The sequence below is a fragment of the Lycium barbarum genome, chromosome 6 (genome assembly GCF_019175385.1).
Source record: "Lycium barbarum isolate Lr01 chromosome 6, ASM1917538v2, whole genome shotgun sequence".
NCBI classification, from domain to species: Eukaryota; Viridiplantae; Streptophyta; class Magnoliopsida; order Solanales; family Solanaceae; genus Lycium; species Lycium barbarum.
The window spans coordinates 38,055,931-38,200,109 of NC_083342.1; positions in this window are offsets into that span (position 1 = coordinate 38,055,931).

Below are 144,179 nucleotides of genomic sequence, written 5' to 3' on the forward strand. Positions count from 1 at the left end.
CTTCCCAGCCGGCACGGAGCACACCTCCACAGTTCCCAGGCAGGAGATTTTATAGCCCAGGGTATTCAGGAGCAGGCCAGAGCTCCAGGATTTCAGGCTCACAGGCGGACAGAGGTTCCAGTCAGCCAAGGCCACCCAGGCCTCGGTGCTCTTATTGTGGGAAGCCTCATCCAGGGGAGTGTTATCGTGCTACGGGCGCCTGTTATTTTTGTGGTAGCCAAGACCATATTGTGAGGGAATGCCAGTTTAAGGGTGGTTCAGATGGTTCAGTCCAGCCCACTGGGTCAGTTGCTGGCTCATCTTCTCCTTCGGTAGCCATGCGACCTGCGGGGCAGGGTACGTCAACATCAGTAGGCCGCGGCAGAGGTCGTGGCGGAGTTCCCAGTTCTGGCGGTCCTTCGAACTGCATCTATGCCTTGACTAGTCGACAGGACCCGGAGGCGTCACCAAACGCGGATACAGGTATACTATTGTTCTTTTTCAAAATATAAGTGTATTGACAGATCTAGGCTCTACTTTGTGATATATTTTCCCCTCCTAGTTATTAATAGAATTCGGACAAAACCGGAATAGATAAGGCCGTTGAGGTGGCCATACATATAATGAAAAAATGAATATCGAAGATTTAGAGGACTAATATAGTAAATGCATAATCAGAGAAATGAAAAACCCTCTCTAGAGCGGAGTGGGACCCGCTACGAAAATTATCCGGAAATTGTTAAGACCCCAGCTTGCCCTAGATTGTGCGAAAAGGGTTGTGTGAGGAAGTGGGTGCTATTATATCAGCGTTAACGTGTCTATATGAACTAAAGTTTCGAGGTTAAGCGTGCTAGGGCCAGAGTAATTCTGGGATGGGTGACCCCCTGGGAAGTAAACTAAAATTTTCACAAGTATAGGAGTAAGGGACGAATGGGAAATTTGGGGTAACCTAAAGGACATTAGAATATGCGGAGTGATTAGAAACCCTAAAGAAGTCGGGTAGACTAAGGCAAAATAAGCCGGTGAAGAAGAAGATAGCGCAATGCAGCCTCGGAATGAGAGTAAGTTTGAATAAGCATTTGGGAAATGTTTTTTAAGTGAAATGGTAGTAAATGTATAAGTGCGCATATGACACCCCATTCATGATTGTACCGACCGGCAGGTGGACCTCAGCAGCCAGTGTCGCGAGGTATGAAAGCCATCAACTGAACGGAATTTAAGAGACAAAGCGAAAGACATGGTACAGACATTACAAGAAAACTGACACTGGTTCCGCCTCCAGCTAAGGCCGTGACGTTCTAGCACAACGATGTTCGGGAATAGAAAGAAAGCGAGTACGTAAAGGAGGACAGTAATGATAACGTTTGGGAAATTTTGAAGGTGAGAAAGAGACCTCCCCGACGTATTATGAGACCCCATAAGGTCAGTTGAACATTCGAGGACGAATGTTCTAAAGGGGGGGAGGCGGTTATATCCCGTAATTTTGCATGTTCGAAAAATCTGAAATAATTGCGACTTGTAAGAGATAAGGCCATATTTTTATTTTATTTAATATATATAGATGTTATTTATGAAAAATGTTGACGCGGAAATATGGAAGAGGGCCAAGGGCAAAATTGAGAATTTTGGAAATTAGCTTCGGAAATTACAAAATAATTAGGCACAAATAATTGGCCTAAAAAAATTAGAAAAAGAGGCCCAAAGAGTATAGGGTGGCCGGCCATGGTCAAGACAAAATTGGCCCAAGCCCATATGAATTAAATCATGTGATAAATGAACAACAAGAGGGGCTTATTATGGTCATCCATTAGAACATTCAAGAAAAACAAAGAAAGAAAACAAGAAGAAGGAGAAAAACATAAGGAGGCCATTCGGCCAAGGCATGGAAGAACAAGGCCATTGAAATCTTGTTCCAAAAATTAATTTCTTCTAGTATTCCTACTAATTCAAGGGCCCTCTACAACGTGGTGTAGTTGTTTGGGTCGATAAGTCGTTCGTTTCGTCGTTTCCGCACCCTAGTCAAGTGAAGAAGTTAGGAAGAAAAGGTAATAATTAATCCCCCTTTTTATATGTTATGAAGGGTTTGTTTATGTTGTAGTATGTAGAAATGGATAGAATTCATGTAAATATGGAAGTTTGCATGGTATAGCCGTGTGTATGCATGTGTTGTGTAGGCAAGATTAGTTAATTTTTATGTAGCATTCTAGTTGTGGTTGTTGTGGACTCTACATTGGAAATGAATGTTTGATGAATTTAGTTGAAGTTGTGGGTGATGAAAGGTGGCCGTATATATATATATGTGTGTGTGTGGTGTGAGAAATATGAACCAAGTTCTATGAAATAATTTAGTTGTTATTGATATGTATTCTATGATACAAATGAAATTATGATGATTTTAATGAAGTTGTAATTGTTGGGAAGTTGTTGTAGAAGTTAATGAGAATTGAATGTAGCCTTCTTGCATTGATGGAAAATAATGTTACTAGTGTATGGATTGTTGAGGTAATTCACGAATTTGGAAGATAAAAATATGTTAGTTGTGTTTTGTTGGAAATTGAGGAATTTTAGTCGAGATAGTTTTGGGGTGGAGTCGTTTGAATATTGTGTAGGTTGTTCAAAATGTTCTTGAATTATGTTTGGATGATCTTAAATTAGTAAATGAATATGTAAGTGTGAATATCGACTTGAACATACGTAGTTGAGTTGAAGGTTGAGGAACTATGTGCAAAGGGATCACTTATGTTAAAATGCATTTTGAATTGATTGTTGATGTTGTTGGTATTGTTGTTGGTGTTGTTATTGGTGTTTTGGCCGAGTTAAATTCTTGGTGATGTCGAATTTATAGGGGAGATGCTGCCCAAATTTCTGTAGACAAGTGTTACTTTAAGATTCAACTTCTAAAGGTTCTAATTAATGTTTGGTAAATGTGACCAATTGTCACGACCCAAACCCCGTGGGCCGCGACTGGTACCCTAACTGGGCACCCATACGTACCTACCTGATCGAACTCGAACCATACAGAGTTTTTTTTTTTTTCAAAACAGAAGTACAGAAGTAGGCCGATACAATTACGGCACGCGCGTAACTTACATATATATATACATATACCTGAACATACAGACATTTACAGATAAGCCGATAAGGCTAACATATAGACGAAACCCGTAACCCACATATCCATCTACAGGCCTCTACAGACATACAGAATCATATGACGGGACAGGGCCCCGCCGTACCCAGAATATACATACATACGGAGTACACAGAAGACAGAAAATATATACCAAAAGATATGCTCCGAGTCAAAGGAGCTCTTCGAATGGCAGAGTCAGAACCTACACTGGCGGCGTGTCACCTGGCGCGTCTGTACCTGCGGGCATGTAGCGCAGCCCCCGAAGAACGGGGGTCAGTACGGAAAATGTACCGAGTATGTAAAGCAGAAACGTAACAGATATAAACATAGTCCGAACTAGAGTCACAGAAATATAACGGGCAGAATCATAAGTCAAACTAACGGACAGAGTTATGATCCAGACAGACATACAGAATCGTGTTACACACAAATGAACAGAATTATAGTTCGGACAGACAGACGGAATCATAATACGGATAGACGAGCAGAATCTGAATCCATACGGACATACAGAAGCAGAAGCCATACGGACATACAGAAATAGTTGTAACACAGACGGACAAACAGTAGTATGACGGACAGAATTATGCATGCAGAGTAGCACAGAGTCATACAAAATCATACAAAGGCGTGTGCTTTATAAATACAGATGGCACACGCATATATTCATACAGATCCCGGCCCTGTCTGGGGGCGCGGTAACAGAACCCGGCCCTCTTAGTACGGGACGCGATGGACAGACAGAATCAAATCGGATCATATGCCATCCTGGCCGCCATCCCCATACACAGCTCATACAGACATACAGATCCCGGCCCGTACGCCGAGGGACGCGGTGAACAATGCAGAGAAGTATGCACGATAACAGAACCTGGCCCGGGTCGCAGTGAAAGAATGCATTGAGGCAGACACGAATCGATAAATGAGAAACCACCTACCTATAGACTCAACATACAGACTCGATCAATCAGAAGGGTGCCAAACGGCGAGCCAAAATCAGAATGTCCAGATAGTATGCATAGTACGCGCCTATAACCTAGTTGGGAAGGCACGACAGATTATCAGAATGGGATGCTCAGATGTTCAGAAAGCATGTTATATAGATTACACAAAAATAGCCATAATATACACAAAATAATAATTCAGAAGTTTTTAGAGAAAATCGGACCCGAAACAGAAGTATTTAAAATCGTACCGGAAGTATCGGGCCTTATGGGCCCACCTCGGACCAACCCGAGGCTATATACGTAAATTATTGCTAATTGACCTTATGAGGTAACCCATACTCATTCGGAAGTGTTCCGACTCCGTTTGGGGAAGTTTTGTACAAAATCTCACTTTAAGGGCAATTTGTAAGAAAATAGGTCCAATTGAATTGAAGGAATTGGAGCGGTTTTCCGTCTCGAATTCCGGGGAACGGAGTCGGACCTAAGGCTCGCGGCCGAGCCTACCACATCCAGAACATGCCTAGGAACGTAGAGAAGTGCTTCACATACCTCGATGGCGCCTTATGCTCGCTCGGCGTCAATCCAAATTTCGCCCAAAATCTGGAAATGGTCAAGTTTACCATTTGGTTAGTTCCATTCTTTCAATAGTCTAACTTTACACATAATTGCCTACCGAAATTTCGGCAGTATTTCCTATGTATATACGACATCCTGGAGACTTAGCTCGACTCAATTCCTCAACACAACAGCCTAGAGAAAACATCCAAACAACAACAAACATCAATAAACACTAATTCATACACTATGGCATTATTAGCCATCTTTCGACACAACGAGTTATTTTTCGTTTTAAACTTGCATTTCCAACCAAACTTATTATTTTCATATCCATCATCCATCAAAATCATTACGACACACATCGGAGGCATCCATACCATATTCACATAACATTCATAAGTTACTCAAACATTCAACTTCCTATCAAATCACTACCTTTCCAATCTTTCCTAACTTCCAATCATACAAGTTCATAAACACATTTTCATATTCCAAGTTCGTTATCGTCAATCACAATTTCAAGACATTAGGCTAACGCAACATACTTTCCGACAACGACTTAACAAACAATTCTTCGTTTTGGCTTAACCATTATCCTTCAATCTACTTCACAAAGCCATAACACAATTAACATACAACCAAAATCAAATTCACATCCCATATTACACATAGTACCATACGGCCAACATACTATATTTTCCAACTCTCACTAATTCATCCCACTTTCCTTTCTAATACAATTTCCACCATACTACAACTAACTTACACAAGAATTCAAACCATTACAATCATGCAATACATATATATGCATTCGGCCACCACCCAAAAATTCCAACACACCAAATTTCCATACTTTTCATTCATTCACACATACTACAACATACATACATCATTTTTAACACAACAAAAGCATGAAATCCTTACCTTTCTTCAAGTTCTTCACTTGGGGTTGAAGTTGTTTTCTTGCCAAAATCTTTATATCAACTTGTAGATAATCTTGTGCTTAGCAATAATCTCTCAAGAGAGGAACTTTTTAAACCCAAGAATTGGCTCCAAAAATTTTTTCTTTCTTTTCCTTTTCTTTCTCTCTTGAACCCGAAACCCTTTCTCTCTTTTCCTTTTGTTCTTTCTTGTTTTCTCTTGAAAGTTCTATAGATTAGGACTACTATATAATGTCACATGGCATTTAATTGATCCATGGGCTTGGATCAATAGTGTGGCCGGTTGGGCCTTTGTTTTGTTTCATTTTATTGAGCCCACTTTGGCTAGATTTTTGCAATTCCTAAGGCAAGTTTCCAAATTTGCCCTTGGCCACCTTTTGCAATTCCACACCATTGAATTCATAACTCACACATTCATACCAAGTAGTGTCCAATAGTGGCCTTATTCATCACAAGTCATTTTACCTTGAATTCTTCCGAATGAACAAAAATGTCGGATGTAACATTCTCCCCCCCCTTTAGAACATTCGTCCTCGAATGTTAAATTGACCTTATGGGGCGCCATACTACTCCGGGAGGGTTCTCTTTATAGTCGTCCTTTGCTGACTTGCCGACATGGCTTCTTTACCAACATTATGAGGTAATTTTTCACATCACAGATTCAGATGCCTTCATAATATATCTTCTCGTACCCCACGCAATCGTCGAACCATAAGCTATATTCTTGTAACTGACAAACGCTTTCCAGGCGTCATAGTCCGTATCATTTCTTGTTACACTCCGGAGATTTCTACCACATCAATATAATCCCACTTCATACCAGACACTTCTTACCAACAGATTCAGGACTGGAACCGGACGCGTAGAAGCATATCGGACGGATTCGTAATCGGAAGCAGACATGCCAAACTATGGCGGATAGATTCATAATCAAAAGAAGAGATACGGAAGTATGTCAGACAGATCTGAGATCAGAGTCAGATGTATAAAAAGGTATCGGACGGACTTCGAAATCGGAATCAGGCTTACAGAAATGTATCATACAGAGTCACACTTAGAATCAGACATGCGGAGATGTATCAGACAGATGCGTGACCAAAATTAGACGTACGGAGGCACACCAGACGGATTTATATCCAGAGTCAGACATACAGAGGTGTGTCAGACAGATTCGTAATCAGGTTTAATCGTACAGAGACATGTCAGACAGGAACGTATTCAGAATCAATCATACAAATCGTCTTGGGTGTCGCTTATCGACTTTTTCAAAGTTTCTGCTTACTCGCTCTACTTATCTCTCTCCTTCCCTACTATCCATACTCTCTTTCCTTTTACAACCATCGCCATACCAGACTAACTTATGATGTAATTGGGCTTTTTCTATCCCCTGACAACATTCGGGTCGTCGCTGACTGTTATCCAGATTCGCTAAGTTTTCCGAGTGGTATCGCACCTTTCCTTTTTGCCCATTTAACCCGCGTCGGTCTGTGTAGTATCTGTAAAGGCGCTAATTACTCCATACATTCTCTTTTCCTTTAAATTACCCCAAATTTTCATTTATATCAGTCATACCTGCACTTGTGCAAAACTTTGCATTACTTCCCAGGGGGTCACCCATCCCAGAATTACTCTGGCTTGAGCACGCTTAACTCCGAAACTTTCATGCATTTTGACGCGTTGGGGCTAATATAATTTCGTCGATTGCCCCTCACGACCTTTGTCACGTAATTTTAGAGCAAATCGGGGTCTTCGCAAATTTTCGGAAAATTTTTGTAGCGGGTCCCACCCCCGGTTAAGTCGTACCACTACCATGTCGCCTTTCTGAATCTTAAACATTCACTTTCATACACATATACATATGATTACAGATAACCCACGGATTTAAGTCTTCGTCACACGAATTCCGCCTCCAAATAATCGGTGGAATCTGATAAAATGTCACCGCAAGGTGTTCTTCGGCCACCGACAGAAGGAACTAAAGTCTGACAAGTATCGCGGGACCTTTTTGTACTTAATCTACATGTTAACCTCCATATTCCTGGAAAAATTTGGGCAGAGTTTCCTCTGCATTTCTTACTATCCAAAACCTGTACACCAGAAATACCAATCATGCCTCACAGGGCCAACTCATATACACATACATACATATCATATCATATCGTATCGCAGCCACACGGGGCTGATAACTTCAAATGAGAATTATAATGTCGTCGACACTTACCACACGCGCCCAACTCAAACAGCATCGAAGGCACCTTCCTGTTTACTTTCATCCAGGATTTCTAGACTCACACTGACGGTGGGGACATCTCCGTCGCCCTTGCCTTGGGGTCACTAGGTCTCTAATTCCTTTAAATTTCCGTCGTCTTCATAGAACAACGTCTTACAAATATCATACACACATAGGAAGTTCTAAAAACTCATACACTTATAAATAATCAATATCGAGTCTGACCTGGGGAGCTGCCGTGAGAGGTATGCCCACTATCATCCACGCCTGTCTGCTCCCTACCTACCCGGTTTCCATTATCACCCGCATCTGAATCGGAGGGGTATGGACGATCAAACAAATCCTGGCCCACTGGTGACCCAGGCCAAGAACAGGAGAAATCCATAGCACTCTCCGAGGTGGCCGGGCTATCAAGGTTCTCCCTAATAATAAGAGCTGGTGCATACTTGAAAATCTCCTCCTGCGTCATCCCAGAAGAATGCTCCGACGGGCCTGCCTCATGACTATCCTCCTCCTCGGAGGTAAGAAGCTCCGGAGGGGTCATCGCCAAATCCTCCGAGATATCTGTATTGTAGCCATCCTCCACGGGATCCTCTGCTCCAGGGTTCGGGGTCTCTGGAGGAGTCGTAGATGGGTCCTCCGACGGATCCGTATCGTAGCTATCCTCCGGGGAATCCTCCGAAGGATCTGTCTCGATCGAGTAACTGGGGCCCTGCCTACTCGGCCCTGGTGACAACCTGGGGGCCTTCTTGGCACCCCCATCCTCATCGTCGGAAGCCGTCCTCTTCATTCGTCACCAACCTACAACTACCTGCAAGAAGAGGGTCAGAAACATTTTCCCGAATACCGACACTTCTGCTCCTTTGGAGCCCCGCTGTAGATACCGCAATTCGTAAGGGAGAATCATCCTAATCATACAGCTTTAACGCACGATCTAAGAATTCAAAGAAGGGTAACATCCTAAATGCCCTGTAGCTTCCTGTTTATAGATGTGGTGCACAACACATCGATAACCAAGACTCTACTAGACACGGCCTGTAGACATACCGAGGACTAACCGCTCTGATACCACTTTTTTCACGACCCAAACCCCGTGGGCCGCGACTGGTACCCTAACTGGGCACCCATACGTACCTACCTGATCGAACTCGAACCATACAGAGTTTTTTTTTTTTTCAAAACAGAAGTACAGAAGTAGGCCGATACAATTACGGCACGCGCGTAACTTACATATATATATACATATACCTGAACATACAGACATTTACAGATAAGCCGATAAGGCTAACATATAGACGAAACCCGTAACCCACATATCCATCTACAGGCCTCTACAGACATACAGAATCATATGACGGGACAGGGCCCCGCCGTACCCAGAATATACATACATACGGAGTACACAGAAGACAGAAAATATATACCAAAAGATATGCTCCGAGTCAAAGGAGCTCTTCGAATGGCAGAGTCAGAACCTACACTGGCGGCGTGTCACCTGGCGCGTCTGTACCTGCGGGCATGTAGCGCAGCCCCCGAAGAACGGGGGTCAGTACGGAAAATGTACCGAGTATGTAAAGCAGAAACGTAACAGATATAAACATAGTCCGAACTAGAGTCACAGAAATATAACGGGCAGAATCATAAGTCAAACTAACGGACAGAGTTATGATCCAGACAGACATACAGAATCGTGTTACACACAAATGAACAGAATTATAGTTCGGACAGACAGACGGAATCATAATACGGACAGACGAGCAGAATCTGAATCCATACGGACATACAGAAGCAGAAGCCATACGGACATACAGAAATAGTTGTAACACAGACGGACAAACAGTAGTATGACGGACAGAATTATGCATGCAGAGTAGCACAGAGTCATACAAAATCATACAAAGGCGTGTGCTTTATAAATACAGATGGCACACGCATATATTCATACAGATCCCGGCCCTGTCTGGGGGCGCGGTAACAGAACCCGGCCCTCTTAGTACGGGACGCGGTGGACAGACAGAATCAAATCGGATCATATGCCATCCTGGCCGCCATCCCCATACACAGCTCATACAGACATACAGATCCCGGCCCGTACGCCGAGGGACGCGGTGAACAATGCAGAGAAGTATGCACGATAACAGAACCTGGCCCGGGTCGCAGTGAAAGAATGCATTGAGGCAGACACGAATCGATAAATGAGAAACCACCTACCTACAGACTCAACATACAGACTCGATCAATCAGAAGGGTGCCAAACGGCGAGCCAAAATCAGAATGTCCAGATAGTATGCATAGTACGCGCCTATAACCTAGTTGGGAAGGCACGACAGATTATCAGAATGGGATGCTCAGATGTTCAGAAAGCATGTTATATAGATTACACAAAAATAGCCATAATATACACAAAATAATAATTCAGAAGTTTTTAGAGAAAATCGGACCCGAAACAGAAGTATTTAAAATCGTACCGGAAGTATCGGGCCTTATGGGCCCACCTCGGACCAACCCGAGGCTATATACGTAAATTATTGCTAATTGACCTTATGAGGTAACCCATACTCATTCGGAAGTGTTCCGACTCCGTTTGGGGAAGTTTTGTACAAAATCTCACTTTAAGGGCAATTTGTAAGAAAATAGGTCCAATTGAATTGAAGGAATTGGAGCGGTTTTCCGTCTCGAATTCCGGGGAACGGAGTCGGACCTAAGGCTCGCGGCCGAGCCTACCACATCCAGAACATGCCTAGGAACGTAGAGAAGTGCTTCACATACCTCGATGGCGCCTTATGCTCGCTCGGCGTCAATCCAAATTTCGCCCAAAATCTGGAAATGGTCAAGTTTACCATTTGGTTAGTTCCATTCTTTCAATATTCTAACTTTACACATAATTGCCTACCGAAATTTCGGCAGCATTTCCTCTGTATATACGACATCCTCGAGACTTAGCTCGGCTCAATTCCTCAACACAACAGCCCAGAGAAAACATCCAAACAACAACAAACATCAATAAACACTAATTCATACACTATGGCATTATTAGCCATCTTTCGACACAACGAGTTATTTTTCGTTTTAAACTTGCATTTCCAACCAAACTTATTATTTTCATATCCATCATCCATCAAAATCATTACGACACACATCGGAGGCATCCATACCATATTCACATAACATTCATAAGTTACTCAAACATTCAACTTCCTATCAAATCACTACCTTTCCAATCTTTCCTAACTTCCAATCATACAAGTTCATAAACACATTTTCATATTCCAAGTTCGTTATCGTCAATCACAATTTCAAGACATTAGGCTAACGCAACATACTTTCCGACAACGACTTAACAAACAATTCTTCGTTTTGGCTTAACCATTATCCTTCAATCTACTTCACAAAGCCATAACACAATTAACATACAACCAAAATCAAATTCACATCCCATATTACACATAGTACCATACGGCCAACATACTATATTTTCCAACTCTCACTAATTCATCCCACTTTCCTTTCTAATACAATTTCCACCATACTACAACTAACTTACACAAGAATTCAAACCATTACAATCATGCAATACATATATATGCATTCGGCCACCACCCAAAAATTCCAACACACCAAATTTCCATATTTTTCATTCATTCACACATACTACAACATACATACATCATTTTTAACACAACAAAAGCATGAAATCCTTACCTTTCTTCAAGTTCTTCACTTGGGGTTGAAGTTGTTTTCTTGCCAAAATCTTTATATCAACTTGTAGATAATCTTGTGCTTAGCAATAATCTCTCAAGAGAGGAACTTTTTAAACCCAAGAATTGGCTCCAAAAATTTTTTCTTTCTTTTCCTTTTCTTTCTCTCTTGAACCCGAAACCCTTTCTCTCTTTTCCTTTTGTTCTTTCTTGTTTTCTCTTGAAAGTTCTATAGATTAGGACTACTATATAATGTCACATGGCATTTAATTGATCCATGGGCTTGGATCAATAGTGTGGCCGGTTGGGCCTTTGTTTTGTTTCATTTTATTGAGCCCACTTTGGCTAGATTTTTGCAATTCCTAAGGCAAGTTTCCAAATTTGCCCTTGGCCACCTTTTGCAATTCCACACCATTGAATTCATAACTCACACATTCATACCAAGTAGTGTCCAATAGTGGCCTTATTCATCACAAGTCATTTTACCTTGAATTCTTCCGAATGAACAAAAATGTCGGATGTAACACCAATTGTAGATTTTGGAGAGTTTGGAACTTGAATTTGGAGTAGCGTAAGAAGCGGAAAAGGTATGTAAAGCTTTGACTTTCATTCTCTTGGCATGTCTTAGGTATAATAGGTTATGATTCGAGTCTCGGGGACGACTCTGCTCCTACAAATCCGAGCGTAGATTTGACCCTTATTCATTCAATATAATTGAATTAGGTACACTATGTTTATTTGGAAAAGTAGCTTGAACATATGTAACTTTCACAAACGGAACCGGAATGCCCTAAAACTCTTATAGGTAACTCCATCAAGTCTAATGTTCGTAACTTTCCGTACGCCACCTCGATTTGACCCGAGGTAGGCCCATAATTTTCGTGGCCTTTTGTATCACTCTTTTGGACTTATTTTCGCACGACATTCAAAGGAAACTTTTGATCATTGTTCCATTTATCAAGCGTTAAGTGTTGTAACTATTCCAATGAGTCTTATAAGGTATTTTGATATGTAAAATAATTCCAGAGGCTTTGTTTTGATACAATCTATCGTGCCATCCAAAAGGTATATGTATATACACATTATGACTATCATCCGATTCCTTCGAGCCGATCTGTCGTTTGGATTGCTACATCGAGTCTAGAAAGAGATTTATATGCATATGGTTTCTCATTAATCTACTCGTGGACGCCTCAATATGTCTTTTCACTGAGCCCGGGCTAGGATATGTTATCGTTCGCATTCCACTGCATTGTTCACCGCGTCCCTCGATGTGCGAGCCGGGTTCTGTTTATGTATATGATATGATGATATGGGGGTGGCGGCCAAGATGGCATATGATCTGTCTGTCCACCGCGTCCCGTACTATGAGGGCCGGGATCTGTTACCGCGTCCCTCGCTGGAGGGCCGGGATCTGTTATCTGCTATCTGTTATCTGTTTTTGTATATGATCCTGCATGCATGATTAGTGATATAAGAGTAAGCATTTTTTTAGGTTTTGAACGAGGTAAGTATTCCTAGTACTTCAGATTCTGATTATGGTTCTGTCTGTTATGCTTCTGCACTTCCGATTCCGGTTATGATTTTATTTGGTATATACCCTGCTTTACATACTCAGTACATATTCCGTACTGACCCCCTGTTCTTCGGGGGCTGCGTTACATGCCCGCAGGTACAGACGCTCCTTGTGATACGCCGCCAGCTTAGGATACCCGTTCTGCTGCGTGAAGTGCTCCTTTGTCTTGGATCCCGTATTTTTGGGTACAAGACCTTTTTATTGTACATATTTATGTATATATGACTGTTTAAGGGTACGGCGGGGCCCTGTCCCGTCATCTGATTCCGTTATCTTTGTTAGAGGCCTGTAGACATGTTTGTGGGTCATGGGTCATTGTCGGTCAGGTATGTCTGTGTGATTTGTCGTGTGTGCCGCTCCGTACGTTATAACAACTTTAGCGACTTATGTATATGTTTGTGTATGTACATGTCTTCGTGCGATTTGCCTTACATCTGTATAAATCTGTGTACGCCAAATCTGGATTAGTTATTTGTATGCAAATTCTGGTAGGTAAGTGTATGCGGTGCCCAGCTCGGGCACTAGTCACGGCCCACGGGGTTGGGTTGTGACAGTTATCTCCAAAAAGTCTTTCTTTAGATTCAATATGATCTCTAGAGTTACTTGTTGATCAAACTGCCATCCCATAATGATGTTCGGAGGTATAACGACCTTACGTCACTCTGATAGATTCCATGTGTACTCTTATCATGTTTATGCATTGCATTTCATTTATATGTATGCATATACAGACCTGTGACCCTCAGGCGTTATATATGCGTATATTATGTATTATACATATGTATGGCGTATATTATGTATTATATATATATATGTCACTCTGATAGATTCCAAATGTACTCTTATCATATTTATGCATTGTATTTCATTTATATATATGCATATACAGACCTATGACCCCTCATGCCTTATATACGCGTATATTATGTATTATATATATTTATGGAGTATGGGGAAGGTGACATCGTTATATACGCACTACCACCTGATCACCTGGTTATATGATGATAACGGTGATGATGATTATGCCCACATCGGCCGATACGATATGATGGGATGCCCACAAAGGCATGACATGCGTTATATACTTATATATATATATATATATATATATATATGACCTCATGCATTCATGCACAGTATTTATGTACATCATTGACTCACAGAGGCAGTTTAGACATACAGGGTGCACTCATATACCCTATGTTTTCTTATGTCTCTTTCATATTACTTTCATGGCTTACATACTCAGTATTTTGTCCCTAATGACGTCCTTTTTTGGGGATGCTGCGGTTCATGCCCGTTGGTGCAGATAGAGAGATTGGTGATCTGTCCCCGTAGGCCGCTACTCAGCTGATATTGGTATAGCTATATTATGTACGACCCCTTTGGTTAATATTTTACTGTATAGTATTTCATAGTGGTCTATCAGCTTGCACAGTTCATGTTCAGCTTAGTCATAAAGTGTATTACCGGTTCATTCCTTTTTCAGAATATCTCTTATGATTTAGCAAATCTCTATCTGATGACTCTTGAGGTCCATTCTTAATTATGATTATGATAGCAAAGCATGCTTAGCAGCGCTCGGCAGGTTTGGCCTGAGTGCCCATCGTGGCCTCCAGTTAGGTTGTGACAGTAGCGTCTTTTTTCTTTCTAGTAGTTGTTGATGCCTAGTCATCAATAGGGACATACCCCAACCCAACGTGGAAATTGTTTTAGGGAATAGGGATTGGCACTATGATGCCATGTAAATCCCTTCCCAGGCCTCGCTCTGGTTCAAAACTGTTCTGGAGCATAGTCGAGGCAATCATCTTATAAATTGCAGGCATGGGAACTTCTGCAGAATCTATTATGTGGGCAGCCCCCACCAGTTCCACCACATGGAAATCCGTTCCTTAAGGAATTGCGTCGATGACCTGCACCGAGTTATCTGGGTATTTATGGATGCTACCTTCTCCGTGAATCAAAACTTCGTGACCATCCCACATAAATTTCACTAACTGATAAAGTGAAGATGGAATGGCTCTGCCATGTAGATCCATGGTCTAGCCAGTAGCAAATTTTAGTTAGCGGGTATTTTCATGACCTAGAATTCGTTGATAAATTCTGCTAGCCCCATCTGGATACGAAGGTCAACTTCTTCGACAGGGTCACACTGATGTCACACCCCGACCTCACTAGGGTGGGATGGGCACCCGACCCTTACTTAGGGCCGAGCGAACCCTCAGACTCTTGGTACACATAAAATTACGTCATATTTTTTTTTAAATCAAATAATAAAGTACATAGCAAAACTTTTCTTTCAGAAAAATTCTTTCCCGTGGCCCTCAGGCCGAACAAATTTGTGAACATACAAAATTCATTACATACACAGACCGACAACCAACACCCACAACACTGTCTGCAAAGTCTCTAACCAGATTCCAAGCGCATAACATACAGGCTCTGACTCGGCAACACTCCGGGAACAAATGGAGCTTGCCATCTGTGCTGAGATATCTTCCATCTGTCCTCACCTCAACTGGGAGTACCTGCGCGGCATGAAACGCAGCCCCCGAAGGACAGGGGGTCAGTACGGAAATGCACCGAGTATGTAAAGCGACCATGTAACAATATAATCAAAGCCCGAGCTAGAAGTATAGAAGTACAACAGGTAGGATCGGACCCGAGTCCGAAACAGAAATATAGAGTGTGTGTGCAGGACCACGACATATATCATAAGCACGGGGTGTAGCCGTCTGAATCGTGATATGAAACAGAGGCACAGAGCTTAACTGACAGGATCATCGTGCGGATCGGGGCACAGAGTGCGACTGACATACCCGCAACCAAAGCTAGGGGTGCAGAACTATAGCCGACTGAATCATAGTCCGGCTCAGTCATACAGAAGCAACACCGACAGAATCATTCTCTGAATCAACTGTCTAGAAGTGTAACAGGCAGAACCATGCATACAGAATCATAACTTACACAAGTACAGATAATATACATTTATATCAGGTTTCGGCCCTTTAATGAGGGGCGCAGTAGACAGTGCAACGGAGTGTGCACGAATAACCAGGATGACACAATGTCACCTCTGACGTGCAAGTCACACACAAGAGGTTCCGGCTGACGAATACGGCAATTAGAATACCAAAATGCTTTACTTTCTTTTGAAAATCATTTTTGTTTCATGCATACAAAAGAATCAAACGCACACTTACCGCGGCCATAAGTCCAGCGGTCGCCATCACGCATACCGCGGCCAAGTACCCAGCGGTCATTATCACACATACCGCGGCCAGGGGTCCAGCGGTCACAATCACACATACCTCGGTCAAGTATCCAGCGGTCACAATCATACATACCGTGGTCAAGTATCCAGCGGTCACTACCACAATTTAGACATACCGCGGTTAAGGGTCCAGCGGTCTATGTCGGGCATAATCACAAGTGCGGCAGGCGTGGTCAAGGGTCCAGCAGTCAATGCCACACGTCCGGCATGACGCGGTCAAGGGTCCAGCAGTCAATGTCGGACACGCCGCGGTCGAGGGTCCAGCGGCCAATATCACATATGCGCATATTCACATAACCGGCCCGGGACTCAGTAAAACAGAAAATAACCATACAGGATACCAAATCACTACTTCCCAAACATAAATCACACGTGCCAGGATCATGCGTCACACAAGATTCAGGTATACCAAAATCGTATATCAGAAAATACAGAAGATAAGTAGTTTATCAAAATTATCAGGGTAAGATTTTCAAAACGGTTTAGATGTCAAAAATATTTTATAAGGCTCATAAAGGTGGTCATATCACCTATCGTATAGTGAACAGCATAATAACCAGGAGCTACCTGTGAGCTCCGGACAAAAGTGAGCTGGCTAAAGCCATTCCGAAGATATCAAGGTTTCTGTCTCCACAATCGTTTCAATAAACATTAAATCAAACTCAGAATAGTTAAAATAACTCCCGTTTAGTAGTCGGAACAATAACCATAAGTTCCCTTGACTTATCGTACAAGAATGAAACAAACAGGACCATAGAAGAGAAGTCGGGGATAGCGGGCCCACCTCGGGCCAAGTCGAGGTGGCAGACATGAATCACGCACATTATACTCTACGGAGTCACCCAGGAAAGTTTCAGAGCGATCGGATTACATTTGTGAAAGTTACGGATGCTTAACCATTTTTCTAACAAAATGCACCTTTTGTAGTTCAATTGCATTGTATGAATAGTACCAAAAATCAATCTCGGATTTCTATGAGCAGAATTGCCCCCGAGGCTCAAATCTCAGCCTAGTATGTCTAGGACATGCCAAAGAATGAAGGGGAAGGCTTTACATACCTTAGTTGCGCTCTACGCTCGTCCAGACTCGATTCCCGTTCCGTCCAAAATCTGCAAATGGTCACTTTTACCAATTGTCAAATTCAAGCCTTAAGGGCCCAACTTAAGCACATACTTGCCTACCGAAATTTCGGCAGCATTTCCTTTATATACATAGCATCCCCGAGACTTAGCTCGGCTCCATATGTCAACAACCAAACCAACAACAACACTAACAACAACAACAGTCACCAATATAACACATCATAATACAACTAGCTTCCTTTTCGATACAACGCAAAAACTTTCATTCCGACTTCACACTTCCAAACTAATCTCAACGTTTTCATAGTCATCATTAATCAAGATCATTACAATGCCATTTGGAAGCATTTCATATCATTTCTACGAAATATTCACACGATATACCAAATATACCAACTTTCCATCCAAGTCATAAAATCATACAAAACTTCTAATCTTTAACATACATATTCATAACATGTTTCCATCTTCCACTTCATCAACAATCACCATAATTCACACCTCAAAACTTCCATTTCTATATTTACATAAACTACAATAAGGTTACATATTTCCTACAACAACTCAACAACAAACTTTCCATTACAACAAAAACCATTATTCTTCCATTCACTTCACAACGACACAATTAACATACTAAACAACATTAATTCATTTCCATTTCAATTTTCACACATCACACGGCCAACCATATAAATTTCCAACTTCAACCAAATTCATTCCACTTTCATTCTCAATATGAATTCCATCATAACCACAACTAGATTACAACATAAAATTCAATTCATATTATCTATTCATCAAGGCACACACACGGCCACACATGTATATATATAAATTCCATGTAAACTTCCATATTTTCATAATTTCCACTCATTTCCATGCACTACAACATAAACCAAGCTTTCATAACATCACAAGAACATGAAATCCTTACCTCTTCTTCAATTCTCCACTTGCCAACACAAACACCTTCTTGCCTTGAAAATTATACCATGTTGGAGAGCATACTTGAGTGAGTAATATTACTAGAAAATCATGATTTTTGGACCATGATTCAAGGAGCTAAGATTTTTTCCTTTTCTTTTTGAAGGGGCCGAAACCCCTCCTCTTGTTCTTGCTCTCTTGCTTTATTTTTTTTTCTTTCTCTCAATTATTCATGAAACTTCTAAAGGATAAAGACCCCCTTAATCTAATATTTAACACATGGAAATTGTGAGGTGTGGGCTTGGGCCATAGTGGCCGGCCACCCCCCTCTTTTGGGCCTAATTGTTCATATTTTTTTTTTGAGCCCAAAGACTTATAACTCTCGTTTTGTAATTCCCGAAACTAATTTCCAAAATTCCAAATTTGGCCCTTGGCCTACCTCCGTATTTCCACACCAATATTTCTCATGAACAACACACACATGTGTGAATTCAAATCAACACATGACTTCATTCCTTACAAATCAAAATTATCTCAAATTTTCCCGAACACTCGAAAGTACGGGATATAACAACTGAGCTCTGTCAAATGTTCTTATGTTGGTATGACTTTAGTGGACCTTCCTGAGGTCGTAGCCAAGCTGGGCAAGAGTGGATTCGGGGCAAATATTAAGACCGGCCCCATTGTCGACCAAAAATCGAGTCACCACTTTGTTTCGGCACATGACAGTGATGTATAGTGCCTTGTTGTTAGTGGTGCCTTCATTGGGAAATATTTTGTTGGTGAAGGTGATTTGTTGCTCCTCCATGACATTGGCGACAATCTAGGCTAGGTTTTCACTACTTGTCCTGGCAGGAACATGAACTTTTTCCAGTACCTTCATCAAAGCCATACGGTGATGCGGTGAACTTAATAATAGTGCTAACATAGATATTTGGGCTGGTGTTGCGGTTCTCTTTTCACACGGCAGTTAACGCTTAAAATACTACTACAAACTTGTTGGTGCTCTTTCAGAATTTGTTTTAAAAGAGTCGCCACCTAATTTTTAGGAAATTAGGAAAATCGGTTTTGAAGGGTTTATTCAAATATCGTGAAAAAACCTTCATAATCCAGAGTTCTAGGTAAGGGTTCTGATGATCCCCTAGGGAAGGTGTTAGGCACCCTAGTATTAAAGATCCGTACTATACGGTTGACCTTCGAATTCCAAAGTTTGAGTATTTTATTGAACTGTCTATTTTGTGTTTATTCTCGCATTTAAAGAAACTGTCATTTTGTAAATTGCATATCATTTTGGAAAAGAATTTGAATATGTCCCCCTTATATATGGGATATCGTAGTTTTCGGATTTAAAATATCCGTGTATAAATAGTCTCCTTTTATATATATAAAGAGTATATTTTATCTTCACAAATGAAGAGAAAGGCGAGATTCTTGATTTTTCATAGTGTTAAATTCATGTCATACTTTGGCTCGTATCACTGTGTTTTGATACGTTCAGTCTTATCTGGATCTTTGTATTACAATTGGTTTTTATGTTATAAAAAGAGTGCTTCTGTATTTTTAAAGAAGTATATCTTGGTTGTATATACTCGTTTTTAAGGCTTTCTCCTTGGCCCAAAACTGCAATCCTAGGCAAAACTTTGGTTCTATTTTAATTTTCAGAAAAAAAACAGAGCTGTGTTCACATTTCTTTTATCCAATTTTGGCCATTGTTAGTTATAAAAAAGCCTAAGTATAATATTGGTCCATTTTTTCTTAGAATTTAAAATAATGCAAAGTTGTCTTTTGATTAGGGAAGGCCCAAAATTTGTTTCAAACAGTTGTAAAAAGATCGCCTTTTGTATAAACTTTGAGAAAACGGATTTGTTTAAAAAGGGGTTGTAACTTTATTAAGTCCTAAAAAAAGTTTTTGTTGTCAATAATCTCTTTTACCTGTTTGGAGTTTAAAACCCAAGTTATATTAAAGGAGTTTATGAAATCTCATTTTTTATACTTATCTTTTAAAATTGAGGAACATTGCTTGGGGTTTTGGAAATTCGTTGGAGACCTAAAGTCATCTAAACGGTATAATCCCCGTTATCGTAAGACGGCTAATTCTAACCATAATCGTTTCCTCTATAATATGAGTTTGGATGCAAATTACAAGTACATCAAAGATTTAAACAAATAATGTAAAATGACAATGAAATAGAATTAGACTAGGGGCGTACCAAGACCCTAGTTTAGCTATTTTCACCCATGGTTGGGCCTTCTGCTCGCCTTGCTATTTACTTTGTCTTTACGGACTTGATTTTTGAATTAATTTCCAAGGCTCAATAGGAAGGCTTTGGCTGGACCCGAGTGGCCATGCGAGTGAGGAGGGTGAGGGTGGGGTGGGGGGGGAAGAAAGGGACCCAGTTAGTTTATAAATACTGAACTTATCACCAAAATAATAAAACTATGCATGTTATAAAAACATGGAAGGTACTCGTATTATTCTATACTTAACCCGTTTCTCCTTGAATGGATTTGCCTTGGTTGGATATTTTGTAATGGCATAGGGACTAAGTCCTTGCCTTATACTCCTGATGTCGCACAAGTACCAAGGGTCTTCTAAGAACACCAGGCATGGCTAACACTAAGAAAGACTGGACGACCCCTAACTACCATAGTTTATGCTCAACCAGTGCATCCCAAGCAAGAGGAAAAAGAGTGACTAGAACTTGGGAGTGGCAACAGATTTCAAGAAAACATATAAACAAGCAATAACCAAGTGCCATACTCTAAAGGGAGACATTTATATCAAACATAGCAAATAACAGCACCTAAGTTAGACTAGACAACCAGCAAGTATAAAAATAATGAGGGGAAAACTCTATCTCGTGACTAAAGGTAATGCACATAACTGTTCTAGAGGAAACGCAGATAATGGTCAATCAAACCATGGACTTGCTAAGATAATCATGGTAACAGAAGGAAGAAGCTGGAACCATTCAGTCATATCAAACCAAACACAGGAGGTTTTATGGTCAAATACAAACTGGTCTCTTTTTAGACAATCACTTAGCCCAGGACTCCTCATAAAAAAAGGAGGTTCCACATTTCCATGTTCAGACAGCCTAACCTACATATTTTTTATGGTTCAAAGACACTGCCCAGAGGAAACAAAACCTATTTATACTAATTCAAGTGATGATTGTTACACCCAGGAAATTTTTCGTTGACGTACAGTGAGTAGACTAACGAAGAGCACGGAATATACGGCATTTCAATGAGTGAGGAATGACATTTGATGACCCTAATTGTGATTTCAAAGACATTTGTAATAAGAGGAGAAAGTTTGCTAAGAGAGGGCAGGGCATGCGATGTGTATCGGAAAGGATTTACGAGTAGTAAGTTAATGATGATTAAATAGCGTCTTGGAGAAGAATTATAACGTCCCTTAGATTGTTAATGAGGTGATAAACAAGTGTCAAGAAGGTCCCATAAGGATTGGAGATCACACTAAGTGACGAGAACAAGATCAGTGAAAAGATGAGTTATACGGTCCGTATAAGTGACCGTGAAATTACCTCTTCTGAAGTCCCTCACTGGTGAGATTATACGGGCCGTATAAAGTTATACGGCCCGTATAATGTGTGAATAGTGACATTTTGAGTAGTAGTTTGGAGTGAATCACGAATAGTGAGATGTGGTGATTATAGGTAAGCTATAAATGACATTTAGAACATGGGGTAAGTATTATATGTGAGAAAACGCAATAGTGAACTATGACCATGATTATGGAGGAATTGAAGTGAAATTGTGAAATGTGAATAATGTAGATGAATGATGATTGTTGCCTATAATATTGTGAATGTTGTTATGGATCTTTGGGAATTGATATAAGATATGGAGAAAGTAATAGAAACAAAGGAAATGCCGCGCAATTTTCTCTAGCTTTAGTAAGCACGTTCTTATAATCGTCTAACTAATGTTAATACGAACTCCCTTGAAGGTAAAGACGTGAACATTGAAGGAGAACGATCAAGTGGTAGAATAGCTAAAGGAAAAGATGTGTAAGGCTACTCCCTTCTTTCTAAGGCATGAATCCTTCTATCTTTTCATGATTTTCCTATATATTAGAAATTATGAGTCTACGATTATAAAGAGCTTCATACAAGATAAAGAAAAGAGACACGTTACGAGCATGACAATATTGATGATGAATCTAAGTCTAGAAGTCCTAAAGCTCATGAATGACATTCCTACGAAGATGATGATCCTTATATGATTCCTATGATTATTTCCCTACCTCTCCATCACTTTCTTACATTCCGGGAACTATGAGTCAACATTGATAAAGATCTTCTGATGAGATAAAGATGAGGAATATGTCATGAATATGATAATAATGATGATAAGTATTAAGCCTAGAGATTCTATAACAAGAAATGATGTTTATGAAGTTAATGATCCTATTTACGATCCCTTGATGTTGTTCATGGTGTACTCTCACCTTAAAATTTTAGTTCCTTCAAGGTAAGATATGATGTATATGATCACTCCATAATGTTATCGGGGGTTCTCGACCTTATGTCACCCCGTTATTGTTATAGATTGTCTATAAGCTCTAATGCATGTCCTATGACCAATGTTCTGAAAAATTACGAGCCTATATTCATAGAGGATTTCATATGAGATAAAGGTAAGAGATATGCCATAGATGCGGTGATGGTAATGATAAGTCTAAGTCTAGAGATTATAAAGTCTATCATATGATATTTATACGATGTTCATGCTACGAATATGATATGATTTTCTTAGATTGTCTTTAAATTCAAATGTATGCTCTATGAAAAGTTATGATAAGCTTATGAGATGTATGTGATGGAAATGATGATGATGAGATATACCGAGCCTTGTTATGGCCGGGTACGGAAGACATGTATGTGATATTGTCGAGCCACTATATGGCCGAATACGGATATTGTCGAGCCACTATGTGGCCGAATACGAATATTGTCGAGCCACTACGTGGTCGAATACGGATAATGGTTAATGTGTATGAGCAGATACGGTAGCATGATACATATATATATATATATATATATATGATACGATGATGTATGCGCTATGATGATCCACGTGCTATGATTATATATGATATAGGTATGCAAGGTATCCACCCTTAAAAGTTACGCAGGTTATATCTTCATCTTATGTCTCATGATTTCTCTATTATGTTCAGTTCATTCATGCCTTACATACTCAGTACAATGTTCGTACTGACGTCCCTTTTCTTTGGACGCTGTGTTCATACCCACAGGTAGACAGGGAGGCGACCCAGATTCATAGGAGCCGTTTAGCAGACTTTTGAGAGCACTCCATTATTCCGGAGGTGCAATTGATTTACTATTTTGTGTACATATATGTTTTGGGAATGACGGGGTCCTGTCCCGTCCATATGTCTGATACTCTAGTAGAGACTCGTAGATACGTATGTGTGGGTAGTATGGTCTCACGATGTCCTTATTGTATATATATTATTTTGATAGCCGAAGGTCTTATGTATATAAAAGTAATTATGTTTCCAAATGAAAAATGGTTTTCCTATGATTATGAGCACATGAATATTAAAGAAGTGTATAATGAGTATAATGAGTAATAGAATGAGTGGTGCTCGGTGGTTAGCCCCGGGTACCCGTCATGGCCCCTAGTAGGGTCGTGACAAAAGTGGTATCAGAGCAGTTCAGTCCTAGGAAGTGTCTACGAGCCGTGTCTAGTAGAGTCTTGTTTATGGTGTGTTGCGCGCCACACTAATAAACATGCGGCTACAGGGCATTTAGGAAAAATGACCATTCTTCATCTTAAGAGATCGTGCGATAGAGTTGTGTTATAAGATTATCTCCTCCCTAATAGTGTGCTATAATTTCAAAAATGCCACCAAAGGGAAAAGCTACAGCCGCCTAGAAGGGCAAGACTACGATGAAACGGCAGGTAGAAAGAGAGCCACTAATGAATGTAGAAGAGGATGAGTCACATAATGAGGCTACATCTAATACTTCTCCTACCCCACCTATTATAGAAGAACAAGAAGGGGTTTCAGCTCCAGCTCCTTTGCCTCCAGTTCCTCCACCAGTTCCTTCGGGTCAACAAATGACCGAGGCTATCCACTTATTGACACAGTTAGTTGCCGCCCAGTCACAGCGGCAGGGTTCGGGTTCAAGTGACAGGGCCGTTAGTACTAGAGCCCGTGATTTTATGAGTTTGAATCCTCGGGAATTTTTCGGGTCAAAGCCGGATGAAGACCCTCAAGGTTTTATTGATGAAATGTTGAGAACATTAAAGATTATTCATGCCTCCGAAACCGAATTTGTGGAGTTAGCATCTTATAGACTCCGGGATGTGGCAGTTTTATGGTATAATAATTGGATATCATTAAGAAAAGAGAATGCGCCTCCTCCGGTTTGGCAAGAATTTGTAGATGCCTTCATCGGCCACTATTTGCCACCCGAGGTCTGCGGAGCTAGAGCGGATAGGTTCTTAAATTTGAAACAACGAAATATGAGTGCCCGGGAGTATAGCCTTCAGTTTAATTCATTGGCTAGCTATGGTCCAACCATGGTGGCCGACAAGGGAGATAGGGTGCACAGGTTTGTGAGTGGCTTAGGGCCACATTTATTTAAGGATTGTTTAACGGCTTCATTGCATGACGGGATGGATATTTCCCGCATTCAAGCCCATGCCCTGAATTTATAAGAGCAACAACATCCGAAAAAGGGTGAGCGTGATATTGATAAGGGGCAAAGTAAGAGGGCTAGATCCATAGGTGCCGATAGCGACTATAGAGGGGGATCGAGGCAGTCATATTCTAGACACTCAGGCCAGTCAGCAACTAGTGTACCTCTACGAGTTGCAGGCCAGGGGTCCGATTTCTCTATTCATTCCGGACCGGATCAGAGTTTCAGAGAGTTGAACTCTCGGTATAGGAGTGATTCAGGCCAGATGAGGTCATCTATACCACAGACATGACTTATGGGCTATTATTGTAACTAGTTGGCAAGTTCTTAAAAAACAAAGGTTTTCCTGCACACAGACATGACTCATGGGCTAGACATGTTATATTTTCGTGTTTTGCGCATTTGGAAAAATTGGAATAATCTTGCCTTGTAGGAAATGAAGGCTATGTTTTTATTTTATTTAACATGTGTGTGATAATTATGAAAAATATTGATGCGGAAATATGGAGGAAGGCCAAGGGAAAAAATTGGAATTTTAGAAATTAGTTCCGTGAATTACGAAATAAGATTTTTAATAAATTGGGCTCAAAAAAAATAAAAGAGAAATTGAAGCCCAATTGAGGGGCTTGTCCGGCTATGGCCCAAAAGGAAGGGTCCAAGCCCATTAATTTAGTCAAAGTCATGTGCTAAATATATAAAGGGACCATTAGTCATCTTCAAGTAGAAGATTCAAGAAAACAAAAAATTGGGAGCCTCTCCATAAGGCCCCTTCGGCCGAACAAGAAAGAAAAAAAAATTGAAGTCCTTCCAACTTTGATTCACAAATCTCTTTCTTCTTGAATTCTTAATAAGTTCAAGACGCTCTTCGACGTGGTATAATTAGTTTAGCGAGAGGACGACGTTGGTGGCAAGAGGAAAATTGAAGAAAAAGGTAAGCATTCTATTCTTTTATGTTATGGAATAAGTGTGTATTTTATAGTGATTAGAGTTGCATGAAAATTTGGGAATTGTGGTGTGTGGATGCATGGCGTGTGTGTGTATGAAATGGGTATATGGCCGTGAGCCATGGTGGTGAAGGGGATAGGTGAATTTAATTTTATTTAGCTTGTTAGTTGTGTCGTTAAGACATTTATGACGTAAATAAAGGTTTAACGATTTAAGTCGACATTGGAATTGGTAGTATGTTGTTATGGGGAAATTATATGTTTTAATATAGTTTTTATGTAATTATGGAAATAGAGTTCTAAAATGTGAATTATGATTGTCATTAATGAACTTGGAAGAAAACAATACAACTTTGTTGTTTTGTTGCGTTTGTAGAAGCTTCGGATGGAATATGGAATTGGCGGGATTGTTTGAATCCTTGAGTATTATTTGGAATGTTATTGGATTATGTTTGAATAATGTTGAAGTAGTAAATAATTGTGAGAATATTGACATTGGGTTGGAAGTATGAAGTTGGAATGGGAGTTGTTGCACAATGTAGAAAAGGAGAGCCTTTATGTTAGAATGTGTTTTATTGTGATTTTTGATGTTGTTGGTATTGTTGTGGGTGTTGTTGTTGATGTTATGGCCGAGTTAACTCTCGGGGATGTTGAATTTATAGGGGAAATGCTGCCGAAATTTCGGTAGACAAATATGGATTTAAGTTTGAATTCTTAAAAGCTTGAAATTCACATTTGGTAATTGTGACCAATTGTAGATTTCGGACGAAACGGGATTTGAGTTTGGGCGAGCGTAAGGCTCAAGTAAGGTATGTAAAGCTATCCCTTTCCTTCTTTTGGCATGTCCTAGACATACTAGGTTGAGATTTGAGCCTCGAGGGCAATTCTGTTCATAGAAATCCGAGTCTGATTTTAGGCATTATTCATTCAATGTAATTGAATTATAATTCTTATGTTTTGTTGGAAAACTATTCGAACATCCATAATTTGCACAAATGTGATAGAATTGTTTTGAAACTTACATGGACGACTCCATAGAGTCTAATGTTCGTAATTTATGTCTGCCACCTCGATTTGACCCGAGGTGGGCCCACTAGTCCCGAGACTTCCTTCGTTTGTCTTACTTAATCTACTTTCGTATGATATAAAGATGGGACTTTTGCCTATGAATTTAAGGCCCCGTTTGATTTGTTCCATAAGTTATTTGAAAGCTCCTAAATGTGAACGACACTAAATTTTCAGAAAATGGCTTATGAAGTATTTTTCGAAAGTTTTGTAAATTTAAAGGCTCATATTTTTGTATACTAATTCTGACAGACTCGATACTTATTTTGGACCTTCTGACCTCAATATATATATATATATATATATATATATATATATATATATATATATATATATATATATATATATCTGTGTGTGTGTGTGTGTGTGTGTGTGTGTGTGTGTATTTATTTGTCGAGTCTTGGACTTAAATTGTGTATATGCATATGGTTTCCGCACTACTCTGCTCATGCCTATTACTATGATATCGTTCGCCGGTTCCCGAGCCGGTTTGTGATCGTGCGCACTATGATAAATTCGGCAGTATGATGTGTTACGGTTCCCGAGACCTCGCCATAGGGCCGGGTTCCGTTTATGGAGTTATGCTGTGATATGGCTTATGATATGTTTGATGATATGATATGTTTTGTTCGGGGTGTACGGAGATTTGAAACCTTCTGGAGTATGCTGTGTGTGGCACCAGCGTCGGAGTGGTGACCACGTTCCTGAGCCTTATGCATGATTTCTGTTTGCATTATGTACATATGTCTTCAGTACAGGTTTTGATATATTGATCCGGTATTCTCTCTCTGTACCTTTCACTTCAGTTATGGTTTGGACTTCTGCACCTTATGCTTTACATACTCAGTACATCTCTCGTACTGACCCCCTTTCTTCGGGGGCTGCGTTTCATGCCCGCAGGTACAGAGGTTCGTGATCTGTCAGTGTAGGCCACACATTCTGCTGTTACAGGGTGCTCCTTTTGATCCGGAGCCCATATATTGGTACATATCTTTTGTGATGTATATGCTTCTGTATATTTGATTACTTGGGGTACGGCGGGGCCCTGTCCCGTCATATGATTCTGTTATGATTTGTAGAGGCCTGTAGTCATATATGTGTGTCACGACCCAACCCCGTAGGCCGTGACTAGTGCCCGAGTTGGACACTCATATTATCTATTAACTGTAGTCATTTGCAATTAGCATGTGACGAACTTATTTGTATAAACAGGTAGCGTGTTATTTTTAAGGCTGTCAAAATTTTGTATGTCGTAGGCACCTGTCTCCTGAATAATTAAAATTTTTAAACAACAACATATATATATTCGTACGCAAGCCGACAAGGCTTCCACGATATGCAACATACCAAACATACATATATATGCAAGCCGACAAGGCTGCCATTACGAATGGGTACGCCCCAAACATATGTCATAATCATAAAACGCGTCAACAAGCATAAACAGACCCACACAAATGTCGACAGACCTCTAAGAGTAATGACCGTATCATATGGCGGGACAGGGCCCCGCCGTACCCAAATAAACTCATATGAATTCAACATAAGGGAGTTATACCACAAGCTAGGCTCCGGAACAAAAGAGCAGTCAAAATAGCTGAATAAGTGTCCTAAGCTGGCGGATCTCCGAAATGAACGTCTGTACCTGCGGGCATGAACGCAGCCCCCCAAAGAAAGGGGGTCAGTACGGAATATGTACTGAGCATGTAAAGCATGAAACATAGTGATAGACTCATACTGAGATAAGATGTATAGGACTCAATGCAACTAACAGAATTTCATAAAGACTTGCCTTTGAACATATTTCATCTGTATCATTCTCATATCAATGTCAATATAGTGTTTTGTAATCAAAGCTGCATAATCATTCTGTATATAACATGTATACGTGTCCCGACCCTCTAGTGAGGGGCTCGGTAATTAAAATCATAGTATCATAAACATGCACATAGACGTGTCCCGGCCCTTTCGTAAGGGACTCGGTAATAAGGAATATATATGCCCTCCTGGCCACCATCTCCATATCATCATATCATCACATCATCATATCATCATATATATATATAACGTGTCCCGGCCCTCTAGTGAGGGACTCAGTGAATATAGTCATAGCATCATAAACATAAACATATACGTGTCCCGGCCCTTTAATGAGGGACTCGGTAATAATATAGTAGATGTGCGCACGAGAACGTGTCCTGGCCCGGGACTCAGTGAAGGATATAGCGATAAGCACGAGCAGAATAATAAGCAACCACATATATGAAATTCATCTTTTGAGACTCAATAGATAAGAAACTAACCAGCTCTAAAGTATTGGGATAATAATCATATTCAATTCTTTTCGACTCTCATTATAAGCCATAGCAAGGAACGTTTCAGCTTTCATGTACATGTATCAATTTTCATGATGTAGCTTTTGAAAATCAAGTATACTTCTATTCATGCCATTCTTTTAATAGTAGGAACTTCTATACATCATTCATTAGTCAATCATGTAGTAGGCTCGTGACAATAACATTAAGGAAATATAGAATCATAAGTCATGCATGGAACTAGAGAATAGAATTTACCCCAAGGTTCATATCATTTCATACTTACGTCTAGGACATGCCAAGAAAAGAAGGAATAAGCTTTACATACCTTTAGCGTTTAGTTGTATTCTAACTTGTACTTGCTGCCCAAATACACTTATCCTATATCAAGATATCAAGAGCTACAATTAGTCTACAAGGGAATTCAATATGTATCTTAACGTTAACAATCCCTTTCAAACATTTAGACCACGTTTCGTTCGCATTCAAACCAACTACATACAACCAATCCAACATCAATAATCATATGTTCAATACCAACCCGGACAGCCCACATAACATTCCAAATATCCCACATTCACAACATTCCATAACGATTCACATACGGCTACTACATTCTAAAGTTACTCCTAATAATCCGTAGCCTTAACGTTTTCGTGTAACAACTTTACAACAACCCAAACAACGTAAATACAATATAGATTCTTAACTATCATTAGTATTTCCAATTTATAGAAGACAGCATGTCCAAAACAGTTCCTAACAACAACACGCCCAAAACAGTCCCTAACCAATCAACACGCCCAAAACAGTCCCTAACCAACAACATAAAGGTTCCCGGAATTCTTGCAAACGTTTACGAACATACCAAGCAAACCACATATGATTCTTACACATTATTTCATGTCTTCATTTCATATAATTTCAGTAAAATACGACCAGCAGTCACAAGATAAATATATCACCAAATTCGTACGCAAACAACTACCTTGTCGACACAAAAACCTTACAACGACAACAACATGTTTAATGACATTACTTTCATGATCCTTGGAACTGTTTTAGCATCATTTACATTCTTATAACAGCCCACAATTCATTCCAATTTCGACCTGAATCATTGCACTTCACTTTCACTAAACGTTCACAACAAGAATCAACACTCAACACATACAAATTCACCTCTAGCACTAAAACAGTCCACTGTTTTGGACTGCTTATATGCTTTAACATAATTCATTTATTTAACACCTTAATTCACATATTCAACATGCACACAATACACCACAATGTCCATAACAACAACAATCAAAATGTGACACAAAACAGTCCACAAATTCCTCTAAAACAGCCCCCTCACACGGCTTCAACACAACTACAACAACTTCATGATTTTCATTTATTTATCCATACTACAACACATTCAATCCATTTACAATACATGTACAAGAATATTAAGCATCATTTCACCTAAGTTTTTAGCACACAGCCCACTTCAACTTCAACAACAACAGTCCCTAACTTACGATAACATCTAAGTCCATATATCGCTTGTATATCAACGTTTCCTCCATGTATACACCATATTAAACCTTTAATCCAAATTAATAACATGAGTAGGAGGTTGAAATTACCTTTAACAATCAGAATCTTCAAGAATCTTGTTCCTCTTTCCAGCTTCTTGCTTACAACACAAGGAAAACTTAGGCTACAACTTCTCTTTAACTAATATCATGTCAAGGGTCTAGGATTTAGCTTATATGATGGCTCAATTAGAAAGGGGGTTTGGGAGAGAAAATAAGGGTTCTTGGATCTGTTTAAGTCGTGTGAAGTGATATAGGGAAAAGTGGTGGCTTATATATTAAGTTTAATGGGCCTCATGGGCCGAAATATGAGTGTTTGGGTCGGGTCCAAACTTGCTGCCCTGCCAGCCCAAATTGCATCGTCCATATCTCCTTATCCCGATATCATTTTTATGTGCGGTTTGTTGCGTTGGAAACTAGACTCGATGAACTTAATTTTTGGCTTTTGAAACACCTTAAAACTCCTCATATGCTAGGAGATATGCCTCCTACAATATAGGCTAAAATCGGGTCCGAAATGTTTACTGAAGTTGTTCCGATTCATTTCGTTTAACTTCTAATCCTCTTCCAACCTCATGTAACCTCTTATACATACATATACACACTCATATACATACTCATAACATGATTTCAAATCCTTTAGGTTACCATGTCACCTCGGGATACTTAAGGCAACCATATATATAACGATATTCTTACTAACTCGACTAACTTTCCTTGAACCTTCATAACTCATTTTTTTCTTGTTTTACTTCAAGTAGCACGGATTATTATGGAATGTAACAATGTGGGTAATGGGTCATGTGTGTGTTCGCTTGTCCATGTTTTGCGTCTTAATGCGGTCCCGTTTGCTATTATGGCCAAGATGGCCTAATTGTCTGTACACGTGTATGTATCTGGCGATGTATATTCCGCCAATCTATCAGATTTGGATGCGGCCTAAATGGCCTGTACGTTTGTATATGTGCATATATTCAGCGATTTGTGTTCCGCCGCCTCTGTTTGTTCTGATATGATATTTTGTGCGCGCGACCGCTTAAGAAAATAATTGCTTTCAGTCTGTTTAAGATGATGAATATTAAATTTGGCTAAGTTGTAATATGACGATTTGGTATGTAAGTCTGTTTGGGGTGTCCAAATAGGGCACCAGTCGCGGCCCACGGGGCTGGGTCGTGACAAAAGTGGTATCAGAGCAGTTTGTCCTCGGAATGTCTACAGGTCGTGTCTCGTAGAGTCTTGTTTATCGGTGTGTTGTGCACCACATCTATAAACAGGAGGCTACAGGACATTTTGGGTGTTACCTTTCTTTGGATCTTAGATCGTGCGATAGAGCCAGCTGTAGGAAATGAATTCCTTTTTACTAACCCTTGATTTCGGCCGAAGAATGGTATCGACAGAAGATAGTGGCTGATGATATTGGAAGCTACACAGTACACAGGTAAGCAATGGTATGAAAGATGTATGTTGGGGAAGTCATTAGAAGTATGATTCAAATATAAAGTTGAAAATCGAAAAGGCAAGTAAATAGGAAAGTGCCACCGGTGCCGTTTGAGTTATGTAGGTGAGGTAAGTCTCGACATCTTCATATTTTTACTTGAAATTATTAGCCCTGTGTGGCTATGATATGATATGATACGTACGTATATATGTTGGCCCGGTGAGGCATTGTTGGTATTTTTGAGTGCAGGTGTTGGGATAGTAAGAAGTACAGAGGAACCTCTGCCCAAATTTTTCCAAAATTATAAAAAGGAAAATGAGATATAAGTTCTTAACATGTCTTGAAAGTCGATACCAATAGAGTAAATCTATTATGTGGATTAAAGTTTAAGAGATATTCTCCATGTCATTCATAAGAAGCACCGTCCTTATGTGGGAAATTTTTATTTCGAGAAAACACATATGAGCAGCAAATTTGCAATTTATTTAAACGGACCAAAATACGTTCCGACCACACTTTGCTTTAGAAAAGCCTATGTTGAAGGGCAAAAATGTCCAGCGATTAAGTTTCACCTTATTGGAAGAATACAAAGCGTATGACAAGCAGTCGGGAATTAAATGGTTCGCTCACGTCTCAAAAATAAAATAATATATATATATATATATATATATATATATATATATATATATATATATATATATATATATATATATATATGGAGGTAATTATGTGAATTAAGTACTAAGAAGTTCTGCGATGTTTGTCGGACTCCAGTTTCCTCTGCTGGTAGTTGGAGAAGGCCTTACAGTAACATTTTATCGGTTCTCATCGACTAATTGGAGATGGAATTTGTGGAATAAAAATTTAAACTTCTGGGTTGTTTAGAATTAGATATATAGACGAAGGTAAATATTGAGGATTTAAAAGGGGCGACACAGTAATTATATATAGTCAGAAAAGTAAAAAAGAATCCTCTCTAGATCGGGGTGGGACCCGCTAAGAGAACGTTTTGGAAGTTGTTAAGACCCCGACTTGCCTAAAATTACGTGATAAAGGTCGTGCGGGGCAGTTGATGTGATTATACCGGCCTTAACGCACCTAAATGTATTAAAGTTTTAAGGTTAAGTGTGCTAGGGCCAGAGCAATTTTGGGATGGGTGACCCCCTGGGAAATGTACTAAAATTTTCACGAATATAGATATCAGAGATAAATAGGAAATTTGGGGCAATCTAAAGGGAATTAGAGTATGTGGAAAGGTTAGAAACTGTATAGAGGTCGTGTGGACTGAGACGGATTAGATTAATGAAAAGGAAGAAAGAGCAACACAACTCTAGAATTAGAGTGAGTTTGAATAAGTGATTGCAGATGTCTTGTAAACGAAATGACAGTAATATATATATATATATATATATATATATATATATATATATATATATATATATATATATATATATATATATATATATATGTACAGGACTCCCCTTTTATGACTATGTTGATCGATAGATGAACCCTAACAGCTAGTGTTCTAATATATGGAAGACATTGAGTGCACAAAATTTTTGAGACAAAGTAAAAAGTAAGAAACGTAATTAAGCAGAGCCTCAAAAATAGCCGACGGGAAAATCATGAAATTATATGCAAAAAGGAACAGGAATGTAATAGTGCATGGCAAAAGGAAAACCTATGGTATGGAACGATGAATAATGTGAATATCAAGTAATTCGATTATCGCGAAAGCAGAACGACAGATAAGGAACGGGTGTGAAAGAAGGGATAACTTGGCCGAATCTTCTAATGAGGAAGAATATGATTATTAAAAGATAAATTGTTACATTAACCACATTATTTGAGGACCAGCTATCAGATAAGATTTTGTACTATGTGATCGAGAGTTCCCATCGCCTCATGATTTTATTAAGATCTCGTGCGAGGCTAATCAAGTTATAGATTGTAAAGAAAAAGGCATGGATATGGTATAAGTACAGCCCCTTGAAAGGGGGGGGGGGGAGAACGTATTACATTAGACTTAAAATGTCATTACAATATCTTTAGGTGTTAAGAAAGGAAATCTATTGACTTGAGGCCAGAGCCTAAATGTATCTACATACCAAGAGAATAAAGGGAAAGAATTAAAGACGCCGTAAGAAAATGCTTCTCGCCAATATGAATTGTGATATGTTTATGTCATGATTTGAATCCCTCCTATCGGGAAAACTGATGTTTTACCTAAGTACGCAGTAATATGTTTTAAAGAATGGTAATAAAGGCAAGAAAATGGCTACGAGTTAAGTTCCTAAAGAGTAATGGAGAGGATTATCAGGCTCAAAGGATATTTCGGGTAATAACGATTATTGTAATAGGAATACCAGTGCTTGGTAGTTTGGAAATATTTGAAGGAAAGAAAGGGGTCGTTAGATACTAGAAATAGTTCATGGACCACTAATCACATGAAACATGAAAAGACAAGCCATGAAATTATGTGTATTATCGGTACGAAGTGGTGTCTGATCATATTTGTAAAGGATTCGCACGAGAGAAATTATTCCACTCATGATCTGGAATTAGCCGCGGTGGTTTATGTTTTTGAAAATAGGGCGGCATTATTTATATGGAGTCCACGCTGATATTTGTACGGACCATCAGAGTCTCCAGTATATTGTAAGCAAAAAAGAGCTGAATTTGCGATAAGGAAGATGGTTTGAATTATTGAAAGATCATGACATCGATATTCTGTATCACCCTAGAAAAGTCAGTGTTGTGGCAGACGCACTTAGCCGCAAATCTATGGGCAGTTTGACCGGTGTGCATCCAGAAAGGAGGAATTGGTTCGTGAAATTCATCAGTTAGCTAGCCGTAGAGTCCGTTTGGGCAATTCCGGAAATATTGGGGGTTTCTGTCCCAGAAGTTGCTGAATCATCGGTTATGGAAAAAGGTAAAACAGCGTCAGTTCGAAGATCTTATTCTAATACAGTGCAGAGATACATTTCTTGATAAGGAAAAGACCCAATTCGAGGCTGTACCTGATGGGATATAGTTATACAGAGGTAGATCATGTGTGCCTGACGTTGCAGGACTGCGGCGACCAATTATGGGCGAAGCACGATACTTAGTATTCTGTTCATCTTGGATTCACTAGAATATATTACGATCTCAAATGCTTATACTGGTGGGACGATACGAAAAGAGACACTGCAGAGTTCGTTGGCCAAAGCCCAAATTGCCAGTAAGTCAAGATCGAGCATCAAAAGCCCAGCGGATTGCTACAGGAAATGGAAATTTCAATTTGGGAATGAGAAACGATTAACATGGACTTCATTACAGGTTACCGCGCACTCCACGCAGGTTGTATATTAAAGAGACAATAAGACTTCATGGGGTTCCTGTATCTATTATAACTGACAGAGGTGCTCAGTTTACGACTAACTTATGGAGACCATTCCAGGAAGGACTGGGGACTCAGGTGAGTCATAGCCCAGTATGTTATGCTCAGTCCGACGGACAGGCCGAGCGTACTATTCAGACACTGGAAGATATGCTACGGGTCTATGTTATTGATTTCAAGGACAGTGGAGGTAATCATTTACCGTTAACTGAATTTTCTTATAATAATGATAGTTATCATTCCAGCATCCAGATAGCACCATACGAAACCCTATATGAAAAAAAATGCAGATCTCCGATTGGTTGGTTTGACGTGGGCGAAACTAAACTAATTGGGTCGGATGTGATTCAACGAGCAGTTGATAAAGTGAAATTTATTTGGGAACGGTTATTGGCTGCCCAGAGTAGACAGAAATCATATACAGGTAAACGACGTCGACCGTTAGAGTTCAGATTAGCGACTGGGTATTTCTGAAGGTATCGCCTATGAAGGGCGTAATGAGATTCGGTAAAAAGGGTAAGCTTAGCCCACGGTATATCGGGTCATATCGGATTATTCGGAAGATAGGCGAGGTCGCCTATGAGTTAGACTTACCATCTGATCTGGAGGCAGTGCACCCGGTACTTCATGTATCCATGCTCCGTAAATGTGTTGGTGATCCTTCCAGAATATTCCCAGTAGATGATATTCAGGTGACGGAAGACTTGTCTTTTGAAGAGCAACCTGTAACTATTCTGGATCGTTAGGTGAGGAGGCTGCGAACCAAGGACATATCCTCTGTTAAGGTCTTGTGGCGAAATAATAGTGGAGAAGAAATGACCTGGGAAGTAGAGGACGAAATGAAGAAAAAGTATTCTCACTTGTTCTCTATACCTACAGGCAATTTAAATCTCTAAATTTGTTATCTTGATTGGTAAGTAATGGATATGTGCTCTGAAATGCTTGTGGGACCCTATAAGGCTAATCTAACATTCGAGGACGAATGTTCTAAAGGGGGGGAGAATGTTATATCCCGTGTTTTGCGCATTTGGAAAATTTGGAATAATCTTGCCTTGTAAGAAATGAAGGCTATGTTTTTATTTTATTTAACATGTGTGTGATAATTATGAAAAATATTGATGCGGAAATACGGAGGAAGGCCAAGGGCAAAAATTAGAATTTTAGAAATTAGTTCCGTGAATTACAAAATAAGATTTTTAATAAATTGGGCTAAAAAAATAAAAGAGAAATTGAAGCCCAATTGAGGGGCTTGGCCGGCTATGGCCCAAAAGGAAGGGTCCAAGCCCATGAATTTAGTCAAAGTCATGTGCTAAATATATAAAGGGACCATTAGTCATCTTCAAGTAGAAGATTCAAGAAAACAAAAAATTGGGAGCCTCTCCATAAGGCCCCTTCGGCCGAACAAGAAAGAAAAAAAAATTGAAGTCCTTCCAACTTTGATTCACAAATCTCTTTCTTCTTGAATTCTTAATAAGTTCAAGACGCTCTTCGATGTGGTATAATTAGTTTAGCGAGAGGACGATGTTGGTGGCAAGTGGAAAATTGAAGAAAAAGGTAAGCATTCTATTCTTTTATGTTATGGAATAAGTGTGTATGTTATAGTGATTAGAGTTGCATGAAAATTTGGGAATTGTGGTGTGTGGATGCATGGCGTGTGTGTGTATGAAATGGGTATATGGCCATGAGCCATGGTGGTGAAGGGGAGAGGTGAATTTAATTTTATTTAGCTTGTTAGTTGTGTCGTTATGACATTTATGACGTAAATACAGGTTTAACGATTTAAGTCGGCATTGGAATTGGTAGTATGTTGTTATGGGGAAATTATATGTTTTAATATAGTTTTTATGTAACTATGGAAATAGAGTTCTAAAATGTGAATTATGATTGTCATTAATGAACTTGGAAGAAAACAATACAACTTTGTTGTTTTGTTGCGTTTGTAGAAGCTTCGGATGGAATATGGAATTGGCGGGATTGTTTGAATCCTTGAGTATTATTTGGAATGTTATTGGATTATGTTTGAATAATCTTGAAGTAGTAAATAATTGTGAGAATATTGACATTGGGTTGGAAGTATGAAGTTGGAATGGGAGTTGTTGCACAATGTAGAAAAGGAGAGCCTTTATGTTAGAATGTGTTTTATTGTGATTTTTGATGTTGTTGGTATTGTTGTGGGTGTTGTTGTTGATGTTATGGCCGAGTTAACTCTCGGGGATGTTGAATTTATAGGGGAAATGCTGCCGAAATTTTGGTAGACAAATATGGATTTAAGTTTGAATTCTTAAAAGCTTGAAATTCACATTTGGTAATTGTGACCAATTGTAGATTTCGGACGAAACGGGATTTGAGTTTGGGCGAGCGTAAGGCGCAAGTAAGGTATGTAAAGTTATCCCTTTCCTTGTTTTGGCATGTCCTAGACATACTAGGTTGAGATTTGAGCCTCGGGGGCAATTCTGTTCATAGAAATCCGAGTCTGATTTTTGGCACTATTCATTCAATGTAATTGAATTATAATTCTTATGTTTTGTTGGAAAACTATTCGAACATCCATAATTTGCACAAATGTGATAGAATCGTTTTGAAACTTACATGGACGACTCCATAGAGTCTAATGTTCGTAATTTATGTCCGCCACCTCGATTTGACCCGAGGTGGGCCCACTAGTCCCGAGACTTCCTTCGTTTGTCTTACTTAATCTACTTTCGTATGATATAAAGATGGGACTTTTGCCTATGAATTTAAGGCTCCGTTTGATTTGTTCCATAAGTTATTTGAAAGCTCCTAAATGTGAACGACACTAAATTTTCAGAAAATAGCTTATGAAGTATTTTTCGAAAGTTTTATAAATTTAAAGGCTCATATTTTTGTATACTAATTCTGACAGACTCGATACTTATTTTGAACCTTCTGACCTCAATATATATATATATATATATATATATATATATATATATATATATATATAGATGTATTTATTTGTCGAGTCTTGGAATTAAATTGTGTATATGCATATGGTTTCCGCACTACTCTGCTCGTGCCTATTACTATGATATCGTTCGCCGGTTCCCGGGCCAGTTTGTGATCGTGCGCACTATGATAAATTCGGCAGTATGATGTGTTACGGTTCCCGAGACCTCGCCATAGGGCCGGGTTCCGTTTATGGAGTTATGCTGTGATATGGCTTATCATATGTTTGATGATATGATATGTTGTGTTCGGGGTGTACGGAGATTTGAAACCTTCTGGAGTATGCGGTGTGTGGCACCAGCGTCGGAGTGGTGACCACGTTCCTGAGCCTTATGCATGATTTCTGTTTGCATTATGTACATATGTCTTCAGTACAGGTTTTGATATATTGATCTGGTATTCTCTCTCTGTACCTTTCACTTCAGTTATGGTTTGGACTTTTGCACCTTATGTTTTACATACTCAGTACATCTTTCGTACTGACCCCCTTTCTTCGGGGGCTGCGTTTCATGCCCGCAGGTACAAAGGTTCGTGATCTGTCAGTGTAGGCCACACATTCTGCTGTTACAGGGTGCTTCTTTTGATCCGGAGCCCATATATTGGTACATATCTTTTGTGATGTATATGCTTCTGTATATTTGATTACTTGGGGTACGGCGGGGCTCTGTCCTGTCATATGATTCTGTTATGATTTGTAGAGGCCTGTAGTTATATATGTGGGTAATGGGTCATGTGTGTGTTCGCTTGTCCATGTTTTGCGACTTAATGCGGTCCCGTTTGCTATTATGGCCAAGACGGCCTAATTGTCTGTACACGTGTATGTATCTGGCGATGTATATTCCGCCAATCTATCAGATTTGGATGCGGCCTAAATGGCCTGTACGTTTGTATATGTGCATATATTCGGCGATGTGTATTCCGCCGCCTCTGTTGGTTCTGATATGATATTTTGTGCGCGCGACCGCTTAAGAAAATAATTGCTTTCAGTCTGTTTAAGATGATGAATATTAAATTTGGCTAAGCTGTAATATGACGATTTGGTATGTAAGTCTGTTTGGAGTGTCCAAAATAGGGCACCAGTCGCGGCCCACGGGGCTGGGTCATAACAAGACACACAGGCACACACTTCTTGCCAAACTACCAACCTTTAAATCCTTTTTATGCCCTTTTTATTAGAATAAACATATTTCATTTGCTAGCTGAGAACAAACATAACAATCACCTCTTAATCAACCTGTTAGACTAGATGATTTGCCCCACCTTTTATCAAACGTAGACCATCTCATAACTGCTCTAACCTAGTTTGTTATAGCAACATTAGAAACCTTTTTAGACTCAAACACATCACAACTACTCACTCTACATGCTCTACTCAGAGGTACTTTAACAAATTCCCACACTTACCACAAACAGGACAGTCAAGACAAAGGCAGAGCCAAGTGAAATAATTTGGCCAAGCTAAGACCCTTCCCTTCCCCAGGATCACTTTTAAGACCTTTGTTTTAATTATACATTATTGTGACCCCAAAATGCCAAGTTTTATCAGGTGAGTGGGACTTAGGTGAGACAACAGGAATCAGGCCAAACAAGTTACCAAGTGAAACAAGTTTAATTCGACAAAGAGCACACAACGTACTTTCACTTTTTTAGAATCAAAACACCATTGGACAGGACAGATATGATCAGGCTAATTCTAGCACATGACAAACTTCAACTCCCAAACAAAGAACATGTTTAAGAAAGACAAAGTAATGACTAGACTATGTCCAGTTCCTATTAGACTTTCAATCTTTCTAACAAGTACATGATTAGATGAGACAACAATAACCAGGCTAAAGTTATACATAACAAGCCTTCAACATAACAAGACTTCAACTTTTGCATGACACATATGATTAAGCAGGACAGACTATGATCTAGCTGGGTTCAAGATTTCAAACTCCCAACTAGCACATAACTACATATGACACATAGGACAAACAATGACCAGATTAGGCCACCTACTTCAGATAGACCTCTTGACCCCTCCCTTAATTAACCTCCAGACTAAGACAACCTCTAAATGAACAATAACAAGACATAAAGCAAATCAGTCATTCCAAAGAACTTATGACTTCAAACTAACCCTCTCATGACCCAACCTTATCACATGGGACTAGTCCACATATGGCTTCAATAAACCTATTTTGACTCTGATCAAAACACAGGACTTTCATCAGGGTAACACCTTGGCTTAGACTATATCCCAGACCCTCACACAGGGCTTTGATAGTGTTTAGACAAACATGATAGAACAGAAAATGCATAAAAGACATTCCAATCAGATAAAACTCCTCAAAATCAAAACCATAGTCTAAACCACACTTAATATACGTTTAGTCACAACTAAAACAACAATGGTGCAGACAAGAAAGATAAATAGAAGTCTAGGTCAAGCAAGTTCATCAGCTTAATGCTATAGTCTAGATAATATTTTTAAAGAAAAGGGAGACAACTAGCCACAAGGCATGAATAGAAATTCTGAATCAAACAAGTGAGTCAAAACAACCTATCAAATTGGGACTACCCTCTAGCCCACATGAAACACCTCAGATAAGCATAATATAGACAGAACCACAACAAGCTTGTCAGGTTTGAGCTTTGTCCTAAACCACAAAGAATAATATTAACCAAGCATAGTATGGACATAAACTGAGAAGAAAGGTATCAGACCAACACATTAACTCAAGCCTCTATCCTAAACCACACATAATCATCTTAACGAGGTATAATGTAGACAGATTTAGGTATAGAGGTGATAAGATAAGGCACTAGCTTAAATCCTATCCTAAACCATATAATTATGCTACCTAAGCATCACACAAACCAGAAACTAAGCATAACGAGCAATAACGACTTAAACTTCATCATAAAATCCCACATAATCTTATTAACTAAACACAACATAAGTAGAATCTAAGTATGAAAACAATGAACTAAAATACTAACTTAAACATAATCTTATTAACTAAACATGACATAAATATAAAGCATCAAACTAAGAGGTATTTACCTTTTGTGAGTGCAACGGGGGTCAAGAGATAGACTTTGGAGGCCTTCGTGCTCCAATACCAAACTCAAGCCACCACAACACCACACAAGAAAATGAAAAGCAAATTTTAGAACTAATGAAAACAAATTGAAACCCTTAAGTTTTAAAACTAAAGTTTTTAGACTTATGGAACTCTTAAGGCTAAAAAACATAATTTTTAGCCTCTTTTTGGCTTCCCACCTCTTTTCTCGAACAAATGGGGGTTTCTATTTATAGAAACCCCAGGATGCCTCTCAGACTTGCAACCAATGATGTGGGACTTGCAAATTTATACAAGTCTTACAAACAAATTTAATATATGGTCCAGATCTAAAGAAGAAAATGAAATAAATCAATGGTTCAAATGCTTCAAGACTAGCAATAATGATGGAAATACATATAAAATGGGGGGTTTGTACCTTTAAAGGCCTGTTTGGCCGATTTTCTAGTGAGAGAAGGACGAAGCTATTAATGTTTCGTCCTCTCCTTCATGTTACACGCTCTAACAATGGGACAGGACTGAAAAATAGGGGAAGGGTAGGTGGTGAAAAAGAAGGCGGCGCTAGGGTTTTTTTTTTTGCAACAGACCCCTAGGGTCTTCTTAAAATAAATGGGTGGGATGAGTATATACTCCCTCCCTTTTAATCTCTATTGGCTCGGGTCCTAGTCCTTTATTTTTGTTAAAAACACTGGGCCTCTTATATATATACATATATGTACACGCACCATGTATATTGGTATATGCATGATGTGTGTGTATATATATATATATAAAGAAAGACTAATTATTAGTCCATTAGGACTTAAATAATTTAAAACATTACTCATACATAAACATAAAAAATTATTTTGTAGATACTGCTTTTGAATTAATTAATCAGATAAAACAAAATTATTCAACTACGCAAACGCACACAGAATCAAGATTTAAAGGGTAAAATGGCCAATTCTATTAATTACTCAGAGTGCCTTGGACAGTAAAAAATGGAATAAAATTACTCATTAATCTAATTCTCCTTGATTTAATTAATTAAGCAACTAATTATCCAAAAAGGGTTTTCTTGCCCCTTTGATTAATTTCAATAAAAATATTCTTTGTATATCATCAGTTTCCATAAAAATTAAAATTACCCTGGAGATTTCTTTATCAATTTAAAAGGGTGAAATATTATCCCAAATAAGTTCATAAAAATTACCTAGACCCTTTAGGTGCACAGTTGATTTTATTTATTGTCCATGGACTCCGAGCATTTAAAAACTATCTTGGGAGGTAAAAAATTAGGTGTCAATAGCTGGGGTTTTCTTTAAATGCTCCACAATGGAGTATTCCTTCAGCTGCATCCAGCGTCAGAAGTCTTCAGCTACGCCCTCAACGATGGGCCTCTTTTGATTTTCTTCTCTCCAGGGTGCCCTTTAGGCCAAATCTTCACAAGTGTAACATCTCCTTGACCGTGTCATTCAGTAGGCCGCGGCTACTTGTACCACAAACTCCTTTCTAGGTGCCACTACCACCTCTTGAGACACGTGCATGACTACCGGTGCGGGAAATAACACTTTAAACTACGGGCATTCTTGTATGGTGAGAGACACCACTGTATGCTCAAGTGCTTGAGTAGGATCCCGAATGATAGGCTTACCTACGACCCAATCATCTTCTCTCTCTATAATATGAATTGTATTGTTGTTGTGATTAGGTAAATGATTGGTTTTTACGTTTGGTGCAAGAATTTGGAGAATGATCTCCTTTTTGTCAATCATATATTGTATTTTATACTTTAGATTGATGCAATCCTCAGTATTGTATCCGTTCCCACTAGAAGGGTAAGCAATGTTTGGTCTGCCAAGTAGAACCTGTTTCAGGGATTGACAATCTTTGGTGGAACTGTTTGAATCATTCTTGTAGTTCTCAACCTTTTGAACAGTTCAGTTCGAGTCTTCATTAACGGGCTGAACGTACGGGTAGGCTACTTTTCAAAAATTTATCGTGGCGCATAATAGGCATTTGGCTGTGGTTGATTCTGGTAATTTACTAGCGGGTTATTTTGGGGAGGTCTGTAAGCAGGTGCGGGAGTTTGATAATTTGGATGTGGAGTTTGGTAATTTGGTGGTGGTGATTGCAAGTTATTTTGCGGAGCTTGGTAGTTCTGTTATGGTGATTGGAAGGTGGGTTGTGCATAATATACGGGCACTGTGTTGTATAGAGCTGGTAGGTAGGCATTTGGGGGTGGTGATGGGTATATTTCCATTGGAGATTTGAATTCATCTTTTCTTTTGGGTCTCAGCCTTGAGGTATGGGAAACACTTGCCACGTCTTCCTTTTTCTTTCTAGTAAATCCCATAGAGCTTTGTCCCGTAGCCTTGCCGGCCACACTTATGATACTTCCCAACTTGAGGCCATCCTCTATGGCTTCCCTCACTTTTACAAGTTCGAAGAATGGCCTCTCGGCCATTGACAACATCCAATCATAAAAGTTTATTTCTTGAGAACGGATAAAAACTGGGACTAGATATTCCTCGCTCGTTAGTGGTTGCACTCAAGTGGCTTCGGCTCTGCACCTACTCGCGCATTCGCGGTAGTTCTCGATTGATTTTTGTTTTACCTTTTCCAAGTACTACCGGTCTGATACTGTTTCCACATTAAAATGGAACCTTTCCATGAAGGTTTCTACCATATCTTCCCACGTAGTCCATCGGTGTATGTCATGTGTCGTGAACCATTCGGAGGCTTCTCCAGTCGAGTTTCAACTAAATAGACTCATATCGAGCACCGGGTTGTCTCTGACACTGACTAGTTGATCACAAGAAGCTCGTAGTTGAGCCTTGGGGTTGCCCGTTTCGCTGAACATTTTGAACTTAGGCGCTTTGAAACCTTTGGGCAAATCCAAACTCGGATGCATGCAGAGATTGTCATAGTTTAAACCCGTAGCCGTACGGGTAGCTCTTGTGGATTATTCTAATATTTTGGCCATTTTGCTCTAAGTTTCCTTGTTGCGCCTATCTTGGTCGGCTTTCCATGCCTTTTCCATCTCCTCCTAGTGATCAAGATCTTGCTGATCTGGTGAAAAGGTATTTTGGGTGACAGGTGTGTGGAAATAAATAGTTTGAGGTGCGGGGTGGTTTTTAGGTACGTGGGTAGCTTTTGGGTTGGTAAGGAAATTGTGCTTGGGTGTGTGATGCAGGTAGGGTGAGCATTTTACGATGCTTGGTAGGATGGAGCTGAGTGAGCGGTTCCAGGGATTTGGACAGTGTTGAGAGGTGGTGGGGTGTGGCATGACGTACCAATGTGCGTTAGTTTAGAAGTAGGTGGGTGCAGGGTAAATGACATTGTGGTTCTAGCAGGATAAGTGGGGAAGTGATCGGGTAGCGGTGAACTCATAAACAGGAAAGGTGATGGAGGCTTCCTTTCCTCAGTGGGTGCCTCTTTGGTTGCATTGGCCATCTCTTCTCTTGTGACCTTCTCTTGGAGGTCAGTGACCTTTTCAAACAGCATTTTGATGACGTCCTAAGAATTCGAGGGTTCTTGAAAACTAGGTGAGGGCGAGTCCCTGATGATGAGTTCAGCCCGGTTTTGTTCATTTTCTGAAGTACTAGCCATTGTTGTCTTGCCTTTGTCTAGCTGAGAAAAGGATGCTATTGCAGCTTTAGATCTTTTGAAGTATGCCAGTGTGGAACGAACACGGATCAACTTTCTCTTTCTATAAGAAAAGAACAACTCAAATACAAGTGATGTTACTACGTTAGGCAACAATAAATAAGGGAAGGTATCACATAGAGTTGGTATATAAAGCACGTAGCACATAAAATCACAAGTTTGATTCGAATGCCTGATTGATCTTTTGTATTGAGATTTCGGGTATTTTTACTCTCTTACGTCATGTGGATCTTGCTTAAGTAAATAAAGGAGGGGGGAATATATTTTATATAATATAGGGATTGATTCTTGCATAGACGGCCTACGTATCCCTTTGCAAGAAATCAAGACCTTCTGTTGTTCGGATTACATAAAATATGTCTCTCCTACCTTAAGCCTTCGTAGACCAGGCTCGATAAGGGCTTCCTACCTATCCCTCCTGGGGACATCAGGTCGAACATATTTTTTTATATACAAATAAGGGGAGGGGGGACAAAACTTTTCAAAACACGAAGGGGGACCGCTAAATCTACCCAAAGATGACCTTTCTTTGAGATCGAAACGTGTTATTTGTCCTTATAACCGCGTGTTTGGCTGAATGACCTACTTATTAATACTAGGGCGGAAGTACTATCCAAATCTCTCCTGCATAGACCAAATGCTCCAGCTAAAACTTGAAAACCTCGCACTCTTCAATGTCATGCCCAGGGGCTCTAGAGTGGAATAGAAAAATCCTCCTTCGACTAGTTCGCACAGATGAAGCCTTCCAAGCAGCCTTAATTGGGTGGACCTTTCCTGTACTTGCCAATTTTTGGAACATGCTTGCATACGAATCCTTGAAGATGGTGAAATCATAACGCCATACGTGGGTGTCCAAAGTAATTCCTTCATTTGGGGAGACAATGTCGTGAACTAATAATGATTGGGGCCCTCATTTCTTGTGGATTGTCTTATCTCCAATCAATCTTATGATCCTTTTCCCAGAAGTCACACATTCATCAGCTATGTGGTTAAGTTGTTTTTTGTCTAACTGGCCCCTCTTCTGCACGTATATTGGAGCACATGGCGGTAACCGTTCATGGCTAGTACAGGTGGCCCCCACAATCTTCAGCCTCTCGAAGATTTCTTCACATTGTACATGATTCAGTGTAACGTGGTAAGGGTAAGAAACAGCCTTGAGCGCAATTGCCCACCAAGCTGGTGATGCCGGGCGGATGGACATTATCTGTACTTCGGGGTCTTTCTCTGTCACGACCCAAATCGATGAGTCGTGACGAGTGTATGACCTCTAGCGACCAAACACCCATATACTCATATCTGAATATTACTGGACATCTAGGGCCCATACATGGCTTAAACTGATCTCATAAGTAGGTGACATTATAAACACGGAACAATTTGTATATACATAAGCATACTGAAAGAACAGTGCAAGCAAGCTAGGCTGCTACATATGCTGTACACAAAAGAATAGAAGCCGACAAGGCTACATCATCTGACTAATATATACAACTGTCTATAGACCTCTACTGGAATAAAGCTATAGAAAGGACGAGATAGGACCCCGTTATACCCATATACATATACATCTCAAAAGGGTGGCATACCAAAATTGATTGTGGCTCCGGGTCAAATGAAACGCACCGACCACTGCTGGATCTAGAGGTACTACTGAGCTGGACCACCTGTCTGTCTACCTATACTTGCGGGCATGAACGCAGTCCCCCGATAAACGGGGAGTCAGTACGGATAATGTACCGAGTATGTAAGGCATAAAAACAACATATATATACAAGAATCATGAATAAGATCTGAACTCATAAGTTGAAATGACTATTTGCATGTACTTGTATGAACTAGTATCTGTCTGTATCTGCAAAATTTGTGTAACTGACAATGCCACTGTGGGTGTATAATATGCATACTCATGCCTATCATTGATGGTCATACATCTATATATGTGTGCGTATATAACGCCTGATATACGTGCGTATATAACACCTGTCTCTTTTCTCATATCATATCGGCCTCTCTGCGGCCATCATCATATACATTGCTGCGGTACTTGCAGCCTGATTCTCATATCATCATCATAGTGGTAATGCGTGTATAAGCCTATATCTCTTCTCATACTTCACATATATCTAATATTCGCATATATAACGCCTTCTAGTCACGGCTCAATGTACATAAATATATAATGAATGTAACGCATCAGTAAACTGTATATGTCACGACCCAACCTAGGGCCATGACGAGTGACCGAGCTTAACCAGCCCGAGAACCTAACTTGTGTTACCTGTACTCAAACATGGCATTCAATAGGGTCTATTTAACTAAGTTTGAAAGCTGTAAATAGAATACCAAAGTCCAACTATAACTCAAAACATCTCAAAACATAATTATATATATGTAACATATCACAAGGTAAGCCAACGAGGCTGTCGATACTTTTGTACAACAAAATAATGGCCGGCAAGGCCAAACAGTATCCATGACACCCACGCTGTCCGCAGACTACTAGAAGAGTATGACCGTGCATAAGTGACGGGACAGGGCCCCGTCATACCCATAATGTATACAAACAAAATTATACCAAAACAGGAACAGTCTCCGAAGCAAGTGAAGCTGTCTGACTCTCAATGCTGACTCCTCCTAGGTGGCTGGAGCATTTAACTGTATCCCTGAACCTGCAGGCATGAAACGCAACCCCCCCCCCCCCCCGAAGAAAGGGGGTCAGTACGGAATTGGTAAGGCAATACTGAATCATAAAACAAGGAAAAGCGTAATAGTAAGCAAGTTTAGAAAGCAACCTGGGATTAACCTGGAACAGCACTTTGAACCACGTCATATTGTCCCTTACACAAATTCTAGCATACATAATATAAATATAGAATATCCTACTCGTAGCCGCTTCCGGCTAATAACACAATAGTCCCTTTGGACGGCCGCTTCCGGCGTAGTCATGATGGCCCCTTCGGGCAGCCGCTTCCGGCTTAGCTAGGGTGGCCCCTTCAGGCAGCCGCTTTCGGCTTAAGAATATCATAATCCAGCTGATCAGGTGGAACAATAACAATACATATGATATACAGTATGAATATGTAATGAAGTTACAAAACGTTGCACCCCTTTCAGAGTGGTTTCTATTACAACTCCCTTTGGAGAGATTTTGAGAACAAGTTTTAGAGTTTCCTTCATTTACCATTTGCTTTGTAGTGAACATGTAAGTATAATGTATCGCGGAAGCTTCTTTCGAATTATCAACAAGAGTATAGCATGAACGAAACAAGACATTGGATATCGACTCCAAATCCAACTAAGAATAGAGTACTTATGTTTTACGTTCTTTAGGAGTCATATAAAAGGGATCATGCCAAAATATGAAAGAAGGGTTAGCCTTACATACCTTATTTATGCCTCAAGCTAATCCTCGAGTCCCTTCCCGAGCTTAGTCAACTAAAATACCATCAACAATATAGGGATTATGACTAGGCCAACAAGATTATTCTAACTAATCATTTATTATGTCTCCTAATGGGATTTGGACAGCATCTCCCCTATAATCCTACCAACCCAAAAATTCCAAATTAAGCTAATAACTAACAACAACAACAACAAATCTAACAATTTACAACAATAATATGACTTAACTCATCTTACAATTCTATCCAAAACTGCCCCTAAACCACAACGCCTTAATATTCGGTATACGATAATTATAACTATATTTCTAACACTTTAATCCGTTAAATCTCCACGTAATCATCTCAATAACAAAGATGAGAAAATAATACATACCTTAGCAGCAGCTCAACCACGAAAATATCATCCCCCAAGCTCAATATTTAGCTTGAAACGATGACGACAACTCGTATTACACTTTATCATTCACGAGCCTCGAGATTCGGGGCCTCAAACATGATCGAAACCTTGCTTTATCTCTCTAACTCTCCTCACTCTCTCTGTCTCTAAAATATTCTAGATCTTTTGGAATGCAATGAGGAAGATAATGGGTGAAAATTTTCCTTAAATAGCCAAGGAAGTGGGCCTGACCCGACTTGGAGTCGGGTTGGGCCGAGCCCACTGCCAGTTTGACCTTTCCTCCTTAAAACGTCCATAACCTTTTATCCCTATGTTGTAAGAAAGCCCACGACCTATGGTTGGAAAGGTATTTCAATTATATACAACTTTCCTTTTTTGCGTTTTCCCAAATTCTCAACGTATAATGGTGTGTTGGCCTCGTATAGCTAGATCACCGGAAAACATATCCTTAAATCATCCTTTTGGAGTGCTTATGCTCATATTTGTCTTAAGTGTCCCTCTTAAGACTTTCTAAACTTCCTATATACTATTCATATAACTTTTCATATGCCCTTTATAAAATCCTGACATGTGGGCCCCACCTTAACTTACGGTTACGAGGGCTATTTGTCAAGTAACGTATTAACCAACTTACACAATATGGCCTCCATTGTCGTCAATATGTTATTCTTATACATATATAACAGAATCTTCATCCCTAATCCTTGTATATTTTTATCCTCCCCTGAGCCCATATTAAGTCGTCTGCAGTCTCGGTAACACGAAAAGTTTTTCGGGGTGTAACATCCTTCCCCCCATAGGAACATTCGTCCTCGAATGTTGAAAATATGTAACTTATAGAAGTTTTATGGATAGTTAAACAATAGAGTAAAACATGATGGTACTATTTAAGGTCAAATTAATCGTATCTAATACCGCCAGTATCATGTTATAATAACTAAAAGGTTACATATCAAGGGTAGTCTTCTATTCGTTTACCCTAGTTCCGATTTATAGCTATGGTCTTGCTATGCTATGGGCACTTCCCCCCTTAAGGTTTCAACTAAGTTTTTGACTAAGTCTTTTGTCTCGATTTACCCCATTAACTCCTATGCTTGTATTCTAACTTATGTTGTAATACATCATGTCATAGTGGTAAGGGACAGTTCGTATATAGCTTAAATCCATCAATAAATAATCTGAAGAAGGGTATACCTGATGGTGCATCCTGCGGTGTCTCTTGACCCGGTCTCCCACCTAGAGCGTAGATACAATGCGGCCCAGAACTGGAGCTAGATGCTACACCTCTGCCCCTACCTCGGCCGGAAGAAGTCTGGAGTCCTATCTCTGGGGCTCTCACTGAGGGTGATGATGCTGCTACCAAATTCTCAGGAACAATACTACCCACTCTTTGTGGGAAATCTCTAGCATAGTGCCCCGGATCACCACAAGTATAGCATACACCCTAACAACACCGTCCTACTTGACGTTTCCCACAAGTCGCATATCGAGGAGGGGGCATCACCTCCTGCCCTGACCCCACCTGCTGCTGAGAACCCGATGCATAAGAACTCTGTCTCTGCCTAAGGTAAGTCTCCCTACCTCGCTAAGATCCTTGGAACTGCAGAGGTGCACTATACTGGGGTCTGCTCTCGCTAGTGGAACCTCTATACTGATCCTCTGACCGAGCCCTCTTGGGCTGACTACTACTCTGCTCCGAGATAGCCTCTCGCTGGCTCCTACGATCCTCTGACCCTTGAGCATAAGCCTGAATACGGGCTATATCCATACCTGGCTGCATCGCTACAGCCATACAAGCCTCCTGCAACCATGGTTCTAATCCCATCACGTATCGGCGAACTCTATCTTCCATTTCCTGCACAATAGAAGGGGCATATCTGGCTAAAGAATCAAACTCCACACTATACTCTCTAACAGACATACTACCCTGCTGCAAGTTAAGGAACCTATCAACCCTTGCCCACCTCAACTCAGGAGGCATATAATGGCGCAAGAAGGCATCTGAGAATTCCTGCCAAGTCGGCGGAAGAGCATCCCTACCCCTTGATAATCTCTATGACTGAAACCAATTAATCGCAATACCTTGCAATCTATAAGCAGCTAACTCAACAGATTCTGTAGCTGACACCTTCATCACATTTAAAGTACGCTACATACTATCTATGAACTCCCGAGGACCAGTATTAGGGTCCGTGCCCTTAAACTCTGGGGGATCTAATGTAAGAAAATCTTGGGCCCTGGCACTAGCAGCCCTATCTGGATACTCATGACCCCTATCCTGTCGTCCAGCCTGGGTAACAAGTATCTGAGTCAAAAAATGGATAGCATCTCTCATCTCTCTCATTTCCTAACCCTGAGCATCCGGTTGAGGGACTGGAGGTACAGGTACTGGTTCTGGAGCTGGGGCTAGATCATGTGCCCCTCTGAGCTCCTCCGGAGGTAGGTAAGTAGGAGAACTCTGGACTGAATGTGTATCCCTGTATAGGTCTGAGCTCTGGTAGACCTGGGGGCTTGGCTAACTGCCTCACCCTCAACTGATCTACCCTTCTGGGTTGCTGTCGCTTTACTCTTCCTAGTCATCGCTGAAATCATACAAGATTATTAGATTAAGGACATCACTTATAACACAACACTATTTGCACGATCTCTAACATGAAAGAAGGAATGACACCCTATTAATGTCTCGTAGCCTCCTGTTTATAGATGTGGTGCACAACACACCGATAAACAAGACTCTACTAGACGTTGTCTGCGAACATGCCGAGGAATGAACTGCTCTGATACCACTTTTGTCACTACCCAACCTAGGGCAATGACGAGTGACCGAGTTTAACCTGCCCGATAACCCAACTTATGTTACCTGTACTCAAACATGGCATTCAATAGGGTCTATTTAACTAAGTTTGAAAGCTGTAAATAGAATACCAAAGTCCAACTGTAACTCAAAATATCTCAAAACATACTTATATATATGTACCATATCACAAGGTAAGCCAATGAGGCTGCGATACTTTTGTACAACAAAACAATGGCCGGCAAGGCCAAACAGTATCCATGACACCCACGCTGTCCGTAGACTACTAGAAGAGTATGACCATGCATAAGTGATAGGACAGGGCCCCGTCGTACCCATAATGTATACAAACAACATTATACCAAAACAGGAACAGTTTCCGAAGCAAGTGGAGTTGTCTGACTCTCAATGCTGACTCCTCCTAGGTGGCTGGATCGTTTAACCGCATCCCTGAACCTGCGGGCATGAAACACAGCCCCCCCTCCCCCCGTCGAAGAAAGGGGGTCAGTACGGAATATGTACTGAATATGTAAGGCAATACTGAATCATAAAACAAGGAAAAGCGTAACAGTAAGCAAGTTTAGAAAGCAACCTGGGAGTAACCTGGAACAGCACTTTGAACCACGTCATATGGTCCCTTACACAAATTCTAGCATACATAACATAAATATAGAATATCCTACTCGTAGCCGCTTCCGGCTAATAACACAATAGTCTCTTCGAACGGCCGCTTCCGGCGTAGTCATGATGGCCCCTTCGGGCAGCCGCTTTCGACTTAGCTAGGGTTGCCCCTTCGGGCAGCCGCTTCCGGCTTAAGAATATCATAATCCAGCTGATCAGGTGGAACAATAACAATACATATGATATACAGTATGAATATGTAATGAAGTTACAAAACGGTTCACCCCTTTCAGAGTGGTTTCTATTACAACTCCCTTTAGAGAGATTTTGAGAACATGTTTTAGAGTTTCCTTCATTTACCATTTGCTTTGTAGTGAACATGTAAGTATAATGTATCGCAAAATCTTCCTTCGAATTATCAAGAAGAGTATAGTATGAACGAAACAAGACATTGGATATCGACTCCAAATCCAACTAATAATAGAGTACTTATGTTTTACTTTCTTTAGGAGTCATATAAAAGGGATCATGCCAAAATATGAAAGAAGGGTTATGTCACGACCCAGCTAGGGGCCGCGACGGGTACCCAGGGCTAACCACCGAGCACTGCTCGTTCTACTACTCATCATGCTCATTAACTACTCTTTTATCGATTTTATACACAAATCATATGAAAGTCATCTTTCATTTGTGAACATAAATAGTTTCATATACATAAGCCCTTTAGGCTAACAAAATAATATATAAAATTATACCATAGTGACCTTATCAGACCACATAACCCACACATTGTATCTTCAAGCTTCTACTGGAGTACAAAACGCATAGACGGGACAGGACCTCGTCGAGCCCAACATATACAAATATACACAAAAGAATAATCAAGCACCTCCGGAACAAAGGAGTGCTTTCAATCGGCTGACAGCTACTATGAATCTGGGCCGAGCTCTCCTCCCTGTCTACCTGTGGGCATGAACACAGCGTCCAAAGAAAACGGACGTCCGTATGAATATTGTACTGAGTATGCAAGACAAGAATCAAATAAATATAATAGGAGGATCGTGAGCCATGAGAGAAAGATATAACCTGCAAGAGTGTCATAAGCAAATACATTTTTGTACATATATCATATTTTACATAATCATGGTACATATGTCATCACATCACATATCTCGTCACATTACATATCTCATCACATCACATATCTTGTCACATCACGTATCTTGTCACATCACATATCTCATCGTTATCCCGCGTCCAGGTAACCATCATATGCCGCCCACTAGTTGTCACGACCCGTCTAGGGGCCGTGACGAGTACCCGATACTTGTACCGAGCACCCCTTGTCTATCGTTTTACCTTTACCTCTTAGCAAGCCATGTAAACAGAGACATTTTTTTTTTGAACATTAACATTAGCATGCCAAAACACCATATACCTAACTATACTTAACTGACTGTACATATCTGTCTACGAGCCTCTAGACGTAGTACACTTATACATAGAAAGGGCTGAGTACTGCCATGCCCGGATATATATACACAAAATAGTACCAAGGAAGTGAGGCTCCGGAATAACTGGAGCACTGTCAACACTGCTGGTAGAGCTTCTAAGGATCAAATCCGCCTGTCTGCTGACCTGCGCGGCATGAAACGCAGCGTCCACAAGAAGGGACGTCAGTACGAATAGTGTATCGAGTATGTAAGGCATGAATAGTAATATACAGAAAATATGAATCATGTATAATGACATAAGAGAGTTACAACACATGTCCTGGGATAGAAACATAACCTGTATATATATATACCCTTGGCAGGTGCTATGCGTACTTAGCTTTCCTTTAAGAATCTTTCCTTGTTCATATACATATACATATAAAATAGGACATCTCATATTGCCGAGGCGTCGGCAGCCGATCCATTTAACCATAAATATACACATCCCGCGTCCGGGACGATATCATATCATGTAATGCCAACTGATCAGGTGGATATGCGTTCATAACGCTCTGCCCTTACCTCCATTTTCCCCGTATACACATGCATATATCATGTACATTTATCAGCGTCTATAGCGCTCTAGCTCTTTTATCATATACATATACGTGTGTCGTGTAGGTACATCAGCGTCTATAGCGCTCTAGCTCTTTTATCATATACATATACGTGTGTCGTGTAGGTACATCAGCGTCTATAGCGCTCTAGCTCTTTCGTCATGTGCATGTTTTAAAAAAATATATACACATATCTTACATACATTTACATGTCTTATATGCATTTACGTATCCTATATACATATGTCTCATAGGCACGCAGGAAAGCCCAAAGAAGAATCATGTAGTCATCGGAGTGACGTAAGGTCGGTGACCTCCAATTATATTATAGAATACTCGTGATCGCTTTGTCTCACCTTGAAGGAACGAGTATTTTAAGGTGAGACTACCAACGGGGAATAATATTAAAGTAAACGTAGAATTAAATCGGGGCATCATAGATGACGGTTCATAGACTTTGAAATCTTTTAGAAAATAAAGTCATAGCTAGGAAATATAAATAAGATTCAAAAATTAGTTTATCATTTTCATGTTTACATAAGATACTTAGAGTAGTCATCTTAGTTATAGAGTCGTTCCGGTAGTACGTATCATAGGCATATTCTCTTATCTAACATCATTGTTATCATTATCGTCATGGAAGTGCCCTCGTTAGAGGAGTCATAGTATTTATCATTTGGTATTGAAATCGGGATCAAAGGTTCCCTTTGGATTCACTTCAAGTAAGTCAAGCAAGACTGTAAAGAAAGATCCGAGAGTAGCGGGCCCACCTCGGGCCGGATGAGGTAGCGTATACGATTTACGTATGTTACGTGTCATAGCGTTACTTGTGAGGGTCTTAGGGTAATCGGGTCCCATTTATACAAGTTCTAAGGGTGTAGGAGGGTTTTCCAACAATTGGCACACTTTCTAGTTCAATTCTATTGAACAAAAAGTGGAAAACTTTAGGTGCGGATTCCGGGGAACCGAGTTGTCCCCGAGGCTCGTACCCAACTTATTTCAACTAAGACATGCCATAGAAAGAAGGGTGAAGCCTTACATACCTCTTTCCGCTTCTTTTGCTATTCCGAATTCACGTTGCAATCTCGTCAAAATCTGCAAATTGGTCACATTTACCCAAACTTTCATTAGGGTACTTACAGTTAGAATCTTAAGGAACCACTTGGCTACCGAAATTTCGGCAGCACTTCCTCTGTAAATATACCATCCTCAACATTCAACATAGCCAAATTCTCATCAATCACAATCCGAGAATTCAAACCCGGCCAAACTATTAACATAATTCAACAATCACACTAAAAATTCACATATTCCATTCAAGGTGCATTCCAACACTTCAATTAACATTCTACCTCCTTCAATACTCTCCAATTCCAATGAAACAACAATAACCTTATAATACATATATTCCAACAACATCATAGTAATACCATTACATGTCTTCCATACAAAAACATTATTTTTAATTTACACAAACTTCCAATTGCCAATACTTCACCAAACTTGTCAAGTCTTTATTTGCGATATAACATCTACAACACAAGGATTAAGATATTAATTACAACTCGCTCATTATTCTTTCACAACTCACCAATATACACGACTATACATCAAGTATACACGGCCACATATACCATGCACACTCACACGGCTCCAACATGTATACACCACTACAATCTCTCCAAACTCATTCAACTTCCATTTTCCACATATCATTCACAACAATAACAACTAAACACTAATTAAAATAATTGAAGCATGACTCCCACACACATATATATATACACGGCCATATACTATATTTCTCTCCTTCATGAATTTCATCCATTTTAGCATACTACAACACATATAAACCATATATAACACATAAAACAAGATCAAAACTCACCTTTCTTCTTCAACTTCTCACTTGACTACAACTTGACAACTTGTATGATTTTGAATTTTTCTTGCTCCAACAACAACTCCACCTTGTTAATCACCCTTTACTTGGTAGAAAATGATTTTTGGAGAATTTTTGCAAATTTTTCTTGTGAAAATTGCTCTTGGCCGAAATGGCCTTAAGTTTTTCTCCTCTCTCTCTTGTTCTTGCTTTTCTTGAAATTTCTAGAACATTATGTGGAATAAGATGACTTAGTCATCTTATTTATTGACCAAATTTTATTTAATATGGGCTTGGGCCATAACCATGGCCGGTTGGGCCTCACAAATTTGGGCCTTATTATTGTTTTTGATTTTTTTGGGCCAACTCGGTTTGGTCCCGAGTTGGGCCTAGCCCACTGACCTTTCGACCTTAAAACGTTCATATCTCCTTGTACCGACGTCACCTGGGCACCCACGACCTATGGTTGGAAAGCTAATTCAATTATCTACAACTTCTAGTTCTTGGTACGTTTCCAAATTCCAAACTTATAATACCGTTTTTGCCCCTTCAAGTCAGATCACCCGAAAACGTTTTCTTAAAATATTCGTTTGGAGGACTTCCACTTTGATTTGGCCCAAGGGTCCTTCTTGAGTTGTGTTTAACTTCTCATATGTGATTCATATGAGTTTTCAGATGTCCCAAAAAAAAATCTCGATGTGTGGGTCCCATCTCAGCAAATAATCTGACGTTCAAAAATACGGGATACAACATTCTCCCCCCCTTTAGAACATTCGTCCTCGAATGTTAAACTGGCCTCATAGTGTATCATAATACTTCGGGGAGGTCTCCTTCATAGACATCTCACATGTCGCTTAGGTCGCTTTTATGTCGTAAGTCCATTGAGTAAGCTCTAAACGTTGGCCCTACGTTAATAAGTCCCCTTTCTGTCACGCTTTCTCCTCTTCCGTTAGTCTTGTCCGTCTCAGCCTACATGACTTTTATAGGGTTTGTAACCACTCCACACACTCTAATTTACATTGGACTACCTAGCTTCACATTCGTCTCTTGTTCCCACATATGTGAAAATTTCAGCATATTTCCCAGGGGGTCAACCATCATGAAATTACTCTCACCCTAGCACGCTTAACCTTGAAACTTTAGTGCATTTCAGCGTCTTAGCGTTAGTATTTTCGCCCGCACTCCCTCGCACTACTTATATCACATATTATGGAACGAGTTGGGGTCTTAGCAGTTTTCGAAACGCCGCGTAACACATCTCTTCTTTTATTTACGGTTCTAACCTCCGCAATCTCTAGTATTCGTCTTTTTACCTGTGCGTATGGCTACCTTTCGTCCTAATTTCTGAATTCTTAATATGATCAGCAATATAAAGGCAACGTAGGATAGGATAGAATCCGAATCAATTAACATACACATCATAGAAGGTGCCGAAAAAGTACCTGTGGCCGCGTCTGCGGAAGGCTCAGGATCCTGTCGTCCTGTCAATGCATATAGGCGGTGCGGAGGACCAGCTGAACTAGGTGTCCCTCCTCTACCTCGGCCGCGGCCCGCTGGAGCTTGGGAGGTCTGTCCAAGAGGGCGTACGGTCGACGATGAACCAACCGCGGACCCGACGGGCTGGGCTTGGTCTCCCTCATACCTCAGTGGGCAATCACGCATCAAATGGCCAACCCGCCCACAAGTATAACATGCACCTGTACCTGCGCGACACTCTCCAGAATGCGGTCTACCACATCGCGCACACCGTGGCGGGGGTGGCATCATCCTGCTAGAATCAGCTCTATACTGGGATCCTGACGCCTTAGTACCCTGATCTGGTCGTGAGTGAGTAGAACGGTCAAGTCCCCTATCCGTAAATCGAGGCGGTGCACTGGCCGCTGGTTGTTCTGAATGCCTGAATAGCTCTTGTGCCTGTCCCCCTCTGTACTCGCTTCTAGTCCTGGAAAACCTGCCCCTTTTTCTGGAACCCTTATCTGGGTAACGCTCCTCTCGCCGTGGCTGATATTGTTCCTCCAGATTTTGGGCGTGGGCCTGGATTCGAGTAATAGTCATCCCGTCCTGGAGTGAAGCTGTCAAACATTCCTTAACCAAATGTGGCCCTAGCCCACTCACAAATCGGTGTACATGATCTCCCTTATCCGCTATCATGGCTGGGGCATACCTGGATAATGAATTAAAACGGAGGCTGTATTCTCGAACGCTCATATTTCCCTGTCTCAGGTTCAAGAACATATCAGCTCGAGCCCGTCGAACCTCTGGCGGTAGGAAATGTCGCAGGAACGCCTCAGTGAACTCCTGCCAAACCGGAGGGGGTGCATTTGCTCCCCTCGATGATATCCAGCTACTGTACCACAGAACTGCCACATCCCGCAGCCTGTATGAAGCCAACTCTACGGACTCCGTATCCGAAGCATGTATGATCCCCAGAGTCCTCAGCATCTCATCTATAAAACTCTGCGGGTCCTCCTCTAGTTTTGATCCATAAAACTCTGGAGGCTTCAGGGTGATAAAGTCGCGGGCCCTTGCACTTACCGCTCTGCCTCCCAAGTCTACATCTTGCCGCTGAGCCTGTGCGGCAACGAGCTGGGTTAATAACTGGATGGCCTCTGCCATCTGCTGGCCCGGAACTGCTGGCGGTGGAACTGGAGGTGCGGGGGCTGGAGCTGGAACTCTTTTCTGCTCTGCTGGTGCAGGGGGAGCAGGAACAGTCTGAGGGGGAGCCTCATTATGAGATTCTTCTTCTTCTAGCTCCCGTTCAACTCTGCTGGCCGCCACCCCCTTGGCTTTCTCGGCCATCGTAGCCTTTTTCTTCGGCGGCATTACTGAAACCATAACACAGGTTTAGGAAAAGGAATATGGAAGCCTGGCAACTTAGCTCTATCGCACGATTTCAGAATGCAAAGAAGGTCACATTTCCTAAATGCCCTGTAGCCTCTTGTTTATAAGTGTGGCGCGCTACACACCCATAAACAAGACTCTACTGGACACGGCTCGTAGACAAACCCCTAGGACCGAACTGCTCTGATACCACTTCTGTCACGACACGTCTAGGGGCCGTGACGAGTACCCGATACTTGTACCGGGCACCCCTTGTCTATCGTTTTACCTTTACCTCTTAACAAGCCATGTAAACAGAGCCATTTTTTTTTTAACATTAACATTAGCATGCCAAAACACCATATACCTAACTATACTTAACTGACTGTACATATCTGTCTACGACCCTCTAGACGTAATACACTTATATATAGAAAGGGCTGAGTACTGCCATGCCCGGATATATATACATAAAATAGTACCAAGGAAGTAAGGCTCCGGAATAACTGGAGCACTGTCAACACTGCTGGTAGAGCTTCTAAGGATCAAATCCGCCTGTCTGCTGACCTGCGCGGCATGAAACGCAGCGTCCACAAGAAGGGACGTCAGTACGAATAGTGTACCGAGTATGTAAGGCATGAATAGTAATATACAGAAAATATGAATCATGTATAATGACATAAGAGAGTTACAACACATGTCCTGGGATAGAAACATAACCTGTATATATATATACCCTTGGCAGGTGCTATGCGTACTTAGCTTTCCTTTAAGAATCTTTCCTTGTTCATATACATATACATATAAAATAGGACATCTCATATTGCCGAGGCGTCGGCAGCCGATCCATTTAACCATAAATATACACATCCCGCGTCCGGGACGATATCATATCATGTAATGCCAACTGATCAGGTGGATATGCGTTCATAACGCTCTGCCCTTACCTCCATTTTCCCCGTATACACATGCATATATCATGTACATTTATCAGCGTCTATAGCGCTCTAGCTCTTTTATCATATACATATACGTGTGTCGTGTAGGTACATCAGCGTCTATAGCGCTCTAGCTCTTTTATCATATACATATACGTGTGTCGTGTAGGTACATCAGCGTCTATAGCGCTCTAGCTCTTTCGTCATGTGCATGTTTTAAAAAAATATATACACATATCTTACATACATTTACATGTCTTATATGCATTTACGTATCCTATATACATATGTCTCATAGGCACGCAGGAAAGCCCAAAGAAGAATCATGTAGTCATCGGAGTGACGTAAGGTCGGTGACCTCCAATTATATTATAGAATACTCGTGATCGCTTTGTCTCACCTTGAAGGAACGAGTATTTTAAGGTGAGACTACCAACGGGGAATAATATTAAAGTAAACGTAGAATTAAATCGGGGCATCATAGATGACGGTTCATAGACTTTGAAATCTTTTAGAAAATAAAGTCATAGCTAGGAAATATAAATAAGATTCAAAAATTAGTTTATCATTTTCATGTTTACATAAGATACTTAGCGTAGTCATCTTAGTTATAGAGTCGTTCCGGTAGTACGTATCATAGGCATATTCTCTTATCTAACATCATTGTTATCATTATCGTCATGGAAGTGCCCTCGTTAGAGGAGTCATAGTATTTATCATTTGGTATTGAAATCGGGATCAAAGGTTCCCTTTGGATTCACTTCAAGTAAGTCAAGCAAGACTGTAAAGAAAGATCCGAGAGTAGCGGGCCCACCTCGGGCCGGATGAGGTAGCGTATACGATTTACGTATGTTACGTGTCATAGCGTTACTTGTGAGGGTCTTAGGGTAATCGGGTCCCATTTATACAAGTTCTAAGGGTGTAGGAGGTTTTTCCAACAATTGGCACACTTTCTAGTTCAATTCTATTGAACAAAAAGTGGAAAACTTTAGGTGCGGATTCCGGGGAACCGAGTTGTCCCCGAGGCTCGTACCCAACTTATTTCAACTAAGAAATGCCATAGAAAGAAGGGTGAAGCCTTACATACCTCTTTCCGCTTCTTTTGCTATTCCGAATTCACGTTGCAATCTCGTCAAAATCTGCAAATTGGTCACATTTACCCAAACTTTCATTAGGGTACTTAGAGTTAGAATCTTAAGGAACCACTTGGCTACCGAAATTTCGGCAGCACTTCCTCTGTAAATATACCATCCTCAACATTCAACATAGCCAAATTCTCATCAATCACAATCCGAGAATTCAAACCCGGCCAAACTATTAACATAATTCAACAATCACACTAAAAATTCACATATTCCATTCAAGGTGCATTCCAACACTTCAATTAACATTCTACCTCCTTCAATACTCTCCAATTCCAATGAAACAACAATAACCTTATAATACATATATTCCAACAACATCATAGTAATACCATTACATGTCTTCCATACAAAAACATTATTTTCAATTTACACAAACTTCCAATTGCCAATACTTCACCAAACTTGTCAAGTCTTTATTTGCGATATAACATCTACAACACAAGGATTAAGATATTAATTACAACTCGCTCATTATTCTTTCACAACTCACCAATATACACGACTATACATCAAGTATACACGGCCACATATACCATGCACACTCACACGGCTCCAACATGTATACACCACTACAATCTCTCCAAACTCATTCAACTTCCATTTTCCACATATCATTCACAACAATAACAACTAAACACTAATTAAAATAATTGAAGCATGACTCCCACACACATATATATATACACGGCCATATACTATATTTCTCTCCTTCATGAATTTCATCCATTTTAGCATACTACAACACATATAAACCATATATAACACATAAAACAAGATCAAAACTCACCTTTCTTCTTCAACTTCTCACTTGACTACAACTTGACAACTTGTATGATTTTGAATTTTTCTTGCTCCAACAACAACTCCACCTTGTTAATCACCCTTTACTTGGTAGAAAATGATTTTTGGAGAATTTTTGCAAATTTTTCTTGAGAAAATTGCTCTTGGCCGAAATGGCCTTAAGTTTTTCTCCTCTCTCTCTTGTTCTTGCTTTTCTTGAAATTTCTAGAACATTATGTGGAATAAGATGACTTAGTCATCTTATTTATTGACCAAATTTTATTTAATATGGGCTTGGGCCATAACCATGGCCGGTTGGGCCTCACAAATTTGGGCCTTATTATTGTTTTTGATTTTTTTGGGCCAACTCGGTTTGGTCCCGAGTTGGGCCTAGCCCACTGATCTTTCGACCTTAAAACGTTCATATCTCCTTGTACCGACGTCACCTGGGCACCCACGACCTATGGTTGGAAAGCTAATTCAATTATCTACAACTTATAGTTCTTGGTACTTTTCCAAATTCCAAACTTATAATACCGTTTTTGCCCCTTCAAGTCAGATCACCCGAAAACGTTTTCTTAAAATATTCGTTTGGAGGACTTCCACTTTGATTTGGCCCAAGGGTCCTTCTTGAGTTGTGTTTAACTTCTCATATGTGATTCATATGAGTTTTCAGATGTCCCAAAAAAAAATCTCGATGTGTGGGTCCCATCTCAGCAAATAATCTGACGTTCAAAAATACGGGATACAACACTAGTGGTGATCATGCCAGGCCCCTCTAGGCTCGGTGTAACATCGCAGCCCGCCTTAGCGGTGACATGCCCGGCCATCTAGGCATGGTGGAATCATATGCAGCCCGCCTTACCGGTGACATGCCCGGCCATCTAGGCATGGTGGAATATCATCATCGCAAAATCAATCATTACCCATCACTATTACACATTTCATGAACGTATCACAATCTTATCATAGCTTGGCATTTTTATACAGAACATAGGCATATTATAAGTTAGAATCATTAGACATCTTATAGACATATCATGACTTAGCATTATTTCACATTTAGCATTAGGGGTATACATTAGACTTTGAAGACAACCATGGCTATGTCGGGGTGACGTAAGGTCGTGAGCCCCCTATTATATTATGAACATTTATGAGTACCTTGCATCACCTTGAAGGAAAGAGTGCATAAGGTGAGTGTTATCAATAATGACATCATCAGTGTTATGGGATCACAATATCATGAACTATCGAATCTCTATACTTCAACTCATTGTCATCATTATCATGCTCGTATGTAATTTAGTATATTTAAGGACTCATAAGTTCCATCATATAGGAGGACCATGGAAAATTTGAAAGATTCATGCCTTTGAAGGAAGGGATAAGTCTTACATACCTTTGACATTTAACTAAGCTATCGCTTGCGTGTTCTCCTTTAATACACACGTTCTACCTTCAAGAGAATTTATATCGTCATTAGCTAAGCAATTATAAGAACGGGCTTTCTAAAGCTAGGGAAAATTAGGCAGCACCTCCTTTGTTTACACTACTTTTTCCACGTTTTATATCAACTCCCAACACTCACAACAACATTCACAATATTGCAATCAACAATTATCATTCATATACATTGACCACAATCCACCATTCCTCTTCAATTTCTCCACATTTATGGTTATAGCTTACTATCGCGTTTTCTCATGTATCACACTTATTCCATGGCCTAAATATCATATATAACGTATTCACAATCACAACACCCCAACATTTTATGATTCAACCCAACTACCATCCAAACATGACACTATTCACTCATTAATGACCCATTTCCTATGCCTTTCTACAATTCAAGTATCTTAACCTTCCAATACCTTAAACAACATGGTTTAGTCATGAAACTTACCTTAGATGATGGTTGAACAAGTCTTGAGTGGAGTTTCTCCTCTAGCACCAAAACCCTACTTCACTTCCTTTTGGGTTTTCTTGAGAAAGATGAACTTTAGTTAGCTTTCATACACTTTATTTCATGGATTTCCTTTGGTTGTCTTGTGATGAAGAGTAGATATCATTCTAGAGGTTTCTAGAGAGAAATATCGTGGAGATGAAATGAATTGAATGAGCTTAGGTCTCCTTTTAATGACTTAAAATCTAATCAAGAATGAATAGTGACTGAAGTGCACAGTGGTCGTAAACCCAGTTTACGGTCCGTATTCCAGTTTACGGGCCGTATATCGTGGTCGTATTTAAGCATATCAAAACCAGAAAGGTATGCTGGGGATTATGGTGATTTACGATCGCAGTTTACGGGCCGTATTTCAATTTACGGTCCGTATTCCAAGTTGTATTTAACCATTTAAACATTTGACAGAAAGTTGAAGTTTTGTGAGTTGAAATACGACATGGTGGTTTACGGGTCGTATACCACTTTACGGTCCGTATTTCACTTTATGGTCGACTGGGCCAAACTGCAAATCTGCGACTTTCAAGTCTTCAAAACCTATAATTTAGTCATTGTGGAGCATAACCTATCTCTTGTTCCCATTGCCTTTGAAATCTTACTTAAAGTCGTCAAACGTCGTTCCCTTCTCCTTAAAACATCATATACCCGTATTCTCCGTTAGTCTATTCGTGGTACGTTCACGGGGAAATTTCGGAGGTGTAACAAGTTATCCTTACATACCTTATTTATGCCTCAAGATAATCCTCGAGTCCCTTCCCGAGCTTAGTCAACTAAAATACCATCAACAATATGGGGATTAAGACTAGGCCAACAAGATTATTCTAACTAATCATTTATTCTGTCGCCTAACGAGATTTGGACAGCATCTCCCCTACAATCCTACCAACCCAACAATTCCAAATTAAGCTAATAACCAACAACAACAACAAATCTAACAATTTACAACAATAATATGACTAAACTCATCTTACAATTCTATCCAAAACAGCGCCTAAACCACAACGCCTTAATATTCGGTATACGATAATTATAACTATATTTCTAACACTTTAATCTGTTAAATCTCCACGTAATCATCTCAATAACAAAGATGAGAAAATAATACATACCTTAGCACCAGCTCAACCAGGAAAATATCATCCCCCAAGCCCAATATTTAGCTTGAAAGGACGACGACAACTCGTATTACACTTTATCCTTCACGAGCCTCGGGATTCGGGGCCTCGAACTTGATCGAACCCTTGCTTTATCTCTCTAACTATCCTCACTCTCTCTCTAAAATATTCTAGATATTTTGGCATGCAATGAGGAAGATAATGGGTGAAAATTTTCCTTAACTAGCCAAGGAAGTGGGCCTGACCCGACTAGGAGTCGGGTTGGGCCGAGCCTACTGCCAGTTTGACCTTTCCTCCTTAAAACGTCCATAACTTTTTATCCCTATGTCGCACGATGGCCCACGACCTATGGTTGGAAAGGTATTTCAATTATCTACAACTTTCAATTTTTCCATTTTCTAAATTTCGCAACGTATAATGGTGTGTTGGCCTCGTAAAGCTAGATCACCCGAAAACGTATCCTTAAATCATCCTTTTGAAGTGATTATGCTCATATTTGGCTTAAGTGTCCCTCTTAAGACTTTCTAAACTTCCTATGTACTATTCATATAACTTGTCATATGCCCTTTATAAAATCCCGATATGTGGGCTCCACCTTAACTTACGGTTACGAGGGCTATTTGTCAAGTAACGTATTAACCAACTTACACCATATGACCTCCACTGTCGTCTATATGTTATTCTTATACATATATAACAGAATCTTCATCCCTAATCCTTGTATATCTTTACCCTCCCCTGAGCCCATACTAAGTCGTCTGCAGTCTCGGTAAGACGAAAATTTTTCCAGGGTGTAACAGTATACATATAACTGGCTACATAAGACTGGACCCATGAACAGAAGCAACACTTATAAATGAGGTACATGAACATCAAAGGCTGAAGTGCTTCTAATGCTTCTAAGAGTAGAGTAATATGGAAGCTGGCTTACTCGCTTGTTGACTCATATCATAGGATCATGCCAAAGGAAGGAAATGATAGCCTTAACATATCTTGAAATATACCCAATCGTCCAACTCCTACCTCTCGAACTTGAAAGCTACAATTAAGATAACATAGGCCATAATTAGACCATTTACCTTGCTTACTAACCATTGTAAATACGGATAGAGCTTAACAAATTATGGGCAACATTTCCCTCATAAGCTTAACAACCCTTTAACTTCTCATTCACTCCAATATCAACCACCACAACAATAACAACACTCATATATATATATATATATATATATATATATATATATATATCGAAATATACTTAAATCCATTTCCAATTATCTCTTAAAAATAACCCCAAATCATTACCTTGCCCTTCATCAACTTACCACTTCCACAAATACCTTCTCTTTACTTAAAATCACTAAAACTCTTGATAATAAACTCAACTACAAGAGTAGAAATCAGTTACATAACTTGAGGGGTCTAAGATTCCAAAAAGATCAATTTCAACTCAAACCCCCTAAGCTTCACAACTTAAAGAAACCCTAGGAACAACATTCTTCTCGACAAGCACGGGTTCACGGGCTCGGATCTTACCAAATCTCCACTAATAATGATGGAAATTATTGGGATAGAAAATATTAGGATTTTTCTGATTTGGAATGGAGGAAAATGAGAAATAAGTCGTGAACCACATATTTATACTTGGAAGCCAAAAAGCTACAGCGGTCTGGTTCGACGAGCGGGCCGACGACCCGTCAACGCGTCGATGGTCCGTCGACTTGCTCTGTCGACCTGCGCCTGCAGATGCAGGGCGGTGGAACCCTGTCGACACCACTCGTCGACAGTCCGTCGATGATGATTGGTGTCTGCAGATTTTCTCAGATTCAGCTCAGATCGCATCGATTCGATTCACTCAACTTCTAATCCTGCAAATTGCCTGGAATACCTACTGGTACCCTTGTACATGGGGTAAGACACTTTGTACCTCCAAACTCGAGCTCGGGCTCAGGTTTTTATTCCAAAGGCATACCCGACTAGGAAATCACAGGTTCTACTACGAGGAAAACGAGGGGTGTAACATTCTCCTCCCCCCCCCCCCCCCCCTAGGAACATTCGGCCTCGAATGTTCAAATAGTCATGGATTATAAAACAGAGTTTCCCCTGTACTTATACCAATCCGTCCTGCACACAGCAACCCAAAATAATGCCACACAGGGCCACATACTATAACATACAATACTAGGGCCTCACACGACCAATCACGATAACTGAAATGAAATAATACCTGGGGGAGATGATGCCTCGGACTGCACCTCCTGTACTGCTGAAAACAAATGCGGGTACTTAATTTTCATTGCCTCTTCCGCTTCCCAAGTCATCTCCTCAACATTCTTATTCCTCCATAAAACTTTAACTGAAACTACATTCCTAGTTCGTAACTGACGAACCTGCTTGTCCAATATAGCCACTGGAACCTCTTCGTATGATAACTGCTCGGTCACTTGGATATTATCCACTGGTACCACTCTTGAAGGATATCCAATACATTTATGAAGCATAGATACATGAAATACCGAATGTACCGACTCTAACTCAGAAGGAAATTCTAGCTCATATGCCACCGCGCCCATAGTACGAATGATCTTATATGGCCCAATATATCGAGGGCTCAACTTACCCTTCTTGCCAAACCTCATCACTCCCTTCATAGGAGAAACTTTCAGGAACACCCAATCGCCTATCTCAAACTCTAGCTCACATCGCCAATTATCTGCATAGGATTTCTGTCGGCTCTAGGCTATTAGCAATCTCTCTCTAATCACTTTCACCTTATCAACTGCTTGCTGAATTAAGTTTGGGCCTACTAACTGATTCTTCCCGAAATCAAACCATCCTATGGGCGATCTACACCTCCACCTATATAAGGCCACATACGAAGCCATATAAATACCGGAATGGTAACTGTTGTTATATGTAAACTCGATAAGAGGCTAATGATCATCCCAACTGCCTTGAAAGTCAAGTACACAAGCTCTAAGCATATCCTTAAGTGTCTGTATGGTACGCTCTGCCTGCCCATCCGTCTGTGGGTGAAATGCAGCGCTAAGACTCACTTGACTCCCCAATCCCTGCTGAAAAGACTTCCAGAATTTAGATGTGAATTGTGTTCCCCTATGTAAAATAATGGTTGTAGGAACACAGTTCTGATAGGCTCAGCCTATCAACTACAACCTATATGGAAGCATACTTCTACGGAGTACGAGGCAAAACTGTAATGAAATCCATATTAACTACCTCCCACTTCCATGACAGAATCTCCATAGCCTGAAATAGACCTCCGAGCTTCTGGTGCTCTATCTTGACCTGCTGACAATTTGGACACTGGGCAACAAATTCAGTTATATCTCTTTTCATACCATCCTACCAATACACTTCCCTGAGATCACGGTACATCTTTGTTGAGCCTGGATGAATAGAGTAGTAGGAGTAATGTGCCTCTCCCATAACCTGCTGATGGAGTTATGCAACATTAGGAACACATAACCTACCTCGATACCTGAGTACTTCATCACCTTTAATCACAAAGGGTGTCTTTTCTTTCTGAGGTGTTGTATCCCGGTAGTGAACTAAAATAGAATCCTCATACTGATGCTCCTTTATCTGTACTACCAAAGATTTCACCGCTGTGTCTTGAACGGTAACTCCTGCATCACCTGAATCTATCAATTGAAATCCGAGGCTGGCTAATTGATGAACTTCATGGACCATTTCTCTTTTCTCTGGCGGCACATATGACAAGCTACCCATGGATTTACGACTAAGGTCATTGGTTACTACATTAGCTTTCCCAGGATGGTACAGAATATCCATATCATAGTCCTTTAGCAACTCTAGCCATCGCCTTTGACGTAAGTTCAATTCCTTGTGCTTAAAGATGTACTGGAGACTCTTAAGATCAGTATAGATATCAACATGGACACCGTATAAGTAGTGCCTCCATATATTTAAGGCCTGAATCACTGCCACTAATTTAATATCGTGGGTTGGATAACTCTTCTCGTGCTTCTTCAACTGTCTAGAAGCATAGGAGACAACCTTACCATGTTGCATCAACACACAACCCAATCTAACACTTGAAGCATCAAAATATACGACATAGCCATCTGTCCCTTCCGGGAGAATCAAAACTGGTGCTGATGTCAACTTATCCTTCAATGTCTGAAAACTCTATTCACAAGCATCTGTCCATTGGAACTTAGCTGATTTCTGAGTCAACTTAGTCAATCGGGTTAAAAGAGAGGAAAATCCTTCTACAAACCTTCTATAATAACCTGCCAAGCCTAAGAAGCTACGTATATCTGTTGGTGTCGTGGGCCTTGGGCAATTCTTCACGGCCTCATTATTTTGGGCATCCACTCTAATGCCTTCTTCTAAAATAATGTGACCCAGAAATGCCACACAGTTCAACCAGATCTCACACTTGGAAAACTTGGCATACCACTCTCTACCTTGAAGAATTCCAAACACCGTTCGTAGATGTTCTGCATGATCAGCCTTTGACGGCGAATAAACCAGAATATCATATATAAACACAATCAAATATAGGAAGGGTCTGAATACAAGATTCATCAAATCCATGAATACGGCTGGGTATTAGTTAACCCGAAAGACATAACACGAAACTCATAGTGGCCATATCTAGTCCGGAATTCCGTCTTCGGAATGTCCTCTTCCTTCACCCTAACCTGGTGGTATCTTAACCTCAAGTCTATCTTTGAGAAGTATTTGGCACCTTGCAACTGATCGAATAAATCATCGATCCTCGGGAGCGGATACTTATTCTTTACAGTCACTTTATTCAATTGCCTAACACATTCGCAAGGAGCCATCCTTTTTTCTTACAAAAATACCGGTGCTCCCCACGGCGATGTACTAGGCCTAATAAAGCCCTTCTCGAGCAAATCCTTTAACTACTCCTTCAATTATTTCAATTCCGCAGGTGCCATCCTATAAGGAGGGATAGATATTGGCTGAGTGTCTGGCAATAGGTCAATAGTGATATCAATCTCTCTCTCTCTGGGGGAATGCCTGGAAGCTCATCTGGAAAAAACACTTCTGGAAACTTATTAACCACAGAAACAGACTGAAGTCAGTGACTCTGCTTGCACATCTTGAGCTCGAACTAAGTGAAAAATATACCCTTTTCTAATCATCTTCTCTGCCTTAAGGTAGGAAATAAACCTACCCCTAGGCGAAGCAGCATTGCCCTTCCACTCTAGGATTGGCTCGCCTGGGAACTAAAATCGAACCATCTTTGCTCTACAATCAACATTAGCATAACAAGAAGCCAACTAGTCTATGCCCATAATAACATCAAAACCAATCATATCTAACTCAATCAAATCTGCTATAGTGTGGCAGTCACAAACTATAACCACACAGTCCCGGTATACTCGCCTAACTATAACCGGATCACCAGCTGGCGTAGACATCATGAAAGGTTTAATCAATTCGGGCTCTACCCCAAACTTGCCGGCAACAAAGGTTGTAACATATGATAAGGTGGAACCTGGATCGGTCAGGGCATAAACATCATGGGAGGAAACTGATAATATACCTGTAACAACATCAGGAGACGCCTCGCGGCCCTCTCTACCAGCCAATGCATACACGTGGTGCTGAGGACCGCTCAAGCTGGATGGCTGTCACGACCCAACCCCGTAGGCCGTGACTAGTGCCCGAGTTGGACACTCATATCCCCTGTTAACTATAATCTTTTATAACCAGCATATTATGAACTTATTTGTATAAAACGGCAGGACGTTATTTTAAAGCTGTCACAATTCTGTATGTCGTAGACACCTGTCTCCTGAGGAGTTACGATCTTCAACAACAACATATATATATATATATATATATATATATGTACGCAAGCCGACAAGGCTGCCACTACAAGCAGCATCCCAAACATATATATATATATATGCAAGCCGACAAGGCTGCCATTACGAATGGGTACGCCCCAAACATAAGTCGTATTCATACAACGCAACAACAACTATATACAGACCCACACAAATGTCCACAAACCTCTAAGAGTACTGACAGTATCATATGACGGGACAGGGCCCCGCCGTACCCCAAATAAACGCATACATATACAACAAAAGGGAGTTATACCACAAGCTAGGCTCCGAAACAAAGGAGCACTTCAAAGTAGCTGAATAGATATCCTAGGCTGGTGGATCTCCGAAACGAGCGCCTGTACCTGCGGGCATGAACGCAGCCCCCCGAAGAAAGGGGGTCAGTACGAAATATGTACTGAACATGTAAAGCATGAAATATAGTAATAGACTCATACTGAGACAAGGTGTGTAGGACCCAATGCAACAAACAGAAATTCATAAAACTTACCTTTGAACATAATTCATCTGTATCGTTCTCATATCAATTGTCACGACCCAACCCCGTAGGCCGTGACTAGTGCCCGATCTGGGCACTCAAACACATTCTAATATACAACAAAAGCCGACGAGGCTTTATTTCAAATTTAGCTAATTTCCAGAAATATTTCGGTAGAGTTTCCTTTGTTTTACGGACTATCCCATATACCCTGCACGCAGAAAATACCAACAAAGGCCACACAGGGCCAACAAAACAACATTTAAATATATGCGGATCGGCCGCCGCGGCGAATGGAATCGCCCGAACACAACATAAGCACACCACTGTACAGAAAGATCCCAACCCACAAACATGTCTACAGACCTCTAAATGGACCAACGGAATCCTATGGCGGGACAGGGCCCCGCCGTACCCATGAACGAGAATATACACATATAGAAATGACAGACTGTACCCAAAAGGTGGCTCTGAATAAAAGAGCGCTCCAAAAATAGCAGAAGGAGATCCGAAGCGAACGGATCAGCAAACCTGTCGTCGGTACCTGCGCGGCATGAAAACGCAGCCCCCGAAGAAAGGGGGTCAGTACGAAATATGTACTGAATGTGTAAAGCCTGAGTTGCAGAAACAAAATCATAACTGGTGCTGAACATACAGAAAGTAAACGGAAAATCCAAAGTATCAGATACATATTTACAAACACATGCAGAGTGTGTACAGAACATATGTCATATCAAATCCGGCCCCTGCCAAGGGACTCGGCAGACAGAACGTGGCCACCCTCCCGACGCTGGTGCCACAACACAGAAGAATCAGAATAGGGGCATAACCCCGTAACATAACATATCATATCAGATGGCCATAGTAAATTATATCAGAACAAGCGTACACGGCACAATATACTCCACAAACCCATGTACGCGTATACCTGCCCCCTCACATCGAGGCACGGCGAACAATGCAGAGGATCACAGTTGACAACATATCCTGGCCCGGGCTCAGTGTGGGAAACATTGGGGCATCCACGAATGGAGTAGTGAGAGACTAATGCAATTAAAATATCAAGAATGTTTCCATAGACTCGATGAGGCATATCAAAGACAAACCGATCCAATGAAGTCAGAAGGAATCATAGTAAATGAGTTTCGAGTATCAAAACAATTTATCAGACTTAATGGGATATTTAAAACAACGTTTGTTAGGTAATTAGAATGGTAGTAAAAACGTTTCTTTTAAGAACTATTCGAAAAGAAGACTTAAGTACAATAAGGGAAAAACCGGGACTAGTGGGCCCACCTCGGGATAAGCAAGGCGATGGGTCCAAATTACGCCCTTTAAGCTTATGGGATCACCTATAAAGGTTCTACAGACATTCTGTAGCTTTCCAAGGAGTTTAGAGAAGGTTTGCATAATTTCCAAGAAAACATACCAAAAGAGTTTAATCTTACTGAAAGAAAAAGTGATATTTTCACTTGCGGATTCCGAGGGGCAGAAAGTCTTTCGAGGCCCTAATTCGATCCTAATACACTTAGGCATGCCAAAAGAAGGATCGGGGTAGCTTTACATACCTTTTGAGCTTTTTAAGCCTATCCAAGCTCACTCTCCGTTTCGTCGAAAATCTGCAAATGGTCACATTTACCAATTGTAAGTTATAGATGCTACGAATTCAATTCAACTCATATTTGTCTACCGAAAGTTCGGCAGCACTTCCCCTATACATATAGCATCCCCGAGAATTCAACTCGGCTCAAAACCATCAACAACAACCCAAACAACAACATCAACATCAACAACAAACATTAGAAACACAATATGGCAACACTAGTTCTACTTGCCGACATAGTGCCATTATCTTCATTTCAACTTCAATTTCCAAACCAATTTCAATGATTTCACATTCATTATCAAACTAGATCATCACAACATAGTTTAGAAGCGTTTCATATTGTTTCCTTAAATTATACACACGATATACATAATATACAACTTTCCGCCAAAGTCATAACTCGTTCAAAACATCAATTCTTTGGCATACATATTAATAACATGTTTCCAACTTCCAAATTCATCAATGATCAACACAACTAACAACCAAATAACTTCCTTTTCCTAATGTCGGAAAATCATACTAAAACGACATAAGTTTCTACATCCCATTTCAATACCAACTCATATTATCCCATCTTCATTTACATTGAAAGCATCACAATAACACACTAAACAACTTAATCCATTTCTATTCCTACTCCAATATACCACACGGCCAATTGCTCTATTTATCAATTCAACCAAATTTATTCAACTTTCATCCACAATATGAATTCCATCACATTCACAACTAAAATATAACATAGTTCAACACATTATAGGTATACAACACATATACCCTAACAGCTACACACCATATTCCAATCCCACTTTGAAATCTTCCAATTTTCCATACAATCAACTCATTCCCACATACTACAACACAAACAAAACATCATAACACAATAAAAAGAGATAAATTCTTACCTTATTTTCTAGTCTTCTTCACTTGAATAAGTGATCAAATTGAGCCACCAAGTGTTCTTCCTTCCAAAGCAACTACACCAAGTTATAAAGGGACCTCAACTTAGTAGAAATTCACCAAGAGAAAAATTTTACGAGCAATATTTTTGGGGGTGATTTTTCCAAGCCAAACCCGAGCCCTCTTCTTCTTGCTCTCTCTTGTTTTGCTTTTTGTTTGTTCTATGTTTCTTGAAAAATCTAAGGGATAAGATGATATATATATAACATGGTCCCCTTATTAATTAAACACATGGGAAAATTTAATAAAACCATGGGCTTGGCCACTATGTTGGCCGGCCACCCCTTAGCATTGGGCCTTAATTTTTCATTGAATTATTTTGGCCCAATGACTTATAAGTCACATTTTGTAATTTCCGAAACTAATTCCCAAAATTCCAAATTTTCCCTTGGCCTTATTCGACACTTCCAAATTAATATCCTTTCATACACAACTCCTATGTCAAATAAAAATTAATTATAACCTTATTTCTTACAAGTCAACATTATTTCCAATTTTTCCAAAGGTGCGAAAACACGGGATATAACATCCTCCCCCCTTTAGAACATTCGTCCTCGAATGTTAAATTAATCTTATAGGGTTGGAAAATACTTTGGGGGAAGTTTCTGTTTATAGACAGCACATATGACGCACATTCATTGTTGAAACAGAATTAAGTAAGGCTTCAGGATTACCTGTGGCCGTAGGGAACAAATGGGGATATTTCTTCTTCATTTCCTCTTCGGCCTCCCAGGTCATTTCCTCCCTATTATTGTTCCGGCACAGCACCTTAACAGAGGCTACATCTTTGTTCCGGAGCTTTCTTACCTGGCGGTCCAAGATGGCTACGGGCTGCTCCTCGTAAGATAATTGCTCCGTCACCTGAATATCATCTACCGGAAATATTCTGGAGGGATCACCAATGCATTTGCGGAGCATAGAGACATGGAATACCGGATGTACCGCCTCCAAATCAGATGGCAATTCTAACTCATAGGCGACATTCCCAATTTTCCGCACAATGAAATAAGGCCCAAAATAACGCGGACTAAGTTTCCCCTTTCTGCCGAACCGCATCACGCCTTTCATAGGCGATACCTTCAGAAATACCCAATCACCAACCTGGAATTCCAAAGGACGACGCCGTTTATCAGCGTATGATTTCTGTCGACTCTGGGCTGCCAATAGCCGCTCCCGAATAAGTTTCACCTTATCAACTGCCTGCTGGATCATATCTGGGCCAATTAACTCTGTCTCGCCAATATCAAACCAGCCAATAGGTGACCTGCATTTCCTGCCATACAGAGCCTCGTACGGAGCCATCTGGATGCTGGAATGGTAGCTGTTATTATAAGCAAATTCAATCAATGGCAAGTGATCCTCCCAGCTACCTCTGAAATTGATAACACAGGCCCGCAACATATCTTCAAGGGTCTGGATAGTGCGCTCGGCCTGTCCGTCACTCTGAGGATGGAAAGTTGTGCTCAGGCTCAGCTGAGTCCCTAATCCTTCCTGAAAAGATCTCCAGAAGTTCGCCGTGAACTGAGCACCTCTGTCAGTGATAATAGATATAGGAACTCCATGAAGCTTCACTATTTCTTTAATATAAAGCCTGGTATAATCCTCGGCGGAATAAGTAGTTCTGACGGGGAGAAAATGGGCTGATTTTGTCAGCCTATCAACAATAACCCAGATGGAATCATACTTCCGTGGAGTGCGAGGCAACCCTGTAATGAAGTCCATATTAATTATCTCCCACTTCCACGTCGGAATTTCCATTTCCTGCAACAGTCCACCCGGTTTCTGGTGTTCAATCTTGACCTGCTGACAATTGGGACAGTGGGCGACGAACTCGGCGATGTCCCGTTTCATGCCATCCCACCAGTATAAACATCGGAGATCATGGTACATCTTCGTAGACCCAGGATGGATCGAATAGCGAGCATAATGTGCCTCGCTCATAACCTGCTGCCGAAGGCCTGCAATATCAGGTACACACAACCTGCCCCTAAATAATAAAGTCCCGTCCGGAGTGAACTCGAACGGAGTCTTCTCCTTATCATAGGCTGTGTCTCTGTATCGTGCCAAAATAGGATCTTCGTATTGATGCCGCTTGATATCTTCCTTAATTGATGATTCAGAAACCCCTTGGACAGAAATTCGTGTACCTAAAGAATCGGCCAGACGAACCCCAAGATTAGCCAACTGATGAAGGTCACGCACTATCTCTCTCCTGTCTGGCTGTAAATCTGCCAAGCTGCCCATAGATTTCCGGCTAAGCGCATCTGCCACGACATTATCCTTTCCCAGATGATACAGAATATCCACATCATAGTCTTTCTGGAGCTCCAGCCACCTCTGCTGCCGCAAATTAAGCTCTTTCTGCTTGAAAATATACTGGAGACTCTTATGATCTGTATAGATATCAACATGAACGCCATATAAATAATGTCTCCATATCTTCAGGGCATGGATCACCGCTGCAAGCTCCAGATCGTGAGTAGGATAATTCTTTTCATGCTTTTTCAATTGCCGAGAAGCATAAGCTATAACTCTGCCGTGCTGCATCAATACACAGCCCAATCCCACGCCAGAAGCGTCACAATAAATAACATATCCATCGGGTCCCTCTGGAAGAGTCAGAACTGGGGCTGTAGTCAGCTTCTCTTTCAGCAACTGGAAGCTTCGTTCACAAGCATCAGTCCACTGGAACTTGGCTCCCTTCTGAGTTAGCCTTGTCAAAGGCGCTAAAATCGAAGCAAACTTTTCCACAAATCTTCTGTAATAGCCAGCTAACCCCAGGAAACTACGTACCTCTGTGGGCGTCGTGGGTCTGGGCCAATTTTTCACGGCCTAAATCTTCTGTGTATCCACCCGGACACCATCAGCTGCAATAATATGTCCCAGAAATGCCACTGAAGCCAGCCAGAATTCACATTTAGAAAATTTTGCATATAATTCCTGATGCCGAAGTACCCCCAATACCGCTCTCAGATGATCTGCGTGCTCTGCCTCGGACCGAGAATAAACCAGAATATCATCGATAAATACAATTACAAACATGTCTATGAATGGCCTGAATACCCGGTTCATTAAATCCATGAATACCGCAGGAGCATTAGTCAGCCCAAAAGACATAACTCTGAATTCATAATGCCCATATCTGGTCCGGAATGCTGTCTTAGGAATATCAGCCTCTCGTACCCGTACCTGATGATAGCCTGACCGAAGATCTATCTTCGAAAACTCCTGGCACCCTGCAACTGATCAAACAAGTCATCAATTCTGGGGAGGGGGTATTTATTCTTTATAGTTACCTTATTCAGCTGCCGATAATCAATACACATACGCAGCGACCCGTCTTTCTTACGCACAAATAATACCGGGGCTCCCCAAGGCGAGGTACTAGGCCTGATAAAGCCTTTTTCTAACAGATCCTTCAACTGCTCTTTCAGTTCTTTCAATTCTGCTGGTGCCATTCTGTATGGGGCAATAGATATCGGCTGAGTATCTGGAAGCAAATCAATAGTAAAATCTATCTCCCGCTCTGGAGGAAGGCCTGGAAGCTCTTCTGGGAACACATCTGGAAATTCATTAACCACGGGAACTGACTGAAGAGTCGGCGTTTCTGCTGTCAAGTCTTGTACCCGAACCAGATGATAAAAATAACCCTTCCTGATCATTTTCTTCGCCTTAAGGTATGAAATAAACTTACCTTTCGGCGATGCTGTATTACCGGCCCATTCTATAACTGACTCCCCGGGAAACTGGAAACGAACTACCTTATTTTGGCAGTCAACATTAGCATAACAGGAGGCTAGCCAGTCCATTCCCATAATAACATCGAACTCGACCATATCTAACTCCACCAGATCTGCCTTAGTGTCACGGCCACATACAAATACAGAACAGTTTTTATATACCTGATTGTCTACAATAAAGTCCCCAATCGGTGTAGCTACCTCAAACGGCTCTATAGGTTCAGACGTTATACCAATTTTACTAGCAACCAGAGGCGAAATATATGACAAAGTCGAACCTGGATCAATCAATGCATACACAGACCGAGAGAAAACCAATAATGTACCTGTAACGACATTAGCCGATACCTCCTGATCCTGGCGGCTGGACAGAGCATAAATGTGGTTCGAAGGACCGCTAGTACTAGAAGCTCCACCATGGCCTCTGCCGCGACCCGCTGGTGCTGAAGTACCTGGCCCCGTAGGGCGCATAGCCACTGATGAAGATGAAGACCCGGCGGCTGATCCGGTAGGCTGCGCTGCACCACCCGCACTACCCTTATACGGGCAATCTCTCACAGAATGGACCTGACGGCCACAAGAAAAACATGCACCGGTGGCTCTGTAGCACTCCCCAGGATGGTATCTGCCACAGTAAGAACACTGAGGCCTAGGTGGCCTCGTCTGACCAGAACCCCTGTCTGTCCGCGAACCTGAAGCCCTGGAGCTCTGACCTGCTCCTGAATAACCTGGGCTATCAAATCTGCGACCTGTAGGCTGTGGAGGTGCGCTCTGTGCCGGCTGGGATAGATGTCTGCTAGGCTGCTGCGGCTGCTGAGGCTGCCTGCCCCGAAAATCTCCAGAATACCCAGATGATCTGGCCCTCTTGGGTTGTCTCCGATCCTGTCTCCTATCAGGCTGACGCTCCCTATGCCGGTCCTCCATGCCCTGGGCGTGGGCCTGAATCCGGGAAATATCCATGCCGGGCTGAGCAGCCAATACCAAACAGTTGTCGACAAAATAACGGTCCAGCCCCATAATATACCTGTGCATCCTGTCAGCCATAGTAGCTACCACAGCAGGTGCGTATCGGGCCAATGAGTCGAACTCCATACTGTACTCTCGAACACTGCGACCCCTCTGTCTCAGCAATAAGAATCTGTCAGCCTTGGCCTGCTGTAACTCCGGAGGCAGAAAATGGCTAAGAAAAGCCTGAGAAAAAACATCCCAAACTGCTGGGGGAGCGCCGTCGCCTCTGGATAACTCCCATGACTCGTACCAATTTGCCGCTACATCATACAACCGGTACGAAGCCAATGTGACTGACTCTGTCGCAGAAGCATTAATAAAATGTAAGGTGCGCCGCATCTTCCTGATAAGCTCCTCGGGATCCTCCTCGGGCTTTGTCCCGAAGAACTCTGGAGGGCCACAAGTCAAGAACTCACGGGCTCTCTAACTGTCACGCCTGTAAGCCCGGTCACCTCCCAGTCCGTGCCCCTGAACCTGCCCTGCCACAAGTCTAGTCAATAGCTGGACTGCCTCTCTCATAGTCTGATCCTCAGTACCTGGCCGTGGAGCTGGGGGCTCAGGTACTGGAATCTCGGGAGCTGGCGGTGGAGCCGCCCCTCGTCCTGCAGCTGCTGCTGCTCCAATCTCCTCTACATGTGGCGGTGTGGAAGAGCCCTCTGCCGGGGGCAAAATATCTGGAGCAATATGAGCATGGGCCCTGGTAACCCTCTGGGCCCGACTAGTCTCTCCCACAGCTGCTGCCTTGGCCTTTTGGGCCGCTGTCGCCTTTTTTGGAGGCATAACTGCAAATGTCACAATTCGTTAGGGAGGAATCATCCTGATAACACAGCTCTATTGCACGATCTAAGACAGAAAGAAGGGTAGTATCCTAAATGCCCTGTAGCCTCCTGTTTATAGGTGTGGTGCACAACACACCGATAAACAAGACTCTACTAGACACAGTCTGTAGACATTCCGAGGACGAACCGCTTTGATACCACTTTTGTCACGACCCAACCCCGTAGGCCGTGACTAGTGCCCGATCTGGGCACTCAAACACATTCTAGTATACAGCAAAAGCCGACGAGGCTTTATTTCAAATTTAGCTAATTTCCAGAAAAATTTCGGCAGAGTTTCCTTTGTTTTATGGACTATCCCATATACCCTGCACGCAGAAAATACCAACAAAGGCCACACAAGGCCAACAAAACAACATTTAAATATATGCGGACCGGCCGCCGCGGCGAATGGAATCGCCCGAACACAACATAAGCACACCACTGTACAGAAAGATCCCAACCCACAAACATGTCTACAGACCTCTAAATGGACCAACGGAATCCTATGGCGGGACAGGGCCCCGCCGTACCCATGAACGAGAATATACACATATAGAAATGACAGACTGTACCCAAAAGGTGGCTCTGAATAAAAGAGCGCTCCAAAAATAGCAGAAGGAGATCCTAAGCGGACGGATCAGCAAACCTGTCGTCGGTACCTGCGCGGCATGAAAACGCAGCCCCCGAAGAAAGGGGGTCAGTACGAAATATGTACTGAATATGTAAAGCCTGAGTTGCAGAAACAAAATCATAACTGGTGCTGAACATACAGAAAGTAAACGGAAAATCCAAAGTATCAGATACATATTTACAAAACATGCAGAGTGTGTACAGAACATATGTCATATCAAATCCGGCCCCTGCCAAGGGACTCGGAAGACAGAACGTGGCCACCCTCCCGACGCTGGTGCCACAACACAGAAGAATCAGAATAGGGGCATAACCCCGTAACATAACATATCATATCAGATGGCCATAGTAAATTATATCAGAACAAGCGTACATGGCACAACATACTCCACAAACCCATGTACGCGTATACCTGCCCCCTCACATCGAGGCACGGCGAACAATGCAGAGGATCACGCTTGACAATATATCCTGGCCCGGGCTCAGTGTGGGAAACATTGGGGCATCCACGAATGGAGTAGTGAGAGACTAATGCAATTAAAATATCAAGAATGTTTCCATAGACTCGATGAGGCATATCAAAGACAAACCGATCCAATGAAGTCAGAAGGAATCATAGTAAATGAGTTTCGAGTATCAAAACAATTTATCAGACTTAATGGGATATTTAAAACAACGTTTGTTAGGTAATTAGAATGGTAGTAAAAACGTTTTTTTTAAGAACTATTCGAAAAGAAGACTTAAGTACAATAAGGGCAAAACCGGGACTAGTGGGCCCACCTCGGGACAAGCAAGGCGATGGGTCCAAATTACGCCCTTTAAGCTTATGGGATCTCCTATAAAGGTTCTACGGACATTCTGTATCTTTCCAAGGAGTTTAGAGAAGGTTTGCATAATTTCCAAGAAAACATACCAAAAGAGTTCAATCTTACTGAAAGAAAAAGTGATATTTTCACTTGCGGATTCCGAGGGGCAGAAAGTCTTTCGAGGCCCTAATTCGATCCTAATACACTTAGGCATGCCAAAAGAAGGATCGGGGTAGCTTTACATACCTTTTGAGCTTTTTAAGCCTATCCAAGCTCACTCTCCGTTTCGTCGAAAATCTGCAAATGGTCACATTTACCAATTGTAAGTTATAGATGCTACGAATTCAATTCAACTCATATTTGTCTACCGAAATTTCGGCAGCACTTCCCCTATACATATAGCATCCCCGAGAATTCAACTCGGCTCAAAACCATCAACAACAACATCAACATCAACAACAAACATTAGAAACACAATATGGCAACACTAGTTCTACTTGCCGACCTAGTGCCATTATCTTCATTTCAACTTCAATTTCCAAACCAATTTCAATGATTTCACATTCATTATCAAACTAGATCATCACAACATAGTTTAGAAGCGTTTCATATTGTTTCCTTAAATTATACACACGATATACATAATATACAACTTTCCGCCAAAGTCATAACTCATTCAAAACATCAATTCTTTGGCATACATATTAATAACATGTTTCGAACTTCCAAATTCATCAATGATCAACACAACTAACAACCAAATAACTTCCTTTTCCTAATGTCGGAAAATCATACTAAAACGACATAAGTTTCTACATCCCATTTCAATACCAACTTATATTATCCCATCTTCATTTATATTGAAAGCATCACAATAACACACTAAACAACTTAATCCATTTCTATTCCTACTCCAATATACCACACGGCCAATTGCTCTATTTATCAATTCAACCAAATTTATTCAACTTTCATCCACAATATGAATTCCATCACATTCACAACTAAAATATAACATAGTTCAACACATTATAGGTATACAACACATATACCCTCACGGCTACACACCATATTCCAATCCCACTTTGAAATCTTCCAATTTTCCATACAATCAACTCATTCCCACATACTACAACACAAATAAAACATCATAACACAATAAAAAGAGATAAATTCTTACCTTATTTTCTAGTCTTCTTCACTTGAATAAGTGATCAAATTGAGGCACCAAGTGTTCTTCCTTCCAAAGCAACTACACCAAGTTATAAAGGGACCTCAACTTAGTAGAAATTCACCAAGAGAAAAATTTTAAGAGCAATATTTTTGGGGGTGATTTTTCCAAGCCAAACCCGAGCCCTCTTCTTCTTGCTCTCTCTTGTTTTGCTTTTTGTTTGTTCTATGTTTCATGAACAATCTAAGGGATAAGATGATATATATATAACATGGTCCCCTTATTAATTAAACACATGGGAAAATTTAATAAAACCATGGGCTTGGCCACTATGTTGGCCGGCCACCCCTTAGCATTGGGCCTTAATTTTTCATTGAATTATTTTGGCCCAATGACTTATAAGTCACATTTTGTAATTTCCGAAACTAATTCCCAAAATTCCAAATTTGCCCTTGGCCTTATTCGACACTTCCACATTAATATCCTTTCATACACAACTCCTATGTCAAATAAAAATTAATTATAACCTTATTTCTTACAAGTCAACATCATTTCCAATTTTTCCAAAGGTGCGAAAACACGGGATATAACATCAATATCAATATAGAGTTTTGTAATCAAAGCTGAATAATCATTTTGTATATAACATATATAACGTGTCCCGGCCCTCTAGTGAGGGGCTCGGTAATTAAAATCATGGCATCATAAACATGTACATATAAGTGTCCTGGCCCTTTAGTGAGGGACTCGGTGAATAATGAACATATGCCCTCCTGGCCGCCATCCCCATATCATCATGTCATCATATCATCATATCATCATATCATCATATATATATAACGTGTCCCGACCCTCTTGTGAGAGACTCGGTGAATAATGTAATAAATATGCGCACGAAAACGTGTCCTGGCCCGGGATTCAGTGAAGGATATAGCGGTAAGCACGAGCAGAATAATAAGCAACCACATACATGCAAATCATCTTTGGAGACTCAATAGATAAGTAACTAATCAGCTTTCAAGTGTCAGGATAATATTCATATTCAGTTCTTTCTAAATCTTATTACAACCCATAGCAAGGAACGTTTCAGGATTCATATACATGTATCGATCTAACATGATATGGCTTTTGAAAGTCAAATATGACTTTAATTATGCAATTCTTTAAGAGTAGGAATTTCCATACATCATTTGTTAGTCAATCATATAGTAGGCGCGTGACAATAACATTAAGGAATGAATAGAATCATAAGTCATGCTTGGAACTAGAGAGTAGAGTTTACCCCAAGGCTCATATCATTTCTTACTTACGTCTAGGACATGCCAAAAGAAGGAAGGATTAGGCTTTACATACCTTTAGCGTTTAGTCGTATTATAACTTGTACTTGCTGCCCAATGGTACTTATCCTATATCAAGATATCAAGAGCTACGATTAGTCTACGAGGGAATTCAATATGTATTTTAACGTTAACAATCCCTTTCTAACATTTAGACGACGTTTCGTTCGTATTCAAACCAACTAGTACTACAAACTAATATTGCTAATCATACTTTCAAGTATCAATCCGAACTTGGTTAAACATGACTTAAGGGAACTTTGGACAGTCCGTACATCATTCAAGACAGTCCCCTCTTCACGGCCAAACAGCACGCACAACATTACCATTTTCAATTTGCAGTTTTCCAACTTCAACTACAACGACAACAACACGTTTACAACATTACTTATACGATTATTGGAAATGTTTTAGCATCATATTTATTCTTACAACAGCCTACAAACTATTTCAATTTCAACTTGAATCATTAAGCTTCACTTTCACTATACGTTCATAACAACAATCAACATTCAAAACGGACTAATCCACTCCTATCATTAAAACAGTCCATGGTTTGGGACTGTTTTCCTACTTCAACATAATTCATTTATTTTACACCCCAATTCATCTTTCCATAATGCATACAATACACCACAATGTCCATAACAACAACAATTAAAACATGACACAAAGAAGTCCATAACTTCTCCTAAAGCAGTCCCCTACACGGCTTCAACACAACTACAACAACTTCATGATTTTCATCCATTTATCCATACTACAACACATTCAATTCATTCCCAATACATGTACAAGAAGATTAAGCATCATTTCACCTAGGTCTATAGCACACGGCCCACTTCAACTTCAAGAAAAACAGTCCATTACCAACATGCACAATCATAAACATTCAATTCACCATAAAACACATGAGAAGGGATCAATTCTTACCTTGTAACTAAACCCTTCAATCGGCTAGCCCTTCACTTTCACTTCTTCAATTTTAACACTTGTTCTTGCTATTCCAATGAATGCTACACATTAATACACACCTTCAAGGGAGTTGAATTGCTTAAGAAACTGATTTTTGGATCAATTTGGAGAAGGTTATTCTCGGCCAGCTTGTAGCCGAGAGCCTCTCTCTCTATCTCTTAATTTTTTTTTTTGCTTTGTAAATGTGGAAATGGGCTAGTTAGTGATGAATGAATCAGAATTTGTGTTATATATATGCATTACATGATTTGGACATGTGTCCCACTCAAATTTTGGGTCAATGATGATTGACCACTTCAATCCTCTTACACGGCCACTATGTCTTATTTTATGGACTGATTTGGTTTTTTTTAATCCCACTTAATAATCTAATCATGTTAATTTAATCCCAATTTTCCATTAATTCTTCTATACCAAACAAAATTTATAGGTAACTTGTGACTTGAAACGAAACCGGAAGTTAAAGTCTCTACTTCGTATCTTAAAATAGTCTTGTCTTTAACTTGTCGCGTTTAGTTTAAAACGTCCCAATGTATGAAAATATGGGATATAACATCCTCCCCCCCTTTAGAACATTCGTCCTCGAATGTCAATTTTTATCCCGTCGGGTTCTATAAGAGTCTTGGGAAGGGTTTTCCTTATCGCTAACATATAGATTGAGCAGACAATTAACACAATCAAGCAAGGGGGTTTAGATTACCTGTAGGCGTGGAAAACAAGTGAGGATATTTCTTTTTCATCTCCTCTTCAGCCTCCCAAGTCATCTCCTCCCTATTATTGTTCCGCCACAACACTTTAACCGACGCCACATCTTTTGTTCGCAACCTTCTGATTTGTCGATCAAGTATGGCTATCGGCTGCTCTTCGTATGATAGCTCCTCTGTTACATGGATATCATCTGCAGGAAACACCCTGGAAGGATCGCCTATATACTTCCGAAGCATTGACACATGGAAGACCGGATGTACTGCTTCTAAATCCACTGGTAGATCTAACTCGTAGGTAACTTGGCCTACCTTACGGATAACCTGATAAGGTCCAATGTATCTCGGGCTCAACTTCCCTTTCTTGCCGAATCTCATAACACCCTTCATGGGTGACACCTTCAAGAACACCCAATCGCCAACCTGAAATTCCAAGTGTCGACGTCGATTATCTGCATATGACTTCTGCCGACTCTGGCTGCCAGTAACCTTTCCTAAATAAGCTTCACCTTATCGACAGCCTCCTGAACCATATCTGGGCCTATTAACTTAGTCTCACCAACGTCAAACCATCCTATAGGGGATCTACACTTCCTGCCACAGAGAGCTTCATACGGTGCCATCTGACTGCTAGAATGGTAGTTGTTATTATAAGCAAACTCGATCAGCGGCAAGTGATCATCCCAGCTGCCCCTAAAATCAATGACACGGGCCCGTAACATATCTTGTAGCGTCTGAATGGTACGCTCGGCCTGTCCGTCAGTCTGAGGGTGAAATGTTGTGCTGAGACTCACCTGTGTCCCCAATCCCTCCTGGAAGGATCTCCAGAAATTAGCTGTAAACTGGGCCCCTCTATCCGAGATAATAGCTGTGGGAACCCCATGAAGTCTCACTATCTCCTTAAGATACAATCTGGCATAATCCTCAGCTGAATACGTAGTCCTGACTGGAAGAAAGTGGGCTGATTTTGTCAATCTATCAACAATAACCCAGACAGAGTCATATATCCGTGGAGTGCGAGGTAGACCTGTGAAGAAATCCATATTAATTACCTCCCATTTCCAGGTCGGAATCTTCATCTCCTGGAGTAGTCCTCCAGGCTTCTGGTGCTCTATCTTGACCTGTTGGCAATTCGGACACCGGGCCACGAATTCTGCTATGTCCTTTTTCATACCATCCCACCAATACAAACACCTAAGGTCAAGATACATTTTTGTTGATCCTGGGTGTACAAAATAACGAGCATAGTGTGCCTCCCCCATTACCTACTGCCGTAATCTTGCAACCTCAGGTACACATAATCTGTCTCTGTATCGTAGTACTCCATCAGATGACATCTTGAATAGGGTCTCGTCCTTCTGAAGTGTTGTGTCTCTGTAATGTACAAGAATAGGATCCTCATATTGACGTATCTTCACTTCTTATACAATAGAGGACTCAGCAACACCTCGCATAAAAATTCTGCCATCATCAGAATCAGCCAAACGAACTCCAAGACTCGCTAGCTGATGAATCTCATGGACTATCTCTTTCCTTCCTGGTTGTACACCTGCCAAACTACCCATAGATTTATGGCTGAGTGCATCTACTAAACGTTAGCCTTTCCTGGGTGATATAGAATATCGACATCATAATCTTTCAACAACTCTAGCCACCTCCTTTGCCGCAAATTCAGCTCCTTCTGCTTAAAGATATACTGGAGACTCTTATGATCTGTATAACTATCAACATGCACGCCATATAGATAATGTCTCCATATCTTCAAGGCATGTATCATCGCCGCCAACTCCAGGTCATGGGGAGGATAATTTCTTTCGTGCTTCCTGAGCTGTCGGGAGGCATAGGCGATAACTCTGCCGTGCTGCATCAACACGCAACCCAACCCAACACCGGAAACATCACAATAAATAACATAGCCATCTGGCCCCTCAGGAAGAGTTAGAACTGGAGCCGTGGTCAACTTATCTTTCAATAATTGGAAACTTCATTCACAAGCATCGGTCCACTGGAATTTAGCCGTTTTCTGTGTTAGCCTTGTTAAAGGCGCTGAAATCGAAGCAAACTTTTCTACAAATCTCCTGTAATATCCTGCTAGCCCCAGAAAGCTACTGTCACGACCCAACCCCGTAGGCCGTGACTAGTGCCCGATCTGGGCACTCAAACGCATTCTAGTTTATGGCAGAAGCCGACAAGGCTTTATTTTAAATTTAGATAATTTCCAGAAAAATTTCGGCAGAGTTTCCTTTGTTTTACGGACCATCCCATATACCCTGCACGCAGAAAATACCAACAAAGGCCACACAGGGCCGACAAAGCAACATTTAAATATATGCAGACCGGCCGCCGCGGCGAATGGGATCGCCCAAACACAACATAAGCACACGTCTGTACAGAAAGACCCCAACCCACACACATGTCCACAGACCTCTAAACAGACTGACAGAATCATATGACGGGACAAGGCCCCGCCGTACCCATGAACGAGAATATACATATATAGAAGTGGCAGACTGTACCAAAAGATGGCTCTGAATAAAAGAGCGCTCCAAATGGTAGAAAAGATATCGTAGACGGTCGGATCCGCAAACCTGTCGTCGGTACCTGCGCGGCATGAAAACGCAGCCCCCGAAGAAAGGGGGTCAGTACGAAATATGTACTGAATATGTAAAGCCTGAATTACAGAAACAGAATCATAACTGGTACAGAACGTACAGAAAGCGAGCAGAAAATCCAAAGTATCAAATACATATTTTCAAACCATGCAGAGTGTATACAGAATCATATGTCATATCAAATCCGGCCCCTGCCAAGGGACTCGGCAGACAGAACGTGGCCACCCTCCCGACGCTGGTGCCACAACACAGAAGAATCAGAATGGGGCGTAACCCCGTCACATAATATATCATATCAGATGGCCATAGCAAATCATATCAGAACAAGCGTACATGGCACAACATACTCCACAAAAACATGTACGCGTATACCTGCCCCCTCACATCGAGGCACGGCGAACAATGCAAAGGATCACGGTTGACAACATATCCTGGCCCGGGCTCAGTGTGGGAAACATTGGGGCATCCACGAATGGAGTAGTGAGAGACTAATGTAGTTAAAATATCATAAATGTATCCATAGACTCGATGAGGCATATCAAAAACAAACGAATCCAATGAAGTCAGACGGGATCATAATAAGTGAGTTTCGGGTATCACAATGAATTACAAAAGTATAACCTTTCTGAAATCGTTCCGAGTGTCAAAACAGGTTATCAGACTTCATGGAATATTTGAAACAATGTTAGTTAGGTAATTAGAATGGTAGTCCAAACATTTCCTTCAAAGACCGCTCGAAAATAAGACTCAAGTACAATAAGGGCAAAACCGGGAATAGTGGGCCCACCTCAGGACAAGCAAGGCGGTGGGCTCAAATTACATATTTTAAGCTTATGGGGTCACCTACAAAGGTTCTACGGACGTTCTATAGCTTTCCAAGGAGTTTAGAGAAAGTTTGCATAATTTCCAAGAAAGCATACCAAAAGAGTTCAATCTTACTGGAAGAAAAAGTTATATTTTCACTTGCGGATTTCCGAGGGGCAGAAAGTCTTTCGAGGCCCGAATTCGATTCTAATACACTTAGGCATGCCAAGAGAAGAATCGGGGTAGCTTTATATACCTTGTGAGCTTTGCACTCCTATCCAAGCTCACTCCCCGTTTCGTCGAGAATCTGCAAATGGTCACATTTACCAATTGTGAGTTATTGATGCTACGAATTCAACTTAACTCATATTTGTCTACCGAAATTTCGGCAGCACTTCCCCTATACATATAGCACCCCGAGTATTCAACTCGGCTCAAACTCATCAACAACAACCCAAACAACAACATCAACATCAACTACAAACATTAGAAACACAAATGACACCACTAGTTCTACTTGCCGACATAATGCCATAACCTTCATTTCAACTTCAATTTCCAAACCAATCTCAAGGGTTTCACATTCATTATCAATCTATATCATCATAACATAGTTTAGAAGCATTTCATATCGTTTCCTCAAATTATACACACGGTATACATAATATACAAACTTTCCGCCAACGTCATAACGCATTCGAAACATCTAATCCTTGACTTACATATTCATAACATGATTCCATCTTCCAAATTCATCAATACCCATCATAATTTACAACCTAATAACTTCATTTTCATAATGTCGTAAAATCATACTAAGGCGACATAAGTTTCTACATTCCATTTCAAAGCAAACTCATATCATTTTACTTCCATTTACATTGCAAGAATCACAATAACACAACTAACACACTAAACAAACTTAATCCATTTCCATTCCACACACTCCACACCACACGGCCATATACTATTTTTATCAACTTCAACTCAATTCATTCAACTTTCATTCCCAATATGCATTTCACTACCACCACAACTAGAATATAACATGAATTCAACACATTATGGCTATACAATATACACATGCACACGGCTACACATATATACCACACACCCACTTTGCAAACTTCCATTTCTTCATACAATTAACACATTTCTACATACTACAACACAAACAAAACTTCATAACACAAGGATAAGGGATGAATTCTTACCTTATTCTCTAGTCTTCTTCACTTGAACTTGTGATCACTTTGATGAATCAAGTGCTTCTCCCTCCAAGACAACTACACCAAGTTGAAGAGGCTACTCAATTTAGTAGGAAAACCACAAAAGAAAAATTTTAGGAGCAATATTTTTGGGAGTCAAATTTCCAAGCCAAACCCGAAACCCTCCTCTCTTCTTGCTCTTATTTTTTTGCTTTGGTTTTCTTGCTCTCTAATGGATATACTATGAAGACTTGGTCTTCTTATAATTATTGGTCACATGGTCAAGCACATGACCATGTAATTGGACTTGGGCCAAGGCCATAGTGGCCGGCCATGGTCTATGGTTTGGGCCTCAATTCATTTCATTTTTTTTTAGCCCAATGATTTATAATCCACGTTTTGTAATTCCCGAAACTAATTTCCAAAATTCTAACATTGCCCTTAGCCTTGTCCCACACTTTCACAACAATATTCTTTCATGCACAACTCCTATGACAAATAAAATCAAATTTGACCTCATTTCTCAAAAATCCAAGATATTTCAAATTTTCCAAACGTGTGAAAACACGGGATATAACATCCTCCCCCCCTTTAGAACATTCGTCCTCGAATGTTAAATTAATCTTATAGGGTCTGAAAATACTTTTGGGGAGTTTATGTTTATGGACAGCACATATGACACACATTCATTATTGAAATAAAATTAAGCAAGGATTCAAGATTACCTGTGGGCATAGGGAACAAATGAGGATATTTCTTCTTCATTTCCTCTTCGGCCTCCCAAGTCATTTCCTCCCTATTATCGTTACGCCACAGCACCTTAACAGAGCCTACATCTTTGTTCCGGAGCTTTCTTACCTGGCGGTCCAAAATAGCTACGGGCTGCTCCTCATAAGATAACTGCTCCGTCACCTGAATATCATCCGCAGGAAATATTCTGGAGGGATCACCAATGCATTTGCGGAGCATAGATACATGGAATACCGGATGTACCGCCTCCAAATCAGATGGCAGATTTAACTCATAGGCGACATTTCCAATTTTTCTAACAATCTGATAAGGCCCAATATAACGCGGACTGAGCTTACCCTTTCTGCCGAACCGCATCACGCCTTTCATAGGCGATACCTTCAGAAATACCCAATCACCAACCTGGAATTCCAAAGGACGACGCCGTTTATCAGCGTATGATTTCTGTCGACTCTGGGCTGCCAATAGCCGCTCCCGAATAAGTTTCACCTTATCAATGGGCTGCTGGATCATATCTGGGCTGATTAATTCAGTCTCGCCAATATCAAACCAGCCGATCAGTGACCTGCATTTCCTGCCGTAGAGGGCCTCGTACGGAGCCATCTCGATGCTGGAATGGTAACTGTTATTATAAGCAAATTCAATCAATGGCAAGTGATCCTCCCAGATACCTCTGAAATCAATAACACAGGCCCGCAACATATCTTCAAGCGTCTGGATAGTGCGCTCGGCCTGTCCGTCACTCTGAGGATGAAAAGCGGTGCTCAGGCTCACCTGAGTCCCTAATCCTTCCTGAAAAGATCTCCAGAAGTTCGCTGTGAACTGGGCACCTCTGTCAGTGATAATAGATATAGGAACTCCATGAAGCTTCACTATTTCTTTAATATAAAGCCTGGCATAATCCTCGGCGGAATAAGTAGTTCTGACGGGGAGAAAATGGGCTGATTTCGTCAGCCTATCAACAATAACCCAGATGGAATCACTCTTCCGTGGAGTGCGAGGCAAACCTGTAATGAAGTCTATATTAATGATCTCCCACTTCCACGTCGGAATTTCCATTTCTTGCAACAGTCCACCCGGTTTCTGATGTTCAATCTTGACCTGCTGACAATTGGGACACTGGGCGACGAACTCTGTGATATCCCGTTTCATGCCATCCCACCAGTATAGGCATCTAAGATCATGGTACATCTTCGTAGACCCAGGATGAACAGAATAGCGAGCATAATGTGCCTCGCCCATAACCTGCTGCCGTAGCCCTGCAATATCAGGTACACACAACCTGCCTCTGTATAGTAAGGTTTCGTCTGGTGTAAACTCGAACAGAGTCTTCTCCTTTTCATGGGCAGTGTCTCTGTATCGAGCTAAAACAGGATCTTCATATTGATGCCGCTTGATATCTTCCTTAATAGATGATTCAGAAACCCCAAGATTAGCCAACTGATGAATATCATGTACTATCTCTCTCCTGTCTGGCTGTAAATCTGCCAAGCTGCCCATAGATTTCCGGCTAAGCGCATCTGTAACAACATTAGCCTTGCCCGGATGATACAGAATATCCACATCATAGTCTTTCAGGAGCTCCAGCCACCTCCGCTGCCGCAAATTAAGCTCTTTCTGCTTGAAAATATACTGGAGACTCTTATGATCTGTATAGATATCAACATGCACGCCATATAAATAATGTCTCCATATCTTCAGAGCATGAATCACCGCTGCAAGCTCCAGATCGTGGGTAGGATAATTCCTTTCATGCTTTTTGAGCTGTCGGGAAGAATAAGCTATAACTCTGCCGTGCTGCATCAATACACAGCCCAATCCCACGCCAGAAGCGTCACAATAAATAACATATCCATCGGGTCCCTCTGGAAGAGTCAGAACTGGGGCTGTAGTCAGCTTCTTTTTCAGCAACTGGAAGCTTCGTTCACAAGCATCAGTCCACTGGAACTTGGCTCCCTTCTGAGTTAGCCTTGTCAAAGGCGCTGAAATCGAAGCAAACTTTTCCACAAATCTTCTGTAATAGCCTGCTAATCCCAGAAAACTACGTACCTCAGTGGGCGTCGTGGGTCTAGGCCAATTCTTCGCGGCTTCAATCTTCTGTGTGTCCACCCGGACACCATCAGCTGCAATAATATGTCCCAAGAATGCCACTGAAGCCAGCCAAAATTCACATTTAGAAAATTTTGCATAAAATTCCTGATGCCGAAGTACCCCAAGTACCGCTCTCAGATGATCTGCGTGCTCTGCCTCGGACCGAGAATAAACCAGAATATCATCGATAAATACAATTACGAACATGTCTAAGAACGGCCTGAATACCCGGTTCATTAAATCCATGAATACCGCAGGAGCATTAGTCAGCCCAAAAGACATAACTCTGAATTCATAATGCCCATATCTGGTCTGGAATGCTGTCTTAGGAATATCAGCCTCTCGTACCCGTACCTGATGATAGCCTGACCGAAGGTTTATCTTCGAAAAATATTTGGCTCCCTGCAACTGATCAAACAAATCATCAATTCTGGGGAGGGGGTATTTATTCTTTATGGTTACCTTATTCAGCTGCCGATAATTAATACACATACGCAGCGACCCGTCTTTCTTACGCACGAATAATACCGGAGATCCCCAAGGCGAAGTACTGGGTCTGATGAAGCCTTTTTCTAACAGATCCTTCAACTGCTCTTTCAGTTCTTTCAATTCTGCCGGTGCCATTCTGTACGGGGGAATAGATATCGGCTGAGTATCTGGAAGCAAATCAATAGTAAAATCTATCTCCCGCTCTGGAGGAAGGCCTGGAAGCTCATCTGGGAACACATCTGGAAATTCATTAACCACGGGAACTGACTGAAGGGTCGGCGTTTCTGCTGTCAAGTCTTGTACCCGAACCAGATGATAAATATAACCTTTTCTGATCATTTTCTTTGCCTTAAGGTATGAAATAAACTTACCTTTCGGCGATGCTGTATTACCGGCCCATTCTATAACTGGCTTCCCAGGAAACTGGAAACGAACTACCTTATTTTGGCAGTCAACATTAGCATAACAGGAGGCTAGCCAGTCCATTCCCATAATAACATCAAATTCAATCATATCTAATTCCACCAGATCTGCCTTAGTGTCTCGGCCATATACAGTTACAGAACAGTCTTTATATACCTGTTTCGCTACAATAAAGTCCCCAATCGGTGTGGCTACCTCAAACGGCTCTATAGGTTCAGACGTTATACCAATTTTTCTAGCAACAAGAGGCGAAATATATGACAAAGTCGAACCTGGATCAATTAATGCATACACAGACCGAGAGAAGACCAATAATGTACCTATAACGACATTAGGCGATGCCTCCTGGTCCTGGCGGCTGGACAAAGCATAAATGCGGTTCGAAGGACCGCTAGTACCAGAAGCTCCACCACGGCCTCTACCGCGACCCGCCGGTGCTGATGTACCCGACCCTGTAGGGTGCATAGCCACTGACGAAGATGATGACCCGGCGGCTGATCCGGTAGGCTGCGCTGCACCACCCGAACTACCCTTATACGGGCAATCTCTCACAGAATGGCCCTGACGGCCACAAGAAAAACATGCACTGGTGGCTCTGTTGCACTGCCCAGGATGGTATCTTCCACAATAAGAACACTGAGGCCTAGGTGGCCTCGTCTGACCAGAACCCCTATCTGTCCGCGAACCTGAAGCCCTGGAGCTCTGACCTGCTCCTGAATACCCTGGGCTATCAAATCTGCGACCTGTAGGCTGTGGAGGTGCGCTTTGTCACGGCTGGGATAGATGTCTGCTAGGCTGCTGCGGCTGCTGAGGCTGTCTGCCCCGAAAATCTCCAGAATACCCAGATGATCTGGCCCTCTTGGGCTGTCTCCGATCCTGACTCCAATCAGGCTGACGCTCCCTATGCCGGTCCTCCATGCCCTGGGCGTGCGCCTGAATCCGGGCAATATCCATGCCGGGCTGAGCAGCCAATACCAAACAGCTGTCGACAAAATAACGGTCCAGCCCCATAATATACCTGTGCATCCTGTCAGCCATAGTAGCTACCACAGCAGGCGCATATCGGGCCAAGGAGTCGAACTCCATACTGTACTCTCGGACGCTGCGGCCCCTCTATCTCAGCAATAAGAATCTGTCAGCTCTGGCCCGCCGTAACTCCGGAGGCAGAATATGGCAAAGAAAAGCCTCAGAAAACTCATCCCAGACTGCTGGGGGAGCGCCGTCGCCTCTGGCCAACTCCCAAGACTCGTACCAATTAGCCGCTACATCATACAACCGGTACGAAGCTAACTCGACTGACTCTGTCGCAGAAGCCTTAATCACATGTAAGGTGCGCCGCATCTTCCTGATAAACTCCTCAGGATCCTCCTCGGGCTTTGTCCCGAAGAACTCTGGAGGGCCACAAGTCAAGAACTCACGAGCTCTCAAACTGTCACGCCTATATGCTCGGTCACCTCCCAATCCGTGCCCCTGAACCTGTCCCGCCACAAGTCTGGTCAATAGCTGGACTGCCTCTCTCATAGTCTGATCCTCAGTCCCTGGCCGTGGAGCTGGAGGCTCAGGTACTGGAATCTCGGGAGCTGGCGGTGGAGCCGCCCCTCGACCTGCAGCTGCTGCTGCCCCAATCTCCTCTACGTGTGGCGGTGTGAAAGAGCCCTCTTCCGGGGGCAAAATATCAGGAGCAATATGTGCATGGGCCCTGGTAACCCTCTGGGCCCGACTAGTCTCTCCCACAGTTGCTGCCTTGGCCTTTTGGGCCGCTGTCGCCTTTTTTGGAGGCATAACTGCAAATGTAACAATTCGTTAGGGAGGAGTCATCCTGATAACACAGCTCTATCGCACGATCTAAGACAGAATGAAGGGTAGTATCCTAAATGCCCTGTAGCCTCTTGTTTATAGGTGTGGTGCATAACACACCGATAAACAAAACTCTACTAGACACAGTCTGTAGACATTCCGAGGATGAACCGCTCTGATACCACTTTTGTCACGACCCAACCCCGTAGGCCGTGATTAGTGCCCGATCTGGGCACTCAAACGCATTCTAGTTTATGGCAGAAGCCGACAAGGCTTTATTTTAAATTTAGATAATTTCCAGAAAAATTTCGGCAGAGTTTCCTTTGTTGTACGGACTATCCCATATACCCTGCACGCAGAAAATACCAACAAAGGCCACACAGGGCCGACAAAGCAACATTTAAATATATGCGGACCGGCCGCAGCGGCGAATGGGATCGCCCAAACACAACATAAGCACACGTCTGTACAGAAAGACCCCAACCCACACACATGTCCACAGACCTCTAAACAGACTGACAGAATCATATGACGGGACAGGGCCCCGCCGTACCCATGAACGAGAATATACATATATAGATGTGGCAGACTGTACCAAAAGATGGCTCTGAATAAAAGAGCGCTCCAAATGGCAGAAAAGATATCCTAGACGGTCGGATCCGCAAACCTGTCGTCGGTACCTGCGCGGCATGAAAACGCAGCCCCCGAAGAAAGGGGGTCAGTACGAAATATGTACTGAATATGTAAAGCCTGAATTACAGAAACAGAATCATAACTGGTACAGAACGTACAGAAAGCGAGCAGAAAATCCAAAGTATCAAATACATATTTTCAAAACATGCAGAGTGTATACAGAATCATATGTCATATCAAATCCGGCCCCTGCCAAGGGACTCGGCAGACAGAACGTGGCCACCCTCCCGACGCTGGTGCCACAACACAGAAGAATCAGAATGGGGCGTAACCCCGTCACATAATATATCATATCAGATGGCCATAGCAAATCATATCAGAACAAGCGTACATGGCACAACATACTCCACAAACACATGTACGCGTATACCTGCCCCCTCACATCGAGGCACGGCGAACAATGCAAAGGATCACGCTTGACAACATATCCTAGTCCGGGCTCAGTGTGGGAAACATTGGGGCATCCACGAATGGAGTAGTGAGAGACTAATGTAGTTAAAATATCATAAATGTTTCCATAGACTCGATGAGGCATATCAAAAACAAACCAATCCAATGAAGTCAGACGGGATCATAATAAGTGAGTTTCAGGTATCACAATGAATTACAAAAGTATAACCTTTCTGAAATCGTTCCGAGTGTCAAAAAAGGTTATCAGACTTAATGGAATATTTGAAACAATGTTAGTTAGGTAATTAGAATGGTAGTCCAAACATTTCCTTCAAAGACCGCTCAAAAATAAGACTCAAGTACAATAAGGGCAAAACCGGGAATAGTGGGCCCACCTCGGGACAAGCAAGGCGGTGGGCTCAAATTACATATTTTAAGCTTATGGGGTCACCTACAAAGGTTCTACGGACGTTCTATAGCTTTCCAAGGAGTTTAGAGAAAGTTTGCATAATTTCCAAGAAAGCATACCAAAAGAGTTCAATCTTACTGGAAGAAAAAGTTATATTTTCACTTGCGGATTTCTGAGGGGCAGAAAGTCTTTCGAGGCCCGAATTCGATTCTAATACACTTAGGCATGCCAAGAGAAGAATCGGGGTAGCTTTACATACCTTGTGAGCTTTGCACGCCTATCCAAGCTCACTCCCCGTTTCGTCGAGAATCTGCAAATGGTCACATTTACCAATTTTGAGTTATTGATGCTACGAATTTAACTTAACTCATATATGTCTACCGAAATTTCGGCAGCACTTCCCCTATACATATAGCACCCCGAGTATTCAACTCGACTCAAACTCATCAACAACAACCCAAACAACAACATCAACATCAACTACAAACGTTAGAAACACAATATGACACCACTAGTTCTACTTGCCGACATAATGCCATAACCTTCATTTCAACTTCAATTTCCAAACCAATCTCAAGGGTTTCACATTCATTATCAATCTAGATCATCATAACATAGTTTAGAAGCATTTCATATCGTTTCCTCAAATTATACACACGGTATACATAATATACAAACTTTCCGCCAAAGTCATAACGCATTCGAAACTTCTAATCCTTGACTTACATATTCATAACATGATTCCATCTTCCAAATTCATCAATACCCATCATAATTTACAACCTAATAACTTCATTTTCATAATGTCGTAAAATCATACTAAGGCGACATAAGTTTCTACATTCCATTTCAAAGCAAACTCATATCATTTTACTTCCATTTACATTGCAAGAATCACAATAACACAACTAACACACTAAACAAACTTAATCCATTTCCATTCCACACACTCCACACCACACGGCCATATACTTTTTTTTATCAACTTCAACTCAATTCATTCAACTTTCATTCCCAATATGCATTTCACTACCACCACAACTAGAATATAACATGAATTCAACACATTATGGCTATACAATATACACATGCACACGGCTACACATATATACCACACACCCACTTTGCAAACTTCCATTTCTTCATACAATCAACACATTTCTACATACTACAACACAAACAAAACTTCATAACACAAGGATAAGGGATGAATTCTTACCTTATTATCTAGTCTTCTTCACTTGAACTTGTGATCACTTTGATGAATCAAGTGCTTCTCCCTCCAAGACAACTACACCAAGTTGAAGAGGCTACTCAATTTAGTAGGAAAACCACAAAAGAAAAATTTTAGGAGCAATATTTTTGGGAGTCAAATTTCCAAGCCAAACCCGAAACCCTCCTCTCTTCTTGCTCTTATTTTTTTTGCTTTGGTTTTCTTGCTCTCTAATGGATATACTATGAAGACTTGGTCTTCTTATAATTATTGGTCACATGGTCAAGCACATGACCATGTAATTGGACTTGGGCCAAGGCCATAGTGGCCGGCCATGGTCTATGGTTTGGGCCTCAATTCATTTCATTTTTTTTTAGCCCAATGATTTATAATCCACGTTTTGTAATTCCCGAAACTAATTTCCAAAATTCCAACATTTCCCTTAGCCTTGTCCCACACTTTCACAACAATATTCTTTCATGCACAACTCCTATGTCAAATAAAATCAAATTTGACCTCATTTCTCAAAAATCCAAGATATTTCAAATTTTCCAAACGTGTGAAAACACGGGATATAACAACTACGTACCTCAGTAGGCGTCGTAGGTCTAGGCCAAGTCTTGACGGCCTCAATTTTCTGCGAGTCTACCTGAATACCGTCTGCTCCAACAATATGCCCCAGAAATGCTACTGAAGTCAACTAGAATTCACATTTAGAGAACTTAGCATATAATTTATGATTCTGGAGGACCTTAAGTACAGTCCTCAAGTGGTCTGCATGCTCTTCTTCCGATCGTGAATAGACCAGAATATCATCAATAAATACAATCACGAACAAGTCGAGGAATGGCTTAAACACCCTGTTCATCATGTCCATAAACACGGCTGGAGCATTGGTCAGCCCAAAAGATATCACTTTAAACTCGTAATGCCCGTATCGGGTCCTGAATGCAGTCTTCGGAATGTCTGCTTCCTTTACCCGCACCTGGTGATAACCTGATCGCAAGTCTATCTTTGAGAAACACTTAGCACCCTGCAACCGGTCAAATAAATCATCAATCCTGGGGAGGGGATATCTATTCTTTATTGTTACTTTGTTCAGCTGCCTATAATCAATACACATCCGCAGCGAACTGTCACGACCCAACCCCGTGGGCCGCGACCAGTGCCCTAGCTGGGCACCTATACGTACCCGATACCCAAATTAGCATATTAACAAAATAATATAATAATAATATTAGTGGACGCTACAGCATTTAGCATAAAAAGCAGACTTGGCACACACAGGCCGATAAGGCCATCATAGAACAAAGTATCCCAAACATATGTACAGAACCCACACAGATATATCCACAGACCTCTACAGAACATAACATAATCATAAGACGGGACAGGGCCCCGTCATACCCAGAACAATGTGCATATCCAGATAGCAGTGACAGACTGTACCAAAAGATGGGCTCTAAAGAAGAGAGCGCCCCAAAATAGCAGAAGTGGGATCCTAAACAGATGGATCAGCGAACCTGTCGTCTGTACCTGCGCGGCATGAAAACGCAGCCCCCGAAGAAAGTGGGTCAGTACGAAATATGTACTGAATATGTAAAGCGGAATCACAGAAGTCAAATCATAATGATTTCAGAAAATGAGTACAAAATCCAGAGTGTCAAATGCATATTTCCAAAACAGACAGAATGTGTACAGAAACATATGTCATATCATATCCGGTCCCTGCCACGGGACTCAGCAGACAGAACGTGGCCACCCTCCCGACGCTGGTGCCACAATACAGAGGAATCAGAAAAAGGGGCATGGCCCCGTATCATAAAATGTCATATCAAAATGGCCATAACAGATCAAATCAAAATAGGCGGACATGGCACATCATACTCCACAGACCCATGTACGCGAATACCTGCCCCCTCACATCGGGACGCGGCGAACAATGCAGAGAATCACGCTTGACAACATATCCTGGCCCGGGCTCAGTGTGGGAAACATTGGGGCATCCACGAATGGAGTAGTGAGAGACTAATGCAATTTAAAAATATCATAAACATTTTCAAAGACTCGAAGAGGCATATCAAAGATAAACAAATCCAATGAAGTCGGACGGAATCATAATATATGCATTTCGGATATCATAATAAAGTACAGAAATATAACCTTCCCGAAGTCATTCCGAGTGTCAAAATAATTTATAAAATTTAATAGAATATTTAAAACAATATTCGTTAGGCGATTAGTAGGGTAATCAAAACATTTCTTTCAAAAATCGCTTAAAAAGGAAGCTTTAGCACATTAAGGGCAAAACCGGGAATAGTGGGCCCGCCTCGGGACAAATAAGGCGACGGGCTCAAACTGTGCCCTCTAAGCTTATAGTATCACTTAAAAAGGTTCTACAAACATTCTATGACTTTCCAAGTAATTTGGAGCAAAGTTGCATAATTTTTCGGAAAAGCATACTAAAGTGGTTCAATTCCACTGAAGGAAAAACTGAGATTTTCTCTTGCGGATTCCGAGGGCCAAGAGGTCCTTCGAGGCCCGGATCCGACCCTAACACACTAAGGGCATGCCAAGGGAAGAATTGAGGTTGCTTTACATACCTTTCACGCTCCTTAAGCCTTTCCAAACTCACTTCCCGTTTCGTCGAAAAACTGCAATTGGTCAAGTTTACCAATTGTGAGTTATGAATACCATTATTCCAACTTAAAGCATATTTGTCTACCAAAATTTCGGCAGCACTTCCCCTATACATATAGCACCCCGAGAATTCAACTCGGCTAGAAATCATCAACAACAACCCAAACGACAACATTAACATCAACAAAGAACATCAAAAACACAAATATCCTTCAATTAGTCATTTTTCTCACAAGTTGGCATAACCTTCATTCTAATCCAAACCTTCACTAATATCAATGATTTCACATCCATTATCACTCAAGATCATCACAATATAGATTTAGAGACATTTCATATCATTTTCCTTAAGTTATACACTTGATATACATAATATACAACTTTCCGCCAAAGTCATAACTTATGGAAAACATCAAATCTTTGGCATACAATTTCATAACAAGTTTCCAACTTCCAATTTCATCAATGATCATCATAATTCACAACCAAACAACTTCATTTCCTTAATGTCGGAAAATCATACTAAAACGACATAAGTTTCTACATTCCAATTCAATACAAACTTATATCATTCTAACTTCATTTACATTACAAACATCACAACAACATACTAACACACTAAACAACTTAACTCATTTCTATCCCAAATCCAATATACCACACGACCATATGCTTATTTTAACAACTTCAACTAAATCATTCAACTTTCAATCCCAATATGCATTTCATCACAATCACAACTAGAATATAACATGAATGCAACACATTGTGGCTATACCACCTATATATACACACGGCTACACATCCAATTCCAAACCCACTTTGCAAACTTCCCTTCTTCCATACAATCAACACATTTCTACATACTACAACACAATCAAAACTCAACAACACAATAAAAAGGTAGAAATTCTTACCTTTTCCTCAAGTCTTCTTCACTTGGAGATGTAATCACTTTGGTGATTCTAATGCTCCCCACTCCAAACCAACTATACCAAGTTATAAAGGAACCTTAACTTAGTAGGAAATCAACAAGAAATAAATTTTTGGAGCAATATTTTTGAGGGCTAATTTTTGCTCTCCAAGCCGAGAGCTTCACTTTCTCTTTGTGTTGTTCTTGATTTTTTTGTGTTATGTTTATCCTAAGTATTCATCTTCTAAATATATAATTGAAGTGCTTGGTCACATGACCAAGCACATGACCAACTAAAAATGGGCTTGGGCTAGGGCCATCATGGCCGGCCACCCCTAATCTCTTTGGGCCTCAATGTGCTTCTTATTTTACAAGCCCAATAGCTTGTGCATCGTATTTTGTAATTCCCCAAACTAATTTCCAAAATTCCAAAATTGCCCTTAGCCTTGTCCCACACTTTCATGACTCTATTCTTTCATGCATAACTCCTATGTTCAACAAAATATCAAATTTGACCTTATATCTCAAAAATCCAATAAAATTCAAGTTTCTCCAAACGTGTGAAAACACGGGATATAACATCCTCCTCCCCTTTAGAACATTCGTCCTTGAATGTAAAATTAAACTTATAGGGTTGGAAAATACTTTGGGGGAGTTTCTGATTATAGACAACACATAGGACATACGATTGGTATTGAAATGAATTTAAGCAGGGATTTAAGGTTACCTGCGGGCATAGGGAACAATTGAGGATATTTCTTTTTTATTTCCTCTTCGGCCTCCCATGTCATTTCCTCCCTATTATCGTTCCGCCACAGTACCTTAACAGAGGCTACATCTTTATTCTGGAGCCTCCTTACCTGACGATCCAAAATAGATACGGGCTGCTCCTCGTACGATAGTTGCTCCGACACCTGAATATCATCCGCAGGGACTATTCTGGAAGGGTCACCAATGCATTTGCGGAGCATAGAGACATGGAATACCGGATGTACCGCTTCCAAATCAGATGGCAAATCTAACTCATAGGCGACATTTCCAACTATCCGAACAATCTGATAAAGCCCAATATAACGCGGACTGAGCTTACCCTTTCTGTCGAACCGCATCACGCCTTTCATAGGCGATACCTTCAGAAATACCCAATCGCCTACCTGAAACTCCAACGGTCGACGCCGTCTATCTGCGTATGACTTCTGTCGACTATGGGCTGCCAACAGTCGCTCTCGAATAAGCTTCACCTTGTCCACTGCCTGCTGGACCATATCTGGGCCAATCAACTCTGTCTCGCCAATATCAAACCAGCCGATCGGCGATCTACATTTCCTGCCATATAGAGCCTCGTACGGAGCCATCTGGATGCTGGAATGGTAACTGTTATTATATGCGAACTGAAGCAATGGCAAGTGATCATCCCAGCTACCTCTGAAATCAATAACGCAGGCCCGCAACATATCCTCCAGCGTCTGTATAGTGCGCTCGGCCTGTCCGTCGCTCTGAGGATGAAAGGCTGTGCTCAGACTCACCTGAGTCCCTAGACCCTCCTGAAAAGACCTCCAGAAATGCGCCGTAAACTGGGCGCCTCTGTCAGAAATAATAGATAGAGGAACTTCGTGAAGCTTCACAATCTCCTTAATATAGAGCCTGGCATAATCCTCGGCGGAATAAGTAGTCCTGACGGGAAGGAAATGGGCTGATTTCGTAAGCCTATCAACCACGACCCAGATGGAATCATACTTCTGTGGAGTGCGAGGAAAACCTGTAATGAAGTCCATATTAATAACCTCCCACTTTCAAGTCAGGATTTCCATCTCCTGCAACAGTCCACCCGACTTCTGATGCTCAATCTTGACCTGCTGACAATTAGGGCACTGGGCGACGAACTCTGCAATATCCCGCTTCATACCGTCCCACCAGTATAAGCATCGGAGATCATGATACATCTTTGTAGACCCAGGATGGACCGAATAGCGAGCATAATGTGCCTCGCTCATAACCTGCTGCCGAAGGCCTGCAATGTCAGGTACACACAACCTGCCTCTGTATAACAAAGTGCCTTCCGGTGAAAACTCGAATGGAGTCCTCTCCTTATCATAGGCTGTGTCCCTGTACCGAGCTAAGACAGGATCTTCGTATTGACGCCTCTTAATATCGTTCCTGATGGATGACTCAGAAACCCCTCGAACAGAAATCTGGGTATCTCCAGAATCGGCCAGACGAACCCCGAGACTAGCCAACTGCTGAATATCACGGGCTATCTCTCTCCTGTCTAGCTGTAAATCGGCCAAACTGCCCATAGACTTCCGACTGAGCGCATCTGCAACCGGTACGAAGCCAACTCGACTGACTCTGTCGCAGAAGCCTTAATCACATGTAAGGTGCGCCGCATCTTCCTGATAAACTCCTCAGGATCCTCCTCGGGCTTTGTCACGAAGAACTCTGGAGGGCCACAAGTCAAGAACTCACGAGCTCTCGAACTGTCACGCCTATATGCTCGGTCACCTCCCAATCCGTGCCCCTGAACCTGTCCCGCCACAAGTCTGGTCAATAGCTGGACTGCCTCTCTCATAGTCTGATCCTCAGTCCCTGGCCGTGGAACTAGAGGCTCAGGTACTGGAATCTCGGGAGCTGGCGGTGGAGCCGCCCCTCGACCTGCAGCTGCTGCTGCCCCAATCTCCTCTACGTGTGGCGGTGTGAAAGAGCCCTCTTCCGGGGGCAAAATATCAGGAGCAATATGTGCATGGGCCCTGGTAACCCTCTGGGCCCGACTAGTCTCTCCCACAGTTGCTGCCTTGGCCTTTTGGGCCGCTGTCGCCTTTTTTGGAGGCATAACTGCAAATGTAACAATTCATTAGGGAGGAGTCATCCTGATAACACAGCTCTATCGCACGATCTAAGACAGAATGAAGGGTAGTATCCTAAATGCCCTGTAGCCTCCTGTTTATAGGTGTGGTGCATAACACACCGATAAACAAGACTCTACTAGACACAGTCTGTAGACATTCCGAGGATGAACCGCTCTGATACCACTTTTGTCACGACCCAACCCCGTAGGCCGTGACTAGTGCCCGATCTGGGCACTCAAACGCATTCTAGTTTATGGCAGAAGCCGACAAGGCTTTATTTTAAATTTAGATAATTTCCAGAAAAATTTCGGCAGAGTTTCCTTTGTTGTATGGACTATCCCATATACCCTGCACGCAGAAAATACCAACAAAGGCCACACAGGGCCGACAAAGCAACATTTAAATATATGCGGACCGGCCGCAGCGGCGAATGGGATCGCCCAAACACAACATAAGCACACGTCTGTACAGAAAGACCCCAACCCACACACATGTCCACAGACCTCTAAACAGACTGACAGAATCATATGACGGGACAGGGCCCCGCCGTACCCATGAACGAGAATATACATATATAGATGTGGCAGACTGTACCAAAAGATGGCTCTGAATAAAAGAGCGCTCCAAATGGCAGAAAAGATATCCTAGACGGTCGGATCCGCAAACCTGTCGTCGGTACCTGCGCGGCATGAAAACGCAGCCCCCGAAGAAAGGGGGTCAGTACGAAATATGTACTGAATATGTAAAGCCTGAATTACAGAAACAGAATCATAACTGGTACAGAACGTACAGAAAGCGGGCAGAAAATCCAAAGTATCAAATACATATTTTCAAAACATGCAGAGTGTATACAGAATCATATGTCATATCAAATCCGGCCCCTGCCAAGGGACTCGGCAGACAGAACGTGGCCACCCTCCCGACGCTGGTGCCACAACACAGAAGAATCAGAATGGGGCGTAACCCCATCACATAATATATCATATCAGATGGCCGTAGCAAATCATATCAGAACAAGCGTACATGGCACAGCATACTCCACAAACACATGTACGCGTATACCTGCCCCCTCACATCGAGGCACGGCGAACAATGCAAAGGATCACGCTTGACAACATATCCTAGTCCGGGCTCAGTGTGGGAAACATTGGGGCATCCACGAATGGAGTAGTGAGAGACTAATGCAGTTAAAATATCATAAATGTTTCCATAGACTCGATGAGGCATATCAAAAACAAACCAATCCAATGAAGTCAGACGGGATCATAATAAGTGAGTTTCAGGTATCACAATGAATTACAAAAGTATAACCTTTCTGAAATCGTTCCGAGTGTCAAAACAGGTTATCAGACTTAATGGAATATTTGAAACAATGTTAGTTAGGTAATTAGAATGGTAGTCCAAACATTTCCTTCAAAGACCGCTCAAAAATAAGACTCAAGTACAATAAGGGCAAAACCGGGAATAGTGGGCCCACCTCGGGACAAGCAAGGCGGTGGGCTCAAATTACATATTTTAAGCTTATGGGGTCACCTACAAAGGTTCTACGGACGTTCTATAGCTTTCCAAGGAGTTTAGAGAAAGTTTGCATAATTTCCAAGAAAGCATACCAAAAGAGTTCAATCTTACTGGAAGAAAAAGTTATATTTTCACTTGCGGATTTCTGAGGGGCAGAAAGTCTTTCGAGGCCCGAATTCGATTCTAATACACTTAGGCATGCCAAGAGAAGAATCGGGGTAGCTTTACATACCTTGTGAGCTTTGCACGCCTATCCAAGCTCACTCCCCGTTTCGTCGAGAATCTGCAAATGGTCATATTTACCAATTTTGAGTTATTGATGCTACGAATTCAACTTAACTCATATATGTCTACCGAAATTTCGGCAGCACTTCCCCTATACATATAACACCCCGAGTATTCAACTCGACTCAAACTCATCAACAACAACCCAAACAACAACATCAACATCAACTACAAACGTTAGAAACACAATATGACACCACTAGTTCTACTTGTCGACATAATGCCATAACCTTCATTTCAACTTCAATTTCCAAACCAATCTCAAGGGTTTCACATTCATTATCAATCTAGATCATCATAACATAGTTTAGAAGCATTTCATATCGTTTCCTCAAATTATACACACGGTATACATAATATACAAACTTTCCGCCAAAGTCATAATGCATTCGAAACTTCTAATCCTTGACTTACATATTCATAACATGATTCCATCTTCCAAATTCATCAATACCCATCATAATTTACAACCTAATAACTTCATTTTCATAATGTCGTAAAATCATACTAAGGCGACATAAGTTTCTACATTCCATTTCAAAGCAAACTCATATCATTTTACTTCCATTTACATTGCAAGAATCATAATAACACAACTAACACACTAAACAAACTTAATCCATTTCCATTCCACACACTCCACACCACACGGCCATATACTTTTTTTTATCAACTTCAACTCAATTCATTCAACTTTCATTCCCAATATGCATTTCACTACCACCACAACTAGAATATAACATGAATTCAACACATTATGGCTATACAATATACACATGCACACGGCTACACATATATACCACACACCCACTTTGCAAACTTCCATTTCTTCATACAATCAACACATTTCTACATACTACAACACAAACAAAACTTCATAACACAAGGATAAGGGATGAATTCTTACCTTATTATCTAGTCTTCTTCACTTGAACTTGTGATCACTTTGATGAATCAAGTGCTTCTCCCTCCAAGACAACTACACCAAGTTGAAGAGGCTACTCAATTTAGTAGGAAAACCACAAAAGAAACATTTTAGGAGCAATACTTTTGGGAGTCAAATTTCCAAGCCAAACCCGAAACCCTCCTCTCTTCTTGCTCTTATTTTTTTGCTTTGGTTTTCTTGCTCTCTAATGGATATACTATGAAGACTTGGTCTTCTTATAATTATTGGTCACATGGTCAAGCACATGACCATGTAATTGGACTTGGGCCAAGGCCATAGTGGCCGGCCATGGTCTATGGTTTGGGCCTCAATTCATTTCATTTTTTTTTTAGCCCAATGATTTATAATCAACGTTTTGTAATTCCCGAAACTAATTTCCAAAATTCCAACATTTCCCTTAGCCTTGTCCCACACTTTCACAACAATATTCTTTCATGCACAACTCCTATGTCAAATAAAATCAAATTTGACCTCATTTCTCAAAAATCCAAGATATTTCAAATTTTCCAAACGTGTGAAAACACGGGATATAACAGCTACGTACCTCAGTAGGCGTCGTAGGTCTAGGCCAAGTCTTGACGGCCTCAATTTTCTGCGAGTCTACCTGAATACCGTCTGCTCCAACAATATGCCCCAGAAATGCTACTGAAGTCAACTAGAATTCACATTTAGAGAACTTAGCATATAATTTATGATTCTGGAGGACCTTAAGTACAGTCCTCAAGTGGTCTGCATGCTCTTCTTCCGATCGTGAATAGACCAGAATATCATCAATAAATACAATCACGAACAAGTCGAGGAATGGCTTAAACACCCTGTTCATCATGTCCATAAACACGGCTGGAGCATTGGTCAGCCCAAAAGATATCACTTTAAACTCGTAATGCCCGTATCGGGTCCTGAATGCAGTCTTCGGAATGTCTGCTTCCTTTACCCGCACCTGGTGATAACCTGATCGCAAGTCTATCTTTGAGAAACACTTAGCACCCTGCAACCGGTCAAATAAATCATCAATCCTGGGGAGGGGATATCTATTCTTTATTGTTACTTTGTTCAGCTGCCTATAATCAATACACATCCGCAGCGAACTGTCACGACCCAACCCCGTGGGCCGCGACCAGTGCCCTAGCTGGGCACCTATACGTACCCGATACCCAAATTAGCATATTAACAAAATAATATAATAATAATATTAGTGGACGCTACAACATTTAGCATAAAAAGCAGACTTGGCACACACAGGCCGATAAGGCCATCATAGAACAAAGTATCCCAAACATATGTACAGAACCCACACAGATATATCCACAGACCTCTACAGAACATAACATAATCATAAGACGGGACAGGGCCCCGTCATACCCAGAACAATGTGCATATCCAGATAGCAGTGACAGACTGTACCAAAAGATGGGCTCTGAAGAAGAGAGCGCCCCAAAATAGCAGAAGTGGGATCCTAAACAGATGGATCAGCGAACCTGTCGTCTGTACCTGCGCGGCATGAAAACGCAGCCCCCGAAGAAAGTGGGTCAGTACGAAATATGTACTGAATATGTAAAGCGGAATCACAGAAGTCAAATCATAATGATTTCAGAAAATGAGTACAAAATCCAGAGTGTCAAATGCATATTTCCAAAACAGACAGAATGTGTACAGAAACATATGTCATATCATATCCGGTCCCTGCCACGGGACTCAGCAGACAGAACGTGGCCACCCTCCCGACGCTGGTGCCACAATACAGAGGAATCAGAAAAAGGGGCATGGCCCCGTATCATAAAATGTCATATCAAAATGGCCATAACAGATCAAATCAAAATAGGCGGACATGGCACATCATACTCCACAGACCCATGTACGCGAATACCTGCCCCCTCACATCGGGACGCGGCGAACAATGCAGAGAATCACGCTTGACAACATATCCTGGCCCGGGCTCAGTGTGGGAAACATTGGGGCATCCACGAATGGAGTAGTGAGAGACTAATGCAATTTAAAAATATCATAAACATTTTCAAAGACTCGAAGAGGCATATCAAAGATAAACAAATCCAATGAAGTCGGACGGAATCATAATATATGCATTTCGGATATCATAATAAAGTACAGAAATATAACCTTCCCGAAGTCAATCCGAGTGTCAAAATAATTTATAAAATTTAATAGAATATTTAAAACAATATTCGTTAGGCGATTAGTAGGGTAATCAAAACATTTCTTTCAAAAATCGCTTAAAAAGGAAGCTTTAGCACATTAAGGGCAAAACCGGGAATAGTGGGCCCGCCTCGGGACAAATAAGGCGACGGGCTCAAACTGTGCCCTCTAAGCTTATAGTATCACTTAAAAAGGTTCTACAAACATTCTATGACTTTCCAAGTAATTTGGAGCAAAGTTGCATAATTTTTCGGAAAAGCATACTAAAGTGGTTCAATTCCACTGAAGGAAAAACTGAGATTTTCTCTTGCGGATTCCGAGGGCCAAGAGGTCCTTCGAGGCCCGGATCCGAACCTAACACACTAAGGGCATGCCAAGGGAAGAATTGAGGTTGCTTTACATACCTTTCACGCTCCTTAAGCCTTTCCAAACTCACTTCCCGTTTCGTCGAAAAACTGCAATTGGTCAAGTTTACCAATTGTGAGTTATGAATACCATTATTCCAACTTAAAGCATATTTGTCTACCAAAATTTCGGCAGCACTTCCCCTATACATATAGCACCCCGAGAATTCAACTCGGCTAGAAATCATCAACAACAACCCAAACGACAACATTAACATCAACAAAGAACATAAAAAACACAAATATCCTTCAATTAGTCATTTTTCTCACAAGTTGGCATAACCTTCATTCTAATCCAAACCTTCACTAATATCAATGATTTCACATCCATTATCACTCAAGATCATCACAATATAGATTTAGAGACATTTCATATCATTTTCCTTAAGTTATACACTTGATATACATAATATACAACTTTCCGCCAAAGTCATAACTTATGGAAAACATCAAATCTTTGGCATACAATTTCATAACAAGTTTCCAACTTCCAATTTCATCAATGATTATCATAATTCACAACCAAACAACTTCATTTCCTTAATGTCGGAAAATCATACTAAAACGACATAAGTTTCTACATTCCAATTCAATACAAACTTATATCATTCTAACTTCATTTACATTACAAACATCACAACAACATACTAACACACTAAACAACTTAACTCATTTCTATCCCAAATCCAATATACCACACGACCATATGCTTATTTTAACAACTTCAACTAAATCATTCAACTTTCAATCCCAATATGCATTTCATCACAATCACAACTAGAATATAACATGAATGCAGCACATTGTGGCTATACCACCTATATATACACACAGCTACACCTCCAATTCCAAACCCACTTTGCAAACTTCCCTTCTTCCATACAATGAACACATTTCTACATACTACAACACAATCAAAACTCAACAACACAATAAAAAGGTAGAAATTCTTACCTTTTCCTCAAGTCTTCTTCACTTGGAGATGTAATCACTTTGGTGATTCTAATGCTCCCCACTCCAAACCAACTATACCAAGTTACAAAGGAACCTTAACTTAGTAGGAAATCAACAAGAAATAAATTTTTGGAGCAATATTTTTGAGGGCTAATTTTTGCTCTCCAAGCCGAGAGCTTCACTTTCTCTTTGTGTTGTTCTTGATTTTTTTTGTGTTATGTTTATCCTAAGTATTCATCTTCTAAATATATAATTGAAGTTCTTGGTCACATGACCAAGCACATGACCAACTAAAAATGGGCTTGGGCCAAGGCCATCATGGCCGGCCACCCCTAATCTCTTTGGGCCTCAATTTGCTTCTTATTTTACAAGCCCAATAACTTGTGCATCGTATTTTGTAATTCCCCAAACTAATTTCCAAAATTCCAAAATTGCCCTTAGCCTTGTCCCACACTTTCATGACTCTATTCTTTCATGCATAACTCCTATGTTCAACAAAATATCAAATTTGACCTTATATCTCAAAAATCCAATAAAATTCAAGTTTCTCCAAACGTGTGAAAACACGGGATATAACATCCTCCCCCCCTTTAGAACATTCGTCCTTGAATGTAAAATTAAACTTATAGGGTTGGAAAATACTTTGGGGGAGTTTCTGATTATAGACAACACATAGGACATACGATTGGTATTGAAATGAATTTAAGCAGGGATTTAAGGTTACCTGCGGGCATAGGGAACAATTGAGGATATTTCTTTTTTATTTCCTCTTCGGCCTCCCATGTCATTTCCTCCCTATTATCGTTCCGCCACAGTACCTTAACAGAGGCTACATCTTTATTCTGAAGCCTCCTTACCTGACGATCCAAAATAGATACGGGCTGCTCCTCGTACGATAGTTGCTCCGACACCTGAATATCATCCGCAGGGACTATTCTGGAAGGGTCACCAATGCATTTGCGGAGCATAGAGACATGGAATACCGGATGTACCGCTTCCAAATCAGATGGCAAATCTAACTCATAGGCGACATTTCCAACTATCCGAACAATCTGATAAAGCCCAATATAACGCGGACTGAGCTTACCCTTTCTGTCGAACCGCATCACGCCTTTCATAGGCGATACCTTCAGAAATACCCAATCGCCTACCTGAAACTCCAACGGTCGACGCCGTCTATCTGCGTATGACTTCTGTCGACTATGGGCTGCCAACAGTCGCTCTCGAATAAGCTTCACCTTGTCCACTGCCTGCTGGACCATATCTGGGCCAATCAACTCTGTCTCGCCAATATCAAACCAGCCGATCGGCGATCTACATTTCCTGCCATATAGAGCCTCGTACGGAGCCATCTGGATGCTGGAATGGTAACTGTTATTATATGCGAACTGAAGCAATGGCAAGTGATCATCCCAGCTACCTCTGAAATCAATAACGCAGGCCCGCAACATATCCTCCAGCGTCTGTATAGTGCGCTCGGCCTGTCCGTCGCTCTGAGGATGAAAGGCTGTGCTCAGACTCACCTGAGTCCCTAGACCCTCCTGAAAAGACCTCCAGAAATGCGCCGTAAACTGGGCGCCTCTGTCAGAAATAATAGATAGAGGAACTTCGTGAAGCTTCACAATCTCCTTAATATAGAGCCTGGCATAATCCTCGGCGGAATAAGTAGTCCTGACGGGAAGGAAATGGGCTGATTTCGTAAGCCTATCAACCACGACCCAGATGGAATCATACTTCTGTGGAGTGCGAGGAAAACCTGTAATGAAGTCCATATTAATAACCTCCCACTTTCAAGTCAGGATTTCCATCTCCTGCAACAGTCCACCCGACTTCTGATGCTCAATCTTGACCTGCTGACAATTAGGGCACTGGGCGACGAACTCTGCAATATCCCGCTTCATACCGTCCCACCAGTATAAGCATCGGAGATCATGATACATCTTTGTAGACCCAGGATGGACCGAATAGTGAGCATAATGTGCCTCGCTCATAACCTGCTGCCGAAGGCCTGCAATGTCAGGTACACACAACCTGCCTCTGTATAACAAAGTGCCTTCCGGTGAAAACTCGAATGGAGTCCTCTCCTTATCATAGGATGTGTCCCTGTACCGAGCTAAGACAGGATCTTCGTATTGACGCCTCTTAATATCGTTCCTGATGGATGACTCAGAAACCCCTCGAACAGAAATCTGGGTATCTCCAGAATCGGCCAGACGAACCCCGAGACTAGCCAACTGCTGAATATCACGGGCTATCTCTCTCCTGTCTGGCTGTAAATCGGCCAAACTGCCCATAGACTTCCGACTGAGCGCATCTGCAACAACATGAGCCTTACCCGGATGATACAGAATATCTACATCATAATCTTTCAGAAGCTCCAGCCACCTCCGCTGCCGCAAATTAAGCTCTCTCTGTCTGAAAATATACTGGAGACTCTTATGATCAGTATAGATATCCACAAGAACGCCATATAAATAGTGTCTCCATATCTTCAGAGCATGAATCACCGCTGCGAGCTCCAGATCGTGGGTAGGATAATTCTTCTCATGCTTTTTGAGCTGCCGGGAAGCATACGCTATAACTCTGCCGTGCTGCATCAATACACAGCCCAACCCCATGCCAGAAGCGTCACAATAAATAACATACCCATCCGGTCCCTCTGGAAGAGTCAGAACTGGGGCTGTAGTCAACTTCTCCTTCAGCAACTGGAAGCTCCGTTCACAAGCGTCAGACCACTGGAACTTAGCTCCCTTCTGAGTCAGCCTTGTTAAAGGCGCTGAAATCGAAGCAAACTTCTCCACAAACCTCCTGTAATAACCTGCTAACCCCAGGAAACTGCGTAGCTCTGTGGGCGTCGTAGGTCTGGGCCAATTCTTCACGGCCTCAATCTTCTGTGTGTCCACCCGGACACCATCAGCTGCAATAATATGCCCCAAGAAAGCCACTGAAGACAGCCAGAATTCACAGTTAGAAAATTTAGCATATAATTTCTGATGCCGGAGTACCCGTAATACCAATCTCAGATGATCTGCGTGCTCTGCCTCAGACCGAGAATAAACCAGGATATCATCAATGAATACAATTACAAACATATCCAAGAATGGCCTGAATACCCGGTTCATCAAATCCATGAATACTGCGGGGGAATTAGTAAGCCCAAAAGACAAAACCCTAAACTCATAATGCCCATATCGGGTCTGGAAAGCTGTCTTAGGGATATCGGCCTCTCGTACTCGCACCTGGTGGTAACCGGATCGAAGATCTATCTTCGAAAAACACTTAGCGCCCTGCAGCTGATCAAACAAATCATCAATCCTGGGGAGGGGGTATTTATTCTTTATAGTTACCTTATTCAGCTGCCGATAATCAATACACATACGCAGCGACCCGTCTTTCTTACGCACAAATAATACCGGGGCTCCCCAAGGCGAAGTACTGGGTCTGATGAAACTCTTATCCAACAAATCTTTCAGCTGCTCCTTCAACTCCTTTAATTCTGCAGGCGCCATTCTGTACGGAGGAATAGAGATAGGCTGAGTGTCTGGGAGTAAGTCAATAGAGAAGTCTATCTCCCGCTCTGGAGGAAGACCTGGAAGCTCGTCGGGGAAAACATCTGGAAACTCATTAACCACGGGGACTGACTGAAGTGTCGGCATCTCTGCTCCCAAGTCTTGCACCCGTACCAGATGATAGATATAACCCTTTCTGATCATTTTCTTCGCCTTAAGGTACAAAATAAACTTACCCTTCGGCGATGCTGTATTACCAGCCCATTTTATAACTGGCTCCCCGGGAAACTGGAAGCGAACCACCTTATTCTGGCAGTCAACATTAGCGTAACAGGAAGCTAGCAAATCCATACCCATAATAACATCAAATTCAGTCATATCTAACTCTACCAGATCTGCCTTAGTATCTCGGCTACATACAATCACAGAACAGTCTTTATAAACCTGTTTGGCTACAATAAAGTCCCCTATCGGTGTGGCTACCTCAAATAGCTCTATAGGTTCAGACATAATACCAATTGTACCGGCAACAAGTGGTGAAATATATGATAAAGTCGAACCTGGATCAATTAGTGCATACATAGACCGAGAGAAGACTAATAAAGTACCTGTAACGACATTAGGAGATGCCTCCTGATCCTGGCGGCTGGCCAAAGCATAAATGCGGTTCGAAGGGCCGCTAATACCAGAAGCCCCACCACGGCCTCTGCCGCGACCCGCTGGTGCTGGAAAACCCTGCCCCGTAGGGCGCATAGCCACTGACGAAGATGAAGACCCAGCGGCTGATCCGGTAGGCTGCGCTGCACCACCCGAACTACCCTTATACGGGCAATCTCTCACAGAATGGCCCTGACGACCACAAGAAAAGCATGCACCGGTGGCTCTGTAGCACTCCCTCGGATGATATCTGCCACAAAGAGAACACTGAACCCCGGGTGGCCTCATCTGACCAGAACCCCTATCTGTCCGCGAACCTGAAGCCCTGGAGCTCTGGCCTGCTCCTGAATACCCTGGGTTATCGAACCTGCGACCTGTAGGCTGGGGAGGTGCGCTCTGCGCCGGCTGAGATGAAAATCTGCTAGGCTGCTGCGGCTGTTGGGGCTGTCTGCCCCGAAAGTCTCCAGATGATCTGGCCCTCTTGGGCTGTCTCCGATCCTGGCTCCTGTCAGGCTGGTGTCCTCCTCTGCCCCGATCCTCCATGCCCTGGGCGTGGGCCTGAATACGGGCAATGTCCATACCGGGCTGAGCAGCCAATACTAAGCAGCTATCAACAAAATATCGATCCAGCCCCATAATATATCTGTGCATCCGGTCCGCCATAGTAGCCACCACAGCAGGTGCATATCGGGCCAAGGAATCAAACTCCAAACTATAGTCCCGGACACTGAGGCCCTTCTGCCTCAATAATAAGAATCTATCAGATCTGGCTCGTCGCAACTCTGGGGGCAGAAAATGTCCAAGAAATGCCTGAGAAAAATCGCCCCAAACTGCTGGGGGAGCGTCGTCCCCCCTGGATAGCCCCCATGACTCGTACCAGTTTGCCGCCACATCATATAACCGGTACGAAGCTAACGCGACTGACTCTGTCTCGGAAGCATTAATCAAATCTAGAGTGCGTCGCATCTTCCTGATAAACTCCTCAGGATCCTCCTCGGCCTTTGTCCCGAAGAATTCTGGAGGACTACAAGTCAAAAACACACGGGCTCTCGAACTATCACGTCTGACTGCCCGGTCACCTACCAGTCCATGCCCCTGAACCTGCCCTGCCACAAGTCTAGTCAGCAACTGGACTGCCTCCCTCATAGACTGATCCTCAGTGCCTGGCCGTGGAGCTGGAGGCTCAGGTACTGGAACTGCGGGAGCTGACGGTGGAGCCGCCCCCCGATCTGCGGCTGCGGCCGCCCCAATCTCCTCCACGAGTGGCGGTGTAGAAGAACCCTCTGTCTGGGGCAAAGTCTCCGGAGCAATATGTGCCTGGGCCCTGGTAATCCTCTGGACCCGGCTAGTCTCTCCCAAGGCTGCTGACTTGGCCTTTTGGGCCGCTGTTGCCTTTTTTGGAGGAATATCTGCAAATATAGCCACTCGTTAGGGAGGGGTCATCCTGATAACACAGCTCTATCGCACGATCTAAGACAGAAAGATGGGTAGTATCCTAAATGCCCTGTAGCCTCCTGTTTATATGTGTGGTGCACAACACACCGATAAACAAGACTCTACTAGACACGGTCTGTGAACATTCCGAGGACGAACTGCTCTGATACCACTTTTGTCACGACCCAACCCCGTGGGCCGCGACCAGTGCCCTAGCTGGGCACCTATACGTACCCGATACCCAAATTAGCATATTAACAAAATAATATAATAATAATATTAGTGGACGCTACAGAATTTAGCATAAAAAGCAGACTTGGCACACATAGGCCGATAAGGCCATCATAGAACAAAGTATCCCAAACATATGTACAGAACCCACACAGATATATCCACAGACCTCTACAGAACATAACATAATCATAAGACGGGACAGGGCCCCGTCATACCCAGAACAATGTGCATATCCAGATAGCAGTGACAGACTGTACCAAAAGATGGGCTCTGAAGAAGAGAGCGCCCTAAAATAGCAGAAGTGGGATCCTAAACAGATGGATCAGCGAACCTGTCGTCTGTACCTGTGCGGCATGAAAACGCAGCCCCCGAAGAAAGGGGGTCAGTACGAAATATGTACTGAATATGTAAAGCGGAATCACAGAAGTCAAATCATAATGATTTCAGAAAATGAGTACAAAATCCAGAGTGTCAAATGCATATTTCCAAAACAGATAGAATGTGTACAGAAACATATGTCATATCATATCCGGTCCTTGCCACGGGACTCAGCAGACAGAACGTGGCCACCCTCCCGACGCTGGTGCCACAATACAGAGGAATCAGAAAAAGGGGCGTGGCCCCGTATCATAAAATGTCATATCAAAATGGCCATAACAGATCAAATCAGAATAGGCGGACATGGCACATCATACTCCACAGACCCATGTACACGTATACCTGCCCCCTCACATCGGGACGCGGCGAACAATGCAGAGAATCACGCTTGACAACATATCCTGGCCCGGGCTCAGTGTGGGAAACATTGGGGCATCCACGAATGGAGTAGTGAGAGACTAATGCAATTTAAAAATCACATAAACATTTTCAAAGACTCGAAGAGGCATATCAAAGATAAACAAATCCAATGAAGTCGGACGGAATCATAATATATGCATTTCGGATATCATAATAAAGTACAGAAATATAACCTTCCCGAAGTCATTCCGAGTGTCAAAATAATTTATAAGATTTAATAGAATATTTAAAACAATATTCGTTAGGCGATTAGTAGGGTAATCAAAACATTTCTTTCAAAAATCGCTTAAAAAGGAAGCTTTAGCACATTAAGGGCAAAACCGGGAATAGTGGGCCCGCCTCGGGACAAATAAGGCGACGGGCTCAAACTGTGCCCTCTAAGCTTATAGTATCACTTAAAAAGGTTCTACAAACATTCTATGACTTTCCAAGTAATTTGGAGCAAAGTTGCATAATTATTCGGAAAAGCATACTAAAGTGGTTCAATTCCACTGAAGGAAAAACTGAGATTTTCTCTTGCGGATTCCGAGGGCCAAGAGGTCCTTCGAGGCCCGGATCCGACCCTAACACACTAAGGGCATGCCAAGGGAAGAATTGAGGTTGCTTTACATACCTTTCACGCTCCTTAAGCATTTCCAAACTCACTTCCCGTTTCGTCGAAAAACTGCAATTGGTCAAGTTTACCAATTGTGAGTTATGAATACCATTATTCCAACTTAAAGCATATTTGTCTACCAAAATTTCGGCAGCACTTCCCCTATACATATAGCACCCCGAGAATTCAACTCGGCTAGAAATCATCAACAACAACCCAAACGACAACATTAACATCAACAAAGAACATCAAAAACACAAATATCCTTCAACTAGTCATTTTTCTCACAAGTTGGCATAACCTTCATTCTAATCCAAACCTTCACTAATATCAATGATTTCACATCCATTATCACTCAAGATCATCACAATATAGATTTAGAGACATTTCATATCATTTTCCTTAAGTTATACACTTGATATACATAATATACAACTTTCCGCCAAAGTCATAACTTATGGAAAACATCAAATCTTTGGCATACAATTTCATAACAAGTTTCCAACTTCCAATTTCATCAATGATCATCATAATTCACAACCAAACAACTTCATTTCCTTAATGTCGGAAAATCATACTAAAACGACATAAGTTTCTACATTCCAATTCAATACAAACTTATATCATTCTAACTTCATTTACATTACAAACATCACAACAACATACTAACACACTAAACAACTTAACTCATTTCTATCCCAAATCCAATATACCACATGACCATATGCTTATTTTAACAACTTCAACTAAATCATTCAACTTTCAATCCCAATATGCATTTCATCACAATCACAACTAGAATATAACATGAATGCAACACATTGTGGTTATACCACCTATATATACACACGGCTACACCTCCAATTCCAAACCCACTTTGCAAACTTCCCTTCTTCCATACAATCAACACATTTCTACATACTACAACACAATCAAAACTCAACAACACAATAAAAAGGTAGAAATTCTTACCTTTTCCTCAAGTCTTCTTCACTTGGAGATGTAATCACTTTGGTGATTCTAATGCTCCCCACTCCAAACCAACTATACCAAGTTACAAAGGAACCTTAACTTAGTAGGAAACCAACAAGAAATAAATTTTTGGAGCAATATTTTTGAGGGCTAATTTTTGCTCTCCAAGCCGAGAGCTTCACTTTCTCTTTGTGTTGTTCTTGATTTTTTTGTGTTATGTTTATCCTAAGTATTCATCTTCTAAATATATAATTGAAGTGCTTGGTCACATGACCAAGCACATGACCAACTAAAAATGGGCTTGGGCCAAGGTCATCATGGCCGGCCACCCCTAATCTCTTTGGGCCTCAATTTGCTTCTTATTTTACAAGCCCAATAACTTGTGCATCGTATTTTGTAATTCCCGAAACTAATTTCCAAAATTCCAAAATTGCCCTTAGCCTTGTCCCACACTTTCATGACTCTATTCTTTCATGCATAACTCCTATGTTCAACAAAATATCAAATTTGACCTTATATCTCAAAAATCCAATAAAATTCAAGTTTCTCCAAACGTGTGAAAACACGGGATATAACACGAACCATCCTTCTTTCTTCTATTAATTCCTTCTCTTCCTGTGCTCGCTTTCAGTTTTTTTACCACTTGATCTCTATTCCGAACTTTCCCTGTAGGACTTGTAGGTCTTTCTTATTTGTTCTGTACCCCGCCTTTCCATTTCATAATTTCGTTTATACCTTAGTCGCATAGATCACGTCTTATCTTTTAGTCACTTACTTACCGTACTTTACTCATTCCTATAAATATCCTCCAAACAATGATCAGAAGGGGAACTAGAGTCCGACTAGCATCACGGGGCTCCTAATGCTTGATTTACATAATTCACCTCTAGATTTGTACTTAGGTCGTGAGCGAACCTTTTTGTCCATAAATTACTTACTGTATGCCTCATACTCTTCGGATAAGAGTGAAACTTAACCGCTAGACGTTTTGGTTCTTCAACACGAGCTTTTTCTGAGGTAAAATGCTGCTGGAAAGTATCTGGTCCGTTCAAATGAATTCCAAACTTTGCTGCTCATATTTGCTCCTTCGAAATCAAATTTCCCAAATAAGAATGATGCCCCTTACGGTTGACATGGAGGGTATCTCTTAAAGCCTTACTCCAACATGATAAATTTACCATATCAATGTCGACCTCGTATTTACTATTATTACCAATTCAACCATTAACTTTATTTCTCGAAGTCCGGCGTACTTGCGACTTAGCCAAATCTTATCGTTACTGAGCCAAATCTTATATGTCATTCTCTTTTTATTTCAAAAAAAAAAAATTGGCAGAGCTTCCCCTGTATTTCTTACTATCTCAAAACCTGCACACAGGAAATACCAACAATGCCTCACAGGGCCAACACATACATATATATATCGTATCGTAGCCGCACAGGGCTTCCTATATCAATCGCAAGATAAAAATGACGAAATTGCCTCGTATACCCAACACAAACTGTATTTGTCACCCTTTCTTGTTTATTTTCCTTTTCCATATTTAACTGCAGGTTTCAAACGTACCTGCAACATTCGTAGTATGTCTAATATATATTATGTTTACAATTACTGGTTCCTTTAGCTTCTTCTGTGCACACTTTCTAACTGGACTTATCTGCAATGTATCCATTTAACCCGTTTCCTTACTATACTTACCATAACTCACCATAATGATGGCCAATTTTCCATTCCGTATATATAAATTCTCATTACGTACCCTTGCTATCTAACTTTCACCTGTACGTGCAACTATTTTCCATTCTAGATTCCAAAATTCCCACGGGTGGGAACGCCTTGGTCACTGTTACTCGTAAATACTTGGTTGTTGACTACTTTGATTCCTACTTGCCGCGATTAGGTAACAATCTATAACAAATGCACATACATAGGAAATTTCAATAAGGTCTCATATACCTGTAGTCGATCAGTCTCTAGTCTGATCCGGTGATCTAGAAGGTGAAGTGTGCTCCTCGTCATCGTCTGCCCGCCGTTTACTCGTCTGACCTTCATCATCTTCTTCATCTAAATCCGGTGAATATAGATAACCGGGAAACTCTTGGTTTACCGATGACCAGGACAGGGGGCTAGAATAATCTGTAACACTTACCGGGGTAGCCGGTCTGACGTGGTGCCCTTCCATAGGAACAACTGGTATGGGTTCAGGGACCGCCTCCCTGGATATCAAAAACTCTGGAGGAATTGTCGCTGGGTCCTCTGAGGGGTCAGTCTCGATAGAATAACTGAGGCTCCTCCTACTCGGTCCTGGACGCTGGGGTCCCGAATTTACCCTAGGGGCATTCTTAGCACCCCCACTATCTGCAGCTGGCCTCTTCATCTCTCGCAATTCTGCACCTACCTACAGGAAAAGAGGTCAGAAACAATCTTTCCTAGGTTCAGGATCTATCGCACGATCTAGAATGAGAAAGAAAGATGACATCCTAAATGTCCTGTAGTTTCCTGTTTATAAATGTGGTGCACAACACATCGATAAACAAGACTCTACTCAACACGGTCTGTAGGCACTCCGAGGATTAAACCGCTCTGATACCACTTTTGTCACGACCCAACCCCATAGGTCGTGACTAGTGCCCGAGTTGGACACTCATATCCCCTGTTAACTATAATCTTTTATAACCAGCATATTATGAACTTATTTGTATAAAAAGGCAGGACGTTATTTTAAAGTTGTCACAATTCTGTATGTCGTAGGCACCTGTCTCCTGAGGAGTTACGATCTTCAACAACAACATATATATATCTACGCAAGCCGACAAGGCTGCCACTACACGCAACATCCCAAACATATATATATATGCAAGCCGACAAGGCTGCCATTACGAATGGGTACGCCCCAAACATAAGTCGTATTCATACAACGCAACAACAACTATATACAGACCCACACAAATGTCCACAGACCTCTAAGAGTACTGACAGTATCATATGACGGGACAGGGCCCCGCCGTACCCCAAATAAACGCATACATATACAACAAAAGGGAGTTATACCACAAGCTAGGCTCCGGAACAAAGGAGCACTTCAAAGTAGCTGAATAGATATCCTAGGCTGGTGGATCTCCGAAACGAGCGTCTGTACCTGCGGGCATGAACGCAGCCCCCCGAAGAAAGGGGGTCAGTACGAAATATGTACTGAGCATGTAAAACATGAAATATATTAATAGACTCATACTGAGACAAGGTGTGTAGGACCCAATGCAACAAATAGAAATTCATAAAACTTACCTTTGAACATAATTCATCTGTATCGTTCTCATATCAATATCAATATAGAGTTTTGTAATCAAAGCTAAATAATCATTCTGTATATAACATATATAATGTGTCCCGGCCCTCTAGTGAGGGGCTCGGTAATTAAAATCATGGCATCATAAACATGTACATATATGTGTTCCGGCCCTTTAGTGAGGGACTCGGTGAATAATGAACATATGCCCTCCTGGCCGCCATCCCCATATCATCATATCATCATATCATCATATATATATAACGTGTCCCGGCCCTCTAGTGAGGGACTCGGTGAATAATGTAATAAATATGCGCACGAAAACGTGTCCTGGCCCGGGACTCAGTGAAGGATATAGCGGTAAGCACGAGCAGAATAATAAGAAACCACATACATGAAAATTATCTTTGGAGACTCAATAGATAAGTAACTAATCAGCTTTCAAGTGTCAGGATAATATTCATATTCAGTTCTTTCTATATCTTATTACAACCCATAGCAAGGAACGTTTCAGGATTCATATACATGTATCGATCTAACATGATATGGCTTTTGAAAGTCAAATATGACTTTTATTATGCAATTCTTTAAGAGTAGGAATTTCCATACATCATTTGTTAGTCAATCATATAGTAGGCTCGTGACAATAACATTAAGAAATGAGTAGAATCATAAGTCATGCTTGGAACTAGAGAGTAGAGTTTACCCCAAGGCTCATATCATTTCTTACTTACGTCTAGGACATGCCAAAAGAAGGAAGGATTAGGTTTTACATACCTTTAGCTTGGTCCAGTAGCTGGTGGCCTTCTTGGCCAATTATACGGTCCAACATACGTCTGGTACAATTTATACGGTCTGTAGGTTGGGCCGTATAATGCCCAGTGGTTCCGTTTTCGTTCTCGTTGTCTCGTTTGATCTCCGATCCTTATGGAACCTTCTTGGCACTTGTTTAACATCTCAATACCAATAAAATGGACTTTATTACTTGTCTCCAAGACATCATTGAGCCATGATAGGCTCGTTGCTCGAAATTCTTATCCGATACACCACATATGGTTCACTTTCCTTGGCAATTTTCTTTCCTTGCATTACATGCCTCTAAAATCTCATCGAGGATCATCAAATACTATTTCTTACTCGACAAAACATCATATACCCTATGTCCTTTGTTAGCCTATTAACTATACATATACAAGGGATTTTCCAAGGTGTAACAGTCTGTGTGCATATGCCTGTATACAGGAGATATCCATGTCTGGCTGTAATGCGACAGTCGTACAAGCATCTACCAAATGTGGCCCTAGACCAGCCACGAAGCGATGAAATATGTCCTCCATCTTAGCCACCATAGCTGGGGCATATCTAGCCATAAAATCGAAATACACGCAATTCTCCTGGACACTCATACTGCCCTGCTCAATACGTAGAAATCTATCTGCTCGGGTTGATCTGACCTCAGGAAGTAGATAATGGCGAATAAAAGCATCCGAGAACTCTCGCCACACAGTTGGAGGGGCATTCTCTCCCCTAGATAACTCCGAAGTCCGATACCACTGTACGGCAATATCACGGATCCTATACGAAGCAAAATCTACAGACTCGACCTCATCCGTGTGCATAACCCTCAAGGTCATCTGCATACCATCAATAAAATCTAGGGGGTCCATATTTTGCTTTATCATGGAAAACTCTAGAGGACCTAACCCAAGAAAGCTCTTAACCCTCGAACTGTCCTATCTGCCTGATCAACACCAACTCCCTGCCGCTGAGCCTGGGCAGCTACTAATCTAGTTAATAATTGTATAGCATCCCACACATCCTAGCCCAGTGCATCCGACTGAGGAACTAGGGCAGGTGTTGGAGGCGGGGTATGCAATGTCTGAGACGGCCCCTCACTCTGGACCTCATCCTGGGCCCTCGTGGCCTGCCAATTACAGCTAGTGGCCTCACCGACCACTCTCTTGCCCTTCTGGGCAGCTATAGCTTTCTTGCGGGGCATCGCTGAAATTAGAACAATTCATCAGAAGCGAACGCTTAATACATGGCTCTATCGCGCAATCTAAGAGAGAAAGAATGACATCATCCTAAATGTCCTATAGCCTCATGTTTATAAGTGTGGTGCACAACATGCCCATAAATAAGACTCTACTACACACAGTCTATAGACAATCCTAGGATGGAACTGTTGTGATACCACTTCTATCACGACCCAAATCGATGAGTCGTGACGAGTGTCTGACCTCTAGTGACCAAACACCCCTATATTAATATCTTAATCTTACTAGAAATATAGGGCCCATACATGACTTATACTGATCTCATAAGTAGGTGACATTATAAACACGGAACAATCTGTATATACATAAGCATACTAAAAGAACAATGCAAGCCAGCTAGACTGCTACATATGCTGTACACAAAAGAATAGAAGCCGACAAGGCTACATCATCTGACTGATAAATACAACTGTCTACAGACCTCTACTGGAATAAAGTTGTAGAAAGAACGGGACAGGGCCCCCTCATAGCCATATGCATATACATCTCAAAAGGGTGGCATACCAAAACTAACTGCTGCTCCAGATCAAATGGAGCGCACTGACCACTGTTGGATCTAGTGGTCCTACTGAGCTGGACCACCTGTCTGTCTACCTATACCTGCGGGCATGAATGCAGCCTCCTGAGCAACAGGGAGTCAGTACGGATAATGTACTAAGTATGTAAGGCATAAGAACAACATATATATACAAGAATCATGAATAAGATCTAAACTCATAAGCGGAAATGACTATCTGCATGTACTTGTATGAACTAGTATATGTCTGTATCTGCAAAATCTATGTAACTGACAATGCCACTTTCGGCGCATAATATGCATGCTCATACCTATCGATGATAGTCATACATCTATATATGTGTGCGTATATAACACCTGATATATGTGCGTATATAACGCTTGTCTCTTTTTTCATATCATATCGGCCTCTCTGCGGCCATAATCATATACATTGCTGCGGTACTTGCAGCCTGATTCTCATATCATCATCATAGTGGTAATGCATGTATAACGCCTATATCTCTTCTCATACTTCACATATACCTAATATTCGCTTATATAACACCTTCTGATCACGGGTCAATGTACATAAATATATAATGAATGTAATGCATGAGTAAACTGTATACATATAACTAGTTATATAAGACTGGACTCATGAACAGAAGAAACACTCATAAACGAGGTACATGAACATCAAATATCGAAGTACTTCTAATGCTTCTAAGAGTAGAGTAATATGGAAGCTCGCTTACTCGCTTGTTGACTCATATCATAGGATCATGCCAAAGGAAAGAAATTATAGCTTTAACATACCTTGAAATATACCCAATCCTCCAACTCCTACCTCTCGAACTTGCAAGTCTATAATTAAGATAACATTGGCCTTAATTAGACCATTTACCTTGCTTACTAATCATTGTAAATACAGATAGAGCTTAACAAATTATGGGCAACATTTCTCTCATAAGCTTAACAACCCTTCAACTTCTCATTCACTCCAACATCAACCACAACAACAATAACAACACTCATATATGTATACAATTTTTACTTAAATCTATTTTCAAACATCACTTAAAAATAACCCCAAATCACTACCTTGCCCTTCATCAACTTACCACTTCCACAAATACCTTCTCTTTACCTAAAATCACTAAAACTCTTAATAATAAACTCAAATACAAGAGTAGAAATCATTTACATACTTTGAGGGGTCTAAGATTCCAAAGATCAACTTCAACTCCAACCTTCTAAGCTTTACAACTTGAAGAAACCCTAGGAATAATCTTCTTCTAGACAAGCACGGGTTCACGGGTTCGAATTTTACTAAATCTTCACTAATAATGATGGAAATTATTGGGAGAGAAAATATTAGGATTTTTCTGATTTGGAATGAAGGACAATGACAAATAAGTCGTGAACCATATATTTATACTTGGAACCCAAAAAGCTACAGCGGTCCGGTTCGATGAGCTGGTCGACGACCCGTCAACGATTTGGACGTGTCGACGGTCCGTCGATTTGCTCCGTTGACCTGCGCCTACAGATGCAAGGCTGCGGAACCCTGTCGACGCCGCACATCAGCGGTCCGTCGACCATTCGACGACCCATCGACGATGACTGGTGTCTGCAAATTTTCTCAGATTCAGCTCAGATCACATCGATTCGATTCGCTCAACTTCTAATCCTGCAAATTTCCAGGAATACCTGCTGGTACCCTTGTACACGGGGTAAGACACTTTCTACCTCCAAACTCAGGCTCGGGTCTCTATTCCAAAGGTATACTCGACTAGTAAATCATAGGTTCTACAACGAGAAAAACGAGGGGTGTAACATTCTCTTGGTTTGTGGTGGCGACGAAGGTGGCCTCCCTAAATGGGCAAGTGGGTTCTTGTGGGTCGGACTCCGTTTCATAGTTTTTGTCTTCTTACCCATCTAGTAGGGGTATGGTTCATGTAGTGTTCCTTTGACCTCATCCGGGATGTCTTCTTGATGATGCCCTATCCTAGTGGGCTCTTTTGGCAGACTCTCCGCTGAGTCCAACATCTCATCGGCCTCTTTGAGTTTTGCCTTGACTACCTGGATTTTCCTTTCCAATTTTTTAGTCTTCCTGTGAAGTGATCCTTCGCTTTCCTTCTTGATGGCAACATGCTCTTGGGTGTTCATAGTGGCATGTCAACCTTTTTTAATAGTGGCAAAGGTTAGTTCCATTATACGGGTTTTTGAGCTATTTCGTATTTTCTTTGTTTTTCTTTGGGATAGCGGCTGACACATCAGATCAATCAATCATTCAAATGAGCCATATGAAACATAAAGCACATATTAACATAGCATTATATCAATAAGCATAAATATACTACCCGCGTTCCAAACCCTTTTTGAACCATGGTTTTCTAATCGTTTGAAATATAATTGTGCCATTTATACCAAACCATTGCCCCATAAACATAAATTTTAGTAATAATATTCTTCCCTGAAAGGGTACAAAAATAAAGACATGACAGCAAAGAATCAGCAGAAGCGCCCTCCTGAAGCTGATGATGAAGCCCTGTCGGTCCTCGCTTTCTTGGTTTTCCGAAGGGCGGTCTAGATGTGGAGGTGAGTTGATGTCAGCATGGCGTCCATCAGAAATCCTTTCTCTATGAAGCTCATCCGGTTAATGTTATCCAAATTCTTCTTTATCCGATCATCAAGCTCTATCAAGAAATCGTGAGTGGGTCAAGCATTCTATGGTATCTCGATCCTGCTCTATCTTCTCCAAATACTTAGCATCTCTATCATCACCCCTTCTTTTGATCAAACAGTCTTTGATCTCAGCTTTTGAGGCCTTGCCTTGCACACAATTATAGAGAATAGGCTTAGGAGTGAGGGTGCCATGCAAGTCGGCCCTTAACCAATCTCTATATTCTTCATCACACCTAGGGTGTAACCTATCGAGAGCTAAAGTGTCGGGACCCTAAGATATACGACTATTCCACTCTCGAACACAATCCCTGACCCACTGAATCTTGTTATCATCATAGTCAATGATAAACTCACCCATATTCCCGACTTGGGGTATGTCTTGGGTTCTACCAAATTGCCTCAAAACCCTAGCTTGTGCATAAGGGCGAATCCCTCGAATCCCCATGAATGGTAAGATCGGGTGATTTCTTTCCTTGACTACAACGGTGTTAGTTATGAAGTCATTGAACATCCATTGTATGTTATCCTCTCTAAATCTGGAAAAGATGAAGGCCCAACCTTGCTTTGTTTGATTTCCAAAATTTGGGCAATAGGTATAAAGGTCATCCTTTTCTACCGGCCTACTCAAATACTGGGTACTCCCGACTTTGTTCATGTACTTGGCGATCCGCCATTGTTGGAGTGGTTACATGTTACACCCCGGAAAGTTTGCGTCACCAAGACTATCGGCGGCTTAGTATGATCTCAAGGGAGAGCAGAGTTATACAAGAATTAGGGATGAAGATTGTATTAGCTGCGTTTAAGAGTATTCATGTGACATTTGGAGATCGTATGGAATAAATCCGTTAACAAGTTACTTGATAATAGCCCTCGTAACCATAAGTTAAGGTGGGGCCCACATGTCGGGATTTTATAAAAGACATATGAAGAGATATATGGGTAGTACATATGAAGTTGAGCAAGTCCTAAGAAGGACCCATAAGCGAAATATGGACATAAGCCCTCCAAACGGACGATTTAAGGAAACGTTTTCGGATGATCTGATTTGGAGGGGCAAAAACGGTATTATAAGTTTGGAATTTGGGAAAACTCCCAGAAATAAAAGTTTTATATAATTGAGCGATATTTTCAACCATAGGTTGTGGGCCCTCACACGATATCAGAATCAAGAGTTATGGCCATTTTAAGAACAACACCCTAAGCTGCCTAAGCGGATCCGCGGGCCCCACATGGGAAGGTCGGTGGAACCGACCTAGGGGGGCTATAAATACCCCATCAACTCATTTTTTTCAGAAAATTAACATTCCAAAAGTTCCTAGAATTCTCTCAAAACATCTCCCAAACATTATAGTCCGATAAATCAAGAAATTGACAAGATTACGCCAAACTAGTCCGTGAAAAGTGATTGTTCTTGCTTCTACTTAAGCTTGGTATTGGAAAAGGTTGACGTGGCTGAGTTTTTTTTTCAAGTATAAGTTATGTTATTTATCCCATCTTTTATGTTGAGTTTATTTGAAGGTCTAGCAAGCCTTAAAAATAAAAATAGTTATGGAGAAAAGGTCATAAAGTGTTGTGTTGTAGTTGTCGTGTTTATGGGCTGTTTTGAACATGTTGTGGCCGTGTGGATTGACTGATTTATGCATATAAAAACGGTATCTAACATTGTTGGTGTGTTGATGGGACTATACTCCTTGATTGGGATGGAAGAAAGTGCATATTGTTGTTGTATGTTGAAAAACGTCGTGTGGGATGTTTATGGAATATGTTGGTACGAATAATAGTGTTGTTGATGTTGGTATTATTGTTGTTTTTGATTGGTTGCTGAATTGTAATTTCGGGCTAGGCATATAAACAGGGGAGATGCTGCCCGATTTTCGGCAGAATATAGAATAGTAAAAATTTGAAACTCGGAATAAGCGTGTGATATGGAGACTAATGTAGTGCTAATCCTCTCGAATGTAGATTTACGAGCTCGGACGAATAAGCGTAGATAATAGGAGGTTGAACAGGTATGTAAGGCTTACCCTTTCTTTCTTTGGCAGGTCCTAGAGCTAAGTAAGATATGCCACGCACCTTGGGGTAACTCTATTCTTTAATTCCGAGCTTGTTTATGATTCTTATTCGCTTCTTGATATGAGCATGCTTAGTATGGTCGAGCTTATTGTATGATGGAATAACGAGCAAAGCATAAAGAGTTTCTGTTTCTAAAAGGATCCTATAAGGATTGATGCCCTGAACTTTCATAGACGGTATCGGATTGTTTTGAAACGTTCGCAGAGGTTTTTATAATGAATAACGTCCATAACTTTCATATGCTAACTCGGATTGCTTTGAAACGTTCATAAAGGTTTCTGTAATGAATAACGTCCATAACTTTCTTATGCTAACTCGGATTGACTCGAGACGTGTTTATGATCCTTCAAGTGTCGATTAGTGTACTTATCTATTGAGTCCTAAAAACTGATATATATATGCATACGGTTTTACTAATGATTTCGAGGAAATTAGTTTTATACTAAAGGAGACATAAAGTTAGACTTTCAAAACCACTCCGAAGGGGGTGCGAGATTTTACTATTTAGACTTTCAAAACCACTCCGAATGGGGTGCGAGATTTTACTATTTAGACTTTCAAAACCACTCCGAATGGGGTGCGAGATTTACTATTTAGACTTTCAAAACCTGCCCGAAGGGGCCATCATTATTATTAAGCCGGAAGCGGCTGCCCTAAGGGGCCATCATTATTATTAAGCCGAAAGCGGCTGCCCGATGGGACCATCATTATTATTAAGCCTGAAGCGGCTGCCCGAAGGGAAAATCATCATTATTATTAAGCCGGAAGCGGCTGCCCGAAGGGGCCATCATCATTATTAAGCCGGAAGCGGCTGCCCGAAGGTGCCATCATTATTATTAAGCCGGAAGCGGCTGGCCGAAGGGGCCATCATTGTTATTAAGCCGGAAGCGGTTGCCCGAAGGGGCCATTATTACTATGCCGGAAGCGGCCGTCCGAAGTGACTATTTTGTTAACATGTCGGAAGCGGCACGTGTGTTAGATCGCATCATGTACTTAAAGAATATGTGTTAGACTGCATTATTTACTTAAAGAATGTTTGTTGGATTGCATTATTTACTTAAAGATTATTTTGAGACCTCGTATATACATTTATGTTTCTTCCAGCGAAGGCTACAGGTATTGAGTTTGATTGTGATTTCTTCTCTCCTAAATCAAGTTATGGTTATGATTTGTTACCACCTTACATACTCAGTACATTGTCCGTACTGACGTCCTTTTGCCTGGGGACGCTGCGTTCATGCCCGCAGCCTCAGATTGTTTGGCAGGTTGAGTATACAACTAAGATGCTCTGACATCTGCTGGGATTGGCAAGTTCCACCTCATCCTGGAGCTGTGCTGAGTCATGTCTTGATATGCGTGATTATGGGTATGTTGGGGGCCCTGTCTTGACTCATAATGTTCGGTTCACTTCTTAGAGACTTCTGCAGACAGTGTCTTGTGGTATGTTTGTCGAGATGTCGACAAAATGATGTCAGGCGAATCATTTGTAGATTTTAAAAGAGTATGTATTTTAGACAATTTCAATTGGTTTAAAGTACTTAATTGATTGAAAGTTTTCATAATCATTATAAAGATAATGATCTCTATTTGGAAAAGTTTCATGTTTTTAAATGTTTTAGAAATGACAGGTTTTGATAGAGCGAATGTGTAAGGGTTCGTTCGACTCTGATGAGAGTCGGGTGCCCGTCATGCCCTACCATTGCTAAGGTGTGACATTACATCCTTGGAAGTACCTAAAGCGGTTTCTACACAGGCTCAGGACTCGGTACATATCGGCAAGGATAACGGGGATTAGGTCAAAGTATTTGGTTTCTTCATTTCTGGTTGTGCCATAAAAGATACCACGAGTGACTAAGATTATTCAGGTGTCTTCTTGGTAGTTTTTTGATTTGTCCTAGCTCTATCCTAGGCATATGCTGGACCTAAGCAGACTACTCAGGGTGAACCGTTGTCGGTTGTGGGCTGACTGGCGCCAACTCCGCATTCAACGTGTTCCAAAGAAAGGGTGTTTCAGTTTTTTTAGTGAAGCATAGACCGCGACCTCGCGTGTCCCCTTTAAGACCAGAAGTGGCGGAATTGATGATATGAATGCATGACAGTTTATATTTTGCAGGAAAGTAAACAAGTAAGAATATTTACAATTATATCACATTATATTAAAACCCTTATTGTTAGAACCTAGAAAATCCCCAGTGGATTCGCCATCTGTTACGATTCACTTTTACGTAGGTGCATAAAAGCTACTAAGAACTTGTGGACTATATTTAGATTTTTATGGTTTTAGAGTCGCCAACTAATTTTATAAAGGAAATTGGGAAAATTGGGTAAAAAGGGTTTATCAAACAAGAGAAAAAATCCTTTTAAACCAGAGTTCGAGGTAAGGGTTTTGGTGATCCCCTAAGGAAGGTTTTAAGCACCCTAGTATTAAGAATCCCTACAATATGGTTGACCTACGAGCTTCAATGTGTTATTAATGTGATTATTTGCTAAAACATTTCTTTCTTGCAAAACTTGTCATGCTAATCATAAATTCAACCTTTGGCAAAAATATCCTTTAGGAAAAGGTTTTGGTTTAAAATATTTATAAGGAGTTCAAACCACTTCATTTTCGGACCAAAACACAGCCGAGATTTCTCGCAGGTAGAGTTGCAACTAACTTCGTCCAAATGATATGATTTTAGTCCTTATAAGTCTTACTATACATATAGAAAATAAGTAGGTATATATATCCCATTAATAAAAATAGTATACGTTTTGATAAGTATAAGTAAAGAAAAGAGTTTGTTATTTTATTCCTTATTTCATTGAAGCTCCATATTCAACCATATATTATTCCAAAGCCAACTTATCTCAAATTCTAGCCCAAGTGTATTTCCCTTTGTTTGCTTGCCTTAAGGTTTAGGCTTTTGGCCCAATAATATCTGAAAAATCCTTAAGTCAAAATGAGTTTAAAGAAAGGGTTCATTTTATGTCCTTATATTATTTTTGAAAATTTGTTCTTTTGTCTTTAACCTTACCCAAAAACACTGGCCCAAATCCTTATCCTTATGATACAATGCCCGAAATTTATCTTAGTCCAATTTATCAAACACATAGAAAATACTCGTTCCATTTCCAGATTTTTAGAGGGGGCTTTAAAGCCCAAAACAACTCAGTTTTGATCTAAAAATCTGTTTTGACTTGCACATTGCCACAAAATTCCAGATTTTATACTTAAACATTTTTCGTAGCATATTCGAACTGATTTCATGCAAACATTCATATTGATCGTGTCAAAATCATTTTGAGAAAAGATGTTTAGTAACTACGCGATTGTCCTAAATTCTAACGCATTTGGGTTTCAATAATTACAAGTGTTGTTTACAGTATACAACTAATGTACAAATAATATACAAATAGGAAATGGAAAGGAGAAAAGTTATGCTGGTGGGCCTAACTAAGCCCACCAGTTGCCATTTTCACCCATGGATGAGCCTTCAATTATTTCTCTTAATCTGGACTCGATTAAAGAAGAGGTTGGGCCTCTGGCCCAACAGGGGTTCAACTAGAAATGGCTCAAATGGCTCGTACAAGTTCCCATGCAAACAAAGAGAAGAATGGGGGAAATGCGGTTAGAGAGCACTAGGCTTAGCAAATAATGTGACAAGAGATACAAAGAGACATAACCATAATGCTAATGTATATACTCATTGCATACAGTCCAAAGTTAATACAAAACTAATGAAGATAAAGGCAAGCCCACACTAAAGCAAAAGTTCAGGTAATCATGCAGGCCCAAATTAGAAAAAAGAAAAGGGTACAAGAGGGTGGCCCAAATGTGCACAAGCATATGAGCGTACAAAGACAAAATCCCATAAGCAAAAATATAAAATACAGGCCCAAATCAAGTATGACATAATGCGCAGGAAGAAATATCCAAGTGTCACGACCCGACTCGGGGCCGCGACGAGCACCCGGTGCTAACCCACCCGATCACCCTCTTAGCTTACTCTTATACTTACATCTAGATGAGCCGCATAATTATACATGCATTTCCATTCATTCGTCAACTAGTCCCATATGGACACCCGCACATTTATATCATCATAGGCATTTATGCCACATCAATATTCATGGGCCAACGTGGCCGACAAAATGATATACAAAGCATAGGCCGACAAGGCCAAACACATCTACCCACACACACACATGTCTACGAGCCTCTAAGAGTCTAACATATCACATTAGCGGGACATGACCCCGCTATGCCCATAATTATATACACAAAAGAATGAGTACCCAAAAGATATGGCTCCGGAGGAAATGGAGCTCTCTATGTATTCTCTGAATAGGCAGCTAAGGATTAAGTCTGTCTCCCTGTGCACCTGCGGGCATGACGCAGTGTCCACAAACAAAAGGACGTCAGTACAAAGAATGTACTGAGTATGTAAAGCATGATAAACATCAATAAAGAAGCATAATAGATATCATATGAAGATAGCATAGGAGGGGAGACAGTAATATCATCATCATCATGTCACTTACTTGCATACATCGTCGTTCGTATCCCATAATGATACTCGTACCATACTTGTGCTCATATTCGTATACATTTCCTTATTCGTATTCTTATACATATTCTTATCACATTCATATTCATATTATATACATAGCCATACACTTATATACATACATAGCATACCCGACCATAAGGTTCGGTGTTTCATACATACTTGGCCAACCAAGGCTCAATGTTATTTCTACCTGGCCCTACCAAGGCTTCAGGGTTATCCGTACCATCTGCAAATGTGTGCGCGCGTTACGTAATCGTATACATACTTTATACATAGTCATATACATATAGTCTTACCCGGCATCATAAGCTCGGGGTTCATTATTGTCACGACCCAACCCCGTAGGCCATGACTAGTGCCCGAGCTGGGCACTCAAACGCATTCTAGTATATGGCAGAAGCCGACAAGGCTTTATTTCAAATTTAGCTAATTTTTAGAAAAATTTCGGCAGAGTTTCCTTTGTTTTACGGACTATCCCAAATACCCTGCACGCAGAAAATACCAACAAAGGCCTCACAGGGCCAACAAAGCAACATCTAAATATATGCGGACCGGCCGCCGCGGCGAAGGGGATCGCCCAAACACAACACATACACATATCTGTACAGAAAGTTCCCAACCCACGAACATGTCCACAGACCTCTAAACAGACCGACAGAATCATATGACGGGACAGGGCCCCGCCGTACCCATGAACGGGAATATACATATATAGAAGTGACAGACTATACCAAAAGATGGCTCTGGATAAAAGAGCGCTCCAAAAATAGCAGAATGAGATCCTAAGCGAACGGGTCAGCAAACCTGTCGTCGGTACCTGCGCGGCATGAAAACGCAGCCCCCGAAGAAAGGGGGTCAGTACGAAATATGTACTGAATATGTAAAGCCTGAGCTGCAGAAACAAAATCATAACTGGTGCAGAACATACAGAAAGTAACCGGAAAATCCAAAGTATCAGATACATATTTCCAAAACATGCAGAGTGTGTACAGAACATATGTCATATCAAATCCGGCCCCTGCCAAGGGACTCGGCAGACAGAACGTGGCCACCCTCCCGACGCTGGTGCCACAACACAGAAGAATCAGAATAGGGGCATAACCCCGTAACATAATATGTCATATCAGATGGCCATAGTAAATCATATCAGAACAAGCGTACATGGCACAACATACTCCACAAACCCATGTACGTATATACCTTCCCCCTCACATCGAGGCACGGCGAACAATGCAGGGGATTTCGCTTGACAACATATCCTGGCCCGGGCTCAGTGTGGGAAACATTGGGGCATCCATGAATAGAGTCGTGAGAAACTAATGCAAGTAAAATATCATAAATGTTTCCATAGACTCGATGAGGCATATCAAAGACAAACCGATCCGATGAAGTCGGAAGGAATCATAGTAAATGAGTTTCGAGTATCAAAACAATTTATCAGACTTAATGGAATATTTAAAACCATATTAGTTAGGTAATTAGAAGGGTTGTCGAAACGTTTCTTTCAAAAATCGTTCAAAAAGGGGACTTTAGTACATTAAGGGCAAAACCGGGAATAGCGGGCCCACCTCGGAACAAGCAAGGCGGTGGGCTCAACTTACGCCCTTTAAGCTTATGGGGTCACCTATAAAGGTTCTACGGACATTCTATAGCTTTTCAAGGAGTTTAGAGAAAGTCTACATACTTTCAGGAAAAGCATATCAAAATGGTTCAATTCTACTGAAGGAAAAACTGAGATTTTCTCTTGCGGATTCCGATGGCCAAGAAGGTCTTTTGAGGCCCGAATCCGATCCTAAAACACTTAGACATGCCAAAAGAAGGATCGGGGTAGCTTTACATACCTTTCAAGCTCCTTACGCCTTTCTAAACTCACTTCCCGTTTCGTCAAAAATCTGCAAATGGTCAAGTTTGCCAATTGTAAGCTATAGATGCTACAAATTCAATTCAACTCTTATTTGTCCACCGAAATTTCGGCAGCACTTCCCCTATACATATAGCACCCCCGAGAACTTAACTCGGCTCACAATCATCAACAACAACCCAAGCAACAACATCAACATCAACAACAACATTAGAAACACAATACGGCAACACTAGTTCTACTTGCCGACATAATGTCATAACCTTTACTTTAACCTTAACTTTCAAACTATTCTCAACAATTTCACATTCATTATCAATCTAGATTATCACAACATAGTTTAAAAGCATTTCATATCATTTTCCACAAGATATTCATACGATATACATAATGTACAAACTTTCCACGAAAGCCACATTTCATCCGAAGCTTCTAATCTTTAGCATATTTATTCATAACATGTTTCCGTCTTCCAAGTTCATCAACAATCATCATAATTTGTACCTTAGCAACCTAATTTCCATAACGACATAAAATCATACTAAGACGACATAAGCTCCTACATTCCATTTCAATGCAAACTTACATTATTCTACCTTCATTTACATTGCAAGAATCACAACAACACAACTAACATATTAAACAACATTAATCCATCGTTATTTCATCACAACCTACGGCCAACATGGGAATTTTCCAACTTCAACCAAATTCTTTCAACTTTCATTTCCAATGTAATTTCCATCATAACCACAACTAGAATACGACATAAAATTCAACACACTATAGGTATACACATATACACACACACGGCTACATGCATATATATATACCCACTTTGCAAACTTCCATTTCTCTATACTTTCAACTCATTTCTACATACTACAACACAACCAAGCCTTCATAACATAATAAAAAGGGATGAATTCTTACCTTTTTCTCCAATCTTCTTCACTTGTCCAAAGTGTGAGATTGATGAATCTAGTGCCCAACCTTCCGAAGCAACTACACCAAGTTGTAGAGGACACTTAACTTAGTAGAAAAACCACAAGATAGCAATTTTTGGAAAAAGATTTTTGAAGGTGATTTTTGCAAGCTTAGGGCCGAATGGTCTCCTTATTTTTGCTCTTCTTTTGTTTGTTCTCTCTTTCTTGCTTCTTGAGAATTCTAAGGGATAAGGACATCATATATTAATTTAATCACATGGAAAATTTCATTAATTCTTGGTGGATTTGGGCCTCACTTGGCCGGCCACCCCTTAAGCATTGGGCCTTAATTTTTTTCATCCAATTTTGAGCCCAATGACTTATGGATCATATTTTGTAATTCCCGAAACTAATTTCCGAAATTTCAAATTTTCCCTTGGCCTTTTCCAACACTTCCTTATTAATATTGATTCATAAACAACTCATGTGTTAACTAAAATTAATTATGACCTTATTTCTCACAAGTTACAATTATTTCCAATTTTCCAAATATGTGAAAACACGGGATATAACAATTATAGCCCTTCATAGGTACATATAAGTATAATAGCCCGTAGGCACCTTTTGCATCATTTTTGATATCATTATCATTACTATTCTCATCGTTATCATTACATCTAAATTATGGACTTACTCGTCATATGAGGGACATAGCATAATCATAGTATATATCAAGGGTCATGAGCTTATGAGCTCGGAATGTCAACCATGTGAAGACAACATACTCATATGGAGGAATTAGGAATTTGGCCAAGAACCATGCCTTATGAAAAAAGGGTTAGCCTTACATACCTTTCCGTCGAACTATTCTACACTTGCACGTTCCCTTCCAATGCTAGCGTTTATACCTTCATTAATATCATAACAATGGCCATTAGTCATTCACATTATCCACATTATCTAGATTCCTCAATTTGCCTCTAATTCACCCACATTCATGATTATAACACCCATCTTTATCCATTCGTCTAGAGTGTTTAGTTCATGATCTTAATACCATTTATAACACATTCATATCACAACACAACAACATTCATAACTCAATTCAAACTATTTGTCTAAATGTCACTATTTATCATTCATGACCTAGTTGACCACATTTTCTACAATCCATGTATTTTAATTCTCCAATACCTTAAACATCTTGTAAAAATCATGAATCTTACCTTAGAAGTTGTAGGAACAAGCTTTGGTTGATAATACTCTTCTTTGAGAAAAACCCTAGTTTTTCTCCATTTGGATTTCTTGACTTGGATGATCCTTGATGATTCCCTTATCCTTGATTCACTTGTCTTAATGTTATTGATGGCTTATAATCCTTGAAAACTCATATAATAAATGTAGAGAGAAGTTCTAGAGAGAAGTGGTGTAATGTTGTAATGAAATAAAATAAGTCTTGATCCTCATATTTAATGAATTGAAAAATCTGTGCTGGGTGAACAGTGGTCGTCCATGGAGGTTTACGGACCGTATTCCACTATAAGGCTCGTCCTCCATGGACGTATTTAGCCATTTCAAGAACCAGAAGCTGGGTTGCCTTCATGGTGGTTTACGACCATGGTTTAGGGGCCGTAAATCACTTTACGGTCCGTCCACCAAGTCGTTTTTAACCATTTCCTCGGCTGACAGAAAGTTGAATTTTGGCATGCCAGTTTACGACCTGCCAGTTTACGGTCCGTATTTGCACTTTACGACCACTGGCAGAAAGTTGAAGCTTTTGCATGGCAGTTTACGACTGCCAGTTTACGGACCGTATTGCACTTTACGGTCCGTATTTTGCAATATACGACCACTGGGCAGTTTTGCCAACTTTCAATTTTTCTCATTTCTCTACTTTTCATTCAGATCATCCACATCCCTTTTCATACATTTCCCATGAAACATTATACACTCGCACTCCTCGCACACATCATTAGTTCATTTACTTGCGTGCCAACGGGAAATTTTCCGAGGTGTAACATTCTACCCCCCTTAGGAACATTCGTCCTCAAATGTTAAAGGCTTGGGGAATTCTATAAAAATTTGGCCAGAGTTTCCTCTGTAATGTGGCACTACCACCCTGTCACAAAAACCCACAATAACAATGCCTCACGGGGCAATAATACAACAGCACTAGAAATTTGGCCACACCCGACCTGAATGTATAAAAGGGAAAACATGCATACCTTATGATTTTGACGTCTCATCTTGGACTTCTTCCAAGGGCTGAAATAAATGCGGGTATTTGGATCGCATATTCTCTTCTGCTTCCCATGTCATTTCCTCTCGATTGTCATTTCTCCACAGAACTTTAATTGAGGCCACTTCTTTGTTTCTAAGCCTCTGTACCTGCCTATCTAATATGGCAATGGGTATTTCATCATAAGTTAACTTTTCTGTCACTTGAATATCATTCACTGGGACGATCCTCGTAGGATCTCCAACACACTTCCGAAGCATCGAGACATGAAATACTGGATGGACCAACTCCAAATTTGGAGGTAGATCTAGCTCATAGGCCACTTTGCCTATTTTGCGCACAATTTCGTATGGCCCAATATACCGGGGACTGAGCTTCCCCTTTTTTCCAAATCTCATCACGCCCTTCATCGGCGACACTTTCAAGAATACCCAATCTTTCACTTCGAACTCTAAGTCTCTTCGACGATTATCCGCATAGGACTTTTGACGACTTTGAGCCGCTAGCAACCGATCTTGTATGAGCTTAACTTTCTCTATTGCTTGCTGGACCAAGTCTGGCCCTATCAACTTAGCTTCTCCGGTTTCAGACCACCCAACTGGGGATTTACACTTTCGCCCATATAGAGCCTCATACGGTGCCATTTGAATGCTAGAATGATAACTGTTATTGTAAGCAAACTCAATGAGTGGCAAATGGTCATCCCAATTTCCTCCAAAATCTATCATACATGCCCGTAACATATCTTCAAGAGTATGAATAGTACGTTCAGCTTGCCCATCGGTCTGTGGGTGAAACGCCGTGCTTAGGCGCACTTGGGTCCCTAAACCTTCTTGGAAAGACCGCCAAAACATGGCTGTAAACTGAGTCCCTCTATCGGTGATAATAGATACCGGAACGCCAGGGAGTCTCACTATCTCTTCAAGATAAAGCTTGGCATAATCTTCTGCCATATAGGTCGTTCTGACCGGTAAGAAATGCGCTGACTTTGTGAACCTATCCACGATCACCCATATAGAATCATATTTACGTCGAGAACGGGGTAACCCTGTAATGAAATCCATATTAATCACTTCCCACTTCCAAGTTGGGATTTCTATAGCTTGCAATAAGCCACCCGGCTTTTGGTGTTCTATCTTCACTTGTTGGCAATTAGGACACTGAGCTACGAATTCCGCTACGTCTTTCTTCATCCCATTCCACCAATATATAGTCTTAAGATCATGATACATTTTCGTCGCTCCGGGGTGAACGGAGTAACGGGAACAATGAGCTTCTCTCAAAATCTGATGGCGTAGACCTGCCACATCGGGAACACATAACCTGCCTCGACATCGGAGAACTCCGTCTTCCGAAATGTCAAATGATGACTCCTCCTTATGAGGGAGTGTATCTCTGTACTGCATTAGCATGGGATCCTCAAATTGTCGCTCTTTTACTTCCGTTACTAACGATGAAACTGCTGAATTCTGAATAGTAGCTCCGCTGCTACCTGAGTCCACCACTCTGACTCCTAGGCTAGCTAACTGCTAAAGATCATGGGCCATCTCTTTCTTTTCTGGTCGTACATCACTTAGACTTCCCATCGACCTACGGCTAAGAGCATCAGCCACAACATTTTCCTTTCCGGGGTGGTACAGGATTTCAACATCATAGTCGTTTAGCAACTCTAGCCATCGTCGTTGCCGCAAATTCAACTCTTTCTGCTTGAAGATGTATTGGAGACTCTTATGATCTGTATAAATATCCACGTGGACACCATATAAGTAATGTCTCTATATCTTTAAAGCATGGACCACCGCGGCCAATTCCAAGTCATGGGTAGGATAATTCTGCTCATGTTTCTGTAATTGTCTAGAAGCATACGCAATCACCTTACCATTTTGCATCAATACACAGCCTAGCCCGACGCCTGAAGCATCACAATAAATAACATATCCTTCCAATCCCTCTGGAAGTGTGAAGACTGGGGCTGTAGTCACTCGGTCTTTCAACTCTTGGAAACTACGCTCGCAAGCATCTGTCCATTGAAACTTAGCTGACTTCTGAGTCAACTTGGTGAGCGGTGCAGAAATAGAAGAGAAACCCTCAACAAATCTTCTGTAATAACCGGCTAAGCCCAAAAAGCTACGAACCTCCGTAGGGGTCGTGGGCCTTGGCCAAGTCTTCACTGCCTCAATTTTTTGGCTATCCACTCGAATACCGTCAGCTGCAACAATGTGGCCCAGAAATGCCACTGAGTTCAACCAAAACTCGCATTTGGAAAACTTCGCGAATAACTCTCGTGTTTGAAGAACTCCAAGGACAATACGCAAGTGATCCGCATGTTCTGCCTCGGATCTAGAATACACTAGGATATCATCAATGAATACAATCACGAATAGATCCAGAAAAGGCCTGAATGCATTGTTCATTAAGTCCATAAACACTGCCGGTGCATTAGTTAGCCGAAACGACATTACTCGGAACTGGAAATGGCCATATCTTGTTTGAAAGTTGTCTTAGGGATATCTTTCTCCCTAACTCTTACTTGGTGATACCCGGACCTCAAATCAATCTTTGAAAACCATTTGGAACCTTGCAATTGATCAAATAAATCATCAATCCTCGGGAGAGGATACTTGTTCTTAATTGTCACTTTATTCAATTGCCGATAATCAATGCACATTCTCAAGGAGCCATCCTTATTCCGGACGAACAATACAGGTGCTCCCCACGGGGATGAACTAGGCCTAATGAAGCCTTTTTCAAGCAAGTCTTTTAATTGCTCCTTCAACTCTTTCAACTCTGCGGGTGCCATCCTATAGGGAGGAATAGATATGGGATTAGTGTCTGGCAGCACATCAATCGCAAAATTGATCTCTCGCTCGGGAGGAAGGCCTGGAAGCTCTTCCGGGAACACATCAGGAAATTCGTTCACTACCGGAACTGACTGAAGAGTCGGCGACTCAGCCTCTACATCTTGAACTCGTACTAGGTGATAGATGCACCCTTTCGTGATCATTTTCCTTGCCTTTAGATAGGAAATAAACCTACCTTTTGGTGATGCCGCATTCCCTTTCCATTCTAAGATTGGTTCTCCCGGAAACTGGAAACGAACCATCTTCATTCAGCAATCAACATTGGCATAACAAGAAGCCAACCAATCCATGCCCATAATAACGTCAAAATCTACCATTTCTAGCTCATGCAAATCAATCATGGTACGACGATCACAAATCACAATCACACAATTCCTATATACTCGGCTAGCTATTACCGATTCACCCACGGGTGTAGACACCTCGAAAGGTTTGATAGACTCTGGCTCAATTATAAATCGACCCGCAATATATGGAGTAACATATGATAATGTGGAGTCCGGATCAATAAAAGCATATACATCATGAGAGAATACCGATAATATACCTGTGACCACATTATGAGAAGACTCAAGATCTTGGCATCCAGCCAAAGCATAAATGCGGTGCTGAGGACCGCTAGTACTGGGAGCTCTGCCTCTACCTCTACCATGGCCAACTGGCGCATGTGAACCTGGCCCCGTAGGGCGTACAGATGTTGATGATCCAGCTGCCGACCCTGCTGGCTGGGTCCTACCTCTACCCTATACTGAGGGGTAATCACGCATGATATGGCCTGGTTGACCACATGAATAGCAACCATCCGAGCCCAATCGGCATCGACCCCAATGCAACTTCCCACACTGGGAACATCGTGGTACAAGTGGCCTTGACTGGCCTGAATCAACTCTAAACTAAGACCCCGAATAACCCGGACTCGGCTCGGAACGAGTAGATCTGTCAAATCTCTGCTCCGTGAACTGTGGAGGTGTACTGGTCATAGAATAGCCTGAATGGCTGGGAAACTGCTGTCTGTGTCCGCCCCTGGACTCGTTCCTCGAACCCGAAGGTCTGGCCCTCTTGTTATGGCCCCTATCCTGCTCACGTTCATTTCTCCGCTGCTGTAGGTGTTTCTCCAATTCCTGAGCATGTGCCTGAATGCGTACAATATCCATGCCATCCTGAAGGGATGCAATTAAAAATTTATCCATCAAGTGTGGCCCTAGGCCTTTCACAAACCGGTGCACCCGATCGCCCATATCCGCTACCATGGCCGAAGCATACCTAGCCAAGGAATTGAAGCGGAGACTATACTCTGTAGCACTCATGCTACCTTGCCTCAAATTCAAGAATTTATCGGCCCTAGCTCGCCGAACTTCCGGAGGCATATAATGACGGAGAAAAGCATCAACAAACTCTTGCCATACCGGTGGAGGTGCATTGGCTCCCCGCGAAGCCATCCAAACCGTATACCACTGGATTGAGACATCCCTCAATCTATATGACGCTAGCTCCACTGATTCGGTGTCTGAAGCATGTATCAACCGGAGCGTCCTTAGCATACCATCAATAAAGTCCTGGGGATCCTCCTCCAGTTTCGACCCAAAAAATTCCGGGGGTTTCAAAGCAATGAAGTCACGGGCCCTTGCACTAATAGTCCTGTCACCTTGCCCTGCGCTTGGCCTCTGAGTCTGGGCCGCAACCAACTGAGTCAACAAATTAATGGCCTCTCTCACGTCTTGGCCCGAAGCATTCGGTGGAGGAGCTGGAGTTGGGGCTGAGGCTCCCACGTGCTCCTCAGTAATAGGCACTGTCTGGTAGGACTGAGATTGAGCCGCACTCTGGGACTCATCTTCCTCTACTACCGGTGGCGGTGCTCTTTCAGCCCGCTTTTCTGCCACCGTCTTGCCCTTTTGGGCTGCTGTAGCCTTT